This window comes from Physella acuta, unplaced genomic scaffold (genome assembly GCF_028476545.2).
Source record: "Physella acuta isolate Inbredline_101_S28 unplaced genomic scaffold, ASM2847654v3 ptg000819l, whole genome shotgun sequence".
Taxonomy (NCBI): domain Eukaryota; kingdom Metazoa; phylum Mollusca; class Gastropoda; family Physidae; genus Physella; species Physella acuta.
The window spans coordinates 379,172-482,231 of record NW_026732337.1 but is presented as its reverse complement, the minus strand read 5'-3'; the positions used below and the strand labels follow the sequence as shown (position 1 = coordinate 482,231).

Here is a 103,060-nt window from a genome sequence, read left to right as displayed (position 1 = left end):
CTTGAATATAACAGAAGTGTACATTGTTTGGCTAAAGCTGCCAGCCCTAAAAAAAACAACACTTCTACACAGTGGCGTAGCGAGGTCGGGTGTCACCCGGTGTGGCACTTAATGGTGTCACCCCCCCCCCCCCCCAGAGGCGTCGCGACCCTTCCCGGGGACAAACTTTCAAGTTTTCGATTTGCACACACACCCCCCCCTCAAACTTTCGATTTGCACCCCCCCCCCCCTCAAGTTTTCGATTTGCAATCCCCCCCCCCCTCAAACTTTCGATTTGCACCCCCCTCAAGTATAGGCCTATATATATTTTGCTATTTTTTTGCCTTGGTGTCACCCCCTAAATGGTGTCACCCTGTGCGGTCCGCACCCCCCGCCCCCCCCCCCCTCGCTACGCCCCTGCTTCTACATCGGACTGTGTTTAAAAATCCACTATGCTATGTCAGACCCTTAATTTAGCTGTAAATTAAATTGTTCTTCTGGCTGCCTCTTTAAATTAAGCCATAGGCTATTAACCTCTTTTTGAAGTTGATATTTCAATTTGGAAGGATAAGCCTTTTGATACAAATCATTTAATTTAGCATATTTCGCGGTGTTTTGACTAGCCATTATTTCGCACACTTGTAGTCGCATTGACACTGTTATATTACTGAGTCCAACGTTGATGCTAGTGTGTATTAACGCCCCCCCCCCCCTCCTGTCCCACACCTGAACAAGGACAGCGTGCTATGCCCCCCCCCCTCCACCCCTCTTCCGTCTCACAACTGAGCTGGGATAACCCCGCCTACCAAAAATAATGTTAGATTTAATGTGTGGACGTCCACATTGGGCCAACCCCCCCCCCTCCCCCTGTCCACACGCGTCCACAAAAGTCAATTTTTTTCGGACCCCCCCCCCCCCCCCCCCCCCCCAGTGTGGACGTCATAAATGGATGACTCCTAATTAAGAAGTGTGAGACTTAAGGACAACTTTAGAATGAAGTTAACTCGGCCCGGCCCAGTGTATCAAAACAGTACGGACTTGAAAGTTTGTATTTAACCGTACACAAAAATCCAAATGGCCATGAATAAAGAATATCATTAGAATAAAAAAAACAACCAAAAGGCTGTGTGCTTAATCAGTCTACGAATGCCGTTACGTCCATCATAATAAATAAGGATGCCCTACAAACATTATGCAATGAATGGAAACATAATAAAGATGCCCGATAAAATATAAAGCGAACAAGGGCATAATTACTGTAGGGATGCCCTTCAGACATTCAATAATGAATATAAGCATAATAAATATCCGATAATATATAAACGAATATGGGCATAATTGCTATAATTATATAAATACAAACGTGAATACAAGTAAATTACTTTAAAGATGCCCTGATGATATATAAAATGTATGCGGGCATAATTACTGTTTGGATGCCCTTCAAAAGTATTATGATGAATATAAGCAAATTACATTAAAGATGCCCCTACAGTGTGTAAATTATAATCATGGGCTTTAATACTCTATGGATGACCACAAAGTATAAAATGATTATGGGCGTGTTCTCTAAAAGATGCCCCTACAGTGTGTAAATTATAATCATGGGCTTTAATACTCTATGGATGACCACAATTGTATATAATGATTATGGGCGTGTTCTCTAAAAGATGCCCCTACCTACACAAGTATCAGATACTCTATTAATTGAAAGACTGCATACATTTATTCGGGGAATATCAATGACTACTACACCACTACCCTTCACCGATGCCCCTTTCTCCCTGAAGGTTGTACGACACGGACAGTACGATGACTATATCAGTGCCATGTGTTGATTGTATATACACATTTCGGTGAATTCGGCAAATTGTGATAATTTGATAATTCTGCCTAGGAAGACAAAGTTTAGCAGACATTTAGATTTCCTAAAAAAAAAAAAAAAAAAAAAAAAAAAATTAAAATTAAAAAAAATAAATAAAAATCATTTTTTTTACCCCCTTTGGATGCCCCCTTGATGTGGCTGCCCGGGGCCTGGGCCCCCTCCGCCCCCCCCCCCCCTCTGCACGCCACTGCCAATGTTCCATCTAAGCTGCGCGGTTGCGCGGCTGCGCAGTAGTTTTGAGCTGCCGCGCAATGATTTTTTTTAAATAAATATATCCTTGTGTAAAACATTTAGAACAGCGCGCACAGAAAATAAATTTTGCACACCAGCTTTTCCCCTTTAGACCTACCACCCCGCACACTAAGGGGTCATCCATTTATGACGTTCACACGGGAGTGTGTGTGTGTGGGGGGGGGGGGGGGGTCGGATAATATCGAGTTTTGTGGACGCATGACGTGAACGGGGTTTGAAGCGTTGGGGTTTGACGTCCACATGTTGAATTTAACAACAACACACCTACATTAAAGAAAACAACTGCACATCAAATGTAGGTTATACATTCAGCCTGGCGCCCATGGGGTCATCTATAAATGACGTCACGCTTTTTTGGAAGATTTTTACCCCCCCCCCCTCCCCTCCGTCACACATCGTCACAAAAAGCCAGAACCATCCCCCTAAAATGACGTCACACTTCAGCCTACAGCCCCCCCCCCTCAAAATTGCAGCTGAATTATTTTTTTTTAAACATCGATATTTTTCCAAAATCTTGTCTGAACTCTGTCAAAATAGAGTATTTTAATCAATTCCTTTTACGATTTATTAAAACAGTTTTCTAAAACGCGAAATAACTTCTAAAATTCGTTTTCTAACATTGCTTTTTTATAATGCAGAAGTGTGACGTCGCACCATCTGAACCCCCCCCCCCTCCCCCACCCCCACCCCCACCCCATCATCACAAAATTACGGACCCAACCCTCCCCACTACGAGTGTGACGTCATTTATGGACGACCCCCCCCCCCCCATCTCAAAATGGCAATACTTGTATTTTTGACTTAAATACTAATTACTAAACTCGGTCGACATTGAGAAGTCAATATACTATATATACCGATGATTTAATTACTTAATTACATTTTTAAAAATAAATCTTTGCAAAACACGAAATTACGGTAATACTTTTTCAAATGCAAAAATATTTTCTGAAACTCACCCGCTCCCCACGATTGTTAGTCAAAGATATTAGATCTAGATCTAATCATTTTTATGCAGTTTTGGTGGTTATCCTTGCCTTACAATAAATACAATACATTACATTCTACACAGTTACACAGTACACGGACAACTGTGACATAACGACCTAAAAAAACCTAAAGCATGCGCTTAGTAGAAAATGTAGCCTTGGGTCTAGACTGAAAGCAAAAGCACAGAAAAAAATCTTTCTAGATCTTGACCTGTTCTACCTTTTCTTTACTTTAGTCTGTAGATTCTAACAGTACAATATATAATCTATGATGAGTATACTTATATGCGTAGATTTATTAAAATAAAATAAATATTAGTATTGTTTACATTAATAAAAGTCGGAAATGACCTTTGACCGAAAATAATTCGTGATTGAACCAAAAGCAAAGAAACTTAATAATTAATCCTTGAAAAAAAAACACGTCTTACCTGGTTTGAAATGGCATCGTTGTATTCACAAAATTTTGAATCTTTTATAAATGTATTGGTTTCAATTAAACTTGTGTGGTTCATATTTAAATCAGACATTTTGATTATTAATTTCTTTCAGGGGAGACTACAATGTTCTCAGACAAAAAATAGGAAGAGTTATCTAAATGCATTTTCATTGGACTAAACTCAATTTAGCAACCAATGAGAAAGGCTCCGACCTGAGCGAGATTTTGAAACATGTAAAGTGTGTTCACTAAGTTTATTATTGTAGCACCATTGTTATCATCTGCTTAGAAGACCCATTCCACATTAAACGAAAACGACGCAGGAAATACATTGCCCTTGAGGATGTTTGCCCGTAAGAAGATTTCAGAAAATGTTGATCCTCTGAATAGAGGCATTGGATCAAAGAAGGTAAAGCCAGCATTGACGATTAGAAGATTTTAGGAGTAACAGCTTACCTGGTGACCTGACCTGAAACATGACCGACCGTTTTTCTTGTACAACTCATCTTTGTTTTTTCAAATTTTTTTTAACCAGGACTATAAAAATTTAAAAATTAATTTGTCGTATCTTAATATTTATTAATAGATCTAGATCTATTTGTTAATATTACTGTCTACTTGATTCTTAGCCACAAAGCCCTAAAACTAAAATTTATTAAAAACAGTTTGACAAGTGTCAAGTAACCACACACTGCTGTTAGTCAGTTTTAGTGTTTACTGTTACTGTAAAGAATCTCAATCAAACCTAACAGTACAAAAACCCAACAGCAACACACTAACTTATTAAGTAACACTGCTTAACAAATTGATTCTACTAACAATTTAATATCAAACATTTTAACATGGGCCTAAACATTGAAAAATCTGCGATTTATGATGAAATTGAAATGCCCACAGAGCTAGATTGGCAATAGATTCTAGATCTAGATCTAGTAATCTACCAGAAGAAATTGCTGGATGGATGTTGCTGAATATCAGTTGTCTTGCAGTTTTTTATTTCTTGGAAGGTGCTACTCAAACTTTAAGTATGGGCATCTGTGTAATAACTGGGGACAATGTCCTGCAATTATGGTTTACACCTGCACTACCATCATGTTTCTCTCTAACCATTGAGGAGTTTGTCATAGAGTTCGGACTTAAGTACGACCTCAACTCAGACAAATGACTCGACATTTGTTTACTACACTTATTGCACTATGCTATAAGGATACATACGACAACTTGAACAAATGATACTAAAACTTTGACTACATTTACGACTTAACACAAGACACAAGAATGCTCTAACCTTCTTCCCCGCCAACAACGAACCTACACTACACTTATATGTCACATTCTTGCTTACTGCATTACACAGCCACGATCTTTTATTTATATAAAATCCTTTTACAACATACTCTTGTACCCTACCACACACATCATCACCCTCAGGTTTAGCATTGTTATGGTCAGAAGTTAGGTAAGTTATGTGGTACAGTGGTAGTACGCTAAACAGGTTAGGGTTCTGCAAATTCCTAGGGTTGACATTAGATTTTAAACTTCATTGGGCCTATTGTTTAAAATGACACAATGAAAATTATTTTACTTTTAATTCGATGGGAGTTCTACCAATTTTAATTAACAGAATCATTCAGTAGCCTAGAAATTTTTGAAAATTAGATTTTTAAAGACACAAGTAGGTCTTTAGTCAAAACTGTTTAGTTTTGATAAATTGAATCTTTACTCTTTTTTTATTGAAGTGCCAAAACCTTTTTTAATGGTTAGGTTGGGAGTTTGTATCTTGATATCAGGAATGTTAGTTATTCTAAATGTATTTTGACAGGTAGTCCCACAGATTAAATTATAACTTTCACTATACTAGTATACTAGCATCTACTTGTATAACTTATAAAACAGGTCCAAAGGGCAGTATCAAATCACTAAAATAAACCAAGTAGGCTATATGATAATCAAATCTTGGATAAAAACAGGTCCAAAGGGCAGTATCAAATCACTAAAATAAACCAAGTAGGCTATATGATAATCAAATCTTGGGCACATTAACATTCACATTCGAATCTCTATCTGAACTTTCATTTTTATCATAAACTTGATGCTTATTTCCCGTATTTGTTTAAAACTTTGTCCATTTGTCTTATTTTCTCAACAGGTAGTTGAGGGTCCAGCCAAAGGTGGACAGGCAAAGCTAAAAAGAACAGGAATACAGACAAGAAGAGCTGCTTTTGGAGATATTACAAATGTATGTTTTGTGTTGTAGTATTCAGTTACATATTTTTGAATTCATTTAGACTAAAGTTGTAGCAACAGTAGGCTTTTTGCCAATATTTTGATTAAAGAGGCTTCGTATTAAAGAACAAACTTGTCTTTACCATTTTAGGCTACGATAGACAAAATAATCGATGATGGGAAGAAAAAAATTCCAGTTGCTCTTAAACCAGTCACCAAAGTCCACAATGCTGTTAACAAGACAACACGATCTTCAACCAAAGCCAAGGAAACAAAAAAGGACAGTGAAATTCAGCTGTCAAAGCCCTCTGCTGTTACAAATATTCCTTCTCATGAGTCTTTAGTCCAAAGTGAACAGGCCTTGAAAAACCTTGCTGCTGGGTGAGGCTTTAATCATCTTGTTTTATACTACAACTATTAATTTATTGCTCTTCAAAATGTTGATTATAAATACATGTGAATTTGTTTTCACAGCGTCCCAGTGGATAGAGTAGAGGAGGATTTCTCTTTCATTGCTGTAAGTTTGTTTTTAACATGCTATTTTTGTTATTAAACTATTCTTTAGGTTGAGATTGAAGTATATAAATGTTTCTTGTTTAAAATTAAGGACACATCATGTGACAGTGAAAAGTTAGAGCAACCAGAAAAAAGCTTGCTCTCAGTTGATCAAGAGAACTACACAGATGTCTTCAATGTTGGGATTTATGCTCAGGATATATTTGATTATTACAAGCGCAGAGAAGTACATTTTCCTTTTCACTTGTTTAAACAGTAGAATTACTCAAGATGTAAAACAATTTTGAAACTTTGGTATTACATTTTTTCTATCAATATTCAACTGCCTCTGTTAGAAAATGTTCCGCATCCCAGCCTACTTGAATGGGAAAGAGAACTCTATTACTGCTGCAATGAGATCCATCTTAGTTGATTGGATGGTGGAGATACAAGAGAACTTTGAATTGAACCATGAAACCTTGTACCTGGCAGTCAAGCTGACAGATATATATTTATCCAGAGTCAAAGTAGATAAGGATGTCTTACAACTTGTTGGAGCTGCTGCCGTTTTTATTGCTTCTAAATTTGATGTACGTATTGCTTTCTTTCGGCTTTTAAATCTCAAATGGTTTACAGTAGTATTACTAGGTTGATAAGACCTTAAGAGGCCTGATTTGGAACCAAGTTGCTCATTATGAAAAATGTTTTCAGGAACGTTGCCCTCCTTTGATAGAAGACTTCACTTACATTTGTGACAATGCTTTCGATCGTGACCAGTTCATTCATATGGAGATGGAAGTTTTAAGAAAAGTGGATTTTGATTTGGGCATCCCTATCTCTTACAGATTTTTGCGTAGATATGCAAAGGTGAGGCTTGTTTAATAATAAATCACCATAGCACTATTTATCTTAAGAAATTGTAGTTTTTTTCAAGTATGTTTAGAGACTGAACACAGAGTTAAATTCTCTAAAATTTCTGATAAATTTTGTTTTCAATTAACTACTTAGGTTGCTCGTCAGTCCATGGAAACTTTGACCCTGGCTAGATACATTTTAGAGTTGTCACTCATGGACTACAGCTTTGTAACAGAAAAGGACTCCATGATTGCTGCTGCTTCACTATTTATTGCACAAAAGATGAGGAAAGAAGGATCATGGGTATGTAGATTTGATACAGAATTAGTATTAAATATTTTAGTTATTTTAAACTTGTGTTACTTAACATAACATTCTTTACAGGAAGGAGATGTTGTCAAAGGAAGTGGATATAAACTAGATGACTTCAAGCACTTAGTGGTGATGCTCAACCAAATGCTTCTTAGTCCTGCTCTTCCACAGTTGTCCACCATTCGCTGTAAATATTCTCATGCGTAAGTACTCTTGATGGTGTAAATTTTTTAAAGCTACATAGCTTTAACAGAGAAATCATCCATATTTTCTTTAGTAAGCTTTACTCTATAAACAGTTTTTAAAAAAAAATTTATTACACCACATCCTTATTGCAGTTTTACAGCTAGGACATGTGATCTTGGTTGCTCTTACCTTCCATGATCTATTCAGGTGTCCATCTTTGCATTTGACAACAATTATTGTAGCTTTTTGAATAAAAATTCAATATTATGTTTATCTGCAGTGTTTTTCATGAGGTTGCAAAGATTTCACCTCTGTCTACTGAAGAGCTGTTGCAATCATCATAACTGAGGTAATTGAAAATTGCTTTAGCTTGTACATACTTAACAATTGCTAATCACCAATGAGAAAATGAATCTAGCCATTTTTCACTTAGATTATTTGGTCAATTCTCTTATGATCTGTTGAATCTGATGGAAAAATTCCATCAGCAAAAATGTAATAAAGTATGAAAGGTTGATCTTGTCCAGCTGTTGAAGCCTTCACTATGAATTCAATTTATAATTTAGTACATATAGTATATAGCCATAGTCAAGGTTAAATTGGAGACTTCGATAAAGTTGTTTTAAATTAAGGAATTGTCTGGTCTTAAAAAGCATTGTATTTTTTCAGAGCTGTTGCATGTGGATGGGAATTCTTCTTGTAAATGTCAGATGAGTAAATGGATAAACTGATCAAAATATTTTATTTTAGGTTCTATACATTTTTAGCTGTTATATAAACATTTTAGCTGAATACAGTTTCATTGTACACCATTAAAAATTTTTATAGGACTATTTGCATACACTTGATTCGGTAAATTTTAAACTTGTTTATTGGTTGGTTGTTTATTTTAAGCCATGTACAGATTGCATAGAAGTTAGCATGAGGAAAACACTTAACATTTATTTAAAACTGGTAATCCATGCAGAATGAATGTAACCTATCCATAGCAGTGTTTAAATTTGATTTAGGCGGAGAATCCATTTTGTGACCTAGCAGCTGCAAGTCACCTGCAAGGGTATCAGGCCCACTTGTTTGTTAGAACTGACTTGTTTACCTTTGTTAGCATCTGATCATTATTCTGTACAGTTGTCACCTACTTCTTGTATAATGATTGTTGGTAAATCATGCACATGTATAAAAGGAGCACATGTATTTGTATGAGAGATCTATGCATTCTTTATGAGCTTGAAGTAACTGATTCAACCCCCTTGATTATGTGGACTTTGTACTTGTTTTTTAGAAATGATTTTACCAATAAAAATTCAAGTTTGTTGTTGTGAGAGGTTAGTTGTGTTTTGGCTTTTTGAATGTATTTTTGTCCTAACAATTACTTGACATCTGGAAAAACAAAATAAATAATAAAAACTGAACTTGAACTAAAATATGAAAATGCTAAGGTAAAAAGAAAAATTCCTTCTGTAACAACTTAAAAAGCCTATTTTATTCAACAAGGCAAAATCTGTTAAACCTAGGCTATTTTGTGCTAAGGTTTTATTTAGTTGACTGAATGTTACAAATTAATTTTTACCCAGTTCTAAGGCAGTGATTTCATAAACCTAACAAGGGGGTCAGCGTGGTAGTCTGTAAAGCTCATGGTTGCTAACTCTGGCGGATGAAGCTAGGGACAGGAACTCTTCTTGGAGAGAACTCCAAAAACTGCCTTGTAATTTGTTCTTGGTTGGACAAAGGCTATGGAAGCAAGTCCAAAAAGAAAAGCAAGCTGAAATTGCCTATATGACACATGTTTGTGTTGAAGTTGAAGGTAATCCCTTCCAGCTGTGAAATTTAGAATGAAGAGAGATGATAAACCTAACAGATACAAGTCTCAGAAGAAAACAATATTCAATTATTTATCTATAACATTTGTCAAATTTTATATGGTCAGGGGAGGGTTAACAGGATTAAGTACTTCTACTGGCTATCATTTAATACGCCTGATAAGTTAAACTTATACCAGTGAGCCCAAAATTTTGAGGAATTATTTAGATATATTTATTACAATACAAGTAGGTAGTCCAAACTGGCGAAAAAGTGCGTTTTAGGGTCAGTTTTTGCGGTTTTCAAAAATAAAATTTCACTACTTCTAGTTGTCCTATAAGAATAAAAATTATATGTCAATAAAGTTTAAGCCTTTATCTGTCGTAATCTGGTATTTTTATATCTGTAACACATGTTTGAATGTGTTTTATATTTGTTTGAAAAGTATCAGTTACGTCAACAAATTTCACCGTTTTGCGTGTACCGATCGACCCCACACTGTTTCATTTGGTTGCGGCTTCGCGACGAAGCATCGTAGAAGCATAATCTTAATGTCATTTTAAAGAGGGAATGCTAGTCTATCGTTTGATGTATAAATTGAAAAAATAACTTGCTTATTTCATTTTAAAAAATCAGTTTTTAAACTTTAAATGACGATATATACACGAAAACAAAATAATTCTGTTTCAATCTTTACACCGATGTAAAGCTCACTTTTATAACTACTTTGTGTTGTAAATTCAAGTATTTCTGATTTACGGTCGCGAAGCCGTACCCTCAATAAGCATATAACCCTCGAGTCAACTTTCAGCCCCGAGTCAGTTGCTCGCCGAACGGTTTTAAAGGTTGACGACCGATGATGCTAAACGGATTTTACCCTTGCTAGAGCCTTCAAACAAGTTGTAAGTATCATTTTTAAAGTTTCATTTCCATTTTAATAAATGAATTTTAAGTTTGAATGTCAGTTTGGTTTAATTAGTACACGTTATTAATGTAAATTTGAACCCTACTAGTCCACGGTTTTAGCGTGTGATTTACGCTTGTACACATGGTGTGTTTAAACGTGAAGCTATTTAATTCAGGACATTCTAGGGACTTAAAATATGGATGCACTTAACTATTAGATGCTAGTGTTTACTAATTCTTTAAAATCTATCGAATGGGATTAATGATAGGGTCGTATTACTACAGTTTATCTGGACTATCGCGTCAAAATTATGAATCGACAAATTCAAAATGGCCACCAGACATTCTTGGTTACTAGATCTATGTGGACGAACAGGGAACGAAGGTTAAATACTTATAAAATATTATTGAAACACAAAAGAAACTTATAATTGTAATAACTATACATTTTTATCAATTTATTTAAAACAAAAGACACTAAATTTTAAGGACTAATGTGATTAATTTTTAATTTACTGTTGTGCACTTTGATTCTGATTCCCTGCTGAATAATGTGAAATGGTCTGCGCCAGTCTCCTTAATAAAATGTACCAGATCAATTTTTAGATGGTGGTGCAATTTAATAAGATTGTACATGTTGTGACTTAGTTTTAAATGTTATATTAGTTGTAAGTGTAAGTAGTACTAGTAGTATTTCTCATTATTTATTTATTTTATATGCATATAGTAACACTGAAGGACAGTTAAATTGTCATATATGATGTTGAGAACCACAGTATGGCATCTTCATCATTGGATATCTCAACCATTGTGGCACAAACAACGAATATTTCATTCAATAGAATTAATGTTCAAAATATACTATCAAGTATAAATTTCTTTAAACAAAAAGGTGTTTTCAGGCTTTTTCATGTTTCCAGCTACAGTCACAGGATAAATAGTAGGCCTACACAATAGGCTAGTAGTAAATCTAATTATATTTTATTAATCACTAAATCAATTATTTATTCCATATCTGGAGACATTTATCCAGAACTTTCCTTACAAGGGAAGGGAAGAAGACCAAGCCCCCCCCCCCCCAACTACAGTTCCCAAAACATACCACTTACTCTTGATGCTCCACAAGATCAAGGATGGGGGAAACAAGACATACAAAGATGTGGAGTTGTCGTTTTAAAAACTGTTCCCCTAAAGCAGTTATCAACCCAATAGGTTTGAATGTAGCAGCAACTGCTGCATTACTTGTAGGCATCACGTCTTTATTAGATTACATTACATTACTCCACTAAATTTTGATTCTGTTTCTCCTGCTCTAGATAACTGTGGCATTTTTTAAAAATAATATTTTAACTCATGTGATTTTTGAAAATAATGAACACATTATTCCTGTTAATGTTACCAACAAAATAGTTTTAGAGTTATTCTATGTCCAAAGCAAAATAAAAAAAAAAATTATGAAAATAAAAGTGACCAAAACGCATTTTTGTCATTTTCAATTATTTTTTTTACCTTAGAAATACTCATTTTAGATGACTGAAAAAAATTGGGCATATATATTACAAACTGTGCAGTAACTTTACCAATTTTTACACTTCTAAGTTATTTAGTTTAGAAAATATGGGTTCTCAAAAATGGCACTTTTTGAAAATCAGTTTTTTACCAAATTTTGCTTTTTTAAAAATCGCATAACTTTTTTATTTATTAAGATATTTTTATAAAATTTGTGGCATAGAGCTTACAATTAAAAGTTCTTTCATGACATACTTACTCCAGAAGTCTGCAATCAATAGTTAATTTCAGTTTGGACTACCTAATACAAGCACCAGACAGCATTTAAAATAAATTTCTGGAAAAAAAATTTGCCTCTTCTTTATCTTGCGCTTTTAAATTAAAAAAAAAATTAATTCGAAGGTTTGTTATTTTGATAGAATTCTGTTTGCAAAGTAACTAAAGAACTGTTGCAGTGGGAAGGTTGTTAGTATTTGTTTTTTCTATTAAGAAGACTAAACAAACAAAATCTTGGTAAACTTTAACTCTAACCTGCTTATAAAAAAATATAAGCCATATTTTGATAAGGAAAAAATAGAAGAAAATATTTTAACTTCATCAATAGGTAAACATGTTTATTGCATAATCCAGAAATATACAGTGCACATAACAGAATTCCACAAATATTCAACATACTCTTCAATCGTGACAAAAGAACCGTAGAAAAATAAACCAAATATAGTACTGATTTTCTTATCACAATTTTAATACTAAATATAGAAGCACCAAAAACAGCTGACCTTATGTCTTGTTCAAGGTAAATATTACACACAAGCAGGGGAAAACTGCAGACATACAGATGAAGCACTAAAAAATTGGTGCAGCAGTTACTTGTTATGGCAAACTGTTGCGGTCATTAAAACACTTCTCACACTCCAGACATTCTACAGTTAATGGTGCAACTTAAGCTTGTCTTTCATACATCATTGAAAGTATTTAGTTTAAGACATAACATTTTTGTTTTGCTAATTTATTTGTATCATCAGGCAAATGAATCATAAAATCTCAAATATATCTAATTTATCTCAATTTATTTACCATCTGAATGACTTTTCCCCCACTTTTAAAAACTCACCATTTTGTGTTTTTAGATCATTCTTGACATGGACATCTATTTATATATAAACTTAAAGCAGCCCAAAAGTCAAGTGCAAACAGTAGGTATAACATGTAAACTCAAGGATTGTAAGTTTTATAAAAACTAGGAGTTAAACATAATGAATGAATGACACACCTTTGATGGAACAAATAAGTTAGTCTATACATGTTCACATACACATTCATTATCAAATAATGAACATTTGACATCACTCTAGTTTCATCAGGATAAAAAACCATACATATTAAATATAACATGTTTAAAACCTTGGTAAACCATCTACATCAGCATTATGGTTAGAATAACAAGCTGCCCCACAGGCTAACATTGTGAAGCTCTCCTGAGTCAAAAAGCTTATAGAAAATATTAAAACAACTGGTAAAATTACTATTAATTCCACGTAACTTTAATTCTTAAATTTAAGGTTTACAAACAATTTGATTGAGCATATCAATAAGCAGCATCTACTTTTTTTGTAACTTTAAAAAATAAAATTCAGTAAAAACCTGAATTTAAATTTTAACTTGAGTGTGTATTGTTTTAATATTATCAGTTTTTTAGTGGTTTTTTAAAGTTTTGAAGTGAGAATATGATGTAAGTTTAAAAAAAATGAAAGCTATGATATACTGTTTTCAATTTGATGTAAACTTGAGCCATTGTTTTAAAAGATCACTATAATAAACTTAAGTGAGTTGTTATGTAATGAAAATAACTTAAAGGAAATCTATGACCCTTGTGTCAAATATAAGCCTTCAAAAACAGAAAATATTAAACTATTGTATCCAAACAATGCATAATAAATAAAACGCACCTCTCAACAGTACTAGTGCAATAAGAGTTGTATTAGTCTTAGTTCCAATGAGCAGGTGGTTTTATTTTCAATTTACCCCATACCCCCAATGTCATTTTGATCCTCACAATTCAGTAAGTTCTGTTGAGAGCTGAGAAGCCTACATGTTCTATTATAGATACATATGCTACCTAAAATATACTATTGTCAGTTGAAGTTGAATTTAAATGTGAAACCGCCATTGCCAAATGGATTAAAGCCTTGGTGGAAGAATGGATTTCCGTGACCTCCGTGCTGCTCTTCTGGATCAAGAGGATCTTCACCGTTGTCAAACCTTTGTCTTTTTTCTGTAGAAACAACAAACTCATTAATATAATTATCAGAAATAATAAATTATCTTACATTCACTTAAATATTGTATGAAGAAATTCTAAGAGAATTTGTAGTTGTTGGACTTGCCTGGATCTGTGAGAACTTCTTTGGCTGCTGCTAAATCTATGAACACTTTCTGTGCCTTTTCTTTTTCAGGACCCTCATGTTTATCAGGATGCCATTTCACAGCAAGTTTGCGATAAGCTTTAAGTATTTCTTTCTTTGAAGCATTTCTGCATGGTGACAATAAAAAAATATATCTAATATTTGAATTCAAACAATTGTATATGGAACTTTTTAAGTACAAAACATTTTAAAAAACATACACTTTTTAAAAAATGTATCCATTTGTTCCCCTTATAGTTTTTCTAAATCTAACTGACCTTTTTACACCTAAAATTTTGTAGTAATCTCTTTTCTTAGATTGTTTTTGTAATTTCTGTGCCTTGTTCAATGCATCTTGAACTCTTCTTGAGTTCTGGTCAATCTCTTGTGCCTCTTGTAATTCTCGAATGGCTGGACAAATAAAAAAAATATTAAACAAAGTTTACGAAACTGTTTTTAATGTACATTAGAAAAAGAAATCTAGCTTAAGAATAACTATAATACAAATTCTATCACAATGCTTATATGCAGTTAGCTTAATATGAGCATTTACATTTTTCACCAACAATACTAGATTAAGCAGTCTTGTGTGTTTTAAACATACTATTAACACGGGTATTTCTAAACTAATTTTAGTAATGGATAAGCAAGTTTACAAAGAATCAACCCAATCAAAACTAACCTGATTCATAGTCTTCATTTGCCATAAGTGCTTCAGCTTTATCAACCATAGCATCTATGTTACCTGGATCAATTTGGATGACCTCGCTACAAGACTTCAAAGCTTCATCTACTTTACCTGACTGAATTATAAAAACAATAGTTTCTCAATTAGTTCTAAAATAGAAATATCCCATGTTTAGCAGAAAATAGTTAAACCACATTTTGATCAGATAAAGAAAACTAAATCTATGACCAACACAAGCTGACACTGTTTGTTTTAAGTAATGCAAAAACTTCCAATAAAGAAATATAACAATTTCTTAATTACTGCTATGTTTTGAGTTTGTTTCATGGACTTGATCCTGTAAAAGTCCCTTTATTTACCCACTTCCGTAGGGTAACTGAATCATGTCAGAAAAAAACTACGGTTGCCTGGCATAGTAGTGACCACACTAATACTATCCATTTTTATATGACACAGTCATTGAAAATAGATGAACACTACTTCAGCTGCCCAAGTTTAAAAACAGATAAATTTATCTATGATCAGTACCAAATATAAATTTTTTACTAGCTACACTTTTAGTAAACACATCTTTGGCTTGCAACAGAAAATGAAAATAAAAAATGATCCTATTACCTGTGCCTGGCAATGACAAATAAATGATTTGGCTCTTAGTACAAATGGCATCACATTGGATTCTGTCTTTAAAATACTATGTGCTTTAGTAATACAATCATCGTGGTTGCCGTTATTCTTTAGTTCTTGTGCTTCTTGTAACTGCTTGACTAATTTTTTAACTTTCTTGTAATGGTTGTGGCACTCTTTATGATCTGGGTCTAATTTAAGGCACTCTCTAATTTGTCTGAAACAGTAAAGTTTAATTTTGAGTAAACATTCAAATTACATCAAGAAATAGTTCATCCGTTTATAAAACATCTATAACAACACAGACCAGAACGATGAAATGTACAATCAACATAAAAAAGTTTTTTAAAATGTGTTCTTACAAAAGACTTTCTTCTTCTTCTCCCATTTGATAATGCAAGGTGCTCATTTTCATGTATGCTTTTGTGTTGTCTGGCATAAGCTTTGCTGTTGGTCTTATGTCACTGATTGCTTTAAAATATTCTCCTTGTGCTATGTAAGCCTCAGCCCGCATTTCTCGTAAGTCGGTGTCCCATGGACATAGCTGAGCAAATAAAATGTTGTCATGAAAATGAAAAGACTTAAAGTGCAAAGTTAATTATTTTCAAGTATGCCTTAAAATGGTTGTAACAGAGGAATGCAGTATTAATTAATTAGCATAACATTAATGTATCATTGAACAGTAAGTTTAATGGTAAAATATATCTAAAAAGTTCAATTTAAAAAAAAAGGCATTGAACTTGTTATTAAATTAGTATTTTAAAAAGTGAACAATGTATTACTTCAATGGGTTTCTCTAGGAGCACTATAACATCTTGATAGGCACGTTGCTCAAATAAAACTTTGGCCTGCTCTATACTTTCTCTTAGAGGTTTCACAATTTCAGCCTTTTCTATGGCCTCATTGTTGGCAGGTTCTCTATTAATCTACAAAGGAATGAAAATGATCGTTGATATATGTGGCAAAAAAAGTAATACAAAAATATGGGTGTCTCTTAGTCAAGTAGGAAAGAGTACAATCATTGCAAAGCTAAGATCTAGCTGTTGAACATTTTGCTTCATGGTTACATTTTTTTAATAGTCTTTTTTAAGACCAACCATTTCTTCAAAAATGATAAGTCAAAGATGAAATTTTTAAAATGTTTATCTTAATATAATAAAAAACACTTACAACTTCTGTAAAATCCATTAAGGCCTCAGCAAGCTTGCCTTGTTTCATCAACACATTTCCTCTCTGCATTCTGGCCTGTTTGCATATTTAAATAATTGTTTTTTTAATGAAAGAATTCTAGACTAAATAAATATTAATACATGCAATTTATCAGCAAAAACCAACCAATTAAAACATTCTGAATGACGTATAAGACAGCACAAGAAAAGTAGAAAGAGAGTTCAAGCTGAGTAGATTGCCACTGTAATCTAGAAAATGGCACATGGTGACACATTACTGTTATGTAACTTTTAGACTGGAAAATACATACAATACACTGAGGTGTTTGGCTGCATTGCTGTTTGGTTTCGGGTAGAAGCAAACAAAATTAGTCCAGCATGACTGCTTACTGATGAATAAGTAGTAGATACTTACAGCAGTAAAGTCTGGCTTTAGTTCCACCACTTTGTTCAGGTCAGGCAGGGCTGAACGTGACTTGCCCAAGGCCAAAAACACAGTTGCTCTTTTAAAATATGTTAAGTAGTTGTCTGGATCACCATCTAGAATATAAAATTAAACAAAATGTGAAGAATAAAAAATAAAAAATAAATCAACTAACTGCATTAAATAATACAAATTAAAAAACAAAGTTTGAATTTAATGATTTAAAAGTTACATGAATGTTTTAACAAATAGCTTATATTTAAAAAAAAAATATTCGGTCAGATAAAATGACTCAAAAACAATAAAACATCAAAATGCAGCAAAGCTGTGGGAATAACAAATCAAAATTAATTTAACAGTTTAAACATAAATTTCAAGTGAAAGTGCATTTGTAGACACCCACCAACTGCAGCATGATAATGAGAAAGGGCATCAGCCAATTGACCAGCTGCTAACAACTTCTTTCCCATTTCTAAGTGCTGCTCCACTTCTGGGTTAACTCCTTCAACAACTGTAAAAATAATAAAGTTCTCAATTTAAAATGTATGTTAGAAACATCCAAGTACTACTCTCCACTTAAATTATAAATAAAATAAAAGATACCTAGGGCCCAATTAATACATAATTTTTTTTTATTTAAGGTTGATTTCTAAATTTCTGATAGTATTACTTTTAAAGGTGATAAATTTCAAGACCTTTTTTGCCCTTTTGGACCTGGTGATCCAAAGGGTAGAAAAAGTATAATTCATTTAACTATATATGGCGGCATCATATGAAGGTATAGAGTGGTCAGCACTTTGCCCAGCTGCATTTACTTTCCAAAATTTTGAGTCAAGTGCCCATCAGAGCTGAATGTACTAAGAAATGTACTCTCTATGGACATAAGTCTGGGATATGAGCTCTGGACTTTCGGGGTAGCACCCGATCGCACCACAATATGACTACTTCAGTGAATAGGATGTGTGCTAAATTTAAAACAGGACTATTTTTCTTGCAATTAAAAGGATGATTTCTCACCTACGTAAAAAAAAAAATTTGTATTGACCTATATCTAGATCTATAATCTATACTATTGGCATGTAATCTATCATTTTCGTCTAGTCTCTTGCATAAAAATAAGGCCGATTCTTGCCAGAAAAAGATACACAGGCATAATGGTGAGAAACTTACACCTTCATTCAGGGTGATGTTTTTTATGGTATTGCATATGCATCTTTACAAACTCTAACCCTATCCCAGTCCAGCTATTACGGCAAGGTCACTGCGCATGCGCAGAATTATTGAGTTTAGTATTTTCTGCCAAAACATCTTTTCCGAGTAGTCACTTCGTATAAATAATTACAGATTACCTAAGTAATTATAGCAACTCATCCAGAAAGTGAGTTAACCTGTCTCTAAATCTAGAATAATCCAGACTAATAAAACAGATGAAACCTACACTACCAAACTACACTTTACTTAATACTTATGATTCCTCAGTAGTAAGTTGAAGTTAGATAACAACTCATTTTTTTTTTTTTAGTATTCTTAACTTTAGGCCTGGATCTACGGTAATCTATCGTTTTGGGTACGTAAAATCGCCCGCGGCTATTAATGTACGAAAACGTTACCTCATTGTCAAGGCTGTAATAGAAGTATATTGTGATATGTTTGTGTCAAATATTATAGATAAATGAATAATAAACCTAAATCAATGGCTAAATATATCAATATAGGCCAGAAATTAACTTTAAACAGCTGTGTCTGCAAGCAAGATTTGCTATATAAACAGCAGCCATTTGTAAAATAGAGTGACTTCCGCCTGAATCTTGCGCTATATGTCTATAAAAATAAAACTTTAACAAGATGGCTGCTATAGTAAATGAGCGTGGTTGCATCTGTTGGAAATATCGCTGGTGTTCATTTATTACTGAAAAGTTTTAATTCAATTGTTTAAAAACAGGTACATAAATGAAACAAGGAAACATTTTTGTATTTTTCAAAACATAAATCCTCCTCAAAATGTGAAATAATTATTAAAATGTAAGGAGTCACCTGTTTTTCACATTACTAGTCGCGGCCGATTTTACGTACCTAAAACGATAGATTACCGGATCTACTATTTTTTGTACAACTAAAGACTTGGATAGTGTCACCTAATGGACTTTGTAAGCACTTTATTACATCATGGATTAAAATGTGTAGATGGTGTATGTTAAAGTTAAACTACGGTGTTTATCTTGTTGCCAAATGTGAAATGACACATGACGACAAATGTTGACTGGTGGTCAGTGTTGTGAGGTGTTGTGTTTTCAATTGAACTTACCATTGAAATTGTAGATGTCACATGTAAGTAAAAGCACAGTAAATGACCGCACTAGTCGTGCCCAATAGTCGGTGGTATCGTATTTCATTTCAGTTGTATTTGAATGAACACTTCAAAAGACAGTCAAACAGAAATATTCATATTTTGAGCTATCTCTAAGAAATGTATCCGAAATAAACAACTTTCGTTGTTTCTACTCGTGGTCTGATGTTATTGGTTAGAATTTTATTTCCGGGTCGTACTTTCGGAATCAATGACGTATTTTTTAACTTCTGATTATTTTATTATTTTGATACACAAGATCATTTTAAAAATACAAAATATAATGCCCCTTTCTTAACTTGCATGTTAAAATCAAAGTTAAAAAAAAAATTCACATTTTTGTAACATCGCGAGACAAAGAGGAATCCAAAATGGCGGACGTTTGAGTTGACAACGGAGGAAGCGGCAGTAATTTTTACAATATTTTCTTTATTTCACACTTTAACAATAGGCTAGTAATGTTTTACATGACTAAAAATGATACAATGTGTTTCAGAGATACTATAACATCAATACAGCAAAATCATATTATATTGTGGACTACCTAAGTGCACTAATTTAAATTCAACTCTTGACTGACAAGTGTCAACAACAATAAATTATTTTTTTTTATGCCGTATGGCCTATTATTTGCCTAATAAATTAAAAAAAAACGTCAATAAAGTAAAACAAAAAATTAATAAAGTAAAAAAAAAAAGTAAACGTCATTAAAGTAAAAAAAAAAGAAGAAAACAGTAATGGATGATTGGTTTCCAATAATGGAATCCTTTATAAAAAAGGGGTGTTGGGCTGTTAGTTACTATAGTAAATAGTTAGTATTGTAATCTTATGGTTACAAATTTATGGTAGGACCAGGGTTGGGGTAAGGGACAGGATTAAGATTGACATTAGCCAGCCATGTGTGTATTTATTTAGTTAACTACCAGTAACCTAACACCCCCTTTTTAAAGAAGATTCCATTATCGGACACTGGTATAAACATTCTCCCCTAACCTTATAACCTAGGCCTAATTATTAAATTAATACTAATAAAAAAGTAATAAGTTAGTAATACTACTTAATTAGTAGAAATTTTCTGAAAAGTCTGTTATCAGACATCGGTACCTTCAATCATCCGAATACAGAGTCTAGATCTAACTATCGGATCTAAGTAAGGAAGTGTACTTGAATAATATTTCTATACTATTACTATTCTTACTTTTAAAATTTGTATTACTTTTCATTTCAGGTACTATGTCTACTCAGTTTATGTCTCCCTCTGCTTATATGCCTGCACCTCCTGCCATGAGTTATAACGGCTACCCTACTGGTAGAAATGGGGGGTTTTCATTTCGTAAACGTGTTGAGAGAATGGACTGGAGGAAGATTGCTTCCGTTGATATCGATCACATCTCTAGAACTTTAGATTTCACCACTCTCCAAGAGAACATTATGAACATAACATTCTGTAATTTAGAAGCAGAGATGGTAAGTTTTAGATATAAAAGCAGTTTCATATAATGTCTGTAAAACATTCTGCAACAGCCTAACATTAAAATAACATCCATTTTTTTTTCTTTCTAAGTTTCATTTTATTTATTTAATGCTTTAACATTTTAATTGCCAACCATCTCATTTATGCTGATTGATTTGTAGTTAGCATTTTAAATTTAATTTAAACAAATGATTATCTTATTTAGTGTATTAAAAATGTAACATACAAAAATGATATTTGGGGTGCAATTAATTACTTTTTCAGGACATAAGGTCTATAGACCCCAATTTCGTCAAACTTTTCAAACTGGCTCAACTAACTATAGAATACCTACTGGTAAGTGCGATATCATATGCTTTCAACTTCTATAGTTTGGAGAGTAGTTGATTACAAATGTAGATAGATAGGTGTGAAATTGTAAACAATATTTTTAAAAAGTCTGTATCTTGTTGTTACAGCACAGCCAGGAGTATCTAGCAGGACTGTGTGCTTCTTTTGAAGAGAAATCTAAACTATCTGAGCAGGTCACACATTTAAAAAAATATTTTAAAAATATATATATTCACCTTTTTAAAAAATCTATCACAGGGTTTGGCATATTTCAAACTCATATGCATTCATTAATCTGATTTCTATTTAACATATCTTATTTAAATATTTCCTACTAGTTACATAAATAGACATTACAGTTCTAAGAAAATTCCTTAATATGGATAATTGAGCCATATAGGCCTTCTACTTCTAATATCCTTTTATCATTTTACTAAGTTTTGTTATGTTTGCATTATCTAATTTCTAATTTAACACAGTGATAGTACTTACCTACTTCAGTGTATGTAATTTTATTCAGCTCTTTTAATTTTAAGTACTTAAAACCAGATCTGAGGGGTACATACATGTTAACACTTTGCCATTTGAAAGAAGTATTGTTCTGTTTTCTGCTCTGTATGTAGGAAGTGGAGAAGGTGAAAGAAGAGATAGCAACACTACAGAAAGAACTGACTGAGGTGAAAAAAGAAAGTCATAAAAGGAAAAAATTGTTACTGGCCCAACAGCAACTCATGTTTGCTGGTAATGAAAGCTACAATAGGGTAAAAAAAAAGATTTCCTGTTTTTATAGTTACTTTTACAAAACAAAAAAATTATTTTAAAAAAATTATTTTTTAATTGATTTATTTTTCTTTTTAAAATACAGTAGCTTGTTGTTAACCATTAATGTCCCATTCATTCTACCAAAACTCCACCCATGACGGCCCAATGTAAGGAGCATAACTCTGTATGATCAAGTGAATAGTTTCACAAAATATTTGTTTTTGTCTAAATGAAATTGAAAATTAAGATAAAAAGTACTGCTTAATGTTGGGAATAAACCTGGCTTTCCAACAGTATTAAATAGAATATATTATATTCGGTAAAAGTACAGTATAAAAATAAAAAATGTCTGAGAAAATTCAAAACAGGTCATTTTCGGTAGTCAACTTTATTTATTTTTGTCTTAACAACTATGCATCGAATTTAACAGTTAAATATCAATTTGGTTATGTTTAACATATATAATTCATAAAATACATGCCTAGATACGTTTAGAGGCATTAATTTTTTTTATTTTTAATATTAAATCTACTAAAAATACGACAGATGAGTCGAAAATTTCGAGATAGAAAGAAACTATTATTTTTTATCTTTCAAAAGCGCCATTGAAATTACAAGACCGGAAAAGGATGCTGAAACCATCCGACTTCCTGTTTAGTTAAAAATTAGGATTTGTAGGCCAAATTTTAATGAAACAAATTTAATTTTTCTATGCTTATTGTAAGCGGGCGGCAGCGGGCGTTACGGGACATTAACGGTGTCGGGCGGCAGCGGGCGTTACGGGACATTAATGGTTAATGTATAAGTTTTTTAATAATACTTTTTAATTGTTGCATCTTTTTGTGTACTGTAGTCTTAACAACCATCTTTACAGTTTAGGTTGTCTTAGTACCAATAAAAAAATAATATTTCTTAACGAAAACAATCTAGTGGTCTAAAGAACACTACACAAGAGTACACTGGTTTTTAGTTGTGCTTGTTTAAAAAATTATGTACACACATTTCAGTGTCCTTTCTGTGTGAAATCCTTCCTCAACAATACATACCTGCAACTCCATATCACTCGACGACATGCAGGCATCAGCATCAACAACAAAGATGGATCCAGCTCTGTTAGTCCAGACCTAGGTGTGGGCTCAGAGAGTGCCAGAAATAACTTAGAAAATGAATTGAGCCAAATCAAAGAAAAGCTACTCAGGCAGGAGGCTGAAATACAAGAAGAAAGGAGAGCTCTTCAGTCACTGAAGAATAAAGTCAGTATCAAGTTTAAACTATTATCTGGGTTTAATTATTTCTTCTTTTTTGTTCTCAATTGAATAATTGAGGGGGGTTTAAACAAGACCAACATCATTGACAAACTGTGCTGTGGTCTCCTACTATGCAAATCCTTGATACATTTGGTGAGGTTTTCTGTGCCCAGTGCTTGGAAAGCATCTATTAGCGCTAATTGCATTATTGTAGATACATCATTGAACCTGTAGGGCAGGTGAAGTAGAGTTCACCTTTCCATAGCCTTGACAACTGATAGGATGCTGAGTTCATTTCTATGCCCAGCTGCTTTTACCTAACGTGAGTTACCCATCAGACTGGCTGGGCTCAAGATTGTCATACAGACTTGAGCCTGGGATCTGAACCTCAAGACTTTTGTGTCAACAGTTATGCTCTCTATCACCTGGCCATGCTGTCCCATAGAATATAATATTAAGAACTGTTGTTTTTTAATCTAATTTTTATATTACTATTTAGATTTTAAAAGAAATAAAATACATATTTTTTTTTCTAGGATGCTAAAATCTTAGCAAATCAAGTCCAACAAATCTTGTCAGCCCCAACAGAAATCTTGCAGGTATAACCTTTTTGTTTGCCATACTATTTAACTAAGGATGTTTGTTTTGAAGTTAATTTATTTTCAAGTTAGGAGAGCAATATCAAATTAGTAGTTTTTTTTTTAGTGCTAAAGAAAGTAAGTCCATTGCAAAATATAATTTGTGCAGTAGATTGAAATGCTGAAAATCCAAAAATCATAATTGGAAATATTTTCTTTAATCAGGAGGAGGGTGAAACCGGTCACAGTTCTACATTGATGAAAGAGATCAAAGAACTAAATGCAAAGCTGCAGGCATCACAGCATGCTCTGAAAGAATTGGAAGCAAGAACAGGAGGTAACTCGTCTTTTATTTAAAACACACATGGTCCTGTTTTAAGCACATTCATAGTTTTATGTGTAACGTGTATTAGTCATTCATTACTTGATATACATTGTAACTTGACACACATTCATTTAAAGACTAGAAAAATGATTACACTGTTTTTATCTGCCTTCTAGAGAAGCGCTCATACCTCGGAGAACTTGTGGATGATAATGAAAATGAAAAGAAAGAAGTCAAAGAACAAAAGATGGAGATAGCAGTATTAAAGGGACAGTTACAACAGCAGGTATTTCCTTCTGATGTTATATCTTCTTGTGGTAAAGTGTATTTCCCTTTTAAGAAATTAGCAATGGTCGTCTAGGCAAAATTTTCCATTATGATTATAGCATGGAAGGATACTTTCTGTCCCGATGTTATTTCTTCTCCCCTTATGATGTTGAAGATCAGTTAGGACTAGTGTAGCTCTTGACATTTGTATTTAAACCCAAATGGAATTTCCGGTATGATATATTATATTTAAACGCAACCTCATACTATGTTGCCCTCTTTCACCTTGTGTGTTGAATGGTCAGTCCCATTAGCTGTTTATGTACTTGACCAATGGCATAAACTAACCCTAACACAATTCTTGGTTACCTACATTCTTAGTTTTCCAATGAAAAAACATTACTGTTTTAGGATTTTGAACCCAGAGTTGATTTTTTTTCCCTTTAGTTGGATCAAATGAAGGAAGTAATGCAAATAAACCTAGAGAAACAAGAAAGAAAATGGCAGAAGAAAATGCAGCGCATGGCTCAGCAACATGCCACAGAAACAAAGAAAGTGAGAATAAGCAATTTTTATTATTCATCTCTTTAGTTACTGTTTGAAAAATTTTAGTATTCAAACAAATTAAATCTTTTATTTAAACATTAAATAAGCTAACAGAATTTTTATATAAACTGTTTCCAATGTTCATCCATTGCTTTTTTTAAAAAACAGCTTAACAATGCATTGGAAACCACATCTCACTCCCAAGACGGGAACATAGGCAAGACGACCATAGAATCACAAAAGGAAGTGGAACAGTTACTGAAGGTATTTTGTTATATGTCACTGCATACTATAAACATCTAAATTATTTTTAAAAACAAACTTGCCCCCCAGAAAATTGTTAAGCTGTTTCAATAAAAGTAACAATACTGCACTAGTTATGCTATACATTAAAATGACATTGTTTAAAATTCAACTGAATTATTGAAAAAGCCTGGTATACAATTATTTACAAAATACTGTACCAACTTCTTTTTCATTTTAAAGGGAGCAATTGAAAGCTATTTTAAATCTATGAAAATTGAACTTGTAAGTTTACTTGCAACATGTTGACACATTGAAGTTTTTTAAAAAGTATTTTGGTTTAAATTGTTGCTAAATGTTAATTGGTTATTACTATGTTTATTATGACATTAGCGTTTGATATTCCTGAATTCATTAATTAAGTTAACAAAATACAATTATTAAATGTTATTGTTTTTTGAAAAAAGAAAAAAAAATTTAATCAATTCCATTTTAATGAGACACTAAAATCAACTATTGATTACTTGTTCAATACAAATCTTTTGGATTTTTCAAAATTTTTAAAATCATTTTAAAAAACAAAGCACTTTGTATTATTACTTTTGATTCTCACATGTTTTACAGCAATCTAGAGAGCGTGAGAAAGCCTTAGAAGTTGAAGCACATCAGCTTGAAGAGGAAATCACCAAAACTGTAATTACTTCTTACCCTTAATATTACTTTGGGGAACTAAATATAAATGTAATTTATTTTAGCTAAATGTAGACTTTGTTTCTTCTATACAAAACAAAAGGTTTAGAAGTATAAACACTATTACTGCACCTAGATTGAAATTAGCCAATGAATATTTTATCTTTTTGATTAAGTAAGTTAAGTTCCCTTTTTGAACCTGACAATCCATGGGGCTAGTTGAGTTCACCTGTTTCTGTGACCTTGGCATATGAAGAGATGTAGTGGTCAGCACTATGCCCATTCGCCTTTACTTTCCCTAAAGTGAGTTAGGTACCCATCAGAGCTGGGTGGACTCAGGGCCATTGTGCTGACTTGAACCCGGATACTAACTCAAGAATTTTTAATTAGCAGTCTAGCTCTCTACCTCTAGGCCACACTGTCTCCTAAAGCTGCAGTTTAATAGTTCAACCCTTGGCCAGCACTTCTAGACTGAGATGTATCTGATTAAAATTTTAAACCTTTATCTGCCAGACTGAGATCAAGCAGTTTAAGGCACCCAAGAAAAGTCCAAGGAGTAAATCTCTAGATAATGTCACAGCTCAGCCGGCTATGAAATTTAGCAGCATGTACCCTAGTGATGAGGAAAAAAGTGCAGGTAATAACATGGTTATAACATTTTTAATTAATACAATTTGTAATACTTGATTGATTTTAGTCTTTGATTTTCTCCATTTTTAAACTTGACTGGAATTATTTTTACATGAGTATATTTGAATATTAGTTTAAATAAAAAAGTCCCCAGTTTTAAAAGTGAACACATATTTTAACTATGTGGATTATTATTTGTTCCTTTCTTGTCAGGTTTTAACACTGGGACTAGCAGCCTGCAGACTTACCGCCAAGACACCATGGGTACATCAACTATGGGGTAAGTGGGGCTTGTAGGTGTTAAATATATATTGTTGGACTTTATTCCTGGATACAATATACTATACTTTTGACAATATTCTATACTTTTGATCAATTCTGAAATAAAGCTCTAAATTTTTTAAAAACTTTGTTTTGTGGAAACAATTTTTTGCTTACAAAATATGAGTTTCTATCTTAGCATCCACATATTTTATGGTTCTTTTTTATAAATTGTCAGCCATTTTATGATAGTGTGATTAATTTTTTACAGATGTTTTGCTTAAACTTGGAAAAACCGAATAACATTTTTATTTTAATCTGTAATTTCAGAAGTAAAACAAATTTAAAAAAAATACTAATTAGTTGATTATTCAGGCATTGGTGTCAATTTATATATAAACTCAAAGCACACAAATATGTTTTAGGTGATTGTGAAATGATTAATGAAATACTTAAGTATGAGAAATTAATGATTAATACGGTGTACTAATTTTTGCCTACTATACAAATTTTAGTGTCAGTAAATGAAATTCTGTTGATCTATTTGAAGTATGACTGGAACTAGGACTTTACACACAAGTCAGTTTCTTGAAGAACTGAAGAAGAATCCATCAATGGCTGTGATGAGGGAACAACTGGCAGAACTGCTACAGGAACTTGTAGAGAAGAAGGGAATACCAGCTGTAAGTTGGCTTTGTTATTTATAGCAACAGGAATACTGCAGGGAATTGTCATTTGTGTCGTACATTTTAAGAAATTAAAAAGGTGTGGCAAAGATGGAATATAACAGAATTTTACTCATATTAGTTGATACGCACTGTTAGGTGTTATGTTGGCTTTAAGCTGCTCATTTTAGATCCGCAACGTTATGTAGGTGACTGTAAGATTGAATTGAAGAGTTCTTCATTTGCTAATCTAAAAGTGTCTGGTGGTAGTAGACCTGCATAGGGTAACTCTGAGTCTACTCAGCTCTCATGGTTACCTGTCAGGTCACAGTGCTGACCACACAATTCCTTCATAAGCCTGGGTAAAATAAACATGAACTGTGTACCATCTCAATGAGAACTTTTTTAATAACTAATGTTGCCATTTATGATGTAACCAAGTAGTCATATTCTACAGTAATGGATAGAAAAGCAGTCATTGCTTTTGGTAATTAATAGGGTTTTTAAAACAATATCGTATTGACAAGTAAACTTGTAACATAGAATATGTTTCATACGTAGCCACCTGCTGACCAAAACCGTCATAACATACACAGGGCTAAATCTGAACATACCACATGTTGTCACAAAAAGATTAGGGTAAACTACGTTGATTTACATTGAGTTTGTTCATTTGTCATATTCCTGTTGGCTAATCAAAGCAAAAAATTTATCAAGTGAAAAATTTCTACTTTTTCACATCTTCAATTTTAATATTCTTATTATATAGTTTTTTTGCTGTTCTTAATTTATATATATATATATATATATATATATATATATATATATATATATATATATATATATATATATATATATATATATATATATATATTTTTTTTTTTTTAATGTTTAATTTTCAGATTGTTGTTTAAATTAAAATTTAAAATCTTTGAGTGTTTTTATTATGTTGCATTATAATTTACTGTTCATTGTTAACTGTGAAATGTAGACCCAAACGGGCATCACTGATGGGGTCCTAGAGAACAAGTTAAACTTGTTGCAGACACAGAGACAGTTGAATGTTCAGGTTTGAGATGGATTTCTTTCTTCTCACCAACTTCCAATTTAACACAAGGCCATTAAGTTAGTTTTATATTTGCATGAGGTCACTTGGGAATTTTATTCTTTGTAAAGGAACATGCATATACAATGATTAAACTTTTAAACCTTACATATTTTAAATTTACACATTTTTCAAACTTTTAACTTTACATTTGATTTAAATTATTATTAATGTTAGATTTATTACATTAAACTTATCAATACTTGTTAAGCTTTATAAAAAATTTTTTAGTCCATAATTCCATATGATTAGGTCTATCAATATCATAGAAATTATATTAAAATAGTTTATTTTTACAATAGAAATATCCCAACTTCATGGCGTTAAGAGAACACTTCAACAAGAAAGCGACAGATGAGGCCAAAAGACAACTTAAGATGAAGCTGAGTTCACCCCGTGGACCTCCACCCTCAGGTGTGTAGTATTTGCTTGATTGAGTGTTGTCTCCCTTGATCAGCTACACTGTGTGACCAATCAGCTATCCTCAATCAATTTACACCTGGACTTTAAATTAACTTTAAAAACTTACAACCTAAAAGAAATGAAAGAATAAATTATTTCTATGACTTTGACCAGTTTTTAAATGATGTATCAGGTCTGTAAAGCAGTTCTGTTGAGGATGGCTGGTCCACTTAACTGTTGTAACAATGTATACACATTATTCAGCACAATTTATCATTATTTAATTATTAATATTTTGAATAATTTCTCATTTATTAATCCTTATAATTTGTAATTTTTTCTAAAATTAGTTAGAGTTTGTAAATTTTATCCTTCATTAAAATTTTGATTGATTTAATCATTATTAAACTTTTTTCCATATATGTATGTATTAAATATATCTTACATTTTTTTAACCTTATTCATTTTTTTAAACTACCCTCATACTGTTTTGCTTTTTAAAATTTTTGTTGTAATTCCTGTATTGGCTTTAGCATTAGATGCTTTTTATTTTTCTATTTCAAAACCTTTTTAACAGGACCACGACGACGGCTAGGTAATATTCTGTTTTGTTTGTTTTGTTTGCTAACATCTCAAAAGAAACAGAACCTAAAATTTTGTATTTATTTTGTTACCTATAAGTAAATAATATTCCTTTAGCACTAGTTTGTAATGTTTTCCTTATTACAAGCTGGTTTCAATTATATTTCTATGTTATGTCTATTGCTAATGTTTCATGTAATAAAAAATAAAATGGAGCTAATGAAAAAAGATATAATTGTTAAATATTTTTAAAAAATTAGCTCTTTAATGATCTTACTTATTTTGTTGGCAGTTATTCATTTGCAACCTAGTGTATAGAATTATTGAAGAATATATAAAGACACAGATATATTATATATAACCAGACTTTTTATTCTCTGACAAAATATTTGTAAATTAAAAAAAATGCTTTTTAACTTAAAAGTTTAAAATTAAACTTAATGAAGCAACATTAAAACCATATTTATAGTAGATAAACGTACTATTTTTTAGAACTGTCCCCACGTACACCCTTACATCACCAAAATACATCAAATCGTCCACGGGCTGGACCTCCGCATCCACAACAAAACATATCAAACCAGAGAACAACACCCCGGAGCACCAGCGGACCAGCAGCTAGAACACAGCCAAAACCACAGCCTCAACCTCGGGCTCCTCGCACCCCCCTCTCTACTGGGTAAGTCTGACTGTCACACCTCTGCCCTAAGCACCTCACACCCCTCTCTCTACTGGGTAAGTCTGACTGTCAAACCTCAGCCCAGGGCACCCCGCACCCCACTCTCTACTGGGTAAGTCTGACAGACAAAACCACAACCTCAGCCTCGGGCTCCTCGCACCCCTCTCTACTGGGTAAGTCTGACAGACAAAACCACAACCTCGGGCTCCTCGCACCCCTCTCTACTGGGTAAGTCTGACAGACAAAACCACAACCTCAGCCTCGGGCTCCTCGCACCCCTCTCTACTGGGTAAGTCTGACAGACAAAACCACAACCTCAGCCTCGGGCTCCTCGCACCCCTCTCTACTGGGTAAGTCTGACAGACAAAACCACAGCCTCAGCCCAGGACACCTTGCACCCCCCCCCCCCCACCACCCCCCCCCCTATTGTGTAAGTCTAATACAAAAATGTATGTGATACTACATTGTCAGGCCAGTATTCAGAGGTTAATACTACTATTTCATATTCATGCCTGTTTACACGCTGGAGTGTGTGTTTAATCGGGTTAATGGTATATGCCTGCTTAATTACAATTTAGAGTGTGTATTGATGTGATGTATGATAACTGCGTGTTAAATTACAACTGTGTATGTGTATTAATGTGAGGAATGATAACTGCGTATTAAATTACAACTGTGTGTGTGTGTGTTAATGTGATGTATGATAAATGCATGTTAAATTACAACTGCGTGTGTGTGTTGATGTGATGTATGATAACTGCATGTTAAATTACAACTGTGTGTGTGTGTTCATGTGATGTATGATAACTGCATGTTAAATTACAACTGTGTGTGTGTATTAATGTGATATATGAGAACTGAATGTTAAATTATAACTGTGTATATAATAATATGATGTATGATAACTGCATGTTAAATTACAACTGCATGTCTGTGTGTGTTCATGTGATGTATGATAACTGCATGTTAAATTACAACTGTGTGTAGTATATATTAATGTTATATATGATAACTACATGTGTCTGTGTTCATGTGATGCTTGATGCCTGCAGGTCAACCACTGAGTGGACCAGCACAGCGTTTGACAGTGACGATGACTCTGATGAGGAGGATGCACCCGGGGGACAGGCTTTCACCCCCGCCCCTAATGTCAGGCTCATACAGTCTGGGCCAGCTAAGGGCCCCGCTGGTCCGAGCCCCAGCCCACGCCTACAGGGCCCTAAACCACGGCTGATCCAATCAAGACCTTTGAACAACAATGCTGATGATGACATTGATGATATTTTGGATTCAGACAGGTATTTATGTTTAACTAGCCGTCCCGGCCAGGCCCTGCTCTGGCTTCTGTGAAAAACCTTTCTGTTAAAGACCATCACCTGTGTGTTTAGTAATCATCATAAACCCGGCATTGCCCACCCAAACCACAACCAACCAAAACAACAAAACGCAAACATAACGCTAACACAATTACAAATACAAACGAAAACAAAAACCTAACAACAAACCCAACCACAACCACAAACACCAATACAAACACAAAGAAAAAACAAACAAAAAAGCAAACGAAAACAAAAACCTAACAACAAACCCAACCACAAACACCAATACCAACAAACAAAAAAAAACAACGAAAAAGCAAACGAAAACAAACCAAATCCAAACGCAAAACCAACCAAAAACACAAATACAAACCCAAAGAAAAAAACACAAACAAAAATGAAAAAAGAAAGAACAAAAACGAACCAAATCAAAACGCAACCACTAACGCAAACCCACCTAAACACAAAGAAAACACTAACGCGAACATAAACGCCCAGGGCGGAATCACCTGTTTTAGCTTAATGAACGACTATAGTACCCCAACTTATTCATAGTCTTTTGCACTCACTTAAACGAACGCGCCTGTTTCAATTTGATGAACAATTATAATACTCCAAGCTTATCCGTAAAATACCTACAACATTTGCACTTGATCAATCCCCGCTAATTATGTAATTATTTTTTTTTCCCAACACCAAAACAAAGTAATTAAAAAGTAAATTCTTTTCCACAAAATGCAATGGTTTTATAAAGGGAAGTAATTGTGTTTTCCTAATTTATCAAAGGGAAGTAAATGCTATAGGACTAAATAAAGACATAATTAGAATTGTTGTAAAAGATGATATTTTTTTAAAACTTGTGTTTAATGAACATGCCGACAATTATTACTATAATTTGAAAAATGAAAATTATTTCCCAACACTTTCAATAGTAATTTTTTAACTCATAAATTTAGACAAATGCGCATGATAATATTATAACACTTAAATCCATCCAAGACCAACGACAAACATATGCGTTACATACAGAACTGAGCTTTATATATTAGATTTCGTAACAATATTACTTTATCATTGAGTGGGAGGGTAGCTGTGGGTACACCCAGCTCTGATAGAAACTTTGCATTACTGGGAAAGTAAAAAGAAGTTTGAAAGTTGAGCCCACCTAACATTGCCTACTTTTAATTACATCACCACCTCCTATCAGATCTTTTTGAGATAACTTTTTTGGTTGCTTGCAAGTGCAGGTTATTTCAGTTCATTATGTGCATTGGTGTTACATTCTTTAACTAGACTTATCAGTATCAACTTTCACATCATTTAACCAGACTTATCTGTATCAACTTTCCTACCTTGACACAAATATTGGTATCATTACAGGCCAGGTTATAGAGTCACACCTGAAATTAAAAAATCTGGAAGTGTGCCCAATTTAGCTCGAGCTATTGAAAGCCAGCTGGGGGTAAGTGTGTTAAATAATTAGCATAATTAACTGATTGCGCAAGGGATTAAACCTTGTTCAAAGAACATATACATATAAAAAAAGCAACAAGACAAATGTATCTAAGCATGAAATATCCCACTAGGGACCTATAAGTAGTTGAAAAAAAAACTAGAAATAATATCTGTTGTACATACCTTGAGGACACAGAAAAATTGCTTAGAATATACAAGTATTACACTGGAATAATATTTCCAGTGATTTTCTTAAAGGAAACTTTGTATTGGCTGATACTGGTAATAGGCTTTGTATGTAATAAATGTTGTTTTTTAACTAACTACAGGCTCGTACATCAGATGTCAAACCTGTGGGCGGAGTTAACTTAATGGCACCAAAAGGGGGACAACCAAAACATGATGTGGTTAGTGCAGACTTTTAAAAACTGATTACAATTGTAATTTAGAATCAAGTTGTAGTTAAATAGGTTTTACCCGATAAATGTATGTTCTAAGCATCTATTAAATAGAAACTTAAAAAAAGTTTTTACTTTAATTCTCATTTTTAATCTAATTTATAAAATGTGGACATTATTTACAGGGTGATTTTGATGAAGAAAGTGATTGGGAGAGTACAGCACCTCATGAATCAGTCCCTGTTCCGAAAACGTAAGGTTTTTATATACCACTTGTTCTCTTGTGACAAGTTAGTTATTTCAGCTACCATTTATAAATAGGCTTACTATGTACTTTATTTTTTACTATTTTAATACTGTGAAGAATTTGATTAGATAATTGTTTGACTTGAATGTTTTTGATGCAAAAATCCAGAATTTTGTATAACCAGATATATTATTTGTTTCATTTGTACCTGTAATATTGCTTTTTCAATAAATATTTTGAATTTATGACAATTTTCTGTTTGTGGTTAGACGACCCCAAATCAGGGTGAGCACTGATGGCATGTCAACCAACACATACAACTCCAGCGCTTGGGGGTCATCCTCTAAAGCAGCCAGCACAGTCAAGGACAAAGAGCGTAGGTCAACTTCACGGAGCTCCTTTGTCAGTATGACGTCAGTCAGCTCCGATGACGAAATGAACGTAGATAATATATAGACAGGGTGCCTCATACTCTTATGTAGTATTAATTACATTTAATCATTTGAAATGTACTTTTTTTTTCCTCTTGTCAAAAATATTTACACTACAAATATTATAGTATTTGTAATTTTAATATGAGGTAATGAATTATTTAGTTTCGGTTTACATATTTTACAGTAATTTTTATCAGTCACCATACCAGATTATCTTACAAGTAGTAAACATCCAATTTAAGCATAATCTTTTTTTTTTCTTATTGACAATACTGAAGGGGGCTAATGGACAATATACAACATATAATGTACTTTGGTTTGCGAGTTTGCAAATATTACTCCTGTGAAGAATTTGTTCCGCTTCTTGTTGTATACCCCTGAGTGAAAATTCTCTTCTGTGTTACTGAATTTACAGCTGAATATATTTATATTTTTATATATGAAGTCACATGTGACCTGTTCAAAATTTTAAATGCAGAAATTACTATTCTTCTACAATAGTGTTAAAAGAAAACTAAAATACATAAATTTACATTGATGTTGTTTTAAATCAAAACTTTTTCTGATTTCTGATTTTACATTTGTTAAACCAACAAATTGCTAAAGAATCAAAGTTTTTAAAATATGTACTTAAAATTGTATATAAGTAACAATATTGTGAGCTATTTGTGCTCTTCACTTTTTAAAATCTCCTGCCTTTTGATGTACTCAACATTTTATTTTATTGCAAATTTTTTTTTTCCGTCCAATGCACCAGATTTTAACCTGATATACAAATCGTTGAAATTATGGCCACTTTCAAACCTGTAATGAACATATCACATTTTATATATCCGTACTTTTACTTCTGTGGTCCTTATGTGATAGTTAAATACTCACATTTTAAATAAAGTACAAACTTTTAGAGAAATGGCTTGATGAAGGTCAGTTTTAAGTACAATAAAAAAACATTACAACCTTTTATTAAAATAGGGTAAAGATATTTTAATAATAATTTTATTAACCACCAGTACGTGGTGACATGATTAAATTCAAGAGATTAAGCTACTTGTGATGAAACTTTTTTAACGAAGTACTTACACCATATCTAATGAGCTTACATTACTACTTGTTTTATCAAACTATAGATTACAGAATAGCTTGTGTATACCGCAGTGTTTGTTCAGTTTTTGTTTCTTATTATAATATCTATGACACTCATGTGTGTTCTCCATAGCATGAGTGAGTGGTTTATAAAATCAAATTATCGCTGCGATCTTGTTATGTGTTTAGAGATTTATGATAACTGATTCTGTGAAAACTCCATAAAGCTGTTTTATATAGTACTTTAAAAATTTGAAGTGATATGTTGTTGTGATTGCTAGTGAAAAAAAGCCACTTATCAATGTTTTAAATATTTTAAAAGAAAATTTGTTTGAAATACAGAAATCTCAGTGTTGAGTTTTGAATATATTTATCACCTATTATATTGTAACATACACATCAATATAGGGTGATTTTTTTTTTATGGCTTATATTTTAAAGCCATATTTTTAAAATCTTTTTTACAAAACAATTCTGTTTGGAATAATTGTTTTGTTGGATTATAATGAAGATTCACTTTTTGAAAAATGTTCTGAATTTATTTTTCTTCTTTGATCTGAGTAGCATACACACCACCTATAATGACTTTGTAAATTTGTATGAAGCTAATGTTAAAACTGTTGTGATCACCATAAGGGGAAGTAACTGTCCAGCTACCTGTTTATATTTACCTCATTGTGAAACAGAAATTCTGTAAGAATTGGTTGTGCTATTCTACCAGTTTTGTGTCTAGTAGTCGCCCGTCCACACTTGCTTGAAGACCTTTTTCTTCAGGAGTTAGCCCATAATCTCACATGTACTACTCTGATATTACTCCTCATTTGCATAATAGCTTGGCCTCTAAGATATTTACAGTTTACGAAATATATTTTTTCATTTAATTCACGTATTTTTAAAACTAAAAATTTACATATATTCTGTCACATGCAAATCGAATTTTTAAGTCATGAAAATTTAAAATATATTTTACTCCAGAAAATGTTTTGGTCTGTCCAATTTTACAATGAAATGGTATGAGTAATTTGAGTAATTATGTCTTTGTAATGAAATGACAGCTATGCTATTTGTTATTTATTTTGTTATACTTAAAGACATCCACCCGTTATTTAAAAAGTAAAATATACCACCAAGTTCTTATCAAAGTTGAATTTGTGAAAGTGTGCAGTTTTTATTTTTCTTCTTGCCAAAATGTTAGACGCCACTCTACACATACTAACACATTCCTTAATGGTGCCTTCTCTCGATGCTACTAAACTTCTTTTACTTCTGTTGTGACGGCTAAATATGTTTCACCCTAAGAAAATGTTTGCTAAGGTTTAACAATCACCTTTATTCAGTGGTTCTTAACCTGGGTTCGATCGAACCCCAGGGATTCGGTGAATCAGTCTCAGGGGTTCGGTGGAGGCCAAGCTTCACACCTGACTCATATGATTCACGATCTGATTTTCTTCAAAGTGGTCGATAAAACTATTAAGAAGGGTACAGCTTATAAATCTGATGGGTTCAATACCTCCAAAAAGGTTAAGAACCACTGCCTTTATTATAATATACATTAAAATATATACCCTCTATTTGTATTCCTTTTCCATTGGGTAACCATTTTTCTTTGCTGGGGTAGTTAGTGGTGTTGTGTACATTGAGTAACATTAAAAAACTAGCTGCCATTTTAGATGGTTGTAGTTGCTGTTTTAACTACAGCAGATGTTTTAGATAGAAATGGCATAGTTAAACTTTTTTTGCCAAAATTTTTAATTTGGGGCCTTAATAATAATACATGTCCATGATAAAATTTTAAAAACAAAAGAATGATGCATTTAATATTTAATTACAGTCCCTTTTTCAAGTTATTACTATATAATTTAAATAATTTTCAATTCAGCTTTATTTATTAGATAAATCACTAATTAATCCGTATAAAGTATCCTCTTAGCTTACATTTTATCATACAATTATAGCTTTTTAAAAATTTAAATTAAAACTACCCCCTTTTTTTTTAATGAATAGTACTTTACATATCACTCTAGCATAATATGTGTGATCCTACTAACATGATTTCTATACTGTTGTTTCTGTTTTGGTGCACACTGATTCTATTTAGCAACATTGTTTGACTACTTACTTAGTTGTCTAACACTGCATGTTTGAATGTTTAAATATGGGTATTGTTATGAAAGTGCATGAAAATCTTCAACAACTTGACTTTTTGGTTTATATTATTTTTATGAGAAATTTGTTAACACGTTTTTTTTTAGTTTAGTTACACAATTTTCACATGTATGTCTAAGATGGGTGTGGTTGTGTGGATATTTTGTGGAGTATTTTAATATGGCAGAGAAACTGAAGCACAGAATGTTGTCAGCCTAGAATAGCTAGGCCCTAAATGAAGTATTTTATAAAAGTTGGTAGTCAAATAAAACTTAGGTGTTTAATGGAGGATTAGTTGTTGTTATTTTTTTTTTTTTTGTGAAACCGTCACTCTTTTAGACTTTTTTGGGGTGGGTTGTCAAATCTAGATTTTGATGTACAGTTGATTGATTTGAAAATAATATATGAGCTCATTATGTGCTGTAGTTATGTGTACATTTTGTACCACATTATCACTTGAGGCAAATGTAATTAGTTAAGTGTGTACTGTAGGTATATGTACACTAACATTTTCGTACCATCTGTGTTTATTTTGTGTTTGTAGCATCTGGGTTTTTTTTTCCATAATATCTGTATTTGTTTTCATACAATTTTCTTTGTTTAACACTGTCTGTATTTGTTTTTTTTTGTTTTTATAATATCTGTGTTTGTTTTTTAATAGCATTTGTTTTGTTTTTATACTGTCTGTTTTTGTTTTAATTACTTCTATCTTTGTTTTCATGCCATTAGTATACATGATGGCATGTGTACATTATTATCACAACCTCACAAGTAATGTAGCATAGAATTATCCTATAGATTTTGTAAAAATCTGTACCTACATATCTCATTCATACATAATAAAACATTTATTTGACAACATTACTGGTGTTTGTGTTTTAAAAAAATCTTCATCAGCCTGAGTTAATGGGGCACTTGAAACATTCAACAGTGTTTAAAACTAAACCCAAAAAAAAAACTTATGACAAGCTGACATCATCGTGTGTAGTCTCTTTCAGACTATTTTCTCTGGGAGAAAGTTGGGGGGGGGGGCACTGGTAAAAGGATATTTTTTTAATAAATAAATTTGATTTATTAATGAAGCTAAATGACTTGTATAGTTATTTTAGCTTCAGACTATGATACAGATAGACCCAGCTAGATACCATTAGCTAAACCATCTCTAGTTATTTTTTTTTTAAACTTTAGTACTGTAAGAAATACTTTATTTAATTTAGACTTGACAATAACTTTGCTCTAACGAAATCTGGTCACATCGGCACATTTTTTGCAATTCTTTGAAATTTTTTTTTTAAAAGGAAAATCTGGCCACTTTAACCTCACGGCAATGATATTGTTGTGTGTCACGTGACTGGTGAGCTCATTTAGAAGAAATGGTGCATCCTACGGATACAGGGTCCAGTCAGTCAGCTGTTTCTTTCATGTACATGTATCTCTCCAGTGGGGAGAGGGGGGGGGGGGCTAGCACTAAGTGACGATGGAGGGGAGGGTAAAATCGTTTTAAAAAGCGTGTCGTCTTAATGGATGCCCCCTATTTGTTTTATGTAGTATGTCTAAGTAGAAGTGCCACTATGATTTGTTAATCACTTAACCATCCCACTGGCTTAGAGTATAATCATTAAGCCTACGCGTGTCACAATTTAGACTTATTATATTGTGCGTTTTATTGGTACATCACCCACACAGTTTGATAATTCGAAAAGAAGTGTCATTTATTTAAAGTACAGCATCACAAAGTTTACAGATACACACTTATAGAGTAACACAAACATAGGCGACACACACAGACATAAATCACATACAGTGTTTCTTTCAGACATTTTACTCCTGGATTAGTGAGGGGAGGCTTGGTTAAAATTTCCAAATAAATGATACACCATTTTTTAAAGTTCGTCCGGGGGGGGGGGGGGGGATGGGGAAAGGGAGTGGAAGTACTCGTGGGGAGGGGGCAGTGTGCCCCGAACAGATGCCTGAAAGAAACTCTGATCACATGCAGCCACGCACACCCATAAAGACACAAACACGCAGACATGGAGAAACACGCGAGCGCACACACACAACCACACACACACACACACACACACACACACACACACACACAAGTGCACTGCGACCGACAAGCCATGAAATAAAACTTACCCACGCCCGGGTGGGAAGTTTTATTATTCGTGCCACAATTTTTAACACTTAAAAAACAAATCTAAATAATTACTTTTTTTCATGGGAACACACATTAACTAGCTTCAAATTATCAAGGACAACAAGATCGAGTTTCCGTATCTGTGAATCTGTTTGCTGAGTTATCACCACGCCCCAACCACCACGCATCACACACTTCAGACTTTTTGTGTATATCTTAATCTTCAATACATTCCTCTTTAGTTCATTGCTTATCGAATCATCGCCCAACATCTCTATAAATAGGGCACTTAAAACATGATCCAAGGCAGAAGATTTCATACACTTAGAATAGATTATAATGATTGTTATTTTAAACCGCTGAGTTTGTTTTAAAATTAGACTGATGACAAAACGTAAGATTTTGTAGCAGTGGGGAAATAGTAACCGCACAAGCAGAACCAATCTAATAGACCGACCAATTAAAAAACAAACCGGCCGGTCACGTGTGATGCTCATCTGATCAACCCAATAGTTAAGGCAGTTGCTCATTCGATCCCCTTACCCATACAAACACATTACAGTGTATAAATAAACCTCTCCCCACATAGACTCAAGATAGCTAGTTCAAGCAAGGACCCCATTGTATTCTAAGCCACATAATTCAATGCGTACAGAAAAACAAAATGTTTTCCATAAACCATGGACGTTTTTTTTTGCGTGAACGATTGTGGCTGCAAGTGTCGTGTAAAATAATTAGAGTTTTAGTCTAAAATTTAGAGACTTTGTTGGCTCTATATCATGTAGGATGAGGCGGCGTTACATAGCGGTAGAGAGCTAACCCGCAAGTCTAGAGTTCGAATCTGGACCGTCCCTGAGTACACCCAGGTCTGGTGGGAAAGCAGGTGAACTCTACTCAGTCTGTCCCGTGTGTCTTGTGAAAGACAGGAATATATATATATATATATATATATATATATATATATATATATATATATATATATATATATATGTATATATATATATATACACACATATATATATATAATATATATATATATATATATATGTATATATATGTATATATATATATGTATATATATGTATATATATATATGTATATATATATGTATATATATACATATATATATATATATATATATATATATATATATATATATATATATATATATATATATATATATATTTTTTTTTTTTTTTTTTTTTTTTTTTTTTTTTTTTTTTGAAAAGTTAACTGATTTCATTTTGATATGTTTTCAGTTTCACAATCAGATAAAAAAGCAGGTGGACTAACATAGTTACCTTACATATAGGCCTATGACCATTATCTTCTTTCTCCGTCTACTATTTTCAAAACCTCAATGGCTATTTACAACATCCTTCCATACTTTTCTGTCCTTTGCTAGTGTTTCCATTTCTAGCAAAGTCTTTCCAATAACTTGGTCTTTTTCGATTTTTTTTACGCCCTGAGTTTCTTTTTTTGGGTCTCTCTCTTGTTCTAGGTCCATGTGGATTCCATGCTTTTTCCATCTTTTTTCCCCAGAATTCTTTGCTCCATTGACATTCTTCCCAAATTAGCCTATATTTATTTTTAAGACGTAACTGGGAGGAAGAGTTTAGTTTTTTTTTTCTACTTTTCAGTAATTCATAATTTGTGAGTTCGACAGTACCAATGCTGCCACTAAAAATATTTCCTTTAAAACACTACCCCCCCCCCCCCCCCCGTGAAAGCAGCCTCCTCTTAGTTACCTCCTCTAAGTTTAAAATCGTTTCAAACTAAATTATCTGCCCCTAGTAGCCGTCACCAAACCCTGCTCTACGATTGTAAAATGTAAACATTTAGCGTGAACCACAGCTCACCAGACCATGTGAGGTGGGGGGGGGGGGCGGTAGCGATAGAGAGGAAGAGAGGGGACTGCAAGGCGCGCTTGCAGCTTGTTTTCTACTGTCTCCCAGAAGAGAATTATATATATAGATTTAAATTTACTTCCTCTTCTACTGATGATTAAGATTTGTTTTACTTTTTAAAAATGGATTACGTCACCTGGTACTAAAATAAATATAATGGAGTCTTATCCATATAGTTTATTTTGTGAAGTTGATGTGTAACATTCAACCTCTTTGCAAGTTTTAGAATTTTACGTTAACCCAACTTTAAATCCACTCAAGTACTTAGACAAAATGGACGTGAATTGGTCAAGTTGGAAATAGCGCTTTCACCCAGGTCCCACTTCACGGCCGGATGATTCAAACGGAAACAAAAGTTCATCAGTTGGCTGTGGTACTTGAAGAGTTGGCTGTGCATTTGTTTCATGGTAGTTGTGATGAGCACCGTGAAGTAATGCCTGATATGTAGGCCTGCTCGTTAGCCTTAATTTAATTAGCACCGTGAAGTAATGCCTGGTTGATATGTAGGTCTGCTCGTTAGCCTTAATTTAATTAGCACCGTGAAGTAATGCCTGGTTGATATGTAGGCCTGCTCGTTAGCCTTAATTTAATTAGCACCGTGAAGTAATGCCTGGTTGATATGTAGGCCTGCTCGTTAGCCTTAATTTAATTAGCACCGTGAAGTAATGCCTGGTTGATATGTAGGTCTGCTCGTTAGCCTTAATTTAATTAGCACCGTGAAGTAATGCCTGGTTGATATGTAGGCCTGCTCGTTAGCCTTAATTTAATTAGCACCGTGAAGTAATGCCTGGTTGATATGTAGGTCTGCTCGTTAGCCTTAATTTAATTAGCACCGTGAAGTAATGCCTGGTTGATATGTAGGTCTGCTCGTTAGCCTTAATTTAATTAGCACCGTGAAGTAATGCCTGGTTGATATGTAGGCCTGCTCGTTCGCCTTAATTTAATTAGCACCGTGAACTATGCCTGGTTGATATGTAGGTCTGCTCGTTAGCCTTAATTTAATTAGCACCGTGAACTATGCCTGGTTGATATGTAGGTCTGCTCGTTAGCCTTAATTTAATTAGCACCGTGAAGTAATGCCTGGTTGATATGTAGGCCTGCTCGTTCGCCTTAATTTAATTAGCACCGTGAACTATGCCTGGTTGATATGTAGGTCTGCTCGTTAGCCTTAATTAAATCAGCACCGTGAACTAATGCCTGGTTGATATGTAGGTCTGCTCGTTAGCCTTAATTTAATCAGCACCGTGAACTAATGCCAGTTTGATATGTAGGTCTGCTCGTTAGCCTTAATTTAATTAGCAGTGAACTAATGCCTGGTTGATATGTAGGTCTGCTCGTTAGCCTTTATTTAATTAGCACCGTGAACTAATGCCTGGTTGATATGTAGGTCTGCTCGTTAGCCTTAATTTAATTAGCACCGTGAACTAATGCCTGGTTGATATGTAGGTCTACTCGTTAGCCTTAATTTAATTAGCACCGTGAACTAATGCCTGGTCGATATGTAGGTCTGCTCGTTAGCCTTAATTTAATTAGCACCGTGAACTATGCCTGGTTGATATGTAGGCCTACTCGTTAGCCTTAATTTAATTAGCACCGTGAACTATGCCTGGTTGATATGTAGGCCTACTCGTTAGCCTTAATTCAATCACAACCCTTGGGAGTAAAACCGGCACTTGTACAGTATCCTCGCACCCACAACATGAACTACTGCCGTGTAGGTAGAATGTATGGGCCAGTGGCGTAATTAACGGTTACCAGTGGTCCTCCCCGGAAAATTTAGTCCGCCCCCCCCCCCCTCTAAAATTTTAAGTCCCCCCACCCCCGGAGAAAAAAGTCTGAAAGAAACACTGCTTGCTACGTCACTGGTATGTGTACATCGGAATCTATAGCTATATAGACCAATCTATAATTTTAAACCCGTACAAGATATTCCATTGGGGATAACTGAAAAAAAAAGGCGGGGTGTGGTGGGGGTGGATTTATGACGAAGTGTGACAGAAGAGCAAGAAAGTATGCCCTACATTCTAATGCTGAATTATGACAGTTATCTCGTTTTTTAGCTTAGATTTTATAAATTGTAATGGAACAATGGCTTAATCAGTTACCATTTTAATTTAGAAGGGGGGTGGTCGGTATACTGAAGTGTGACGTCGTTTAGGGGGGCAGAGAGGGTCTGACTATGACTAAGTATAACAATAGAGGGGAGGGGGGCAATCAGCTAATTAAAAGCGAGACGTCAATTGTTATTTTTAAAAAAAATCATTATATAATGTATTAATATCATAGCGCTCCTTTTGCCTTGAGAGACATTGAATATGCGCCCAGAGAAGTAAGCAGAGGCGTAGCGACCCTTCCCGGGGACAAACTTTTCGATTTGTACCCCCCCTCAAGATTTTGATTTGCACCCCCTCTCCCCCCCCCCCTCAAACTTTCGATTTCTACCCCCCTCAAGATTTCGATTTGCACCTCCCCCCCTCAACCTTTCAATTTAATTTTCCAACCCATTTTGGCGCCCCCTAAGGTCGGCGCCCGGGGACATATGTCCCCCTCCGCCCCTCCCCCCCCCCCCTCGCTACGCTACTGGAAGTAAGATGTCCTTTTTTTGGTACAAGATGTGTTATGGCAGATCATGCCGCTTCTGGAGTGGCCATCGCTGCTACAGTTATTGCAGATCATTGTTTACCATTTGGGCAGATTTGATCCTTCTTTTCCCCTTAGAGACTACCTCTCCCCTTTTCCCTTCAGCGATGAGGGTGCCAGTCCGCACGGTCAGTCTCCACAATGTCCTCTCTAGGGCCAGTTGCTCCAACATGTGTTCATATATGTCTGCGTGCATCAAGTCTCGTTTGCAGACACCTCTGTAATGACACAATCATAGAATAATTATTTTTACATCAATCTTCAGCTGATTCGTAGATGAATATATTAACAGGCTTAAGTAGAGCTTTACAAAAGAATATCAAACTTGAAGGTTTGGGGTTGACCTAATAAGCCATTAAACTTAAAGTTCTTATGTGATTTACAAGAGAAAATATCGACAATGTAATAGATAAAGGGTCTACGACATTCGGGCATTTGTCCCATTCGGGCAAGTGTCCATTCGGGCATTTGTCGCATTCGGGCAAGTGTCCATTCGGGCATTTGTCGCATTCGGACAAGTGTCCATTCGGGCATTTGTCGCATTTGGGAAATCGGCCTTCGGGAAAACGGCATTCGGGCAAGTGTCTTTCGGGAAAACGTCGGGCTCCCATAGATATATTATACAACACAACGCGCGAACCAGTTCAAGCAGTTCTTGGGGGTGTGTCGTTTAATTTTAAATTGTTTACAGTGTTGAAGATGTTATTATTTATCGTTAAACTTGTTAAGTTTTCTTTATGAAATGAGGTTTTTTTTATCACGTGAAACCTTCGTCATTACAAAGGTCAATACAAAAGTAAGGGACGTAATTTGGTGCTGTAATGATAAGTAAAGGACGTAATTGGGTGCTTTGATGATAAGTAGGGGAACTAATCTGGTGCTGTAGTAAATGATACGGGTTTTAAATGAATTACATTCTACATTAGAAGTTCCCATTTAATATAGGAGCAATGTCCTAATACAGTTGAGTGGCCATATCCAAAAGTTTTAGCGGTGTCACCACCTTATCTGGTGTTACCACCTCTAGTGGTGTCAACACTTCTGCTAGTGTCACCACCTATGCTGGTATAACGACTTCTGCTCGTGTCACTACCTCTGGTGTCACCACCTGTACTGGTGTCACCACCTGTACTGGTGTCACCACCTTTACTGGTGTGATTCTGTTCGGGCTCACATCCCTCGTTCCTAAAGGTGAAAAAGTATATATTTTCTATATAAATTCCATTTCGTTCGGAGGTGGGGAAAGGGGGGGGGGGGGGCGATAAACCTTCGGAAAGGGGGGGGGGGGCGCAATGAGATGCCTGGAAGAAACTCTGGACCCCCACCAGGTGTGACTCACAAGACCTGTACAGCGCCCCCTATCTGATTGATGTGGTGATGTTTGGTTTCCCCAGATCCGGCTCGTGGATTAATTAATTATTTGTTAATTAGCCAGTCAAGTTTTTATTTGCCAATGTAATCTTTTTTTTATTAAACCTGGCTGTGTTTTGTTGTGTTTAATTAAGAACACCGACACACAAGACATACATTAAAAAATTAATGACGTCATGCCAATTAAATGAAAATATAAAAGAAACAACTAATTCAATTCATTTGCTCTCAATTGGCTGAACAAAATTAAAAGAATGACTGCTTAAAAATATTTTTTCTTCTCGCTTATGTTTTCCCATATTGAAATAATAACCATAATTATAGCTTTAAACCCAAAAATGACACTAACCCCAATCCAAACTTAAATCCTTACTCTAAAAGTGATATAAAATGTATGTATACACATAACGCAGCGGTATCCATGTTGGGATGCCCCAGATATGAGTATATATATATATATATATATATATATAGGCCTATATATATATATATATATATATATATATAGGCCTATATATATATATATATATATATATATATATATATATATATATATATATATATATATATATATATATATATATATATAGGCCTATACATATATACATACATACATATACACACACATATATATATATATATATATATATATATATATATATATATATATATATATATATATATATATATATAGGCCTATACATATATACATACATACATATACACACACATATATATATATATATATATATATATATATATATATATATATATATATATATATATATATATATATATATATATATGCGGTTTGGTGACACCTTTTCCTTTCTAATAAAAAACCGCTTGTTAATTTTATATCCCTTTTGATGCACATTACGTCTTCTGGGGTTGGGTTGTAGCACATTACGTCCTTTAGGGTTGGGTTAGGGCATATTACGTCCTTTAGGGTTGGGTTAGGGCATATTACGTCTTTTAGGGTTGGGTTATGGCACATTACATCTTTTAGGGTTGGGTTGTAGGCCTAGCACATTGCACTTCCCTATGCTAAGGCTTTCACAATAACACTCATCTATCAAAACACAGTTTCTGGTTACACCTTAAATAATATAGGACTAGTATTTAATTACTAAATGCTGGAAGAAAATTCCCACCGTCCACGCATCAACATAATTAATCATCCCTAATGATAATTGCTGTCGGTTATGACCAATCACTTAGTAAATGTTGTAAATAGAATGGTGAGCCGCTTTTTCAATATAAGTATATATCTTGTTTAAATCACAGCAATTCAAATATATATCCTAACAGTATTGTGTTGTAAAATGTAGGCCTATACGTTCTTTGTAAAATAATGAAGTGTTTACAGTATAAAAACTAGTTCGTCTCGCCAGTAGAAAAATAAAACAACCAGCAAATTATAAAATAAGTGGTTGTTTAGGATAGCCTCCCTTTGTTTGTGAATAGCGTTTACAAGTAGTGTACAAACTGGACATGACGCGAACGGCAGTGAATCAGCTGGCTGTTGACTTGGTAAAAAAGTTGTGTTGGATTTCAAGAAACCAGTAAGGTTATTGTTAGTTGTTTACAAATCAAATAGAAATGGAAGGCGAAATTTGTTATTCCGAAAACTTGGAGAGATTCCACAACCTGACGCCACAAGAGCTGTGGGAACACGTCTTAGATGAAGAAAACAGCGAAGTCGTGAAGAAACTGCCCACGTACATTCTGCTGGCTATTCTAATGCTGGTCGGGTTGCCAGGCAACGCCTTGGTGATTCTGGTGTACGGTTTCCGGTTTCCGCCTTCGACCACCAAGAGCTTCATCATGGCGATGGCGTCGTTTGATCTGCTGAACTGCCTGCTAGGGATGCCGTTTGAGATGGTGGACCTGAGGAAGGATATAGATCTGGATATCCCCGCAGCTTGTAAGGTGGGTACTTCATTGCTTGCAGAGTTTCAGAGTTTCTTCCAGGCATCACAGCCCCCCCCCCCCCGAACGAAATGGAATTTACATAGAAAATATATACTTTTACCATTGTCCGCCCCCCCCCCGGAAAATGTTGACCCCCCCCCCGAAAATATCAAGAGCCCCCCCCCCCCCCCCGCGTTGAAAAAAGTCTGGAAGAAACACTGATTGCTTGGAACTTACGCGTCCATTCTTTGATATATTTTGTCTTCTAGACTTGGTGATGTTGTTTCTTTCAGACATTTTTTCTTCGTAAAGAGGGTGGGAATTTTAAAACTTGCATGGATAGGGGGCGCACTTAAATGTCTGGTGTAGGTAGCAGAGATTCCTCCAGGCACCTCTTCGGTGGGGCTTCGCCCCCCGAAAAAAGTCTACCGCCCCCCCTCCCCCGAACGACATGGAATGTATATAGAAGACATATACTTTGAGCAGTGTCTGCCCCCCCCCCCGAAAGTATCAAGTGCCCCCCCCTCCCCCCGGAGAAAAAAGTCTGGAAGAAACACTGGTAGGTAGCGGACTCTGGTTAATTATATCATCATTATTGTCTCGTTCGTGCCCAAGACACAAAGTATATTAAAAAGTATATTAAAAGTATATATCTTCTTCTTCTTCGTTCTTGATTTTAGTGTTGGAAGGGATCCCCTCCAGCACAATTAAGTATACGTGTCAACTGGTTATGCGCCATTGAGGCTATTGACTCCGATTTCAGCCTGCTTTTCTTTTTGGATTTGCTTCCATAGCCTTTTGTCCAACCAAGAACAAACTACAAGGCAGCAGTTGTTTGACTGTGTTGTCTCTCCTAGAATAGTGGCTGTCCCCAGCTAACGAGCCTCATTTGCCCGAGGGTTCGAACTCGAGACTTACGGTTTAGGAAAAGTATATATATTATAATTAGATTTTTTTCCATTTTGTTCTATTGGGGGTGGGGAAAGGGTGTACGTGCTTTCTTTTTTTGTGTGTAAATGTGAGGGAAATAAAATATTTACTTTCAATAGACATGCGTTGATACTATACAGTAATTAATAATGTTAGGGCGTGCATTAGGCTGTTACACAACATGGTTTTAGGTAGTGAGTTTACTTGGGGTTTAGACTTTTGAACAACACACACACACACTTTTTATAGTACAGTGTGTAAGCGGGGTACGAACTAAATCCATTCACGATCCCTCTCTTAACCGAAAATGTCCGGTTTAGAAAATAAATATTTAAAAACAAGCGGGGATGGATCAGACACGTTCAGAAAAAAAGGCAAGTCTTAGAGCTTAATGCACAGGAGATGTGACATAAAACGCTTAAGAACATCAAGAGTTGAACTGATAATTCAGGGAGATGGGCGAAGCTGGAATGACATGGTCTTTGGTGAAGACAAAAATCCTATAATTGAGATAATGATTTGAAGATATATTAGCAAATTTTTAATACTTTTTTTTTCGGGACGGTGTGGTCTAGCGTGGAAGAGCGTTATACTGCTAACTCGAAAGTCTCGAGTTCGAATCCGGGTTAATGTTAATTAAACGTCTCTGAGTCCGTTAAGGAAAGTAGAGGTCACAGAAACAAGTGAACTCTACTTGCCCCATGGACCACCAGGTTCGAAAAGGGAACTTTATTTACTATATAGCTTTTTAACATAAAATATTGCAGCGCTTCATTCCAAAGTTTAAAAAAAATTCATTTCGGCTTTAATCTAAAAATATCAATCAAAATTATTTTGATTGTTGCGTTAAGGAATTGTAGCTTAAGGACACAGTGCGTTAAAGAAGTTGCTCAACGTTCAAGAATGTCTAAGGTGGTGATCTGAAACACGGTTTGTAATGAGAGTAATGTTTTTGTTATTACTTAATACGTGCCACGCGCCTATGCGTCATAAATTGTTGCATACATAGGTTTAAAAAATTGTTACAAACATTGTATTTGGAAATTTTCAATTGTAAAGACAATTATATTAATATAAACATGGTGGGAGGGGGGAGGGATTTTTTAAATAGGGTTATGTAAGTGAGAACAATTTGGTACCTCATCGTAAGTAGGTTCGGTGTTTAGGTCTAACCCAAAGTGTTCTTTTTCTATTTTCTTCTTATTTTCTCCTTACATACTTATGATATTTTGTAGATTCGCCGACTCACAATGTGTGCCGTATAAATCCTCTTCATACAAAACGTACGGCCTATATCTTTCTAAAATAATTTCCTTTTTATTTAAGTAATTTTGATATTGCTTATATTTGCCTTTATATTTATAGAAATAAAATTGTTTGTTCCCCCCCCCCCCTCAACCCCACTTAATTTAAAATTTAAAACTTAACCAACAACCACTTTCAAACAATTCACTGTTAACAAGCTGATTCTTGTCTAAAGTCCAACTGGCTGTCATTAATTTAAAAACTTAAAAAAAACCCATCAATTTGTATACCAGAGCTCACTTTAAAAAACTCCGGAAGTGACCTTTACCCCTCTTTCACACATTCCTGTTAGTTAATTTTCTTCTGTGGTTGGCTACCAGCTCAAGTGGAGCGATTCCCAAACTGTATAACGCAACCCACTACGGGGAAAAGTTTTAAAGACCTACAGCACACAAAATGAATTGTGTGCTATTTTGAAGTTGTGGAGATGGCGTGGTCTAGTGGTAAAAGGCGCGCTTGATAATCCGATCTCTAGATTGCTACGAATCTTAACATGTATAACGACAATAATAATTCTGAATCGAATATCCTCCCCTTCCTGTCCGCACGCGACCACTTCATTTTAAACGAGCCCCCCCCCCCCCCCACACACACACACAACGACATCAACAAGAATTTCATAGTTGTCTCAAAACTCACTTCAATTACACTAATTCAATAAAACGTATTTTGTATGTGTATCTTACAATGACAGTAGTTGGTATAGTTATCCCCCCCCCCTTTTTAATATTCCCTGCCCACATTACTGTAAGCACTAATCTATTTAATCACTTGTTGAAAAAGTACGTATAGGTAGAGCTACTAATTACTACGAGCACTAATTGGTAATGGAAAAGGACAAAAACTCAACAGCAAATATCTGAAGGGGGAGGTGGCGCTGGGTGGGACAAACATGGCAAAAGGCTAATGCGCACATGACACGTCCGGCACCTGAGTGGCACCACCACGGGGGGGGGGGGGGGGGGGGGAAAGTGAGGTCGCCCGAGACAGACCTTGAGGTGAAGTCTTCTAGAATAACTGAAGTCCTCAAAGATGTCTTAGAAGACGGCAAAAAAAAGCCGATGACCGGACTAATTGGAAAATACTGGTTGAGGCTCGAGCTCCATATAGAGCAGACCAAGCTAAGCTAGTCGGCATAATTACTAATTACTACTAATTTAATTACTAATTACAGGTGATGAGGTTCCTGGTGTCCCTCAGCTCTTGTGGATCGGTCACCGTCCTGGTGGTGGTTGCCGTTGACCGGTTCCGGCGGATATGCCAGCCGTTCCGGAAACAGATGAGTGTACGTCAGAGCAAGATCCTGGTGGGACTGATGGTGCTCTTTTCCTTCGTCTTCTGTAGTCCAGCGCTGGTGTTGTACGGCAAGCAGACGGATTACAGGTGAGGGGTGGGGTGGGGCAGTGTGAAGGTGTGGGTGTGGGTAGGCTGGGTGGTGAGGGCAGGGTGTGAGTAGGCAAGATGGTGAGGGCAGGGTGTGGGTAGGCAAGATGGTGAGGGCAGGGTGTGGGTAGGCAAGATGGTGAGGGCAGGGTGTGGGTAGGCAAGATGGTGAGGGCAGGGTGTGGGTAGGCAAGATGGTGAGGGCAAGGTGTGGGTTTGCATTGTGTAGGGTGTGGTTAGGGTGAAGCTGAGGGAGTGTGTTGGGAGACAGGGTGAGTGAGGGTGTGTCTAGGCAGGATGTTGAGGGAGAGAGTGGCTAGGCGAGATGAAGGTGAGGGAGGGAGTGGGTAGACAAGGAGGGTGGTGAGGGATGGTGTGGCTTGGTCAGGTGAAGATATTGCCTGTAACAAGGCTGACATGCAAGGGAGGGTGCAGTGAGGTAAACTATAGGTAAAGAATAGTATCAATACATGCTTCAGGGACTATGAAGCAAGAATGACGTAGTTAGGAAGTTTACATGTGAGTATGTAGTAATGCGGGTTTCATTGTACATACAATGGAGAATAAAACTAGGTAGGCATTATGGCAGTAAGAACATGTCAAGCACTCTGAGCAAAATTCTGACAAAAATCCCCTTCAAATCGTGTAGTCAAGGGAATAGATGATCTCTTCTTTCTTAGCCTTATAAGCCTTTGCTTATGAAAGTGTGCATTAATTTTTACAGATTTACGCCAAAATAAAAAATAAAATGTAGCATTTAAATGTGTGGATATTTTTCACCAGGTTGAACCATACAGTCCACGAGTGTTCCATAGACGACGAGTACCGGGGCTCCATACTGGCAGCGGGGTACCAGTACCTCCTGGGTGGTACCTGGGTCGTCTGCATCATCGTCCTCATCGTCATGTACGGCTTCATCATCGTCAACATCCACAACCAGAAGAAAAGACGCCGCACCCTCTCGGCGCAGTCGTACGGCAGCATGCCTGTTTTACCACAGATCACAATCTGCCTCACCAACACCAACCACAATCACAAACCTGACCCGGTCACTACTGAAGTCATTTCGTGTTCCCGAGATAAGGTCCTGACGTGTTCGAGAAACGGGAATTCCACGATTTACTCTATCAACGACGCGGACCTTCAAGAGGAAGACTCGCATCACAACTCCACATCTCTTCTTGTTAAAGATGGCGTCAAACTCTCGCGATGTTCCGAGTTCAACAACTCCGTGAAAAGACTCTTCTCGCGAGATGTTAATCCCGTATTTGACGATGAAAAAGTAGAGACTCCTGTTGATGATAAGATTGTGTATGATGACGATGATATCATATCGATCCTTGAGTGTCCAGTCAGGTCTACGTCTGTCGTGACTAAGACAAGTTTAAATAATTATCTTTCCGGGTCCGTGGACACGTTCCCAGCATCGAGAAAGGTCTCGAAAGTTTCTTATGATTTAGTAGACAACCAAGAGTATGTTCCGGAAAGATTCAGAAAAATGGGGCATACGTTCGGACGGTTTCGACCTTGGGATTCTGAGGAGGCGATGCAGCCCCGGGAGGAGGTGAGGGGGAGGGAGTGGGCGTCACACAGCACCCCCGGGATAGACGAGTGTGGGTACAGCAGCACGGTCAGACGCGCTTCGTCAATGCCGGTGTTGATTGATTACGTCACTAACACATCACGTGAGCAGGCGCAGTCACGTGATGACTGTAACTACGACGACTGTTCGCAAGAAGCGGATCGCTCATCTATCAGAAGCCGGAACAGCCTGAAACACTCGGCGTCGGACGACTCCCTGTGTTCCATGCCAGGCAGACCACGTGACCTGCTTAAACCAACCAAACTCCGAGCCGCCAACGTCACGTGGGACTCCATGGAAGTTAACCCTTCAACCACCAGCAACAACTCCGCCTTGCTAACCAGCGCTAAGCTTAGCTCCTGCTCCACGACCTCCATCAACAAACTCGGGGTGAGCAGTTCCAGATCAGCCAGCGTGGCCACAACCTCGAACAAACGCCGGAAATCTTGCATCCGGCAGATCCGAACCTCCCGCGTCACCATCATGATGCTCCTCGTCACCCTCGGGTTCGTCCTCAGCTACCTCCCCCACCTCATCGTCCAAATCTTCTCCAACCTCGCTCCAACCTTCGTTATGAAGATGCTGTGTGTACGAGGGAGCTACTACATCGCTCACCACTTCTTCAAGCGGTCGTTCTTCATCAACAACGCCCTCAACCCCGTCATCTATAGCTTCTACAACAAGACCTTCCGGTCCAGGTGTATCCGCTTCATCAAATCCCCCAAACATTTACTCAGTGGCGCCACCCACAGTGTTGAAAACGGGCTTTCCCAATCCCAAGATAACGACACCTCGTAAACCTCTGAGGGCTGCTAAGTAGGTCACCAACCCGTTCTACGATTCAATAAAACCTGCATGCGCCAAAGAACTGTTTATTGACCTACTTACCAGCACTATAGGTACAGCTGTATTAATCTACAGCTGACCCTTATATACTTATATCATAACCTAGACTGCCTAAGTATGAATGAACTGAATGCTTCTTCGGTTCTTCATATTCCAAACAGAAAGATTAAAAACAAATGTTTGGAAACAATAATAATATGGCTCCATAGGAGACCATTTGATGATTGTGCATTGGATATCCAAGCACAAAGCTTCGCCCCTTAGTTAAAACGACCAGATGTTGCCCTAATATGAATAAACATGAAGCTTCTTCAGTTTAGGCGACCCCATGCCAAGAACAAAGACTAGAAACATCCATGAACAACAGTTTGTTTTTTTTTATATTAAAAAATAAAATTAAACCCAGGTTGACTCAATATGAAAGTCGTATTGCCTTTTCAGTACATGTCAACCAAAACGAATAACTTCCAATACAGGGATACAAGTTTTATATAACTATCTGGCAAACCACTGAGAATTTTGATTTTTTTTTTCAATTTAAATTACAGTCCTTTGTTTATATTTTACATTTCTGTGTGTACACACACACCCACAGGCATAGGCGCATTTTGACAACTGAAGTTCTCTTTCGGACATGACGGCCGGTGGGGCAAGAGTTCACCTGTTTCTGTGACCTCGGCATTTGAAAACTGGCCAGTTAAAAACGTCATAATTTGGCCAGCCACATTATATTCTGTACCTGTGGATACATTCATATAACTAATTTTTAAAAAATCTGTACAAAGAAAGTACAATGACGACTTGAAAGATTGCACATTTTATTTTACTTATATACACAGTTTTACATTTTAAATACATTTGCAAAGACATGTAAAAACGTGTAAACCTGGAACAACGACGTCACGATTGGTGAGTTGGGTCCACTAGGTAGGGATCAGATAGGGGGTTGCTTATCATATCATTATATTGAATATTGAGGCTAGGTTATAGGGAAACGGTATTGGCTTAATTACACTGTATCTGATTTTGTTTATTCTTGTTTTTTTTTAAATTCTGCTAATTAGAATAGCCTGATAAATAATTTATTTTATTAGTTTACGTTTTTTTTTAAAGATTGGTAAGATAAAATAACTAATTTGTCTTTGCAGTTGTTTTTAATGAAACAACTGTTTTTTTTCTAAAAAAAATGTTACGCGACTCTATAATGGGGAGCAATGTATATGTGGCTTAGCGGTAGACTGCTAACCCGTGAGTCTTGAGTTCGAATCCAGGTTCAAGTCAGTAGACTGTCCCTGATCCCACCCAGCTCTGATGGGTACCTAACTTACGTTAGGGAAATAAAGGCGGCTGGGCATAGTACTGACCACACTATCCCTTCATATGCCGAGGTCTATGAATCAGATGAACTCTACTTCATCTGCCCAATGTATCTTGGGCACGAACGGGATTAAGAAGAGAAGAAGACGTGTAAAAATGTAACAACGTAACTCTATATGAGGGAGGGTATGAGTAGACATATCATAATTTTGTAACATGGAGGTTGTAGGCTAAAGCTTTGCACAATTCTTTAACTGCTATAAGTTGGTAGAATTAGAATTAAGTTTAGCAGATAAAGGTTTTCACTTTTGAAAAACAAAAATTATCACTGTGCATGCAATAGATAAAAAAAAGATATCTTAACGGAAATCTCAAACTCGCTGCTAGGCTTTGGTTGACGTCATATTGTTGCCACGCCCCACTATGGACGCAACCTACATATTTGTATTTTACTTAAACATCGTTTACTTTCTCCTTGCAGATTCTTGTTTTTGCGTTGCATGTTTTAATTAAAGTACACAAAATTACCTTTCTTAGAAGAAATTTTCTCCAACATCGGACACTTATTTTCAATTCATTAATATGTGTGTGTGTGTGTGTGTGTGTGTGTGTGTGTGTGTGTGTGTGTGTGTGTGCGTGCGTGCGCGTGAGTGTGTATGCTTTTGATGATGATTGACTGAATGACTATTCACTATCGTGTGGGTAAAAGTAGAGTTTTTTTACATTCATTTATTTTAGTCTTGTTAATAATTTATGTAATAAGTCAATCTTTAAACAAAGTATGTACGTACTAACCTAATTGTTAATGTAATAAATTGAAATTTAATGATAAAATGTAAAATGTTTATTATTTAACGCGTTCCATTTCAATGATGTGAATATAAAGAAACATAACTGTTGTAATATAGTTGAAATAAAGTGGTCAGTAGTATTCTCCCTTTGATTTGGCCAATTGAAGAAATTGTTTAGATCAACAATGCAGGAAAAACTGGCACGTTCACGTTGTTGGCGGGATTCTAAATACGTGCTAAGATTTTTTTTCACCCAAACACTAATGTAAAATTATTTATAACTTTTGTCAGCTGATCAACGTCCCTCTCGTGTCGATGGTTGCCGGATATCGCCAAATTGAGAAGTTTAAATGTTACTATGACAACTATTCCTGAAGCTACTAGAAGCGAGGCATACAATGTCACAGTTTTAACTTGAGCCAGGTTCTGATAAAACGTCATTCTTCAGATTCTGTGGGAAAATACATTATCAATCATGAACTAAACATTTGTAAAAAAAAATCATTTATTGGCCTTTATAAATTGTCATAAATTACACACACACACACACACACACACACACACACACACATATATATATATATATATATATATATATATATATATATATATATATATATATATATATATATATATATCTTTAAAAAATCCCGGCTGTTAAAGGTTCTTTAAAATTGAAACTAAGAATAAACTAGAAATGGATCTCAACAAAGGGAATAACAGCTTCATTTTATTATTATTATATTCTTCTCTGCTGACACCAAGCCTATTCCTTGCTATATCCCATCTCAGCATAGAGTATCACTACTCACTAGGCTAACTTGATGATCAATACTGATCATGTCTACCCAACTGTATCAAAAGAGCAGAATTTCTTTCAAGCATCTCTTCAGGGGTGTGGCATTGCCCTCCACCAAATAAATAAATAAAAAAACTATATCGAGATTATATACCTTATCTAGGGTCCATTCCGCCCCCCCCCCTCGGAAATTTTAAGGGCGGTCCAGCACCCCCAAAAGTTTTGTATGCTCCCCACTCACTGAAAAAAAGTCTGAGAGAAACCCTGTAAAGAGTATGTCTGTAATCTACACGCTACAGCTCTACAAAGTGATTATAAATCACAGCTTATCATTATGATGCACAATGTTGCCATTAACTTGTATTTTATGCTTCAAGTCTGAGTTTCTTCCAGGCATCTTTTCGGGCGCCGCCCCCCCCCCCCCCGAAAAAAGTCTACCGCCCCCCGAACGAAATGAAATTTATATAAATAATATATACTATTAACAGTGTCCGCCACCCCGAAGAAAGTCTACCGCCCCCTCCCCCCCCCCCCCCCCCCCGAAAATTTTAAGTGTCCCCCCCCCCCCCGGAAAAAAGTCTAAAAGAAACACTGAAGTCAAACGTATGACTTTCAATTATAATTCGTGTTGCATCGGGCTGAGCTGGAATATCTAGTGTTTGGTATTAGTATTAAATTATACACTAAAATTAATCATATTTGACTGTGTGCCCTACAGTGGAAAGGTTTTTGACGATAATTTCGGTATATTAGAAGTTGTCTAATTTGTGTTATTGCTAGAATATCCACAACAACCCTAGCACTAAACCTAAGCTTAATTGTGACCCTTACAATACGGTAATTTTGTTATACCAGCATTTTTTTCAGAATAAAAAAATGTCTGCCCTTACTTCAGTGAGTTGTGAACTAAGTCCACACACGTGCTTTCCAAAAAGTGTTCAATCACAGGAACGACAACCTAGCACCATGAACAGAGTTATCGAACATGAGTATATTTCTCCTTGAAAAACAGCAACTATACAGCAACTTGTCTGACCACGCGAAAAGAGTTATGAAACATGAGTATATTTCTCCTTTAATACAGCAACTATACTAGACAACATGTCTGTCAACAACGACCCAAATCTTTACACACCTACTTTAGTTTTTTTTTTTACTGCACGCGTTATTTACCAATACAAACGTGTCAGCGATCGAAGACTTCAGTTCAGCAGACGACTATACGTATTGACTCAAGGACTTGGTAAATGTTGACATTGTTAACATCTGTTACAACAGGCAGCTTCTCCTGGCGGGGTTAGATGTATTTATATAAGAGTGTACGGGCATTTATTATGTCATGCAGCTGTGTTAGGGATTTAGATAATCCAGTGTATGCTTTAAGTGTGTTGTGTGATTTAAAAAAAAATGAAATTGTGTTAGTGTTCCTGAGGTTAAACAAGAAAGATCACATAAAGAAATGGTTTACAGTTGCTCCTTCCCGCTTAAGCTCTGAGAATCTCTAGGCCACACACTACTACAACCCTGGGCGATAATGAAACTAAACTCTCATCACTAGGCTCTGAGACGCTAAGCTCTCACAGTCCTAGGTTCTCGGGAGCCTAAGCTCTCAAATTACTAGGCTCTGAGACCCTAAGCTCTCACATTACTAGGCTCTGAGACCCTAAGCTCTCACAGTCCTAGGTTCTCGGGAGCCTAAGCTCTCACATTACTAGGCTCTGAGACCTTAAATTCTCACAAACCTATGCTCTCGGGACCCTACTAAGCTCTCACAAACCTAGGCTCTCGGGAGCCTAAGCTCTCACATTACTAGGCTCTCGGGACCCTAAATTCTCACAAACCTATGCTCTCGGGACCCTACTAAGCTCTCACAAATTTAAGCTCTCGGGAGCCTAAGCTCTCGCATTACTAGGCCCTGGGACCCTAAGCTCGCACAAAACTAGACTCACAAACTAAGGCTCTGGGGACCCTAAGCTCACAAACCTAGGCTCTCGTGGGTCTAAACTCTCACAGTCCTAAGAACTCGGGGACGTAAACACCCATAGTCCTAATCCTTAACGATCCTAAGCTCCCACAATTATGCCCCCCCCCCTTCGTCGGACTATCATGGTCCTAGCCTTACAGCCCTATGCTACCCTGGTACTCCCACATACCTTGACTCCCTCGGGCTTACAGACCCATATAGGACTAGAACACCAGTAATCATTTTATATTATGCAGTTGATACCAAATGATTAAACTCTGATTTTGAAAAAAAGAAAGCATAATCTAACTAAAGTTTAGTGCCATGCAAAAATATGGATGCGTTCGTATCATTGTATCAAAGAAAAGGGTTAAAGATAATCGATAACCCTTGTGTTAAGCTTAAGAAAAAAAAAAGATATGGTTTTGTTTAGTGTTACTGATATTTTTTTGCATACAGAAACAAAACGCAATAATGTGAGACAAAATATAAGAGCTTAAAGATTTTTTTTTAGCGTTTGCTACTTTACCTGATTTTGAACACATACATACAAATATTACTCGATCTCCGAAGAAAAAAAAACTATTCAGGATAACCTACAACGAAACAAAATACCAATATTGAATAAAAAGTATTTTTAAGTGTGTTTCACTTCTAACCCAGTTAAAACTTATAATCAGACCTACGTCTGCACACCTTGACCTACACACTGTAGGCGTGTCGAATGTACGAATGTACAGAGGCCTAGTTTAGTTTATAGCTGTATTGTTTGCTGTGAGAGAGAAAAAAATGTAGTAGTGAAAGCGTATCTGTCAGCGACAGGTCGTGTGGGATGGTAGGTGTGGTCGGGCTCCGGGGACTTTAAGTAAAAAAATAAATGAATCCTGGGACATGAAGTTGATATTCATGCAGTGGCGTAGCGAGGTCGGGTGTCACCCGGTGCGGCACCTAATGGTGTCACCCCCCAAAGGCATAGCGACCCTCCTGGGACAAACTTTCAAATTTTTTATTTGCACCCCCATTCAAACTTTCGATTTGCACCCCACCCCCTCAAACTTTCGATTTGCACCCCCCGTCCCTCAAACTTTCGATTTGCACCCCCCTCAAGTTTTTCTCTATATATTTTGCTATTTTTTGCCTTGGTGTCACCCCCTAAATGGTGTCACCCGGTGCGGTCCGCACCCCCCCCCCCTCGCTACGCCTCTGTATTCATGAGTGAGTGGTGTGGTAAGTGGGGGGGGGGAGAAGCTATACCGGCGGATATAAAAGGGAGCTACAGAGGAGAATGTAGAAGGGGGCTACATAGGCGGATGTAGAAGAGAGCTACATAATATAACCATTGCGCACCTAAAGAACGTGAAAACGCGCGTATAATAGTGCGGATGTAGTAGTAGTTGAATAAGACAGCCTACTGATTTGGACACAATTTTAATATATTCATAAATAATTATTAGGCATCCAATTAAGTCTAATTTAATGTCAGATTGCATTGTCTTTATGTCTTGACACACCTGCCAACTTTGAACCGAATCTGTCAGTTAGAAGTGCTCGAAATTTCGATAAGGCGTTTCAATCTAGACTGACAACAGATTGACGACAGAGGAAGCAAGTTAAATAAAAGCTTGTAAAAACTTTTAAAGAAAAAGCCTATATGTAATAATGCACTAAGACTAAAAAGTAGAAAATAAATTAGACACTACTATTTAAAAAAAAACTATAAAGTGTCCGCCCCATCGGAAATTTTAGTCCGCCCCCATTCCCCCCGAAACACTGTTTCGATCTATGACTACAGGCAGACTTTCGACAGACTGGACGAGGAAGCAAGTTAAATAAAAGCTTGTAATGAATACATTCTGAACCTCCCCCCCCCTGCTGAGTTTATTGGCGTGAATTACACAGGTCTTAACGGTGCGTTGCTACTCCACACCTTTTCAAAAGGCCATATCTTAACTCCTACGGACTGAATCTAGAAACACAAAATTGGTATCGATGTAATGGGAATTATTTTTATTTTTTTGGTGTATTTTTTTCTATGCTTGAATGAGGTTTTAAAATTACGTGCAACAGCCTAGTTTTACACAGTCGACGTTAATCAAATAAAATCGACTTGACATTAACTCATTGAGCTGTTTTCTGCCTCGCTTGTGTATAAACAGCAAAATAAACTCTGTTAAGAACTAGTTAAACGCAAAAAAAAGCGCCTTCGAATTTTTATAACTCTGGGGCGGGAAGCTTTCTCGTCGACGGAAGGTTCTTCCCTGGAATGGTGAGAAGAGAGTTTGTTTTTTAGACTTGGTATAGAAAAGGGGTGGACTGGCGCGTGGACTACCAGGAACCAGAGTTTCTTCCAAGCATCTCTTCGGGAGGGGGGGGGGCATGTCCCCCCTCCCCTTTCCGAAGAAAGTCTACCGCCCGAACGAAATGGAATTTATATAGAAAATATATACAAATCAAAAGTTTGAGGGGAGGGGGGGGGGGTGCAAATCGAAAATTGAAAGTTTGTCCCTGGGAAGAGTCGCTACGCTAAGGGGTGACACCATTAAGTGCCGCACCGGGTGACACCCGACCTCGCTACACCACTGCATAACTTAACGAACATTTCTTAACATTTTTCAGTTTGTTTAGTATATTTAGGCTTATGAAGAATTATTATACTGGATGTAAATAGTTTTATTTTCTACTTTTTTTTTGTCCAGAATCAAAAGTTTGTTCTAATATGTGGATCTAGATTGCTTAGGCCTAAACGTTTGTATCTAGAATCTATATTAGATCTAAATATTAAATAAAAAATTTTAACAGTTTTGAACTGTTTCTATTCGATGTCTGTATTTTAATCCTTGTTTTATAAGATCGACGCAAACATGGCGACCGAAGATAGTAAACTGAAGTTTCTTCCTCGGCATCTCCAAAGATCACAACCGGCTATGTCGAATAAATCTAAACGAAGAGTTACAGTTGAAGAAGAAAATGTTGGTGATGAATCTGACCGAAGAAGTGTCTTCGATCGATTAGGGCCGGGTGGCTCTCAAAGAAATGAGGTGTGTGTCTACTCCAGCCATTCTACTCTACTAACTCTACTTAAAAAACTACACTCCACTTCTACTATTTGTAACTAATAACTATAGTATTGGACAAAGGGAGATAATTTTCATTAAAAAAAACCTGCCCACAGCTCTTGAGTGATTTTTCAAATTTTGTTTTTACCACTGTCTCTTATTAAAGTAAAATTAATATGATATTAATTTCCAATCCACAAAGCAACCATTTTCGTGTATGAAACAGAATTTTGTAGATTTTCTTACTAAATCTAAAATTTAGGCTAGGCCTACTCAATTTTCAATTTAAACATGACCACTGAATGATAGACATCCATATTTAATCCATTAGGCACTAATTTTGAAGTTTTTAGTTCATTTTAAACTAAATTACTTAATTTAATATTTATTGTCACTCACTGCCATGCAGGACACACCTCTACGTGACAACCACTCTTACGTTTAAAGCTAAAGAAAACCAATAATCTGGTTAGACTTTTTAAGTGGCCATGCACCCAGACTTCTTCACTAGTGATCACCAAATAGCGGTCACATGGTTTAAAAAAAAATTTTTTGTTGTCATTCAGAAGTCGTGTCTTATAAAAAAAAGTGCTTGTAATATTTATTTTTTCATAGACTGATAACCCTAATAGTTCTACAGCCTCCAATTCATTTTTGTACTCTCCAGGCTGATATTTTAAAAGTTCTATAAATCTTAATGACACCGACTTTTAAATTTAGCCTTCATTCTCCAAAGCAAATTTTAAAATGCTTTTCTGGCATATTTAGCCCTGCCACCTATAGCATATTCTTATAACGTGAAAACCCGCTATTTTGCTCGTGGTAAACATTTTTAAAAGTAATTCTAAGAAGGTGTCTGGATCTAAGATGAAAAATCGTCGGAAGTCATGCATCCGGTCTGTACGCCATATTGTTGTTAGCAACCAGCCACACCTGCGGGGTAGCGAGCAATACTATTACACATGTCTCCATAAAGATAAGGGTGACCAGACAGATTCGAAACGGAAAACTGTGCAAAAATAAATGAGCAACAGAAAAATGCGCAGCAGAGAAATGTGCATACAGAAATTTGTGCACACAGAAAAATGCAAACACAAAAATGCGCACACAGAAAATTGCACAAATACAAAATTTTGAAAATTGTTCTCACAGAAAAATGCCCAAATAATGAAATTACACGGGGGTGGGGGGTGTTCTAGAATAACACCTTACGGAGTAGAGATGGATATAAAATTCATTTTGTTATAGGCACAATCCGTAAAATATATATTTTTGCCATGAAACGAGTTACTCTGTTTTGTAAAAATAAATAATTTCAGTCCCTCAGTCTGATGGGGCTTTAAATTTTGTGTTTTGTTATCTTATAATGGATATACTTTGAAATGGAAAATAATTCACTTTAAAAATTAGTGAGACTGGCTACAATATTTGTAATACAATATATTAATAAATAACTAACCGACCTTACAATTTACAGGATTTATAGTTCATACTATATGTATAATAATGTTATTTATTAGATTATTAAATTCTCATTTGTTCTAGTATTTAATGTTTGTATTTTATTAAACTTGAGTCACTTACATCAACAGAAATCCAAAGCTAGCTTTGATTTTCAAGACCAAGGTGAATATGCCAAAAGTTATAGTGGTGTTGTTAAGGATCGCAACAAACGGTAAGACTTGTGTATGGTATTTTCGTTTAAATGTTACATCAACAAATATTTCTGTTTTGATATTTGAATTTTAGAATAAACTTTATCAATAATATATGTTTAGTAAGAATTAAAGTTTTGAAGTGAAATTTGAGCAGCATTGTTTTTAATGTTCAGGGATACAGAAGCCAGTCCAGATAATCTCAGGCTGAAGTTTAAAGGGGGGAAGGACAGGGAAACCAAAGTCAAGTCCCAGGTTGTGGTGCGTGGGAAAACCGGTGCTGGGAGTGATGATGAGTCTGGGGACGACAGGGATGAGTGGTCAATGGATAGTAAGTTTTTTATGGGTTACACTTCGTTTGTGCTTTCCTCTAGCTTAGGGTGGTACTACAAGCCTCTCCCATCACATAGCATAGGCTGCATTATTTTCATCACAGGTAAATTAAAAGGGCTGAAATCCAGTATATAGGCCTGCTATAATAAAATAAAATTCTAGGTTTTAATCAACTCTAAATTTTAACCAAAAATAATTTTTTTAAGAGTATTTAAAATTGCTAACAATACATAGATCTACATTTAAATAAATTATGTATCATATGAATGCTTACTTTTCAAAATCAATATAGCTATTTAAAAGTTAAACAGTCTGTATAGCTATTTTTCCTTCCAAAAAAAAAAAGAAATAGTTTATTTAGTTTCCTACTAACACTGGTTTTAGTATATTAATTCTAATCTAAAGGTTAGCATATTTTACATACATTTTAAAATAGCAACATTTTAATAGCAGCTAGCAGCGACCATTGCCTGTATTTGACCTTTCTTATAAAAAAATTGAGTGATTGGGCTAAATAAACAAAAACAAGCTAGTTTTATATTTTTTTTAAATTGTATAATTAAGTTAAAAAAATCAATAAAAAACACCAGAAAAACTAGCTTTATTATAAAATAATGTAGTTAGGTGAAACAAAAATAGTTGTGTGATAAGATTAAAAATATAAAACACAATCTAGTACTATAATACATGTTGCCCTTGTCTTCTTTCAGTTGTTTCTAATAGTCACTTGTATGTAGGTAGGTAGCATATTTAAATCATGCATACTATGTAACTTAAGGCAGTTTGTTGAAGTACATCCGATAGAAAACTAAATTTTAATTCAAGTCTGCAAAATGTAACGAAAAATTTATTCTTGTTTATTTTCCAAAGAATTGGAGCATAAAAAGGAACCGGAACTTGAGCAAAAACGTTTGGAGATTCAGAGAGCCCTTGAAGCTTTAGAGGCCAATGAAGAAGGGCCCCCAGACCTGAAGAAGGTAACTGCTTTACCTATATGTGAATGAAAAAAATTTGCTACTAAAGTTAGATTACGACATGAAGTTAACTGTTGAATTCTATTTCTATATAAATAACAGAGTTTGATAATACTAGATTACTAGGCATGCTGCCCAGCTTCGCTTAGGCTTTCGAAAACATTGAGAATTTGAATGCTTAATTAATTCGCCCATATAAGGCGCCGTTCAGTCGAGGTCAGTTTTGACCCCCTCATCGTAGACTTTTTGGCCAACCGGCCCCCGTGTTCTGTCGCCCCAAGGCAAGATCCTGCCAAATTTGAAGCGCCTGCGGCGCCGGGAAGTGCCCTATCGGGCACCCGACAACTTAGCTTTATAGATCATCTAGATCTAGATCTAGAATCTCTAGATCTAGATGATCTAGAATATCTAGATCGAGATCAATATCTAGATCTAGAATCTCTAGATCTAGATCTAGAATCCAAATAGATAAAATAACTTTTTTAAGTTTAGGCCGAGAAAATCGTATTGTATACATTTCATAGCGTACATAGCTCTAAATCATATTTGAATGAAATAGTTCATTTCTTTATATTCTAAACTCGGAAGATGACGTCATCAGTTTCGTGCTCTTTTTTTAGTGTAAACAATAAGCGACGTCATTGTTAAATGCGTTCTTGTCTCAAGTTTATACAATTATCCGGTTGCATAAATAATACTACATTCGAATACGCCTTTATTTTTTATTTTTCTTCTTTAAATAATTTTGTGGTTATACATTTAAAACATCTAACATATTTTTTTCAACAAAAGTCCGTATAAAGGTATCCATATATCGCTGCCGATTCTGACGTGATGTCCGGCGAAAATATTTTGCGGACAGACAGAGAGAGAGAAGAGCGCACACAGCCTTTTATATATTAGGATTGTTTAAATTTCTATATGAATGATTATTTCCTGAAGTTTATGATTAAGGGTTTTGCTTAACCAGATATTTTGTCTTTATAATACACCTTATTCCTGCAGTCTCTAATATGCAGGAAGAAAAAGAAGTGATTTCCAGTGCTTTAAACACAATAGTTGTATCAATAAAAGAAAAATTTCTTGAATTAAACCCATTGAACATGAACACTAATTGTGTATTTTTTAAAGAATTTATACAAAGCAGTTGTTAACTTCTTCATGATTTAACAGTCAGATTCCTCAGTGTCTGACAGTAGCCCTGAGAGATCTCATTCAAAGAAGAAAGACAAAGCAAGGTGAGCAAATAAAGGCAACTATTTTTTTATTATCTTTTTAGTTTTTAAATTCACAATATATAAAACATTTTTTTAATCAAGTTGCAAATTTTCATAGGTGAGCAAATAAAGGCAACTATTTTTTTATTATCTTTTTAGTTTTTAAATTCACAATACATAAAACATTTTTTTAATCAAGTTGCAAATTTTAATAGGTGAGCAAACAAAGGCAACTATTTTTTTTATTTATCTTTTTAGTCTTTAAATTCACAATACATAAAACATTTTTTAATCAAATTTCATCTAATAGCAAAAAAAAAGAGAAGAAAAAGAGCAAGAAAAGTTTTACAGACAAAGACGTCCTTGTTGACAAAACAAAAGAAGGAAAACGGAAGTAATATAATTTCATATTTCACTGTCTTTTAGAGTTTATTCAATTAAAATTTTTTTTTTTAACTTAACTAAATAGGTTAAAGAAAAACTTAATTGCCAGTTTTTGATTTCTAATATTGTATTTAATAATTTTAAATATTAAATAAGTGAAGCATGAAATATTTTAAAATAATTATTTAACACCGTCAGACACGGAACAGACGAAGATGATGATGAACATGTTTCTCGTAAGAAGCGTAAAAAGAAAAACAAAGATAAGAAGCACAATGAGGACCCACCTGTTAGTCTACCAAGCGAAGCTAGTGTGAAGCCAAAGAAGGCTGGGTTAAAAGGTGGAAAGTTAGCTGCAGACTTGTATGATCCAGAGTCCCCAACATCCGTCCCTCATGAAGACACTCCTGATGGTGAGTTCAGCGCAAGACAGTTTTTAAAAAAAAAAATTTCAAATGTGCTGACAATTTATGTAAAAAAAACAAGCAGTAAAATGATACATTATTTAGCTCCAACTTATAAGTTGTAAAATATATCTTAAAAAGTCCTATTATGATAACATAGTTTTTAACCAAATTATTCACTTCACATTGTTTTTATGAAAACAATGGTAGAACATATCCATGTTTTGTTTTATTTCTGCTTTTGGTGCTTTTGTAATTAGGGTTAGGATTACATTAAGATCAACTATTGTTTGGATCAAGGTTAGGTTAGGAACAGTAAAAAGCAACACAAATACATCTTCTACTCCAAATTTCATGCTATAAAAAGCAAAAATTATTAATGGGTTTTAAAATTTAAAATATTGCACAGAACAGAACAATTAATGGAACAAAATATAAGCCCCTAATGAAATGGTAAAACTGGGAATTGTTCTGAGACAATTTCTTTAACAAAATTTTTTCTCAGATAAAAGGTTTTTATCATCATCTCCAAAACTTAAAAATAAAGGAAAGAAAAAAAAGAAGAAAGTGAAAGCAGTTGCTGATGCTCCAGGAAAGGCCAAGAAGTTGCTGTCTCCATTGAAAAAGGTCCTGAAATTAAAGCGGGGTCCAGCCTCCCTCAAGAGATCAAGATCACCCAGCGCTGGTTCACCTGCCAGGAGACATTCCAAGTCCAGATCATCATCCAGTTCTTCAGACAGCTCTAGCTCCCAGAGTACAGGTATGGCAGCAAGCTGTTCATGTCTCATCCTGTCCTTTCTCTGCCTTTCTAATTGTAGTATATTCATTCTTTATTTACCCTGAGTCAACTCAGCTATAATGGGTACCTGACTCATTTTAAGTTAAGACAGCTGGGTATAAAACTGACCTATATATTCCCTCATATGCTGTTGCCACAGAAACAGGTGAACTCTATCTGTCATATAGACCACCAGCTCAGAAACAGTAACTTAATCTGACAATCTTTACATTATCATAGCTTTAACTGGTGTTGAATATTTTACCCTGTAGAAAAATACCATTACCATAATATACCACACCAATTTCACTACATAGTTTTTTAACTTTCTATATATGTATATTACATGCCTTAGGCTATGCGGTTACCTCAAACAATAATTTATTGAAAAAATAAACTTAGATGTACCTTTTTAACATTTTATTAAACAGTAGATATAATTTTTTGTGGAGTTAGATTTTTTCTAGTAATTTCAGTGTTTTATTTGTGTGTGTCTAGCAAGAAAAAAGAAAGGTCATGATTCTGCACATGATAGAGGAAGGAAAGCTTCAAAGTCAGTCGAGAAAAAGAAACGGGTTCAGAGTTATAGATCAGCTTCTTCCACATCCTCATCTTCTTCGTCATCGTCATCATCTTCTGATAACAGGGGTAGGAGGAGGCAGAAGAAATCTTATCATTCCCAAGACCGATCTGCTGTCCGATCACATGACAGGTCGACCTCCAGGGCTAAGCTGAGGTCACCTGTCGAGTCGGTTGTACGCAAGGAGGTGAAAGTTGAGCGCAAGAAAAGAGGAAACAGTGCAGGTAAGATTAATTGAGTCGCTGGATCAGCTGTTTATTTTAATAAAGTGTAATTTTTTTGGAATAAAAATTAGTTTTGATTTCAAGCTAGAGAACTATTGGATCATCTGAGGGTCAGGAAGAAAGAAAAAGTTAACATTGTTTTTTTTTTAATAAATAATACTTGAACTAAATGAAACCCACCTCCCTTCTTCTACTAATCTAAATTGTGATAAACAAAAGTATTTAGGTGATGTAAACCAAGAAGCTGTACTGGGACCAACATAAACAAATTTGTTATCTAACAGTAATAAAAACATTGTCAGTTCAGAATTTCAAATTTCTCAGCAGTTGAGAAATTCCATTTTTAAAAATCCTACAGGAGCTTTACTTTTTTAAAAGAACTTTAAAAATATTGCACAATGAAAGAAACTTTGCATTGTGAGTAGTAAGTAAATGAGGACATCCTTTGTATTGCTTTCTTCACATGTAGTTTAAACAAGATCGTTTCTAATTAATTAAATTCTACATGTCTGTTGTAGATTCATGGCCAGCCACAAAGGATGAGCGCAGTGAGAGCAGACCAGAGAGGCAGAGTTTAGACAGGGGGAGAGACAAGGGCAGGAAGGATGCGCGGGGCGGCAACAGGCATTCCCTGTCACAGGCAGGCAGGGGCACGAAGGAGAACAGACAGAGTGCCCGTGATGGGGGTCGCAAAGATGGGAAAGATCAGAAGACTGGAAAGACGGATTCTAAGGAAGGAGGGAGGAGGGATGGAGGGAAAGGTGATAGAGGAGACCAGCGTAAAGATAACAGGGATGGAGGGAGAGGCGATCATAAAGATAGCAGCCTCAACAAAGATAGAGAGAAGAGAGGAGGGTCTCAGGATGAGAGGACGAGGAGAGGTTTCACCGCACAGCAGGTTGGATGTTTTCCCATCCATCTCCAACATTCTAATCCATTTATATTATTTTAATCCATGTATATCATTCTAATCCGTGTCCAACTTTCTAATCCATGTCCATCACTTAACGAATGTGAGACATGGACGGGGTTGAAGGACAACGTACAACGATCCAATATCATTCCATAGAAATCACTAAACAGAATGCCGTTGATTCCTTTCACAGTTTAATAGCACACAACAGACACGACTGGACGACGAAAGCCAAAGATATTGACAACCTCACGCAACAAGACCAAGACTGATTTCCACTACTTTCCCTAACAACCAAATCATACTCTCACACGTCACATCCTTACTTGCCTTATCACATTCAACATCTTTTATTAATATTATACACATTCCACTACACACATACTCTCATACCCATTCAGTACACTAAAATACCATTCACAACATATAGCATTCTAATATGTTGCTGTTGCAACTTTCTAATCCTTCCATGTCCTACACACAAATTCATGTATATAATTCTTATTCATGTCCAACTTTCTAATCCATGTACAGCATTATAATCCTTGTCCATCATTCTAATTAATGTATAGCATTATAATCTGCATTCATCATTCTAATTCATGTCTAACATTCTAATTCATGTCTAACATTCTAATTCATGTCCAACATTCTAATTCATGTCCAACATTCTAATCCATGTCTATCATTTTAATCCATTTCCAACATTCTTATCCGTGTATATCATTCTAATATGTTGTTGTCGTCTGTTTTTTTTTGTTCTAAATCCTGTCCTTCAATCTAAACCATGTCCAGCAAGCAACACCATTATCATCTATCTAATCCACCCCAAACATTCTCCTCTCCATTATTCTAATCTATCTTTTTAATCTGTCCTTCATTTCAATCCTTTTCCAATGTACCAATCTACTTTTATGTGTTTTAAAAAGATCTCTCCCCAATTTATACCCCACAGGCTGAACGTGGTGGCAGATTCACACAGAGAAGTGAAGATGGTGACAGACGCACCTTTGAGGAACCCAGGGGTAGATTTACTGGCACTGACAGCCAGCGCGTTGGCCAGTTTGGAGTGGAGAGACAGAGAGGTGGATTCGAAAGGGGTCAGTAAATAGAAGAATAGCTGTTAAAAATAGCTTCATTGTTATAAGGTTATCTGCTTATATACGGTTGAAACCAATCAAGGGGATTGTGATTTCCTAATATATTTTTCTAGTTGTTGTGAAGGTAACCTACCTGGTCTGTCAGCATGAGGAATGTACCTTGATGTAGTAGAATATTTCATGCTTTTCCTACCATGCTTTATATATATATACTAGCCGTCCCGGCCAGGCCCTGCTCTGGCTTCTGTGAAAAACCTTTCTGTTAAAGACCATTACCTGTGTGTTTAGTAATCATCATAAACCCGGCATTGCTCACCCAAACCACGACCAACCAAAACCAAAACAACAAAACGCAAACATAACGCTAACACAATTACAAATACAAACGAAAACAAAAACCTAGCAACAAACCCAACCACAACCACAAACACCAATACAAACACAAAGAAAAAACAAACAAAAAAGCAAACGAAAACAAAAACCTAACAACAAACCCAACCACAAACACCAATACCAACAAAAAAAAAAAAAAAAACGAAAAAGCAAACGAAAACAAACCAAATCCAAACGCAAAACCAACCAAAAACACAAATACAAACCCAAACAAAAAAACACAAACAAAAACGAAAAAAGAAAGAACGAAAACAAACCAAATCCAAACGCAAAACCAACCAAAAACACAAACACAAACCCAAACAAAAAAAAACACAAACAAAAACGAAAAAAGAAAGAACAAAAACGAACCAAATCAAAACGCAACCACTAACGCAAACCCACCTAAACACAAAGAAAACACTAACGCGAACATAAACGCCCGGGGCAGAATCGCCTGTTTTAGCTTAATAAACGACTATAGTACCCCAACTTATTCATAGTTTTTGCACTCACTTAAACGAACGCGCCTGTTTCAATTTAATGAACAATTATAATACTCCAAGCTTATCCGTAAAATACCTAAAACATTTGCACTTGATCAATCCCCGCTAATTATGTAATTATTTTTTTCCCAACACCAAAACAAAGTAATTAAAAAGTAAATGCTTTTCAACTAATGCAATGATTTCATAAAGGGAAGTAATTGTGTTTTGCCTAATTTATCAAAGGGAAGTAAGCGCTATAGGACTAAATAAAAACATAATTAGAATTTTTGTAAAAGATGATATTTTTTTAAAACTTGTGTTTAATGAACATGCCGACAATTATTACTATAATTTGAAAAATGAAAATGATTTCCCAACACTTTTAATAGTAATTTTTTAACTCATAAATTTAGACAAACGCGCACGATAATTGATCTAACACTTAAATCCGTAGAAATGCCAACGACAAACATATGCGTTACAGAATTGAGCTTTATATATTAGATATATATTTTTATACATTTTCTTAACTGCATTATACCTTGGTTTAGCATTTTGTCTGAGTATTCGTTGTGTAATGCTATCACATTGTTATTCAAAATAGCCATTTAATGGTGTAAATTGTCACTGCATATTTATTTTTAGTGTAGCATTTTAATTTATTTTTCTTTTTTTTTTAACTTTAGGCTCTGATAATTTTGTCATTCATCCATGCCTTTTGCCATGATAATTTTGTCACATCCCTGCCTTTGCCACATCTGGAGGCATATATAATTTGGACAGACTTTTATCCATGTTTTTTGTTCCACTTTTAGGCAGTGATAATATTGACAGACTTTTATCCATGTTTTTTGTTCCACTTTTAGGCAGTGATAATTTTGACAGACTTTTATCCATGTTTTTTGTTCCACTTTTAGGCAGTGATAATATTGACAGAGTTTTATCCATGTTTTTTGTTCCACTTTTAGGCAGTGATAATTTTGACAGACTTTTATCCATGTTTTTTGTTCCACTTTTAGGCAGTGATAATATTGACAGACTTTTATCCATGTTTTTTGTTCCACTTTTAGGCAGTGATAATATTGACAGACCAGGTCAAAGAGAAGGTTTTGAGCAGCGGGGGCGGGGGAGAGGTGGCTTTTCAGGTGTTGTAGATGGCTTATTTATTTTTGTTCAACTATTTTATTTAGTCAGGGCTGCGAGAATCTCTTTTTCTTTTTTTCCCCAAAAGATGCTTTATTTTTGTTATAAATTTTAAAAATAAGAAAATATTCTCATGTTATTCAAACAATTTTGTGTAGTGAATTAAAAATAAAATGAAAAAGGTAGTTATAAGACTGGTTTTACTTGGTAATTATTTTATTATTTAATGGGCTGAAAAATAGATTGTCACTCTTTACAAGTAAAAGTTATTAAATAGTAATTATTGAACTGTTCATTACCAAAACATATTTGAACAACAGTACTGTTTGTAACCTGCCTGTGCATCACGTGACCTTTATTGTGAATGACCTAATCATTTATCACAGTTTTTGATATCCTGTCTCCCACTAGCTATTATTTTCCTTAAAATCACTGTTGAGTGCATGTTTTAGTTTTGTTTGCTTGTTGTGTAATGATGTTAACCTGCCTGAATCCTGGGTAAAAAGCCTACACTTCTGTAGATAAAAGGATTAAGTTTTGTGCATCTGGTGAAGAATTCTGTATTACATGTTTTAATGCTCTTCTTATATTTATTATTTACCCCTTATTAAATCTCCTTTACATTTTGATGATGATTTGTTTTTAAAGTTTTAAAATTTGATTTTAAAGGACGAGGAGGAGAGACCAGAGGAGGCAGAGACTGGGATGAAAGAGGAAGAAGGGAAGGAGATAACTTTAGGGATGAGTGGGAGAATGAAAGAGAAGGCAGAGGAGGATTCGGTAGCTTCAGAGAAGGTGGGAGAGAGTTTGGAGGAGGAAGAGAAGAAAGGAGGCAAGGTGGTAGAGAAGAGCGACTCCTCCCTCACCTGGGAGGGGGAGGAGATGCAGGGAAACTTCTCCCTGCTCCTGACTCCAGGGGTCAGCCGAGAGGTTCCGGGTTCCGCGATGATGACTCCGAGAAGCGGGACTGGAAGCCGCGAGACAGCACTCCTCAGGCGACATCGAGAAAAAATTCTAAAGACCGGGACAGAAGTGTTAAAGATGAAGCCAGTGACAGAACCCGGGCCGATGCCAAGAGTGAGAGCTCTGCTAAAGTCTCAGACAAGGACAGCAAGAGCAGAACCACTGAAAAGTCCAGCAGCAACAGCAAGCAGAGTACGGGGTCAAAGGCCAAACCAGAGTCCGGGAAAGAGGAGTCCCCCATGGCTAGGGATGAAACCTCTCTGGCTACCCTGTTCTCCCAAACAGAGACCACCGTCAGCCTGAAGAAAAAAACGACCAGTAAAAGTTTTGGTGGAAAGAAGAGCCCCAAGAAACCAGAGGACACAAAGGCCCAGGAGAAAGGCAAGACAGGGGTGGGGGCTGCTAGACGAGGCATCAAGCCACCTGAGAAGAAAGCGCCGGTGTCTAAGGCTTCAGAGAGCAGCAGAAGTAAGGACGCAAGCAAGGATGACAGAAGTGTAAAGAAAGATGATACAACAAAGTAGGTGTTGCTTTTATTTAACTACTTCTTCTTATTTGTTCTTAATTGTTATATTTGAGGGGGATTTCCTCCAACACCATAAAATATTGTTTGTCAATATGTTATGCACCACATGCCCCATGCTCTCCAAATTCAGCCTGCTTCTCTTTCTGGATTTGTTTTCATATTCTATGTCCATCCAAGAACAATCAGCAAGACAGCAATTAATTAATTTTGGAGTTATCTCTCCTAAATGAGTTGATGTCTTCAGCTAACGACCCACATCTGCCCATGGGACCAAATTATGAGCTCTCTAGCCCGACCACACCTTCCCCTTACTACTACTGAAAACGAAATTCAAACAGACCGGATACTTTAATTTTTGTGTCATTTGTTGTTTATTGTAGAGAAAAGTCTTCCAGAACCCCCTCGCCCAAAGGCTCTCAGAAGAGTGGAGACTCCAGACATTCCCAGTCCAAGTCATCTCGCAGGTCCTCTAAGTCACCGGAACATAAACGTGGTACAGCCAGGTCACCAGGTGGCGCCAAGCGTCCAGCTGATCCTGTCAAATCCCCAGCCAAAGCCTCCCACTCCCCAGCACCTTCAAGTGTTAAGGACAGGGATAGGGGGCGCAACAAAGGAAATGATGTGAGTAGTTTCTTCAAATTTACTTGTTACATGAGAAAAACTTAACGCAGTTGTTGTTGTGTAGTGAATGTTGACTAATAGTGTTTTTTTATGTTGATAATTTTGTAGAGGAGAAATGAGAGAAAAAAACGTAATGCAGTTGTTGTCGTGTAATGAATGTTGCCTTACTGTGTTTTTGATGTTGATAATTTTGTAGAAGAGAAATGAGAGGGAAAAAATGTAATGCAGTTGTTGATGTTGTGTAATGAATGTCAACTAATTGTATTTTTTATGTTGATAATTTTGTAGAGGAGAAATGAGATAAGGAAAACAAAATGCAGTTGTAGATGTGTAATGATTGTCAACTAATTGTGTTTTTGATGTTGTCATTTTGTAAGATGAGTAAAAATTAACTCAGTTAATGTTATGTAGTGAATGTTAACTTTATTTTTGTTGTTGATAATTTTGTAGAAGAGAAATGAGAGAAGAAAAACATAACGCAGTTGTTGATGTTTGTTGTGTAGTGAATGTTATCTGTGCTTTAGATGTTGATAATTCTGTAGAAGAGAAATGAGAGGAAAAAAACTTAATGCAGTTGTTGTGTAATGAATGTTGCCTAACTGCGTTTTTGATGTTGATAATTTTGTAGCGGAGAAATGAGAGGAGTAAAAAGAGGGAGAGGTCAAGGTCTCTAACAAGATCTGATTCAGGGTCTAGGCACAGCAGTAGAGAGCCTGATGAGAAGAGGAGGAGGAAATCTTCTGACAGTGGTAGGTCATCTAGGAGGGTTGGTCAGGGGAATAGGTCAGCTGGGAAGGTTAGTCAGGAGGTTAGGTCATCTGGGAGGTTGGTCAGGGGAATAGGTCATCTGGGATGGTTGGTCAGGAGAGTAGGTCATCTGGGAGTGTTGGTCAGGAGAGTAGGTAATCTGGGAGGGTTGGTCATTTGGGTGGTTAGAGGGATAGGTCATCTGGGAGGGTTGGTCAGGAGAGTAGGTCAGCTGGGAGGGCTGGTCAGGACAATAGGTCATCTGGGTTGGTTCGTCAGGACAATAGGTCATCTGGGAGGGTTGGTCAGGAGAGTAGGTCAGCTGGGAGGGTTGGTCAGGACAATAGGTCATCTGGGTTGGTTGGTCAGGAGAATAGGTCATCTGGGAGGGTTGGTCAGGAGAGTAGGTCAGCTGGGTTGGTTGGTCAGGAGAATAGGTCATCTAGGAGGGTTGGTCAGGAGAATAGGTCATCTAGGAGGGTTGGTCAGGAGAATAGGTCAGCTGAGAGGGTTGGTCAGGAGAATAGGTCAGCTGGGAGGTTGGTCAGGAGAATAGGTCAGCTGGGAGGTTGGTCAGGAGAATAGGTCAGCTGGGAGGTTGGTCAGGAGAATAGGTGATCTGGGAGGGTTGGTCAGGAGAATAGGTCAGCTGGGAGGTTGGTCAGGAGAATAGGTGATCTGGGAGGGTTGGTCAGGAGAGTAGGTCAGCTGGGTTGGTTGGTCAGGAGAATAGGTCAGCTGGGAGGATTGGTCAGGAGAGTAGGTCATCTGGGAGGGTTGGTCAGGAGAATAGGTCAGCTGGGAGGGTTGGTCAGGAGAATAGGTCAGCTGGGAGGGTTGGTCAGGACAATAGGTCATCTGGGTTGGTTGGTCAGGAGAATAGGTCATCTGGGAGGGTTGGTCAGGAGAGTAGGTCAGCTGGGTTGGTTGGTCAGGAGAATAGGTCATCTAGGAGGGTTGTTCAGGAGAATAGGTCATCTAGGAGGGTTGGTCAGGAGAATAGGTCAGCTGAGAGGGTTGGTCAGGAGAATAGGTCAGCTGGGAGGTTGGTCAGGAGAATAGGTCAGCTGGGAGGTTGGTCAGGAGAATAGGTCAGCTGGGAGGTTGGTCAGGAGAATAGGTGATCTGGGAGGGTTGGTCAGGAGAATAGGTCAGCTGGGAGGTTGGTCAGGAGAATAGGTGATCTGGGAGGGTTGGTCAGGAGAGTAGGTCAGCTGGGTTGGTTGGTCAGGAGAATAGGTCAGCTGGGAGGGTTGGTCAGGAGAGTAGGTCATCTGGGAGGGTTGGTCAGGAGAATAGGTCAGCTGGGAGGGTTGGTCAGGAGAGTAGGTGATCTAGGAGTGTTAGGATAGGTCATCTGGAGGGTTGTTCAAGGGGTAGGTCAGCTGGGGGGTAAAGTCAACTGGGAGGGTTGCTTTGGAGGATTAGTCTTCTGGGAGGGTTGGTCAGAAGGATAAGTCATCTAGGAAGATAGGATGGGAGGCAGTTAGGTCTTGGTGGTCTCTGGTGTGAGGTCAAAGGCTGGGTCAGAAGGAATATTCAAGTACTAGCATGTTATGTCGAGGTGGCTTAGGTGGTAAGCTTTAGCGGCAGGGTAATCAATAAATTATCATTTTTACCTTCTTTTTCATTATCTGTCTAAATTAACTCAAGACCTCATGTATTCCTCTTCTGTCCTAATCTGTAGTAAATAATATTACCTTACTACACCACCAATTTATTTTAACAGAATCTCTGCCTACAAAGCTAGATGGTGACGACATAGCTGCAGCTATGTTAAACGATGGCTTAGGTAACGTACACTAAATTACTACTTTCTACATTGCCAATAAGACTGCACATTTTTTTGCTACACTATTTTGTGTAAGTGTAAATGGTAAAGTCAAGTTGTGATACTTATGTTTTTTCTTCTCATCTAGATGATCTCCAAGATGCATTCAGTGACTGGACAGATGACGATGAAGAAGAGTTACTCCTTGTAGGTGTCAGCACCAAAAAGGTTTCAGTTTTGTCTAAATATAAAACAAATATGACAGCAAAATTCAGAAAAGTGTTTCAGTTTTCTCTAAATATAAAACATCTTACAGCAAAATTCAGAAAAAGGTTTCAGTTTTGTCTAAATATAAAACAAATATAACAGCAAAATTCAGAAAAATGTTTTAGTTTTGTCTAAATATAAAACAAATATGACAGCAAAATTTAGATCATTCAGTAGTTTTTTTAGAATAAAAATCAACATTCGGTCAAAGAGAATTTTACTGCTGTTATTAATACCCAGTTATGTTGTAAGGGGTGATTGTCTATTAATAAGATTTTATTTTCTAATTTGAGCAACAATTTATAAGATTAAATCAGCATATATATATATTAGATTCTGCTCAACCTTTTTTAAACGTGTTAACAGCAGGTGGAAGACTGGGACAATCAAATGGACTTTGATGTCCCCAAAAATAGACGCAGCCCAGCAACGTCAGGGAGAATGGTTGACATTAGGGATGTTAGGATGGACCAGAGTGGAAGATCTTCAGATCTCATGCCAGACAAGTACAAGATTTTCTGTTCATTTTTTTGTTTTTAATTAATGTTTCTTTCAGACTTTGCAATATGTATGGCATATGAAGTAGAGTCCATGTTTTATGACCGTAGTATGATAACAAATTGTGTGTTGAACACTGTTATGCACAGTCTCCTGGGGTCAGGTCCCTAGAAAAGCTGAGTTGACTCCATAACGGCCTTCAAATTTGAGCCAGGAAATCAAATTAGAGACCTGTTTGAGCTATATTTCTTTGTGTCAATACAGCTACTGCTGATTTTATTGTAAAAACAATTGTTTGATTTCTTTCTAACATAATACCTTCTTACTAGACCTTGTCGTAAAATTTTTTATTCTTATTTGCTCAGACCTCTAATGGATAAGAACCTTCCTCGTATGAAGATCATAGAAGATATTCCTAAAGAAAAACCAGCCAAAAGACGGCGTAAGTGTTTGATTTAGAATTTTTTATACAGATGAACATTGAATTTTATTGGACTAGATTAAATAGCTATCAGCGTTGGTTCACATTTTGGTATTTTTTTTATACAATCTGAGTCAAAGAATTGTCATATATCTGGGGTGGGGGTGGGGGGATGTTGGTACAAAATGTGGCAACATAATTTTTTTTTAATATTAAAAGCTAGAATTATGCTCTTTTTGTAGAAAGTTACAGCATTTTGTGTTGACAGAGTAGTAAAAGTTAGCTAAAATTAACAGCTAAAACTTGACAAAAAATTAATTTATCTTTTACCTATTGTCATTGCACTAAAGCTGGTAACAATGATGATAAGGGCTATGAGGAAATCTCATCTGATGAAAATGATCTTTATGAGGAGGGTGACCGTATGAACAAAAGAAGTAAGTATATGTAGTCAAACATATTTTGTTGTGTAATACTGTAACATAATATAAGCCCAAATTAAATGTGTACTTGTTGCAGTATTTTCCATGGTTTTAGTCATTATTAGAGTTGTTCAATTACAGATTTATTATATTTGAGCTAATCCATGTTTTTTGTAATATAATTGTAATGTAATGCCTTTGTGATTGATCAGTAGTCTTGCATGTATAGTTTAGAAGGTATTTTATAGAAAGAATTTCACTCCATAGTCAGCATAGTGTAGTTAAAATAATTTGGCAAATTCATGGTTTTATTGTATAATATAATGCTTGAGAAATAATATAATTGGAACATTATGCCATGATCAATAGTCTTGCATAAATAGTTTAGATAGTACTTTATTTTAAGAATTTCACTCTATAATCATCACAGTGTAGTCAAAATAATTTGGCTAATTTGTATTTTCATCTTGTGATTCTGAAGTAGATCAAAAGCTTTTATTTAATTGTTTACTTGATACAATGATTTTAACATTTTTTTTTAGCCATAGTAAGCATCTTGGACATAGACATTGCCAGTCTGATGCCAGCAGCTAAGCCCAGCTCCCTGTCTGGTCCTGTGTTCCAGCGCTTCAAGGCAGCGAGCCTGTTCTCTGAGATGGGGCTGTCCAAGGTGTTTGCTGGGGACAAACTGTACAGAGAAGTTGAGCTGGCGTGCCAGAGGGAGATGGATGAGCTGTCAGCTGCAGAAGTTGTTCCAGGTCTGTTGGTGAAAAAAAATATGGTGCTGGTGTTTCAGATTGATTTTATATTCATTATTCATGCTGGAAAGATTTGCTGTTGCTAAATACTGTAATTTCCGGCTATGAGAAGGTACAACCCAGGGATATCTCAAAAGTAGGGGCCATCTTATATGCTGAGTGTTGTATTATAGGGCGAGTATATCCCAAATTATATTTTATTAGGAAAACTTAAGGGTTTTCTTATGAGCCCAGTTAGCTCCTAATACTAATCTGTCAAAAAATATGGTATTCTAAAAAATATCTGGTGCTAAAATTTAGTTTGGTGCTTTAATAGTTGTCATTAAGGAATGGCATTCTTTGTAGCCAGATAAAGGAGAAGCCATAATAGTGACAGTTAAAACCATTTTTATAAGCATTTATTTAGTTCACAATGTTTGTTTGCTTGTTTGTGGGTTTGTGGCAAATCTTGTAATTAAAATTTAACCCATCTAATGCAAGTATTTTGTTCAAAATTTCCAGATAATGCAAAAATATCTAATTTTAAAGCAATTTAGAGATAAAAATGTCATTAAAATTTGATAAAAAATGACTGTATTCAATAATAGAAGATGAAATAACAAGATTAAATACTAGTGATATCTCAATAGGTTATCTTACATTGGTGAACTGGTTTTTTTACAGTTTGTTTCTTGCCTGAGAATTGACCACTAAGAAGGGGCAGATAATGTGAGATAAATGTGTTTCAAAATACTGATTGGGTTTCAGGGATAAGAATTATTGGCTTCATTAATAACGAATTATAAAAAAGAAGAATTTAAAACAAATATAAAAACAAATATAAAAAACCCGAAAATCAGACAGTAAACAAACTTAGTTTCTTACATATTTTAGTGACCAATGCTTTTATTAATGGAAGCAAGTTTTTTCCTTATTTTCAGTGTCTTTAAAAGCTTATTCTCAATCTTAAAAAAGTTTTTGTTTATTTTATTTTACCGTTTCCACCAACATCCACATTCCACCATACAGTGTCAGTCTTTTAGAAGGTCTTTTTAGACATTTTGTTAATATTAAAAGGCACGTTGAATTGTTACAAAATCTTTGCTTAATCAAGTAATAAATACAAACTTTCAATTGTCTATGATTCAAATTTACTTTTGCCAATGGTTTTCTATTTAGACTAGCATCAAACAATATTTGAAAATAATAGTTTAAGGAACTCAGACTAAAACTCTAAAAAACATTTTAATATTGTAGTTTATGATCAATGATCTGAATTTTAGCTTGTTACTGTTGAACATCTCTATATTTTAAAACATATTTTTGAAAAAAATGTAAAAGTTATTGCCCTTGGATTTAAAAAAATTAAATGGGAAAAACCCTAGATAAATAAATATACAATGTAAAACAATTTTAACTATTGTTCTACATTGCAGTGCTTTTTACTTACTACCTGTTAAAGACGATATAATAAATTACTGATTTTAATGATGTGTTATATATATATATATATATATATATATATATATATATATATATATATATACACTCACACACACATGTATATATATACATATATACATACATATACATACATACACACGTCAGTGGACTCCAAATATACATACAGCTGCATTTTGAAATACAGTATCATAATCATATATCTCCCTTTAGAGTATACATTTTGGCTTGGATTATGTTTATGGTAAAATTTAGGGGGATTTCATTTTATGTTTTAGGGCATAAAAGCACATTATTTTAAATTTCTTTTTGTATTTGTTTTATTTAACTGCATAGTAATTTTTGGGTTGATTCTGAGGTCACAAAAATAGGTGTAATACATTATCTGCACTGCAGACTGCCAGGGTACTTTAATAAGTATTGGTATATTTTGTTATGGCTGATGAGTCTAATCGATGAGTACTAAAAGAATGTAGGTTGTAGGAGAAAGTTGTCTGAGATCATTCGCATTTTGTTCCATTTTGAAATTATTATCATCATTTTGGGCCATAGGAAGAGATAGTCACTGCCACTAAATTGTCTCATTGATATCTGTTTAGTTTTCCTCTTCCCCACACAACTTTTGTTTATGCTTCTCACCTTATTGTATTATTCCCCCAGAAAATAAATTTGAAATAAAAAGTGAAGCAGCAGAATCAGGCGAAACAAAACCAGACGTGGCAGAGCCGTCACAGCCTGACACCAAGCCAGAACCATGCCTCACACCAGCTGACACTCTACCCCCAGGTCAAGACAACCTACCCCAAACTAAACCCACCGTAACGCAAGACCCCGGGGCCGACCCACCAAAACAGACAATCCCCGCACAGAAGGGTTTGATTAAACGAACTGAGTTTGCTAAGCCAGTCAGGGCCCCGGTCTTGACCCCCGCGACTAAACCTGTCTTCAAGTTGTACGGGGACACATCCGCGTACCACAAGCATAACAAGGCAAAGACGCTAGAGAGGTCTGGATTGCTGGCCAATTTTGGAATGTTTAGACGTGCACTGACGGCGAGGAAAGATTTGGAAATTAGACGGCAGCTATGCAAGATTGATCCGGTAGGTTAATTTAACAGTGAAATAACAGTTTTTATTAAGTTAATTAGTTGTATTAGCAGGTTTATATCTTGCTCATATGCCAATTGTATAAATCAATAAAAAGTAATTCTAATTTGTTTACACTTTTATTGTGTCGTGAGATTTTAAAGAATATATATGTATATACTCAGTTGAATTGCTAATGTTTTTAATATACTGATATATGTTTGCCTAGATTTTTGCATTGTATAGGTTTTTTTTTTTAAATTCATGTAACATTTTTTTTTTCTTAATTTCAGAAATATGACCAGAGTGCTATTTATCCATCAGGAGTCCTAGATCATGAAAACTTTAGACTATGTATGCAGCTGTTCAAACTTAAAAGACCATCTGTCATAGGTGCCAAGCAAGCAGTTCTAGGCACCAAAAGCTCTACACTTGGCACCAAATCTCCTGTCGGTGTTGCCAAGTCTCCCGTCACTGACGCTAAACCTTCAGCAGTGGGCATCAAAGCTCAGAGAGCCAAATCTCCTGGTGCCAGGACTTCTGGGATGGGTGGGGTCAGGACCGCAGTGGGTGGGGCCAGGTCCCCAGTTGTTGGGACAAAGTCCCCCCTTGCTGTTGTCATGTCTCCGGCACCTGATGTCAGTTTGCCGGTACCTGAGGCGGAGGCTATGGTGGAGGAAGCTGCGGTTTGTTCTAAAGAGGAGGCGATGTGTGAGGGCTAGTCATTCTAGTCTCACATGATGACACCTTGTGAATGACACCTTGTGAATGACACCTTGTGAATGACACCTTGTGAATGACACCTTGTGAATGGTACCTTGTGAATGACACCTTGACTTGACACCTTGGCACGGGGACTAGTCATTCAGGTCTGACATCTTGACCTTTTCACCTTAGCATGACAGCTTGACCGTATGACTAGACACATTTTTTTACTTGACACCTTAATGCAACTTCTAGACACTCTTTGACATAATGCCTTGACTCACCAATTTGACCTGGCACTTCATTGACATGACTTTTTGACATGAAACCTTGGACATTTGTTCTGATGTCAGGAACAATATTACACAGCTGTCAGAGAAATTCCACTCATTGACATCTAAATGGATGACAGTAATAAATGAAGTTATAATATGGATGAGAGTTATAAATGAAGTTATAATATGGATGACAGTTATAAATGAAGTTATGATATGGATGATAGTTAAAAATGAAGTAATGATATGGATGACAGTTATAAATGAAGTTATGAAATGGATGATAGTTAAAAATGAAGACTAATGTGATTTAAAAGGATTACGAGTTGATAATTGAGCTATATTACAGATGCCAGTTGAAGATTGAATGTTATTAGTCTAAAAGGATTACAAGTTGTTACATAGTTGATGTTGTTGGCTGTATTTTAAACATGTTTTTATAATTGTGAATTTGTTTATATCAGTACTTGAAAAACAAATAAAGCGGGAGTGATCTCCCCTAAACTTTCTTAAATATCCTAATATATAAATCCCCACGTTCGCACATCTCTCTCTCTCTCTCTTTCTCTGTCCGCAAAAAATTTTCGCCGGACATCACGTCAGAATCGGCAGCGGTATATGGAGAACTTTTTACGGACTTTTGTTGAAAATAATATGTTAGATGTTTTAAATGTATAACCACAATTTTACTTAAAGAAGAAAAATAAAAATTAAAGGCGTATTCGAATGTAGAGAAACAGTATTATTTATGCAACCGGAAAAGCATTAATACATGTGAAAAAGAACGCATAAAACTGTGACGTCGCTATTGCTTATACATTAACTAATGACGTCATCTGCTGTGTTTTGAATGAAAAGAAATGAACTATTTCATTCAAATTTGATTTAGATCTACGTACACTATGAAATGTATACAATACAATTTTTCCGGCCTAAACTCATAAAATTTATTGTATGTATTTGGATTCTAGATCTAGACTAGATTCTAAATCTAAATCTAAATCTACGCAATAACTAGACTAGATCTAGACGTAGACGCTAAGATCTAGATTTAGACTCTAACTTCTCTAAAATCAATTCCAAAAATAAATTTCTATATTAGGACTAAACTATTTCAAGACTTATTTATTTTATACAAAATCTTTGTTTGGAACTGGCTAATTTGAGATAAAAAAAATTAATTTGAAAGAATAGGCATATTCGCGTAAGTTAAGATTTTAAAATACGTGTTTCATTCTCCGAATATTATAAGGTGCCTAAATAGCGGAGATGTTAGTGTACATTAAACCACGCAGGTGGTGCGGGTTCGAGACACACCAAGTCAACTTGGTTAATGTATTTTTTTTAATTATGCTCGGGCTAAACTTAAAAAAAAAATTCTTTTAGGAATCTAGATCTAGATTGTCGGGTGTCCGATAGGGCACTTCCCGGCGCCGCAGGCGCTTCAAATTTGGCAGGATCTTGCCTTGGGGCGACAGAACACGGGGGCCGGTTGGCCGAAAAGTCTACGATGAGGGGGTCAAAACTGACCTCGACTGACCGGTACCTTATATGAGCTATAAATTAAAAAAAAATGTCCACGGAGGAACCTCTTCATAACTCTTGAGGTCGTAGACCGACCCTCGGGCGAATTAATTAAGCATTCAAATTCTCAATGTTTTCGAAAGCCTAAGCGAAGCTGGGCAGCATGCCTAGTTCTTATATAACACTGCAGGGGATGGCAACTCGGGATATAGACATACGTTTTAATCAGTTTTTAATTACTTAAACTTTTTAAAATAGAATAAAATCTCGAAGAAAAAAGAATTGCGCACCAAATGAATGGCAAACAATATGTGTATAATAGTGCGGAATACTTGTAGGCCTACTTTATAAATTCATATGCATTTCGTTTATCTATCTGAAACGGTAGAGTTATAGGTTTTTGAAAAACCAAAAGTAGAGAGTTCCACTTCCGGTTACCGGAAATCATTGAAAAGTTGTTACAAATCTACAAATTTGTTATAATACTTATATATGAAATTCCATCAACCTAGTTGTAACTATACTCGAGTTATCGTGTTTACAGACACACACATACATACGGACAAAATTGCAAAACTATGTTTTTCCGACACCGGGAGGTGTAAAAAGTCGAGGTGTTCACCGATTTCGATTTTTTGCACGATTACAATACTTCCTCCATTCGGGCTTTTGTCTCATTCGGGCAAGTGTCCATTCGGGTGTCACCCGGTGCAGCACTACCTGGTGTCACGCCCCCATTTCCTACACACACCAAAGGAAAAAAGTGTATATATATATATATATATATATATATATATATATATATATATATATATATATATATATATATATATATATATATATAAAATATATGAGGGGCTGGGTATGTGAGTGTGTGTGGGAGTGTGTATGCATTTTCGAGACTTTTAAACTAATTTTGCAATAACTGAACAGGCAAAAAGCATTTTTCTTCTATATATTTTTCAATTTTTCGTCTTGGTGTCACCCCCCCCCCCCCCTAATTGGTGTCACCGGTGTGGCCCGCATACCCCGCCTCGCGACGCCTCTTAACGCGGTATTTGAAAATGAAAATCGAACAGAAAAATAAAAAAATTATAATAAGATAGTTTTTATTAGGCCACCAGGTCTAACGCATCCAAATTGAACAGGTATTATCGCTTTTTTTTCCTTACGGTTTTTTCTTAGAAAGATATTTAATAAGGGTCGTCTTGTGGGTTCGCTTTTACCCGTGAACCAGTAGTTTAGCTGTTTTCGTTGACTGTGAACCAATCGTTTAGCTGTGTATGAGGTCTTGTCTTTGAGACCAGTTTGTTCCGTTAAAATAAAAAAAAAAGTATGTTTACCAGTTTGTTACCCTTTTGTTGTGTTGACCTACATAATTGTTGACGACCTGCTAAACAGCAATAAGAAGTTCAATGAAAGAAATCAGGGCGGTAACAATACTTTTAATGGGTCGGCTTTCATAATAGCAGAGGCGTAGCGAGTGGGGGGGGGGGGGGGCATGGGGAGCGGAACGCACCAGGTGACACCATTTAGGGGGGGGGGGGGGGTGACGCAAAGGCAAAAAATAGCAAAATATATACAGAAAAATTATAATTTCACTTTATTAAATGATTAATAGAGTGAATTAAATAGTCTTTTAAGAGAGAGCAAAGTGAACAAATCCCCACACGAGTGAAGGGGGGGGGGGTGACACAATGACGTAAACCTGCTAATGATAAATAATACATGCATTATCCAGCTGAATTTATAACCGAATATAGAAACAAATCGTTAGTATTATCTGAGCACAGTTTAAAGCGATCACCGTGGGGGTGACGAGGGGGGGAGGGGGGGGGGGGGGAGAGAGTTACATCAACTCAACGTTGCAATATATATGCCTGTTGAAAACGGTTTGGTTGAGAATCGTAATAAGCTCTTATATGTTATCCATGTATGGGGTGGGGGGGGGGGGGTAATAAAATTAAATACATCCAGCAACAAGTAATTTAAAAAAGTCTAGTGACAATTTTAGCGCAATTTCCTTATGTTATCTAAAAATTGCTCTGTCGTAGCGTAAATCAAGAGCAGGGTTAGTAAAACCATTGGTTAGTTATTAAAACGTTTTTTATTAATTTTTTTTTCAGTATTTTACATGTTTTATTTACAATAGAGTAACATGACTAAAAACCATTGCGCGCCTAGCTACCGAACGTGGTGTCGCAGCCATTGAACGTGATGGCGCAGCTATTGAACGTGATGACGCGTTTGGTGTGGTTGGATAAAATGCCTACTTATTCGGTCCAAATTTTAATTAATTCAAAAAAAATTTTGTGACCGAACGAAAGGATATTTTTGAAAACTTTCTTCTGCAATATTGTTCTAAATTATGGCAGGAATCGATTGGTACATGTTTCAAGTCGCTAAGTGGTCTGGTTGCCGAGATATGGGCCAAAAACTGCATTTTTTCGAGGTTTTTTGGCTTTTCCGGGAAATCCATGAAAGAAACCCGGAATTTTTATGGCCTATGTTCATCCTGGTAACTTGCTTAACATATTTGCTTTTGGAACTAGTCCTCGATATTGCTTCGTTGAGGAGGAGATACGACTTAAAGCTGCGGACACACATCCATCCATCCATTCATCCATTCCCAGAAAAGACGAGTTAATAATCGCAATTCTCCAGAATGGAAATTGCGCTAACAATTCTCCAGAATGGAAATTGCGCTAAAAAAATATTTGAATACATATACACATACTTACAAGTGTATATGGTGTATATATATATATATATATATATATATATATATATATATATATATATGTATATATATATATATATATATATATATATATATATATATATATATATATATATATATATATATATATATATATATATATATATATATATTTATTTATTTATTTATATATATATATATGCATATATATTCTTACGGGGGGGGGTGACACCATCAGGTGCCGCACTGGGTATACACATACTTACAAGTGTATATGGTGTATATATATATATATATATATATATATATATATATATATATATATATATATATATATATATATATACCGCACTGGGTGACACCCAACCTCGCTTCGCCACTGCATAATAGGGGTTGGTCTCTGCTTTGAATGAGCTTAATTTTTTCCTTCTTTTTTTGTTGTAATAATCAAATTATTTACCCCCATTCTCCACACTCAGCTTTCACCATTGTATGCAAACAAGTTGCATTTCGCAAATAAGGATTGCGAAATGACTACATATAACAAAATATTGGTATCTGCTATACAAAAAAAAACGATTAAAATGTCCATAAAATGAGGCTCACAGCCGCATAGATTAAGTTCAAAACTCTTGGCGAATCTGGCACTTCTCCACCTTCAGTCAACTGACCTGATAGATCATCCACTGTCAATTTACCAGACAGATACATTACAACCTGCAGGTTACTTATTAATTAATTTTGAATTACCAATAAATGTACTTATATATATATATATATATATATATATATATATTTATATATATATATATATATATATATATAATATTTAGAATATATATATATATATATATATATATATATATATATATATATATATATATATATATATATATATATATATATATATATATATATATATATATGTATATATAGCAAATATATATTTATATAGGATATATATATATATATATATATATATATATATATATATATATATATATATATATATATATATATATAACTAGTGTAGTTACTAGAGACGATAAACCTATATTTATCTATATATATATATATATATATATATATATATATATATATATATATATATATATATATATATATATATATATATATATATATATATATATATATATATATATATATATATATATATATATATATATGTAACTAGTGTAGTTACTAGAGACGATAAGAACGCAATACAGTCTGTCAACTAAAGACTATTGTAAGAACGCATTACAGTCTGACGCAATAGTGCAGGTGGTGGACTGATAACGAACACAAAGCCACGGCGTATTTTGGGAAGCGATACGAAGAACTGCGTAGTTTATAGTCTGATGCAACGAATGGGAAGTATTACGTATACAAGGGATATATGGGAAGGCGACTGGTAGAGAACGGCAGAACCCAGTTGGAGACCGAACTGTGAGGACGTGTTGTGGTTTGTGAGGATAGGAACGATGGACACGTGCATTCTGATATGTGAGGACTAGTGAGGACAGTGGGGGTCAGTTGGTTCATTGTATTCTTGTGGAACATTGATGCATTGTTATGTGGAGCATTTCTATTGATTCATGTAATAAAGAGATCAATGTAAACCTGTACTTCCGAGTATCTGTATTGTGGTCGATGTTGTGTGCTGGTCAAAGATAGCACGAGTAGATACACTCGGTAACATTTGGCACTACAAGTAAATAGACTCGGTAACATTTGGCGTTGTCAATACACTCGGTAACATTTGGCGCTGTCGGCAGTGGAACATTTGGCGCTGTCGGCAATGGTAACATTTGGCGTTGTCGGCAGTGGAATTCAACTAGACCAGCCGCTAGTGGCACCCATTGTCAACCTAGTTAATAACTGTGTTTCGTGTGTGAATTTAGACAATCGAACAGTGTTGGCAAACTAGAAGAAATGATAGAAAAAGAAAGGCTATTGAATCAACAGTTAGAAAAGCAAGTATTAGAACTAATGAAAAAGGTTGAAAACAATACACTTCTTATAGCAGATAAAGAAAAAGAAGTAGAAGTTTTGCACATTTCTATTGAGAATCTTAAATCAGTGAATACAGAAAGAGAAAATGAAGTGAAGAATTATACAGATGAACTTGAATTGCTACGGTCTAATACCAATATGGAGATGGAGGTCAAACGCCATTGTGAGGCTTGTGTGAGGTGTCAGCATGCGAAAATGCCAGTTGTCAAAATGAGACAACCATCAGGACACTTACTGGCGACAAAACCCCTAGAGATTGTGGCTATGGACTTTACGTCGTTGGAGCAATCATCGGATGGGACGGAACATGTGTTGGTGATGACTGACGTATTCACCAAATGGACTGTCGCGGTGCCCACACGAGATCAGACGGCCAAAACAGTGGCAAAGGTCTTAATAGAACACTGGTTCATCAAATATGGCATACCAAGACAATTACACTCTGACCAAGGAAGGGCCTTCGAGTCAGAAGTAATTAACCAACTGTGCAGCCACTACGGGATCAACAAATCTAGAACAACCACATATAATCCTAAAGGAAACGGACAGTGCGAGCGGTTCAACCGCAGCATGCATGATTTGCTGCGTACTCTAGAACCGGAACAGAAAAAACGTTGGCCTGATTTTCTCCCAGAGTTGGTATACCTATACAACTGCACCCCCCATGCCACAACCGGCTTTTCGCCACATATGTTACTGTTCGGACGGGAGGCTCGACTCCCTCTTGATTTGTTCCTAGGAAAAAAGGAAAGCATGACTGGCTCATACACCGCACTGGAATATGTGAATGAACATATGAGACGAATTAGAGAAATGTACAGGGTGGTACAAGGAAGACTAGAACATGAAGCACGGCGAAGAGAACCGCCGGTACAGACAAAAGACCCGCCACTCCAACTAAACGACAAAGTATTACTGCGTAGCCACCCATTAGGCAGAAACAAAATCCACGACCTCTGGGGACAGGAGATATGGCAAGTCGTGGAGATGCCTAAAGTAGCCGGTGGCCCCATTAAAATAAGACCCACCAATCACACCAAACCGGATCGGTGGGCGAATATTACTCAATTAAAGAAATATTGGCATAGTCAAGAAGAGCATTTACACACAAAGAAACCTAAGACAATTAGGGAACCGGAAACTACAACGGAAATTCACATACCCATCCCGGAACCATGTCACCATCAACAGCACAACAGCGATACACAAGTGGAGAATAACTGCAACAATGAGGATCCCGGTCCTCCCAGAAGCAGAGAGACAGTAGAACATCAGATAAGTGGTCCGCGGAGAAGTTTGAGGAACAGAAAGAATACGAAATTTTTCGTCAGCAACCATCAATTCTTTCATGGTCGCGCTGGGATGAGAACAGACTGTTCAAAAGCTATAAAACTGAAATGGTGAAGACACCAAACGAAAAAAGGCGGGGGTGGATGTGAATTCTAGAACTGTTGTGTGTCTGAGGAATATGATGTAGACACATGTGATATGTTGAAATAGGGATAACTGTCAATCTTATACGAATGTGACGACATTGACAGTGAGTGGAACAGTAAAATTTTTTTACGGTGTTGCGTTTGACATTGAAGGAGTGCACCTGCCAAGCGTTGTTTGTGGTTGAAAAAACACAAAAAAAGGCGGGGGTGGATGTAACTAGTGTAGTTACTAGAGACGATAAGAACGCAATACAGTCTGTCAACTAAAGACTATTGTAAGAACGCATTACAGTCTGACGCAATAGTGCAGGTGGTGGACTGATAACGAACACAAAGCCACGGCGTATTTTGGGAAGCGATACGAAGAACTGCGTAGTTTATAGTCTGATGCAACGAATGGGAAGTATTACGTATACAAGGGATATATGGGAAGGCGACTGGTAGAGAACGGCAGAACCCAGTTGGAGACCGAACTGTGAGGACGTGTTGTGGTTTGTGAGGATAGGAACGATGGACACGTGCATTCTGATATGTGAGGACTAGTGAGGACAGTGGGGGGGTCAGTTGGTTCATTGTATTCTTGTGGAACATTGATGCATTGTTATGTGGAGCATTTCTATTGATTCATGTAATAAAGAGATCAATGTAAACCTGTACTTCCGAGTATCTGTATTGTGGTCGATGTTGTGTGCTGGTCAAAGATAGCACGAGTAGATACACTCGGTAACATTTGGCACTACAAGTAAATAGACTCGGTAACATTTGGCGTTGTCAATACACTCGGTAACATTTGGCGCTGTCGGCAGTGGAACATTTGGCGCTGTCGGCAGTGGTAACATATATATATATATATATATATATATATATATATATATATATATATATATATATATATATATATATATATATATAAATTCATACCTTTAATTTTATGAATAACTTTTAACCTTTCCATTACGTTAAGGGTAGAGAATGCAGAGTTTCCTATACTTGGTGGCAGTGGCTGGTTCATTCCTGCCGTTGCCGACAAGCGCAAGACCTTGTACCAACCTACCCCCGGGCATACATCACCTATTGAGCAGTGTTGATATCACAAAGTTGGTTCTCAACCCCATCGACGGCGTCATCCCGGGGGGCTTCAAGAACCCCCTTATCACGCTGACCTGCAAGAATGGCAATACGTGGAGGAGTCCGAAAGGAACCGTGTATCAACTTCCAGATCAGGTAAATTTTAATGGCGTCACCAAGGGGTGTTATGGGACGGTGTGGCCTAGCGGTACAGAGCTAGACTGCTAACCCGAAAGTCGTGAGTTCGAATCTGGCTTCTAGTCGGTAGAACGTCCCTGAGTCCAGCCATCTCTGATGGGTACATAAATCACGTTAGTGCTGACATCTCTATACCTACATATGCCGAGGTCACCGAAACAGGTGAACTCTACTTCATTTGCTCCATAGACCCTCAGGGTGTGCAACAAGTCGTCAACCTTGGGCACCATATTTTTACTTTACTTTTTTACAGACTCCTTAAAAAAAGTACAAATATTTCACACGAAGTTATGCCTATTTGTTTGTGTTTAATATTGTAAGAAACCTTTTTGTGCTTTTGTTTATATTCATTCATTTATTCATTTAATTTATTCATTTATTCAATTACGGTAACAATAGTAGGCACGAAGGCCTTTTTTCACATTGGCCGTTTTAAAATAAACAAATAAAAACAATAATTTAAAAAAGCAATAGCATAGTAACGACATAGCAGAAACATAGCACTAAAAACCTGGAATAAAGAAATAATATTACATAGTTATAATACAAGATGAGATAAAATAAGAATATAATAGATGAATGAGAAATGTTTCAATGAGTCAGTTAGAGAGGTCATTAAGTAATTGTTGTTTTAGTTTACTTTTGAATATATTTTCAGACCTAGATAGTTTTATTTTGTTAGGAAGATTGTTCCACAAATTAGAACCAGAGTAGGCGAAGCTATGTTTTTGGAAAAAAGTTGTAAATGGGATTGGTAAATTAAGACAACGATTTAATTTTGTGTTAAAAGAAAATAAGTCTGATAAGCAAGAGGGGGCTGTTTCGTGGAGTATTTTATATAAAAAATTGCTTTAGTATATATAATCTTTTTATTTAATGGAAGTATATTAGTTGTAATAAAAGAATCAAGGCTACTAGACAAGCCAGTAACCAGTTTTATAGCCCTTTTTTGTAGTGATAGTAGAGGACGCTGCTTAGTTATAAAGCTGCCGCTCCACACTACAGAAGCATAATCCAACCTAGGCTGAATTAAAGCTTCATTAAAAACCAGCCTGCTCCTATAGTCCAGAAAGTTCTTTATCCTTGCTAGTTGAAAAGTTGTCTTTAATAGGGACATTTTTAGAAGATGGATATGACCGGACCAAGTGAGGTTGTGATCTATAATCAAAAGGTTAACATTTGCAGAACTAATAACTTGTGCTGAAAATGATTTTTTTTCTTCACCATGACACGGCCTAGTTCTGTCTACCGCTCGTCTGCTTTTGTTAGTGTTTTAACATTTGTTTTCTCTAGATATATTATTTGCTTTTTTTCGTTTTTTTTATTATTAGAAAAAATGGTGAGAATTTTTATCTGCATGACTGCAGGACTGGATACACTTTAACTCTATGTCTAGTGATCAGAAGCGTAGCGACCCTTCCCGGCGCCCGGGGACAAACTTTCAATTTGGCGCCCCCCTCGGAAACAACCTTTCAATTTTTCAATTTGCACCCCCCCTCAAACTTTCCATTTGCACCCCCCCCCCCTCAAACTTTCAATTTGCACCCCTCCCCCCCCCCCATATACTTTTTATATTTTTCATGCAAAAGCTAAAATAAGATTTTAATTTGTTTTTACAACCCATTTTGGCGCCCCCTAAGGTCGGCGCCCGGGGACATATGTACCCCCTGCCCCCCATCGCTACGCCTCTGCTAGTGATACATTGTTTTCTCCAACAGGTTTGGGAAGTTCGATCATTGCCCTCCGGATCGCTGCATGATTCGAAAAACTTCTACACAAGCTTCAGTGACATACGAACCTCGATGGCCTTTGAAGTAGGAGGGGGCGCAACAGTTCAGAAGTTTGGTTTCTCGGCCAGCACATCCTACAGAAACATGCAGAGCAAGATGACCAACAGCTCTAAGTACATCTCCGATTTATCGTACTCCCAGTCTTCAACCCAAATGAAACTCAAACCGATTTCTTTTGCTGATTTAGATTATTTCGCTAGGATAAGTATTAACATGTCTCTAATTGGTTCGTACGAATCTAACCCTAAAGCGTATGATTTGTTGATTGATTCACTCGGGACTCATTAAATTCAAACAGCGAACCTCGGTGGGCTTGTCAGGGTAATCCTTGAGACCAAGCGAGATTATTTTATCACCGCGACCGAAGAACAGGCTAAAACAAACGCAGGCGCTACCTTTTTAAACTTTCTTTCCGTTAAAGGAATGGCGAGTAAAGAGAGCCGAAGTGTTGACTCAACGTACACCAGCAGTACGACACGTACGGTGAAGTACTACGGCGGGGATATCAATTTGATGGAAGGGAATAGTTATGAAAGATGGCAGCCTACAATGGAACAAAATCCCTGAATGTTTTCATGCGAAGTCCAGCCCATTAGCCAACTCATCAAAGACGAAGCGCAACGAGCGTCACTTGATCAAGCAATCAATAGAAGAATTTATCTAAGCTACCTTGATGAAATGGAAAAACTTATAAAGGGTTTCACTATTTTGGATCCGTTTTTAAGTAATTTAACAAACTGGGTTGCCCGCATTAAGAACAAAACCGTAATTGACGAATCTGAAGTGGAGGCAGTTGGAAAAGCGCTTGAGTTTCATGCTATCGTTCCTGTTTCATTCATAAAGAACACTCGGCTCTGCTTTCAGTGGGAGAAAACATGGGATGGGAGACAATGCGGTGGAAATGTAAACAAATATCTCTGCGCAGGCGTGAACGCCATGACACAACCGTATAAGGACGACACCGACTACAAACTTGGGGGTTGTCGGATGCAGTGGGGCCTGAAGTCTAGTCAGGAACAGCCTTGGCTTAACCGTGTCAATATTTGTTTTGCCTGGTCGTCTGACGGTGGTAAAGCTACATGCGCAGGTCAGAAGCCAAGATCTGGATCATACTGTGCCGGCGTGAACTCGCTGACAGCCCAATACAAGGACGACACTGGGCCTAGAGATGGCGGATGTGGGATGAGATGAATGCTGAGCATCCCGTCCACGGCACCGCTATGGCTGAAGACGGCGAAGGTGTGTTTCTCCTGGACAGCAGAGAAAGATGCAGGACAATGTGGTCCAAACATTCGTGAAGGGAACGTTTGTGCTCCGGTCAACCAATGGACGCAGATGTACTACGATTTCTCGGACAACAGAAAGGGTGGCTGCCTTATGAGCTGGGGCATCCAGATCTAGATATTTGGTTTCTTAGCTAGGGTCTCCAGATGTAGATATTTGGTTTCTTAGCTAGGGTCTCCAGATGTAGATATTTGGTTTCTTAGCTAGGGTCTCCAGATGTAGATATTTGGTTTCTTAGCTAGGGTCTCCAGATGTAGATATTTGGTTTCTTAGCTAGGGTCTCCAGATGTAAATATTTGGTTTCTTAGCTAGGGTCTCCATATCTAGATATTTGGTTTCTTAGCTAGGGTCTCCAGATCTAGATATTTGGTTTCTTAGCTAGGGTCTCCAGATGTAGATATTTGGTTTCTTAGCTAGGGTCTCCACATGTAGATATTTGGTTTCTTAGCTAGGGTCTCCAGATGTAGATATTTGGTTTCTTAGCTAGGGTCTCCTGATCTAGATATTTGGTTTCTTAGCTAGGGTCTCCAGATGTAGATATTTGGTTTCTTAGCTATGGTCTCCAGATCTAGATATTTGGTTTCTTAGCTAGGGTCTCCAGATCTAAATATTTGGTTTCTTAGCTAGGGTCTCCAGATCTAGATATTTGGTTTCTTAGCTAGGGTCTCCTGATCTAGATATTTGGTTTCTTAGCTAGGGTCTCCAGATGTAGATATTTGGTTTCTTAGCTAGGGTCTCCAGATGTAGATATTTGGTTTCTTAGCTAGGGTCTCCTGATCTAGATATTTGGTTTCTTAGCTAGGGTCTCCAGATGTAGATATTTGGTTTCTTAGCTAGGGTCTCCAGATCTAGATATTTGGTTTCTTAGCTAGGGTCTCCAGATCTAGATATTTGGTTTCTTAGCTGGGGCATCCAGATGTAGATATTTGGTTTCTTAGCTAGGGTCTCCAGATCTAGATATTTGGTTTCTTAGCTGGGGCATCCAGATGTAGATATTTGGTTTCTTAGCTGGGGCATCCAGATCTAGATATTTGGTTTCTTAACTAGGGTCTCCAGATCTAGATATTTGGTTTCTTAGCTAGTGTCTCCAGATGTAGATATTTGGTTTCTTAGCTAGGGTCTCCAGATGTAGATATTTGGTTTCTTAGCTAGGGTCTCCAGATGTAGATATTTGGTTTCTTAGCTAGGGTCTCCTGATCTAGATATTTGGTTTCTTAGCTAGTGTCTCCAGATGTAGATATTTGGTTTCTTAGCTAGGGTCTCCAGATGTAGATATTTGGTTTCTTAGCTTGGGTCTCCAGATGTAGATATTTGGTTTCTTAGCTAGGGTCTCCAGATGTAGATATTTGGTTTCTTAGCTAGGGTCTCCTGATCTAGATATTTGGTTTCTTAGCTAGTGTCTCCAGATGTAGATATTTGGTTTCTTAGCTAGGGTCTCCAGATGTAGATATTTGGTTTCTTAGCTAGGGTCTCCAGATGTAGATATTTGGTTTCTTAGCTGGGGCCTCAAGAACGCTCTACACTTTTGCTTTTTTATCTGAAGCTTAAATCGTTTCCTACTCAAGATCTTGATCTTTATTTTCTCAAGACAAGCCTTCAGGAATTTGACTTTAGTTCTCTTGATTTTTTAAATATCTTCTTTATACTTTTAAGGGGCGTCAATATGTTTGGCCTCATCATTTTCTAGCTCATTGGCTGTTTATATATTAGGTTTGATGATTTGTTTTTCTGACATAAAATATCATTTTTTTTCATTGCTAATGTGTTATAAAAAATATTACACATTTTTTTTACACATTCGTAATTTTAGTAAAACACTGTAAAGTTTCAAATATGTGGCCTACCAGTGTCGTAGCCAGGATCGTCTCAAGGGGGGGGGGGGTTCCAATTATTACCCGGGACAAACTTTTTATTTGCACCCCCCCTCAGACTTTTTATTTGCACCCCCCCCCCCTCAAATTTCGATTTGCAACCCCCCCCCCCCCCTCAAACTTTCGATTTGCACCCCCTCATACTTTATATATATATACCGAGGGGTCTATGGGGGGGTTATGACCCCCCCCCCCTAACACCCCCTGCCTACGCCACTGTGGCCTACCATACTCGTTAGAAAAAAGTTTACAAATGAAAATTTCAACAAAGCAAAAGTCTTTTTGTAATATGTTTAAAACATCATCCCAACATTATCATTTAATCTTATTGCTTCAAATTTAAAACCAACAGTTCCTGGGTATAACCAACATAAGCCGAAATTCGATGTTTGAAACTATTACGATAACTGATTTTTATCTAACATGTGAACCTATTTAAATCTGCATTTTTTATTTCTTAACATGAACTGCCTGTAACCTAAATGTTTGAATTTTTAGCTCTGTCTGTGTATTTAAAAACTGATCTGAAACGTAAATTACTTTATAATCACTAAACAATTATTAATCAAAGTGTAATTAAAATATTCTAGATTGGTTTTCTATTTTCAATTTTTTACATATGCTAAACGAAGCCTTATTCTTAGAATATTGATTTTTACTGCGACTGTCTTTAAAAAATAAAAGTTTAAAGCTTCTATGAGATTTTTCTTCAGCTCTTAACATATACTTTGTGTATGCGTGTGGTGTGGGTATTTTTAAAGGACAAAGTCACAGACGTATGTTTAGAGAGAGTCTACGAGCTGGAGAGTCAATCCAGTCAGAGGACAACATGCGGTCTCACGTATTGAGTTCAGTCCTCGTTAGCAATCGTGCGGTTTACCGCAAAGCCACACCGTCCTATGCGAGTGGTTTAGGGGTCATCTATTTATGACTTCCACACATTTTTTTTTGGATTTTGGACCCCTCCCCCGTCCGTCCACAAAAATCCACTTTTTTTCTTATAAAAGTCCATACGCGTCCGCTAAAGTCAATTTTTTCGGACCCCCCCCCCCCCGTGTGGACGTCAGAAATGGATGACCCCTTAGAGCTGCGGCTCTACAGCTCTTGCGAATTTATTTATTTACTCCAATCGAAGTCCTCCCCCCCCCCCCCACATGTAGTAGGTAAATAATCAGAACTAAATGTACCAGTGAGACCATGACAGAGGCGTAGCGACCATTTCCGGCGCCCCGGGCGAACTATCAAGTTTACCCCCCCCCCCCCACTTTTAGCCCGATATAAAGTTATTAACTGTCACAGACTGTATTATTATGTATCTTTATTATATTGTGTTTTGCATGAATGAAGAGTACCTGGCTAGCGGAAGGACTGTCTGAGCGATCGTCATGTGTTTTTCCGTGTTTTGGGGGAGATCGCTCATTGACGTAAAGGGAGAGAAAGCAGTGAATAAAAGAGAGAGCGAAAGGTGAACGGGTGTTGTGTGCTAGGACTTGGGACTGGAACGATGGCAGTGAATGTAAGATGTCTCCATGACTTGGAGTCGTGATTATTATTTGTACCTATATCAGTTGATCTTCAAATATGGATGTACCACGGATTTATCTGTACATAGTGTAAATAAAGTTGTCATTTGAAGTTGCCACTGTTGCTCGTGTTCCTGTATGAAAGCTAACCCACAACAACAAAGAATTCATGTTGTTACATATGGTGTCAGAAGTGGGGGCAACACCCGTTGCTATGGTGTCAGAAGTGGAGGCAATAAAGTGATGTTGCTACATTGTATTACTGTTACTTATGATGTCACAAGTGGTTGAAGAATTGGTGCTACATATGTCAGAAATGGAGATATTACAGTCTGTGGTCTTCCACTGTTTACCAAGTACGTCAAGTTCTTGAAAGTCATCTATCTACACTCAAGTCAGAAGGGTTGCTGTAGTCAAGTCAGACGTTTTGTTCAAGTCAAGTCATCAACGTGATAATTTTTATCACCTTATTTCGATATTGTCTCACCAATGTCGAGTAAATATCGTCTGTGTGTTTTTTCTGTTTGGATTTAGCCGATCAAGTCTTAGTGTTTCTTTTCTACTGTTTGGATTTAGCTGTTCAAGTTTTTTCTATATGGATTAGCTGTTCAAGTTTTTCTACTGTTTGGATTTAGCAGATCAAGTTTATTTTTGTAACTGTTCCTAAACTGTTCCTAAAGATGTCTTATCTAAAACTGGACAAATTTCTACTCTGTAACAGGCTACTAGAACTATTTTGAATTTTTTTCAACTTTTTGGAATCAACAAAGTGAACTGTTTTTGGACGTATATATGTACTATGAACTTTTCTTGGATTACCAGATGTCTGTAATCAACTGAACAAAGCCAGAATACAAGAAAGGGTATTGTAAATTAATTAACATTTACCTATTGTTAACTAATGAATTTATATATTTCATGTCATAAATAGAAAATATATCAAAATGTCGAGTTTTGAAAAATATACAGCACTAGTGAAGGAACTTGACATTCCGAAGGAAGACAGGTTGGCGTTCATAAAAGATCTACTAAAGAATGATGAAGAGAAAGCTGCTAAAGAGAAAGCTGAGAGAAAAGAAGAAGAGAAGGCTAGAGAAGAGAAAGCTGCTAAGGCGAAAGCTGAGAGAAAAGAAGAAGAGAAGGCTAGAAAAGAAGAAGAGAGGGCTAGGAGGTTAGAAGAAAGGAATTGGAAAATAGAAGATGATGAAAGGAAGATTGCAGCAAAAAGAGAAGAAGATGACAGAAAGCACAAGCATGAAACAGAACTGGAAGAATATATGGAAATGACGAGGGCACAAGGCATTAAGAAGATGAATAAGCAGATAGCCTGGGCAACCAATCGACTTGAAAAAGACATAGAAGAAGCAAAAGAAGCATGGGACGAAGAAACAGACCAACCCCGACGAGCTCATGGAAATGTATTGAGAGAACTAGATGATATGATAGAAATAGTGTGTAATAGATCAAGAGCTATTACAGACATGCAAAAAGAAGAAGAAATGTCAGATGGAGATAAAGTAGAAGAGACTGTACAACTAAAAGGAAAGCGGAAAAAAAGAAACAGAAAACAAAGAGCAGATAAAAGGGCTGAAACTTTGGAAAAACAAGTTGGCCTATATGAACTAGTATATAAACAAGAACTATTAGAAATGAAAGCTATAACAGACACAAATGAAACAAAATTAGAAAGTGAACAGACAGAATTTAAAGCAGAACTTGAAGAAGTAAATATTGGCAACCTTTGGAATGAAGAACAGAGTAACATAGTCCAGGAAGAATTGAAACCCAAGGAAAAAACAGAGGTTGAACTTAATAATGATTTAAAGGTGACAGATACATTAGAATGTCTTAAGATTGACTCTTTATTAAATGATACGCAGGTACACGAGAATATTATTGAAAGTTGTATCACAAGTCCATCAGAGAATGGCAGTCAACAAGAAACAAGTCCATCAGAGAATGTTAGTCAAAATGATTTAATAAGCCCATCAGTGAATGGCAGTGATGATTTAATAAGTCCATCGGAGAATGGCAGGAATCATGATAAACTAATGATGATTAATGAATCAGTGAACTTAATAAGCCACAATGAAGAGAACGTACCTATTGAAGATTTACTTCGAAAATTGGAATCAAACTATAAAGAAGATATACTAGAACTCAAGAATAAATTTAACAAAGAAATGGAGAAATTAACAAAGAAATTTATGTGTGAATTAGAATCAATAAAGAAGCACAAGGAAGTTAAGAAAGATGAAACAGTAACTAGAAATTATAATGTCATTGATGCACAGAATGAAAGTAAAAGAAATTTAGCAAACTATGAATACAGTCACCATGTTTATAAGAAGCCAAAATCTAGATGTTTTTACTGCGGAAAAACAGGTCATTACCAAAATCAATGTTGGCATAGGTTGGCAAATCAGAGAAGAAACAATTATGTACACAGAAAGTCATGTGAGAAATACAGTAATTTAAGGAATAATGTATCAAGTTCAAATCAGAATAACAAAAGTGTGAATAGGTATACTAATGGAAGTTACCGACGCAACACATATTATGAGAGGCCAAAGCAATGCCATAATATTTATATTAAGTTGATTGATGAACCAAACGAACGTACACAAAGCAAGATAACTACTGACGTTCAGAAACCAGAGGAGAATATTAAAACAAATGAAGTAACGCAAGTTACACGAAATCTAGGAAATGATTATGGTAGCACAGCTAAAAGCTACAATTTGAGGGAGAGATGGCATACAGGTCATCGTCAACTGCACGAGAACGATTACTCATGCTATAGAGGATGCTAAGATAAATTATCAATTGACAGTTTATTAATATTATACAGTCTGTAACTGTAATATATAAATATCAAATAATGTGTTTGAGTAAACATAAATTGTGTACTATATCTAAAGAATGTAAACTGTATTATGTTAAACCTATTCTATACTATTAATTAACAGGGAATAATGTATAAAGTAAAAGTTAGAGACTATTTATTCCGCATAACAATAAGACGGAAGTCTCAATGATGAATTGTGTACAGAGTTTCTTCCAGGCATCTCTTCGGGGGGGCGAAGCCCCCCCGAAAAATTTTTACCGCCCCCCCCGAACGAAATAAAATTTATATAATTTATATAGAAAATATATACTTATAACAGTGTCCGCCCCCCCGAAGAAAGTTTACCGCCCCCCCGAAGATTTCAAGTGCCCCCCCGGAGAAAAAAGTCTGGAAGAAACACTGATTGTGTATTAGTCGATACCTGTGAAAGGCAAGAATGTTGTGTTGTGACCTAGATATGACTGAAATGGGTCGACTAGGGGAGACAACAAAGTATATTACTCATGCGTGGTAATAACATACCTTGATGATAAGGAAGTTTTTTTTTACCACGTAGGATATAGTTATTTAAATTATGAGTTGAATTAAGTCTTTGATAATTTCAACGATGTATTATAGTTTGGTAATTTACTAAACTCATTTATCTTGTTTATACTACAATTACTGGGTAATTGAAATGTTTTTCTTTCTCATATTTGAATATATTACACATAATGCTTGTGCATTAGTCTACAAAGAATGTATTTTTCCATGTTTTTTGAGATGTATAAAAAATTTTGTTGTCTGGCACATGATCCTGCCCTACCAATACTGTATTTATAAATTTTGTTGTCTGGCACATGATCCTGCCCTACTAATATTGTATTTATAAATTTTGTTACACAAAATTTTATTCGAAGGGGGGACGTGTCACAGACTGTATTATTATGTATCTTTATTATATTGTGTTTTGCATGAATGAAGAGTACCTGGCTAGCGGAAGGACTGTCTGAGCGATCGTCATGTGTTTTTCCGTGTTTTGGGGGAGATCGCTCATTGACGTAAAGGGATAGAAAGCAGCGAATAAAAGAGAGAGCGAAAGGTGAACGTGTGTTGTGTGCTAGGACTTGGGACTGGAACGATGGCAGTGAATGTAAGATGTCTCCATGACTTGGAGTCGTGATTATTATTTGTACCTATATCAGTTGATCTTCAAATATGGATGTACCACGGATTTATCTGTACATAGTGTAAATAAAGTTGTCATTTGAAGTTGTCACTGTTGCTCGTGTTCCTGTATGAAAGCTAACCCACAACAACAAAGAATTCATGTTGTTACATTAACGTTGGCGAAAAAAGCCCCCACCCCGACTTTTGAATGGTCGGGGGCTATTTTTTACCAGTCTCTGTCTCAAAAAAGTTTTGATACAGAATACATTTAAATAAATTCAGTAAAGCCAACTGGCAGTGTATTTTCTTATCTTTGACTGTATATAAATTAGCAATACAGCTCCGATTGAGCTATTTTTCCCCATCCCGTTTGGCACTACACCCCCCCTCACACCCCGGCCCTCATTACGCTTCCGGACCGTCAGTGCTAAATTTGCAAGTATTCTAGCATGATCAACCGCGCGGTCAGTTGTTTTCAAACATGTTCAGTCTATTATTATTGTAAGACAATTATCAAGTTCAATTGAAAATTTAACAGACCATTCAAAATTTACAGCAAGTACTTCATTATGAGCTTAATATAGTACTATTTCAGACCTGAAATTGCACAGGGAAGATAAAGTAGAGTTCACCTGTTTCTTTGTATAAACGAATTCTGTGGTCAGTTATTTGCACAGCAGACTTCACTTTCCTCGACTGGAGTCAGGTACCTATCATAGTCAGGGACTATCAAGTTACTACCCGATAGCTCTATCACTCGGCCAGACCATTCTTGTGAGTGTATTGCGATCTCAGTGTCAAACCATTACATTTTGCCGCCGCTTCAAATCTCAACGTTAGGGGCATAAACTTTAAAGTTATTAATTTGATAAACACGGACTTAGTATTACATATCAATTTAAAATACAGTGGAGTTAATATATAACTACACAGTAGGCACAAATCTACAACCCTAATAAGAATAAATTTATAGTAAGAAGTTAATATTTTACTGATTATCTCCCTTGTAAATTCCCCATCATCATTCCTAAGGACCCTTTGTAGTAAGTTGTAGAGAACAGGAGCCACCACCAAACATCTCCTTCGTACTGGGTTTTACAGTGATTCCTCCAAGCTTGGTCCATGAAATTTTGCCTGCATGTATTGCTCTGTCAACATCTTTTCCAAGTTTATTTTGGCCTACCCATTTTCCTTTTTCTTTGAGGATTCCAATCATATGAATGCCTGTCTGGTGATGTAACTAGATCAGGTTGGTTTACATAAGGTGTG

General features: G+C 36.0%; 7 protein-coding genes and 1 long non-coding RNA gene across 12 annotated transcripts; 5 read left to right on the top strand and 3 right to left on the bottom strand.

The window, feature by feature from the left end:
• The first annotated feature begins 3,737 nt into the window (after positions 1 to 3,737).
• Positions 3,738 to 8,940, top strand: LOC131951650 (G2/mitotic-specific cyclin-B3). The gene is made up of 11 exons (XM_059313994.1): positions 3,738 to 3,953; positions 5,694 to 5,783; positions 5,922 to 6,151; positions 6,245 to 6,287; positions 6,378 to 6,512; positions 6,622 to 6,855; positions 6,977 to 7,132; positions 7,274 to 7,423; positions 7,505 to 7,635; positions 7,899 to 7,967; positions 8,288 to 8,940. Exons 1-10 carry the CDS (start codon positions 3,888 to 3,890, stop codon positions 7,960 to 7,962), a joined length of 1,299 nt encoding a protein of 432 aa, XP_059169977.1. The 5' UTR covers positions 3,738 to 3,887; the 3' UTR covers positions 7,963 to 7,967; positions 8,288 to 8,940.
• A 3,488-nt stretch (positions 8,941 to 12,428) lies between these two features.
• LOC131951647 (dnaJ homolog subfamily C member 3) lies at positions 12,429 to 19,657 on the bottom strand. Its single transcript, XM_059313993.1, has 11 exons — positions 19,449 to 19,657; positions 17,547 to 17,654; positions 17,135 to 17,259; positions 16,721 to 16,795; positions 16,333 to 16,476; positions 15,913 to 16,094; positions 15,542 to 15,767; positions 14,921 to 15,041; positions 14,517 to 14,649; positions 14,221 to 14,366; positions 12,429 to 14,108 (listed from the first exon to the last, which is right to left on the bottom strand). The coding sequence occupies exons 1-11, from the start codon at positions 19,534 to 19,536 to the stop codon at positions 13,969 to 13,971; spliced, it is 1,488 nt and encodes a 495-aa protein (XP_059169976.1). The 5' UTR covers positions 19,537 to 19,657; the 3' UTR covers positions 12,429 to 13,968.
• A 179-nt stretch (positions 19,658 to 19,836) lies between these two features.
• LOC131951646 (cilium assembly protein DZIP1L) lies at positions 19,837 to 34,678 on the top strand. 3 transcript variants are annotated; one of them, XM_059313991.1, is made up of 24 exons: positions 19,837 to 19,898; positions 20,719 to 20,957; positions 21,229 to 21,300; positions 21,423 to 21,488; positions 21,918 to 22,055; positions 23,064 to 23,309; positions 23,840 to 23,902; positions 24,107 to 24,218; positions 24,383 to 24,492; positions 24,921 to 25,028; positions 25,188 to 25,283; positions 25,887 to 25,955; positions 26,466 to 26,589; positions 26,796 to 26,862; positions 27,394 to 27,526; positions 28,500 to 28,577; positions 28,916 to 29,027; positions 29,593 to 29,610; positions 30,090 to 30,276; positions 31,329 to 31,574; positions 32,976 to 33,057; positions 33,380 to 33,457; positions 33,634 to 33,701; positions 33,965 to 34,678. In XM_059313991.1, exons 2-24 carry the CDS (start codon positions 20,724 to 20,726, stop codon positions 34,149 to 34,151), a joined length of 2,694 nt encoding a protein of 897 aa, XP_059169974.1. In that variant the 5' UTR covers positions 19,837 to 19,898; positions 20,719 to 20,723; the 3' UTR covers positions 34,152 to 34,678. The 3 variants fall into 3 exon arrangements, with proteins under 3 accessions (XP_059169974.1, XP_059169973.1, XP_059169975.1); XM_059313990.1 differs by having other exon boundaries at positions 19,843 to 19,941; XM_059313992.1 differs by lacking the exon at positions 29,593 to 29,610 and having other exon boundaries at positions 19,843 to 19,941.
• A 12,126-nt stretch (positions 34,679 to 46,804) lies between these two features.
• LOC131951635 (uncharacterized) lies at positions 46,805 to 53,621 on the top strand. The gene is made up of 3 exons (XM_059313977.1): positions 46,805 to 47,347; positions 50,739 to 50,947; positions 51,731 to 53,621. The coding sequence occupies exons 1-3, from the start codon at positions 47,018 to 47,020 to the stop codon at positions 53,325 to 53,327; spliced, it is 2,136 nt and encodes a 711-aa protein (XP_059169960.1). The 5' UTR covers positions 46,805 to 47,017; the 3' UTR covers positions 53,328 to 53,621.
• Positions 53,622 to 55,346: 1,725 nt separating this feature from the next.
• Positions 55,347 to 58,954, bottom strand: LOC131951649 (uncharacterized). 2 transcript variants are annotated; one of them, XR_009388430.1, is made up of 4 exons: positions 58,775 to 58,954; positions 57,456 to 57,570; positions 57,173 to 57,313; positions 55,347 to 55,934 (listed from the first exon to the last, which is right to left on the bottom strand). It is a non-coding gene; the product is annotated as an uncharacterized LOC131951649 (long non-coding RNA). The 2 variants fall into 2 exon arrangements; XR_009388429.1 differs by lacking the exon at positions 57,173 to 57,313.
• A 2,136-nt stretch (positions 58,955 to 61,090) lies between these two features.
• Positions 61,091 to 74,529, top strand: LOC131951645 (serine/arginine repetitive matrix protein 2). Its single transcript, XM_059313989.1, has 17 exons — positions 61,091 to 61,283; positions 62,894 to 62,976; positions 63,133 to 63,287; positions 64,000 to 64,026; positions 64,160 to 64,266; positions 65,437 to 65,501; positions 65,791 to 65,874; positions 66,063 to 66,277; positions 66,774 to 67,028; positions 67,545 to 67,850; positions 68,369 to 68,748; positions 69,719 to 69,863; positions 71,794 to 71,868; positions 72,536 to 73,349; positions 73,736 to 73,976; positions 74,173 to 74,195; positions 74,427 to 74,529. The coding sequence occupies exons 1-17, from the start codon at positions 61,107 to 61,109 to the stop codon at positions 74,527 to 74,529; spliced, it is 3,255 nt and encodes a 1,084-aa protein (XP_059169972.1). The 5' UTR covers positions 61,091 to 61,106.
• A 50-nt stretch (positions 74,530 to 74,579) lies between these two features.
• Positions 74,580 to 82,310, top strand: LOC131951636 (uncharacterized). 2 transcript variants are annotated; one of them, XM_059313978.1, is made up of 9 exons: positions 74,580 to 74,725; positions 76,453 to 76,515; positions 76,643 to 76,722; positions 77,128 to 77,267; positions 77,625 to 77,701; positions 78,031 to 78,117; positions 78,645 to 78,860; positions 80,961 to 81,400; positions 81,679 to 82,310. In XM_059313978.1, exons 2-9 carry the CDS (start codon positions 76,497 to 76,499, stop codon positions 82,105 to 82,107), a joined length of 1,488 nt encoding a protein of 495 aa, XP_059169961.1. In that variant the 5' UTR covers positions 74,580 to 74,725; positions 76,453 to 76,496; the 3' UTR covers positions 82,108 to 82,310. The 2 variants fall into 2 exon arrangements, with proteins under 2 accessions (XP_059169961.1, XP_059169962.1); XM_059313979.1 differs by having other exon boundaries at positions 74,581 to 74,725; positions 76,643 to 76,701.
• Positions 74,791 to 75,165, bottom strand: LOC131951644 (DNA-directed RNA polymerase II subunit RPB1-like). The gene has a single exon (XM_059313987.1). The coding sequence runs from the start codon at positions 75,163 to 75,165 to the stop codon at positions 74,791 to 74,793; it is 375 nt and encodes a 124-aa protein (XP_059169970.1).
• Positions 82,311 to 103,060: the final 20,750 nt, after the last annotated feature.

What these genes read in the sequence shown, in the direction of transcription:
- LOC131951636 (XM_059313978.1), top strand. An exon ending in TGACCGTATGAACAAAAGAA is followed by an intron (nt 78,118 to 78,644) that starts GTAAGTATATGT and finishes ATTTTTTTTTAG; the next exon opens with CCATAGTAAGCATCTTGGAC. An exon ending in AGCTATGCAAGATTGATCCG is followed by an intron (nt 81,401 to 81,678) that starts GTAGGTTAATTT and finishes TCTTAATTTCAG; the next exon opens with AAATATGACCAGAGTGCTAT.
- LOC131951646 (XM_059313991.1), top strand. Translation starts at nt 20,724, where the DNA reads ATGTCTACTCAGTTTATGTCTCCCTCTGCTTATATGCCTGCACCTCCT. An exon ending in TTCAGTCACTGAAGAATAAA is followed by an intron (nt 23,310 to 23,839) that starts GTCAGTATCAAG and finishes TTTTTTTTCTAG; the next exon opens with GATGCTAAAATCTTAGCAAA. An exon ending in ATTGGAAGCAAGAACAGGAG is followed by an intron (nt 24,219 to 24,382) that starts GTAACTCGTCTT and finishes TCTGCCTTCTAG; the next exon opens with AGAAGCGCTCATACCTCGGA.
- LOC131951650 (XM_059313994.1), top strand. Translation starts at nt 3,888, where the DNA reads ATGTTTGCCCGTAAGAAGATTTCAGAAAATGTTGATCCTCTGAATAGA. An exon ending in CTTTTGGAGATATTACAAAT is followed by an intron (nt 5,784 to 5,921) that starts GTATGTTTTGTG and finishes TTACCATTTTAG; the next exon opens with GCTACGATAGACAAAATAAT. An exon ending in CGCTGTAAATATTCTCATGC is followed by an intron (nt 7,636 to 7,898) that starts GTAAGTACTCTT and finishes GTTTATCTGCAG; the next exon opens with TGTTTTTCATGAGGTTGCAA.
- LOC131951645 (XM_059313989.1), top strand. Translation starts at nt 61,107, where the DNA reads ATGGCGACCGAAGATAGTAAACTGAAGTTTCTTCCTCGGCATCTCCAA. An exon ending in AAGAAGAAAGACAAAGCAAG is followed by an intron (nt 65,502 to 65,790) that starts GTGAGCAAATAA and finishes TTCATCTAATAG; the next exon opens with CAAAAAAAAAGAGAAGAAAA. An exon ending in ACAAAAGAAGGAAAACGGAA is followed by an intron (nt 65,875 to 66,062) that starts GTAATATAATTT and finishes TAACACCGTCAG; the next exon opens with ACACGGAACAGACGAAGATG.
- LOC131951644 (XM_059313987.1), bottom strand. Translation starts at nt 75,165, where the DNA reads ATGACCTATTCTCCTGACCAACCAACCCAGCTGACCTACTCTCCTGAC.
- LOC131951647 (XM_059313993.1), bottom strand. Translation starts at nt 19,536, where the DNA reads ATGAAATACGATACCACCGACTATTGGGCACGACTAGTGCGGTCATTT. An exon ending in TCATTATCATGCTGCAGTTG is followed by an intron (nt 17,260 to 17,546) that starts GTGGGTGTCTAC and finishes TTTATATTCTAG; the next exon opens with ATGGTGATCCAGACAACTAC. An exon ending in TAAAGCCAGACTTTACTGCT is followed by an intron (nt 16,796 to 17,134) that starts GTAAGTATCTAC and finishes ATATGCAAACAG; the next exon opens with GCCAGAATGCAGAGAGGAAA.
- LOC131951635 (XM_059313977.1), top strand. Translation starts at nt 47,018, where the DNA reads ATGGAAGGCGAAATTTGTTATTCCGAAAACTTGGAGAGATTCCACAAC. An exon ending in ATATCCCCGCAGCTTGTAAG is followed by an intron (nt 47,348 to 50,738) that starts GTGGGTACTTCA and finishes TACTAATTACAG; the next exon opens with GTGATGAGGTTCCTGGTGTC. An exon ending in GGCAAGCAGACGGATTACAG is followed by an intron (nt 50,948 to 51,730) that starts GTGAGGGGTGGG and finishes ATTTTTCACCAG; the next exon opens with GTTGAACCATACAGTCCACG.